Genomic DNA, 144179 nt, shown 5'->3' on the forward strand with positions numbered 1-144179 from the left:
TCCAACAGCCACCAATCACAATGCACTCCATCTCCTGAGTACTGATCACGGACACCTGCACCTCATCAGCTCACCAATCAGCACCACTACTAAAGACACTTACACACATCCTCACATTGTCTGGTCTCGTTCGCATCTAAGGACTTACCTCTATGCTTACTTCAAGGACTCCCTTTGCTGCTTACCTGTCTCCATCGTCTCCGAGTTACCTCCTGTGTTTCCAGTCCGTGAGTGAGTGTCGTCTGTCTAACAACGTATCAACAAGGATTGGATCCTTGAGTGCAGTTGCATCTCGCTGCATACGAGGATACCTTCGGGCTCGAATGGTTCATCCAACTCTCCATCCGCTTCGCCACTCGTATGCAGTCGTGTCTCGAAGAGCACCAGGGCCAGCCACAGCACAAAACTGTCCTCTGCTGACCAGACTCCGTCAGCCCTCCAGAACCAGCCAACGAGCCTATGCAACTGGATTCTACACGTATGACTCCCGCTGAACGGCAGAGAAGGCTGACCCAGAATTTGTTTATACTGTGGTGCTCCCGGGCATGTAATGCCCAACTCGTCCTCCTCATCTCATGGTGAGTGCCGTCTCCCCTACAAGTAATAAGATGAAGCCTCTCACCACTGTAGTAAAACTTACTGCTGCTGATGTTTCTATTCCAGTCTCCGCTCTCTTCGATTCTGGATCAACAGGCAACTTCATCTCTGGCACCCTCTGGCATCCACTCAACCTCAAGGCCAAGACAACGCCGTCTTTCTACCAGATCCACTCAATAACTGGAAAACTTGTAAGCAGAAGACATGTTAATCGGATTGTCGGCCCACTTACACTTCAAGTTGGTATACTTCACAAGGAGAAGATTCAATTGCTGGTTCTGGAGGAATCCACCACTGATGTGATCTTAGGGCGTCCGTGGTTGGAGCAGCATAAACCCATCATCTCCTGGAAGTCCGGCGAAGTCCTGAAGTAGGACGATACCTGTTTTTCCAGACTGTTTCTCAGCATTACCTGTTCCACGCTCTCCAAGTTCTGCTCATCTTCATGTCTGTGCGACATTCATTGAAAGCCCCCTTGAGAAACATTCAATGGACATTCCAAGGTGTTACGCCCCCTTCAGTGATGTATTCTACCCACAAAAGGCTTCCAAGCTGCCTCCACACCGGCCATGGGACCGCGCCATTGATCTGCTTCCGAGTGAGTCAGTGCCCAGGGGAAAGATATATCCCCTATCCATCCCAGTGGAGAAGGCCATGGAGGAGTACATTGAGGAGGCTCTGGCGCAAGGCTACATCCATCCATTGACTTCCCCTGCTGCTTCCAGCTTCTAAACTCCATCACTTTAAAGTTCCGATACCCCCTTCTTTTCTTCCCAGTGGCCCTGGAACATCTCCATGGTGCCACTGTCTTCACCAAGTTGGACCTCCGCAGCGCGTATAACCTCATCTGGATACGTGAGGGGGACGAGTGGAAGACCACCTTCGTCATGCCCACTGGACACTACGAATACCTAGTAATACCGTATGGCCTGGTCAACGCCCCCTCCATATTCCAGGACTTCTCCACAAGTTCTTCTTGGTGTACATAGTTGATATCCTGATATACTCACGGAGCATGGCCGAACATCGCCACCACATTGCGGAGGTCCTGAAACGCCTGAGAGAATTCCAGCTATTCCTCAAAGCAGAAAAGTGCTCCTTCCATCAGTCCTCAGTGCAGTTCCTTGGTTACAACATCGACAGCAGTGGCATCTGGATAGACAAGAGGAAGGTGGAAGCAATCACGAGCTGGCCCACACCGACTACTGTGAAGGAACACCAACGTTTCCTCGACTTCGCCAGCTTCTATAGACGGTTCATTCAGGGTTACAGTTCCATCACCAACTTACTTACAAGCCTCCTCAGAAACAAGCCCAAGTCTCTGTCGTGGACTCCAGCCTCCACCGAAGCCTTCAACACCCTCAAAAAAGCCTTCACTACTGCTCCTTTCCTGGTCCACCCAGACCCAGACAAGCCCTTCATCGTAGAGGTGGATGCCTCCACCACAGGAGTAGGAGCAGTCCTTTAGCAGCAGCAGGGGAACTCCAGTCGCCTCCATCCATGCGACCAAGCTCAACCCGGCGGAGGTTAACTATGAAAACGGCAACCGAGAACTCCTGGCTGTCAAGTTAGCCCTCAAGGAGTGGAGGCATTGGCTGGAGGGAGCTAAACATCCTTTCCTGGTCCTTAGCGATCATAAAAATGTGGAGTACCTCCGAGCAGCAAAAAGCCTCAACCCAAGACAGGCCCGCTGGACTCTATTCTTCACCCATTTTAAATTTATTATCACCTATCAACCTGGATCCAGAAATGTCAAAGCTGACACTCTATCAAGACTCTACAACCCTGAAGAGAACACTGAAGAACCTGAAAGCATACTCTCTGAGAATATCATCCTCAGCCCCATCACCTGGTCTGAAGAGACCATACCCTCCTCCAATGCCTCCACCAACACGCCGGGTTGTTCCGATACCCCCTTCTTTTCTTCCCAGTGGCCCTGGAACATCTCCATGGTGCCACTGTCTTCACCAGAGCGTACGGGGTAGTGGCATATTTGGCAGTTGAAACCGGAAGTGACTTTCACATTTCCTCCATAATGGCGAGATTGTGGGTCACTCCTAAGAGGCAGAAGTCTGTGCCTCATCGGGAGCTTTGCACTGCCTTAGCTGGAGCTCAGCTTGCCAAACTGGTGAGGGATGAGATGACTCTTTTCATTGGTCAGACAATTCTGTGGACAGACTCATTGACTGTGCTGGAATGGATTCAGTCAGACTCCGGTCGGTATAAGGTGTTCATTGGAACACAAGTATCCAAGATACAAGAATTAACAGACCATAGAGCATTGAGGTATGTAAATTCACAGGATAACCTGGCTGATGACATAACAAGAGGTACATCCCTCCAAAGTTTGGCTGAGCCTAGTCGATGGAGTCGAGGGCCACCATTCTTGAAACAGAGTCCAGAGCACTGGCAGAGGTAGCATCCGAATTGAAAGGGCTATCCTGCTACTGCCTAATGACAGATGAAACTGCTTCCAACCTACCTGTCGCCACCCATTTCAACACAAGATGTGAACTAGTGGAGGTGACTCAACAAACCTGTCAAGGGGCGGCCACATCAAACTCCGCAAACAGTGAGTCTGTGACCAGTAGAGAAGCTGAAGCTCTCCTGCTAAGAGCATGCCAACTCCAGAGCTTTCCTGAAGAAGCTGCTGCTCTCAAAGCACAGAAACAAGTTCCTGCACACAGCCGATTAGTCAGTCTTGCTCCAGAATGGGATCCACTGACCAATATGAGTTGGGGGCCATTTAAGGAGACTGGCAAACTCAAACACAGAACAAATCCACCCCATTGTGCTGGACCCAAGACATGCCATAACAAAGCTCCTTATCAAAGAAATTGACAAGCGTTTGTTACATCCAGGAGTGGAATACTGGATTCTCAGAGGATGCCAGGCCATAAAGCACCATCATTGTCTGTCCTTTCAGCACTTGAGAGTGCAGCCAATAGTCCCCCAAATGGCATATTTGCCACTAGAATGCCTCAGACTGCTCTGTACACATTTCTACTCAACAGTCTTTGACTGCTTTAGCCCATACCTGGTCAAAAGAGGAAAGCAGAATGAGAAATGCTGGAGCTTGATCTTCAAATGTCTTACAACTAGGGCAGTTCACATTGACCTCCTCAATTCGATGAATGTAGATGCCTTCTTTTTTGCACTCTGCCGGTTCATAGCCAGAAGAGGTAAACCACACAAGGTTTCATTTCTGATTGTGGCAACAACTTCTGCGGAGCTGACAGAGAATTACAGGAAGTTTTCTCAACTATGATGCCAAAGCTAGAAACCCTGCTTTTGGAATACCAAATTAGCATCAAGTTTAATCCACCCAGTGCTCCACACTTTGGAGGAATATGGGAACGTGAAGTCCGTTCCATACAGAATGCTCTCCAGGTAGCTGTCAGAAGCCAAGCCATCACAGAGGATATCCTACCCACCGTCCTAGTGGAGGTAGAGGGGATCCTCAATTCAACTCTCCAGACACGACAAAAGTGGCAAAAAGATTCAGAAAACCTGGAAGTAGAGTCTGTTGTACTGATCGTAGATTCACAACTCCCAAGAGCTCAGAGGCCGATAGGCAAAATTCGGATGACATGGCCCAGTACTGATGGATGTGTGCGGATTGCTGAAGTTGTCAAATGGTAAAACTTACCTCAGACCAGTTGCCTGCCTAATAGAGTTGCCTGTTCTAAAATGTAACACCAAAGACATGTAGAGAATTCCCTTAATTACCCATTTGCTGCTCAAATGTGGGGGCGGCTGTTGGGAATTCTTCTCCTATAAGTTTAAAGTCTGCTATGTGTGTGATGTTCTGATTCATGACTTACATAAGTAATGTAGTGCAGTGTCTCCAGCACATTTAAAAACTGTATTTAGATACCACTTATAGTACATTTGAACCCATAGTGTACTACAAGTAGTATCTAAATATATATTTTTAAATACAGAGATAGTATTTTAAAAGCACATTTTAGTTCATATTTCATGCTGTCTCAAAATAGCACAGATGAGTACACTTAGATGTTCTTAAGGTGATCTTAAGAAGCACTAAAGAAGAATTTTTAGTACATAAAGTGCTCTATTTTCGTGTACTGATTTTGTACTTAAAGTATATTATAGAAATGTACTTTTTTTCACCTGGGTAGTGTAACTGCCTATTCACTGTTACTCCAGCAGAGCAGTCAGATTGTATGCTCTCACTCAGGTGCAGTGTTTATGTGTAAGATAATGTTTGTGATGAAAAAATACCTCAAATACACTAACATTTGTAAACTGTATATGGTAATTTATTGTACAAGATTTGACCAAATTCAATCTGATGACTCTGACTACCTGACCAGAGTTCTGCAGCGGCCCATAACGTATTCACCAGCATTCAGTTTGACATAAAAACCACAACCCGAAACTGCATTAAATCTCCAACATGATAGACAAAATAGGTAGACAAAAATAGGTAGAAAAAATCATTTTCTCATGTATCCTAACACAAGCAATAAAACCAACATTAGGCATTCTAACGTCAATGCATTTAATTAAACATTTCATTAAACACATAAGTAAATAATAGAACAAAGAATGTTCCCTTTCAGTCGGTCATGTTCGATGTACGTCGGAACTGACCAACAAATTGGGGATCGCTTTGAGAGACCAATCTACTTTGAGTGTAACAAAAACGAACCAATGCACATTGGTATGCAATAACTGCATCAGCTGTTCCATGCTGCAGCGCAAGTACATAATGAGTAGCAGGTGCATCGCATATTTGCTTTTCGCTTCGGAGCCGAGTGGATGTGTTGTTCCTGCTCTGAAAATTTACTGAGAGTGTTTAACTCAGATGAGTCATTCTTCAGGACGGAGCCTTTGCGAACTGATGCGGGTGTGACAGCACGGACAGCAGTGGTTGTGATCTCACGAGAGAGCGAGACAAAAACAGCTATTTTCATGGCTCTCCCCAAGTGTGCGCCTTAATAGTCTGCTGTTAATTCAGCTTAAAGAGGTAGCACCTTCAATGAGAGTGTGAGTGCTTCAGCACCACAGAGAGCAAATTCCTGAAAGAGCATACACTGTTTGATCTTGCGTCTTTTTCAAGATGTCATTCAAACTGTGTGTTTCTGGATGCAGTCGTTTCCTGTCCTCATTGACGACCACGATCGCTCTGACATGCCTGGGCACGCTTCTGGTCGCATCTCGCCTTTCTTGTAAGGGCTCACGCTTCTCAGCGGGATGTGTGCCATTGAGCTGCCGGCTGTCAGTGCGTTGTTCGGCACACTAGATGCACAGTCGAGACTCAAGTGTCTCAAGTGAGGTGGAGTCCCTTTGCCTATTCCCTGATCTAGTTCTTCTTCGGGTGCCACTAGAAAGGGGCTGTTTCGGCTAATAAGCCTTGACAAACTGAGGATTAGCGTTGGGCTTTCCCTGCCGAGTACGTCTCCGCGGGCCATCCACTCCTCTATCGCATTGCATTCATGCTGAGACTGAGTTTGTGGGTGGTTTCTGTTCTCGCATGACCCCATCGGCGCATTTGCCTTTCTTGCCTTACCTTTTTCGTAAAGGCTTCAGAGCTCAGAGCGCCGTGTGCTATCAAGTCTAATGGCCACATTCACTGTTTTATATGCCTGGCAGCTTCTGGAAGGGATTGCTGGTCCTTCTCATGGGGAACCTAACATTTCATTCAGGGTCCAGTGGAGGATGAGATGTCAATTGCTACATCGGAGAGAGAGCTGTTATGCTCTGGAAATGTATGTGATGCTGAGCTTTCCACTATAATGGTGTGTGTGCGCTCGTACTGAATCAGATTCAGAGTCGACAGCCATGCTTCCTGGGTCACAGGGGCGCAGCACGACATGTAAATCACCTTGCAGTATGGAACCATACTGGTGCCAAAATATGGAACGCCAAAAGGGCCAAAATCTGCTGTGCAAAGTCAGGGAGGACGAGGAGCAGTCCTTTTAGTTGCGCCATACTGGCACAACCGGACCTGGTTCTCAGAACTCACGCTCCTCACAACAGCCCCTCCCTGGCCCATTCCTCTGAGGAAGGACCTGCTTTCTCAGAGACAGGGCACCCTGTGGCACCGCCACCTAGATCTCTGGAAACGCCATGTCTAGTCCCTGGATGGGACAGAGAGAATCTAGGTGACCTACCTCAGTCAGTGGTAGACACCATAACTTCCGTTCTGACCACATAAAGGCTACCCAGTCTGGCTAGCCCATGTCTGAGACCCTCGGCAAAGATGCACTGGCACACAGCTGGCCCCGGGGAATTCACAAGTATGCGTTTCCCCCAGTGAGCCTTCTTGGACAGACACTGTGCAAAGTCAGGGAGGACGAGGAGCAGGTCTTGTTAGTTGCCCCATACTGGCCCAACCGGACCTGGTTCTCAGAACTCACGCTCCTCGCGACAGCCCCTCCCATGAAAAATTTTATTCTATAGGTTTAACTAGAAATGCTCTTCTTTGCTTGAATGCTTATCTTCATAACAGGCATCAGTATGTTTTTTTTTTTTTTCTCCAGGTTTTTTTTTTTCAGTCTAAATATGTAATTGTTGAAAAAGGTGTTCCTCAAGGTTCTACTCTGGGACCATTATTTTTTTCTATCTTTGTTAATGATTTACCTTAAATATGTTTAAATTGTTCTGTACATCTTTATGCCGATGACACAATGTTATTTACACCACTAATTCTGATTTACTACAAATTTAGAATTCTTTACAATCTGATTTTAACTTATGTAGTGGTCTTTTAACTTCTGTATGTAGTCTGTTGTGTAGTAGTCTTCCACTGGTTGTGCTGGGTGACAATGCGTTGGGGAGAGGAGCCAGAATCTGTTTCAACAGCCTTGAACACAAAGCTCTGCTGGACGCTGATATCCTGGAGCACCAAATGTTCCTAAAATCTGGAACACACAGATGAGGCCCTGATGTAGGTGCAGAAGGTCCTTAACAATCTGGAACATGCAGACGAAAGTACCTTGGATTTAAGGTTTGCTCTCCTGAGCTTAACCTTGTTGCAGATGTCGTCACTGTCTCGCTGGACAGAAAACTCTGAACATAGTGTTTGTTAATGTCTCTTTCCTCACAGGTTAAAGGCTTAGAACGTGGTTGTCTAGGTTGCTGCCTCACAAGCTGTAGACTCAGGTCGTAGGACCTTTTGTTGTCTCTCTGGATGAATCAGAGGCTCAGAATAGTGTTGTATCTGTTAGTGTCTCACCCGATGGGAGACTCAGAATGATGTATCTGTTAATATCTCACTCTTTACAGAGTTAAGCATTAGCCTCTTAATGTTGTTTAGAATTCTTCGTGCAGATGTCACAATCACCAGCTGGATTGACTTTGATTGCCACCAGAGGGCACTTCACCCCAGACTATTATCACTCTGTCAAAGACTCCATTTCCCGGTTCAACAGCCATGATTGTTTTCATGTGTTTCTCATTATCCTCATTAGCCCTGTCTGTATAAGCCTGTCTCTCACTGTGAGGTTTTGCCTAGTGTTATACTGGGGCCGTATTCACAAAACATCTTAAGGCTAAAAGTAGCTCCTAAATCGCAATTTAGGAGAAACTCTTAAAAATAATGGGCATGTCACTCCTAATTTTAGGACTCCTAAATTTTTGCTCTAAGAATATTTCACAAAGCATTTTATTGCTAAAACTAGCTCCTAAATCTGTGAAACGTTAGGAGTAGTCAAGATGACTCCTAAGTCACTAAAACCAAATCACAAACAGTCCTAATCCACCCAAAGACACTGTACACCATTTGGGCAACAGCAATAGAGCCTTAGGTGCTGAACTTTTTCTTCATAAGTGCAATACATTTTGATTTATAGATTTGAATCTACGATGAGGCGCCAAAAATAAATCTTTAACAAATAAATAAATATTGTCTGATTACCTGTGGCAGTGGTTTTCATGAGTTCACACTTACAAATGATTGACTAGAGTAATAAAATATATAATAAGCGTATTTGGTGACTACTGACCAAGGGGATAGAGGGCTCCGAGCTTGGAATTTAACCCAAACCCAAAGTTCTCCCCATGTCCCCAGGCACGGGGTGGCGGAGGGATGCAGAAAACTGTCAAAGTAACTATAGGCGAGTCGGCTCTCGTCTGTGTATTTATTCCTCTTCTCATGCTGATTAGAAAGACAGTTTGAATGTGTTCCTCCCAAACTTTGTTTATAAAACATAATTTGTCGCTTGAATTCTGCATTCTCTTGAGATGCAGACATACAAGAGGTGGACAATTAACTGTATATACTAGTTTAATTAGTGACACTTAGCCTACATTTTAAAACCTTTATTTGAATATGGCAACATTTGAATTTTAAAACCTTTATTTTAATATGGAAACATGACACCTCATTCTACAATATTTCTATGATTAAAACACTGACTCCTCCCCTATCAGCCTGTGTGTATACGCCATAGCAACAAGGTCTTACTCTTAGCTTAAAACTTCTGTCTATTCCTTAGTAAAAGTTTGTGTCAGCAGCTTTGTGAATAGGTTTTAAGAGAAAACTCTTAGCTAAGAACTTTTACTGCCATTTAGGAGAACTCTTAGTGGTAAGATAAAATGTTTTGTGAATACAGCCCCTGAGCATTATTCCTGGTTCATGTCTCTTGGTTTTGGATTTCTTGCCTGTCTCTTGGATTACACTTTTGCCTGTGTTCTCTGACTTGTTTGGATTGATATTGACCTGTTGCCTGTATTTTGGACTACGTGTCTGGATTGTCCCTCTAAAAAAAGCTGTATTTGGATCTCAAACCTTTTAAGTCTTGGAGAACACCATGAAACAGGAATGTATGAAATGCTTAACTGTTTGCACCATAAAGCCGAGTTCAGACTGCACGATTTTAGCCCCGATTTTGTCTCACCGACAGGTTTTGAAAAATCGCCCACAAATGCCCGAAATCACAGGCAAATCGGTGCTCGTTCATGCGAGTGACAATCACGCAGTGTGAATGAGCAAAGACGCGATCTGAGAGAATCGCCAACGAGTCGCCGATGCCCATGAGATATTTGGCCTGCTAATATCTGAACCTGTCAGCGATTCAAAATCCTGCTGTGTGAAAAGTGTTCTGACTGAAAACTACATCGGCGATGACCAACAACCAATGAGAGAGCAAGATACAGAGCAGCGGGGAGTTCGGGGAAAAGTTATAGACCACTCTCGTTGCAGAACACTTGTTCCTTGTTCCTCGCGTCTCCCCAAATATTTCCTCCTCCATATTCTTCTTTTCTTTTTCTTGTTTTCGCTGCAAATCAGCGCACAGGCAATTCATATTGCAAGCTTCTTGCGGGCTACCATTTTTAATAATAATCCCAGTCTCACATGAGAACTCCGGTCTTGCATGCGTGATATTGCGTTGTTTCCTTGTCACATCTCACGTGTGTTTGGTTGTGAAACAAAGTTTGCGTACCAGACAGAGTTGTCGGCGATTCTTCCTATTGTAAAGTCATGCAGTGTGAAACCTTCTGTCGCCGATCCATTGTGCAGTGTGAACACAGCAGCGACTGAATGCTGGCCAAGATAGTCATGCAGTGTGAAAAGAACAGTGACCCGACTACTTTGACAATTGTGCTGTCTGAACTCGGCTTAAGTCTAGAAGACAATTTAATTAGATTCTGTTTATTTTTAAAATGTGTTTATTTTGTTTGTCCTTATTAAACAGTTTTTGATTCCATATAGATCTTATTCACTTAGACATATGCAATATCCTTTTTTTTTGTGTGTGTGTGTTCCTAAAATTTTCAGTAAAGTCAGACATAGGTCATTTCAGTATGAAGATCCTTTTGACTTGAATAATCTTCCTATTTTTTCGTGATCTATTTCCTTCTTTAATCACTTTAAGCTATCTTTATTTTATAATCTTAAAATAACTTTTTTTTTAGAAATGAGGATTTTTTTTTGTTATTAATTGGTCTTATGTTGATGTTATTGATGTATGATGCTGACCTTTTGTAATCTAGCTGTGATTTGTGGGTGTGTGGGACAGGTTGAGCATGTCGTTTCACTTGTTTTGTAGTGTATATGTTTTGTTGTAATATTTTGTGTTTCTAGGACCCCCTTGAAAATGAGATGCATCTCAAGTGACTATCCTTGCAATAAGTTCAAAATTCAAATAATCTGAAAACCCAACAGGAAGTGACATATTTTTCAACAGTTTTTGCCATTTCCAGATGTTGTATTTTAGCAAACTCCTCCTAGAGATTTTATCAGATCAACATCATACAGTATTTGGTCAGTCTAATCTAAAGGCCTTTGTGACGTTAAATTGAGAAGATCTAGAGTTTTCGTTGAAGGGTGTGTCCATGGCGGCCTGACAAAGTTTGATCTTTCGCCATGAAACAGGAAGTTGTTGTACCTCGGGCATACAATGTACGATCTGCTCCAAACTTCACATGTTTTATTAGAGTCCTGACCTGAAGACATCTACATGCCATTATTCAGTTACAGTCATAGTGCCACCTGCGGGCAACAGGAAATGCCATGTTTTACACTGTGATTACAGGAAGCTTTTGTAAGTCAGGCATACAATGATCAACTTGCCTCAAACTTAACATGTGTGATAAGAGTCCTGGCCTGAAGACATCTACAGCGGGTACGGAAAGTATTCAAACCCCCTTAAATTTTTCACTTTTTGTTATATTGCAGCCATTTGCTAAAATCAAGTTCATTTTTTTCCTCATTAATGTACACACAGCACCCCATATTGACAGAAAAACAGAATTGTTGACAATTGTGTAGATTTATTAAAAAAGAAAAACTGAAATATCACATGGTCCTAAGTATTCAGACCCTTTGCTGTGACACTCATATATTTAACTCAGGTGCTGTCCATTTCTTCTGATCATCCTTGAGATGGTTCTACACCTTCATTTGAGTCCAGCTGTGTTTGATTATACTGATTGGACTTGATTAGGAAAGCCACACACCTGTCTATATAAGACCTTACAGCTCACAGTGCATGTCAGAGCAAATGAGAATCATGAGGTCAAAGGAACTGCCTGAAGAGCTCAGAAACAGAATTGTGGCAAGGCACAGATCTGTCCAAGGTTACAAAAAAATGTCTGCTGCACTTAAGGTTCCTAAGAGCACAGTGGCCTCTATAATCCTTTAACGGAAGAGCTGGCTGTCCGGTCATACTGAGCTATCGGGGGAGAAGAGCCTTGGCGAGAGAGGTAAAGAAGAACCCAAAGATCACTGTGGCTGAGCTCCAGAGATGCAGTCGGGAGATGGGAGAAAGTTGTAGAAAGTCAACCATCACTGCAGCCCTCCACCAGTCGGGGCTTTATGGCAGAGTGGCCCGACGGAAGCCTCTCCTCAGTGCAAGACACATGAAAACCCGCATGGAGTTTGCTAAGATGGTGAGAAATAAGATTCTCTTGTCTGATGAGACCAAGATAGAACTTTTTGGCCAACAGTGAAGCAGGGTGGTGGCAGCATCATGCTATGGGGGAGTTTTTCAGCTGCAGGGCAATCGAGGGAAAGTTGAATGCGGCCAAGTACAGGGATATCCTGGACGAAAACCTTCTCCAGAGTGCTCAGGACCTCAGACTGGGCCGAAGGTTTACCTTCCAACAAGACAATGACCCAAAGCACACAGCTAAAATAACAAAGGAGTGGCTTCACAACAACTCCATGACTGTTCTTGAATGGCCCAGCCAGAGCGCTGACTTAAACCCAATTGAGCATCTCTGGAGAGACTTAAAAATGGCTGTCCACCAACGTTTACCATCCAACCTGACAGAACTGGAGAGGATCTGCAAGGAGGAATGGCAGAGAATCCCCAAATCCAGGTGTGAAAAACTTGTTGCATCTTTCCCAAAAAGACTCATGGCTGTATTAGATCAAAAGGGTGCTTCTACTAAATACTGAGCCAAGGGTCTGAATACTTAGGACCATGTGATATTTCAGTTTTTCTTTTTTAATAAATCTACAAAAATGTCAACAATTCTGTGTTTTTCTTTCAATATGGGGTGCTGTGTGTACATTAATGAGGGGGGGAAAAATGAACTTAAATGATTTTAGCAAATGGCTGCAATATAACACAGAGTGAAAAATTTAAATTTAAAACCTGAAACAGTTATCTAAAGTGAAAATATAGGGAACCCATTAGCAATTCATAAAGAATTATTAGATAATTCTGCAGTAATTACTTGGAAACTGAAACAGTATTCTAAAGTGAAAATACAGGGAACCCATTAGTAATTAATTAGTAATGAATTAGATAGTTCTGCAGGAATTTGTCATGAGTCAGGTTTGATTACTCTTGTTTTGGGTATCTTTTCCTTCTCGCATCTCTCCAGTGGAACTACAGACGCGGACTTGTGAGTCGGGACACCGCTGTTGTTTCTGTTGATCACCAGCTGCAACGAACCTGTTTTTCTTCGCCTGGCAGAACTGTTTCTGTTTGTTTTGTGGGAACTGTAATAAATTATTTTCAAGCTCCTTTCGCCTCTGGGTCTTCCAGGCTCCCCTGACAGAATTCGCGGACCAAGAGATGGACCCTGCATAGGAAACACAGATCCACTTTGCTGTTAGGATGCAGGGGGCGATGCTCTGTCGTCATGAGCAGGAACTCTCTGCGATTAGACATGCGGTTGAGAACCTCACTGGTCAAGTGGCAGACTTATCTCACCAATTTAAACTCCTCAGTCATAAGTTTTCAGATTTTCCTCCTCCTAGTCAAGCCCCAGAACCGAGAGTGAACAACCCACCAAGATACGCCGGTGAGCCCTCAGAATGCAAAGCCTTCCTAACTCAATGTGAAGTTGTTTTTTCTCTCCAACCCTCTACGTATGCGACCGATCGTGCGAAGGTTGCATTTGTTATTTCTCTGCTGACAGGGAGAGCGCGAGACTGGGCCACGGCTGTCTGGGAGGAGGAGGCAGTATGCTGTCAGTCCTTCACTGCGTTCCGGGAGGAGATGGTAAAGGTTTTCGACCGCTCCGTAAGCGGACATGAAGCATCCCGCCAGCTCACTGTCTTACGCCAGGGAGGACGCTCAGTTTCTGACTTCTCCATAGAGTTTCGTACTCTGTCAGCTTCATGTGAGTGGAATGAGCCCGCCTTGACGGCACGGTTTCTGGAGTGATTGTGTCCTGAGATTAAGGACGAGATCTATGCGAGATCTATGATTTGGCCATCCGTTTGGAGAAGTGTGCCAACCTCCGGCGCCGTGCCCGCGGCACCCAACAGGCTCAATCTCCACCCCAGCCTGGACCAGCGACTGTTTCGTTTGAAGCCGCTCAATTTCCTGAGCCCATGCAGACTGCTGGACATTGCATTTTGCCTGATGAACGTCAGCGTCAAGCCCTCCATCACCTTTGCATGTACTGTGGGTGTTCAGGACCTCTGGTGGCTGTTAGCCCGTTAAAAGAGAACACTTGCCAGTAGACCGGGGGATACTGTTGAGCACTGCTTCTAGTTCTTCTCCCGTCAAATCAGTAACTACTCTGTCCGTTGTGCTCCGGTGGGCAGGAACGACTACTACATGCCAAGCTCTCATTGATTCTGGGTCTGAGGGAAATTTTATGGACGAGCAGGGGATCGTGAGAAGAGGATCCCTTTGTTGAAGCTGGATGACCCTACTCCTGTGTTTGCGTTAGACGGCAGTGAGCTGCCAAGTATACACTTTATTACTGCACCTATGAGTCTCATCATCTCAGGCAACCACCAACAGACTATTTCTTTTTCTATTTTTCGTTCTACTATTGCCCCTATTGTTTTGGGTCATCCTTGGCTTGTTCAACATAATCCTCAAGTTGATTGGACACAAGGAACCATTCAGTCTTGGCATTTGTTTTGTCATGTCCAATGTCTTGTATCTGCTGTGTCTCCTGTCTCTTCTGTACCTGTGTTGCAGGAGGAGCCTGGAGATTTTTCCGGAGTGCCGGAGGAGTATCACGATCTGCGGGCGGTCTTCAGTCGTTCCCGGGCTGCGTCCCTTCCTCCTCACTGACCGTATGATTGTAGTATAGAACTACTTCCCGGGACTACCCCTCCCTGCGGTTGTTTGTACTCTCTTTCAGCCCCTGAACGCGAAGCTCTCGAGAAGTATTTATCTGAGAGTCTGGCAGCCAGTACTATCGTTCCTTCCACCTCTCCTGCTGGCGCTGGATTTTTTTTTTGTTAAAAAGAAGGTTGGCTCGTTGCGCCCCTGTATTGATTATAGAGGGTTGAATAACATAACGGTCAAGAATCGTTACCCCTTGCCCCTTATGTCTTCCGCCTTTGAGTTGCTTCAGGGGGCCTGCATTTTCACCGAATTAGACCTCCGTAACGCTTACCATTTGGTGCGTATTAAAGAGGGAGATGAGTGGAAGATGGCGTTTAACACGCCTCTCGGTCACTTTGAATATCGGGTTCTTCCGTTCGGCCTAGTCAACGCGCCCCTAACGGCTCTCACTTTGCCTAAGAAATGATTTGAATGGACCGAGGGAGCTCAGCGCGCTTTCGACAAACTGAAGGAGCTGTTCACTTCAGCACCTTTTCTTATCATGCCTGTTCCTACCGAACAATTTATTGTCGGGGTCGATGCCTCCGATATTGCCGTGGGCGCTGTTCTTTCCCAGCGCTCTTCTACTGATAATAAGGTTCATCCGTGCGCGTTCTTCTCGCATCGTCTCTCGCCGGCCGAACATAATTACGACATCGGAAACCGTGACCTTCTTGCCATTCGTTTGGCTCTGGGCGAGTGGTGTCACTGGTTGGAGGGCTCCTCTGTTCCGCTTATTGTGTGGACGGATCATAGGAATCTCGAGTATATCCGGTCTGCTAAGCGGTTGAACGCTCGTCAGGCTCGTTGGGCGCTTTTTTTTGGACGTTATGATTTCACTATTTCCTATAGGCCCGGATCGAAGAATACTAAGCCTGATGCTCTCTCTCGGCAGTTTGGTTCCGCTGGTGACGCCTCTTCCACCTATTTTACCCGCAGGGTTGCGTGGTGTCAGGCGTTTCCTGGGGGATCGAGAGACAAGTCGTGTCCGCCCTTACTGGTGTTTCTGCATGTGCTCAGACTAAGTCGAACAATTCTCCGCCCGCCGGTCTCCTTAGACCCCTTCCTATTCCGTATTGCCCTTGGTCTCACCTGGCCATGGACTTCGTTACTGGTCTCCCTGCTTCTAACGGCAATACAGTTATCCTCACAATTGTCGATTGCTTTTCTAAAGTGGCCCATTTTGTACCACTTTGTAAGCTCCCGTCCGCCAAGGAGACCGCACAGATTATTGTTGAAGATGTTTTTTGTTTGCACGGACTCCGTACTGACATCGTTTCGGACAGAGGTCCCCAATTTGCTTCACAATTCTGGAAAGAGTTCATCGCACTAAAGCGCCTAGATATGTTTGTGGACAGAAGGTGTGGTTATCCACCAAGGATTTACCACTCCGAACCGAGTCAAGTAAACTGGCGCCATGCTTCATTGGGCCTTTCTCTGTTACTAAAATCGTTAGTCCTGTGGCCGTCAAGCTCAAATTGCCTCCTAACTTGAGGCGCATCCATCCGGTCTTCCATGTCTCATGTATTAAGCCGGTCGTTTGCGCACCCGCCCGCCCTGCCCTCTGTCCCGAACTTGTAGAGGGTTCTCCTATTTACAGGGTCAGGAGGTGTGCCGCCGGGGTTGGGTTATCAATATCTCATCGATTGGGAGGGCTATGGTCCTGAGGAGAGGAGTTGGATTCCGGCTCGGGACGTCCTTGACCACTCGCTCATCGATGATTTCCTTCGCTCTCGCCAGTCCTCCACCTAGGGGGAGGGGTACTGTCATGAGTCAGGTTTGATTACTCTTGTTTTGGGTATCTTTTCCTTCTCGCTTTCATCTTTCATCTTGGTCTCAGCTGTTTCCCCTTACCTCTGACGCGCGCGCCCTCGTGCACGCACCTGTTCTGTGTCTTCGCGCTAATTTCGCTGCTTATTTCTCCCTGTTCATTGTCCTCATCTGCGTCCGGGAATTGATGTTTGTGAGTAGCACTTGCTCCCTGTAATCTCGCTAAATCTCTCTTCGTGTGTGTCTTAGCAGTCTGTTTTCTGAATCTAAGTCTAAGTTCCTGTCCCGGTCGCAGCCCTCACCCCAGACTGGATTCCTGCTGTCGCTCCGCTGAACTGAGAGCCGGTCGTCTGGCATGGACGTTGCTATCCGTCAGTACGGCACTTTTCCAACTGCTCGCGCATCTCTCCAGTGGGACTACAGATGCGGACTTGTGACTCGGGACACCGCTGTTGTTTCTGTTGATCGCCAGCTGCAACAAAACTGTTTTTCTTTGCCTGGCAGAACTGTTTCTGTTTGTTTTGTGGGAACGCTAATAAATTATTTTCAAGCTCCTTTCGCCTCTGGGTCTTCCAGGCTCCCCTGACAGAATTAGCCTACTTAGAACCTGAAACAGTACTATAAAGTGAAAATATAGGGAACCCATTAGCAATTCATTAAGAATTATTAGATATTTCTGCAGTAATTACTTAGAAACTGAAACAGTATTCTAAAGTAAAGATTTAAGGAACCCATTTGTAATTAATAAATAATTACCACATAATTCTGACTCAAATCAAACTTACACTCTGGAAAAAAAAACACTATTAACGTAATAATCTAAAAACCTTTGTAAAATACATGACACAACCACTAGTTTACATGATATCTTCCTTTATTTCAGATAAGAAAATTTCTTAAAACAATATATTTTATTCTGTTTTAACATGCATACAATACTTACATTTAAACTTGTTTCACAAACATTTTAGAATCAAAAGTTAAAACATTTCAAAACAATTTAAGTGTAATCAACCAGTCTTGTGTAATCAACCAGTAGTGCTTTCCAGTTTCCATAGGATCTCTTGCAGGAGTTGGGCTCGTGTTCGGCGGGGAAACTGCTAACTTCACTCATTGCCCTGTTTCACTCATTGCCAAAAGATGCTGTGACTGACTCCATAACCTGCCCATAAACAAACAGCTCTGAGAACATATTTTAACATCTTAAGTAATTATATTTAGTATCTTCAGAAGTAAAATCATGTGTTTTATGCAAGGGATCAGGCGTTTCCATCATGCAAAAAGACCAGCATTATGCTGCATATAAATGCATATTTAATTTCCAAAATAATTTAAAAATAATAAGTGGTGGACTGTAACAAAGTATTTGTAATTTTACTCAAGTTATTTTGAAAATGAATTATTTTCTGTTAATTAGTAGTTACTTCATAGTTATTTTTCTTGAAGCTTAATTAGTAGATAATTAATAGTAGTTCTTTAGGAGGTATGACAGAATTCATTAGTTACTGATTAGCTAACTGTTACTTAACATAATCATAAAATTCTATTACAAACTGATTAGTTAACACATCTTCCTTAGTAGTTAACAGTAGTGACTTAAGTGTTAATGAAGAACTACCTATTAATTCTTCAGTAATTCCTAATTAGTTATTCAGTAAGTAAGAAACAGTATTCTTAAGTGCTACTGAAATCTGAAGTTTATCCTTCTTCCATATTCTGCTCTCCTACAGATCTGACAGAGAAAGTGGACAAAGAAGTATAGGCTACTTTGAAAGGCTTGCGCGCTCAACTGTGCACGAGAAGGAGTGGGACAGGTCAGGTCAGTCAGTTTCTCATGTCAGTTTCTTAACTGACGTTATGGGGAACGCAATCCAATAGTGCCGTGCTACACAGGGCCCGAATTTAGGCTCATAATCAAGGGAAAATGTATGGAGCCAAAGCCATAATTCACCCATCAAATCATGCTTGACCCTTCATTGGGAGCTCTGTGAGACAAGGTATCCTAGTCCGGCAGGACCCTTCAGGAGCTCGGGACTAGCTTTAAACAGACAAAATCCATGCTTGAAGAGCAGAGATGTCTAGGTTATAAAATCTGGCAAAGGTGGACAGTGAGGAGCAGCCGGCTGCCGCACAGATGTCGTTAATGGACACCTCGCTTGACCACACCCAGGAGGAGGCCAATCCTCTGGTGGAGTGGGCCCTTATTCTGATAGGATACTGCAAGCCCAAAGAACTATTAGGCCAGTGCTATTGCATCCACTATCTAATGAGATAGTCTCTGCTTCATGACTGGCAGGCCCTTAGAGCGGCCTCCGAAGCACACAAATTTACACAAACTACACACAATTTGGAGGCGTCTGTCACAACTACATTTGTTCTGAAGACTGAGCCCAGATCCACACCCGACTGGTACAGACGGGGTGATTTCCAGGGAACCAGGGTGCTGATGCAGCTGTGGGTCGCCCTGAGATTGAGGCATCCAATTCATCATGCACAGGGAGGGATGCAGGCTTTTAGCCAGTATTGAAATGGCCATATATGAAGCAGACCTAGAGGAACTTCTGAGGAGGCTGCTGCCATGAGGACCAGCAGTTTTTGGAATATTTTGAGGGGAAGAGAAAGTCCAACTTTGAATGATGCCGTGAGCCTCTGAATTTTCTGAGAGCACTCCGGCGAAAGCCAGGTCTGCATCTGAGAAGAAATTTGTTGGCTGGGAGACAGCGAACTCTTGACCAGTTTGATCCTGAACCCCAGACATTCTAAATGACCGAGGAGCAGGGACCTGTGTGCACATCTCTAGTCTCAACTGAGCCAAGACTAGCCAGTCATTGAAATAGTTCAGGATGCGTACTCCCTTCTGTCTCGGGGGGAGAGGGCCACACATTTCATAAAGGTGTGTGGAGCCAGAGACAGTCTGAACAGTAGGACTGTATACTGATAAGCTTCCCCTTTGAACACCAATCTCAAGGATGGTCTGTGATGAGGGGCTGTCTGGATGTGAAAGTACATATCTTTCAGCTCCACTGACAAAAACCAATCCCCTGGGCAAATCTGCGAGGATTTGCATTAGCATTAGCATTCTGAATGGCCGTTTCATTAGAGTGTGGTTAAGGAGTCTCAAATCTAGGATAAGCCTGAGTCCAACATCCTTCTTTGAAAGAAGGAAGTAACGGCTGTAAAAGCTGGCTGTAAAATTCTCACTTGCTGTGAGCTGTGAGAATTTTCTCCAAGGCACATTTTTGCTAGCAATGCTTGTACTTTGGAACAGAGGACGTGAGCCTCGCCATCCGAAACCAAAGTATGTGTCACACCCCTGAGGTGGGCCAGCGAGTCAACTGAAGCAAGTAGCTTTGTCTAATCATCTCCAAAACACAGTTTGACACACCCAGAATGGCTGCCCAAGCCTGGCTTCGGGTGGTGAGAGGCTAGACGCTGAGGCTGTCGGGGAGCTGACGCTCTTGATAGTGCAAGGAAGAAGAGAAGTGCTCTTTTCGTGAAGGTGTTTATTTTTTATTTTTGAATTTTGACTCACTATAACACCGGTGAGGAGCTTGGGTTTGCATACTCTTGGTGTTGCAGATCCAGCGTTTGCAACAAAAACAACATCCCCAATGCCCGGAACTGAACAGTGGGTTGGGAGATGAACACATAGTGGCTTGGGAGGTGGTCACTGCCTGATCTCAGGTTCTGCTTTGGGCTGGGGCTGAGCAGGCATTGATGCTGGCCTGGTGTACTTCTGATTCCTGCAGAAGGAAATGGCGCTTGGCTTGCGACAATTTCTGGGATAATGTAAAACGCTCAGCAAAGCCATCTAACTTAGAACCAAAACAGGTCCGGCAGGGAGACAGGGGATTTGAGGAGGGCTGTCTTATCGGTGTCCTTGATCTCCTTTAAATTTAAGCAAAGGCGGCGCTGAAGGACCACCAAATTGGCCTTTATATCACTACTATTTATGAACAACAGCAGAACTGATATGTTTTGTGTTTTATGTTTCATGCTTCAGAATTTCCGTTAAGTAAATGTGGTGAGAATTGATACTCCCTGGTTTTCACAGTGCATTGTGGGACTTTTTAGGGGACGAACGTTTCAGTGTATTTGAAGGATTTTGCGTTTGAGACTTAAAATGGCCGACTCCCTGATCAGTGCTCTGACTACTGAACAAGATTGTGTGTGTGATGGACTGATAGAAGAAACCTTGATCTACTGATTCTGTGCATAAAACTGCAAAAACATACTTGATAAAAAGAATAATGCCAGTGTTGTTAATGTTATGAGTTTCGTTGTTGGCTCTTTTGTGACTTAAACAGATAAAACTAAAAATACTTTCATCATTTACTCACCCTCAAGTTGTTCCAAACCTGTATGAATTTCTTTCTACTGCTGAACACAAAAGAAGATATTTTGAAGAATATGGGTAATCAAACAGTTGATTGGCCATATGTAAAAATAAATAAATAAATAAACAAACACTTGAGGGTGAGTAAATAATGACAGAATTTTCATTTGTGAGAAGAACTGATTCCTTGGCATTTATACAGTACAGTCCAAAAGTTTGGAACCACTAAGATTTTTAATGTTTTTAAAAGAAGTTTCATCTGCTCACCAAGGCTACATTTATTTAATTAAAAATACAGTAAAAAACAGAAATATTGTGAAATATTATTACAATTTAAAATAACTGTGTACTATTTAAATATATTTGACAAAGTAATTTATTCCTGTGATGCAAAGCTGAATTTTCAGCATCGTTATTCCAGTCTTCAGTGTTACATGATCCTTCAGAAATCATTCTAATATGCTGATTTGCTGCTCAATAAACATTTATGATTATTTTCAATGTTGAAAACAGTTGTGTCCTTCTTTTTTTAGGATTCCTTGATGAATAGAAAGAACAGCTTTTATCTGAAACACAAAGCTTCTGTAGCATTATACACTACCATTCAAAAGTTTGGGGTCAGTAAGAATTTTTATTTTTATTTTTTTGAAAAGAAATTAAAGAAATTAATACTTTTATTCAGCAAGGACAGTACTTGGCAGTAAAGACATTTATAATATTACAAAAGATTAGATTTCAGATAAACACTGTTCTTTTGAACTTTCTATTCATCAAATAATCCTGAAAAAAAAATATTGTACACAAATATTTTGTACAATTGTACACATTAAATGTTTCTTGAGCAGCAGATCAGCATATTAGAATGATTTCTGCAGGATCATGTGACACTGAAGACTGGAGTAATGATGCTGAAAATTCAGCTTTGCATCACAGGAATAAATTACTTTGTGAAATTAGATATTCAATATTCAAATAGAAAACAGTTTTTTTAAATTGTAATAATATTTCACAATATTTCTGTTTTTACTGTATTTTTAATTAAATAAATGTAGCCTTGGCGAGCAGACAAAACTTATTTTAAAAACATTAAAAATCTTAGTGGTTCCAAACTTTTGGACTGTACTGTATATATTTAAAAAAGCTATTTGGATGTTAAATAGAAGATTAAGTTATTTAAGCTTATTTAAGGATTTTCTTCTCTCACTACAGCTCCTGATTTCTGCAACTTGCACCCCCTGTTGATGTGAAAGATGAGTTTGTGTGGCAGAAAGGCACTGACACTCCTCAGCAGTGTGTTTGCTGTGTGTAGTCTGGGGCTGCTGGGCATTGCTGTCAGCACGGACTACTGGCTCTACCTGGAAGAGGGGGTCATCCTGCCTCTCAATCAGAGCACTGAAATTCGTATGTCTCTCCATTCAGGGCTCTGGAGGGTCTGTTTTCTTGCAGGTAAGTGTGTGTGTTCTTGTGGTTTATGAGGACACAAATGAGTATAATAACATGGGTATTACAATATAACTTCCTGTGTCCTCGTAAACCAAATGGCTTAAAAAACATACTTAACTGTGGGTTTTTTTGTTTTGTTTTTTTATTAAAAAATGCAGACAGTTTAGGGTGGGTAGGTTTAGGGGTAGTGGTAGTGTAGGGGGATAGAATGTACAGATTGTACAGTATAAAAACCATTACATCTATGGAGAGTCCCCGTAAACCATATATACAAGTATTTGTGTGTGCTTCCTTAGTGAAACTATTAGTGTTTTATAGTGTACATTTGTTATATAGTTAAATACATAAAAATCATTGTAAAAAAAATATTTCACTGTAGCAGTTGACCCTCTATCTTTGTATACACTGGGTTTATGTAATGTTTGCAAGATATTAGAAGGAAAGGTACCTTTTATTTCATATTCTAGGGCGGGATTAAAATGTTCCTTATTGCTGTGAAAGAAACATCTACAGTACTTTTGAACAATAAAAAAGGATACCGCTCTCTTATATTTTATTTTTGGATTATGTTCCACTTGATTGTAACCAGTAACTCAGAAATTAGATGTGAATGTAGTATGTCCAAATTTCATGCCTTTTTGGGTTTACATAGTTGAATAAAAATACAGATGTAAAAAAACAAAAAAGGAATAACAAGGGGAAACATAACTTGGTTACTTAAGCTTGGTCTGACGCTGCGTCAGTACCTGACACTATGGGAACACTGCCTGTTGTATTCTCATGTTTGGCTATGAACCAATCGCATGTCAGAGACATGTATGCTTTTTTCTTATTGGCTATAGCATTTGTCAATACAATTTATGTAAATTAGCTCTAGAAAGTTCAGTTGTGTACTTGCTGCTTAAGAGTTAGCACTCATGTTGCGTATCTGAAAAGTGTTTAATAAATCCTCATGTTCAAGTAAATTCTGCATGCACCCAGAGCCTCCTTTTAAACCTCATCATTTTATCACAAACATAACATGGTATCAGAGTGAACAAATTATATGAGCAAACAGTGCTGGTCCTCCTTATACGCAAACTATGCAAAGTGTGTGAGGCCCCCTTGCTCTCAAAGATTATTTAAGTAGCATAACACTCATATAATGTAAATATATTTTTAATAGCATGCGAATATAAATGCAGATTCAACTTTAGTGGAGTCATATGGGAATTTACTTTTTCTAATACTTAATGATTATGATTATATTTATTTAATAACTGTTTTGGATTCACATCTTGCAGTGCAACAGATAATGAGATAATGACATTTATCTTGGCATATGGTTTTAGAAATGGCTTCCAAATGAAACTATATGTCCGGAGTTGAAAAAAAACAACAACAACAACAACAACAACAAAAAACCACCAAGACCTAAGTAGGTATGTAGTTCGTAACATTTTAAATTCTTTTGTCTTGACATATAAATTTGCTAAAAACAAACAAACAAACAAATAAAACAATAGGTAATCCAGTCTATATCTCTGGGATCAATATTATTCATCTGTGTTTGTTAGAAATGCCCCATGATGAAATGTAATTATCACACATTTGGAACATTTTTTTCAGCTGTGTGTTATAGTTTTACTGACAACTATAGGTATCAGAGCAATACATTCATAAAGCATTTATTTAGCTGTCATTGAAAATTAGGACTTAATTAGATGCTGTTATCTTCTCCATGGGGGCGGAGAGAAGGGCAAAGATATTTTTAATGCATGTTCACTGTCTGCAGTGTCACTTAAACTGCGATTCATCGACTGGGCGCTAGGGACAGGCTCCAAAAGAGAGCAGAATCTCATAGAGTCCCATGTTAAATTGGCCAAGTTTATAGCAGAAAAAAACATGTTTACAAGTTGGTTCAAATTGTGGTTTTGGTCTATACTGCTATTTTTGCCCTTCATGACAACTCTGAGGGGGGTGAATTTTTTTTATAACTTATCCGTTTAAATTATATTAAGCCTTAAAAGTTCTGCATAATTAAGGGCGTGGTCACTTGAGTGACAGGTAGAGTGCGCTGCTGTCTGTTTGCCGTCATGTTACCTCAGCTGCCGCTGAATTTGGCATCTCAGCCGTTTTTGTGCTTTTTTTTCTCGATTATTTTATACAATTATAAAATATGGCTTGCTGCATAATATTCGAGACTGATGTGTGTCTGTGTGCATGCATGGGGAAGAGACACAGAACACACGTTGTTGGATCGTGGCATTGGCTGAAAGTTTTGATTGCGAGATTTACTACAATGACAATACCAGGAGGATATACAACTCTGACAGCACTGCTTGGATATTATAACTAAAACTGGTGCACTATTTTGAAAAAAATATACTTTGGACACAGGCTCATTTGTTTGTTAGATACGATGCTCAGAATGCATCCTTTCTTGAAGAACGATGACAGAGAGCAGATCATTCAGAAGAAATGTGAAATTTTTTTTTTTGTTTTGCAATGGACAATTTATATTTAATAATACAATACAATTTATACAATTTACATTTATATTTTACCCAAGTGCCACAGATTGGATTCATCCCGCGATCTCTATTATAAAGGTATGAAGTCCCATTTGATTTTCCATGTTGTTATTTGCACACCCAACACTACTGGTGTTGGAGCATCTATATCTTAAAGAAACACCGTAGATTGACAGTAAACTTTCTGATGATAAAACTTATCTTCATTAATAATTTAAATAGTTTCTAGATAGATAGCTCCTTGCTAACATGGTCACGTCAAGCTAGGCGGGCGTGGTTTCATCAACCAGTCACATCAGCTCAAACCACCTCCCTGCCTCTTTGCCCATTTTCAGTTATCCGGGAGTGACGTGCGGTGACGCGGAGCTAAGATGGCCGCGGCCTCATTTACCCGTCAAAACTGCTGTTCAGAACTCTATGGGTGACGTCACGGATGCTATGTCCATATCTTTTTACAGTCTATGGCTCAGACACAGATTCAAGCAGCACAAGTACTTCATGTGAACATGCAGTGCATGCAATCTACCAACAAACATTAAAATCTTAGTTCCAAAGCAATGTAACACTATAAACAAAGAAATATGGCCAAAATTTGCAACCTAGAAATGCTACCCCATTGCACCCCAAAGGATGTGGCTACTATGGAAACAAGCCTCACACTGATCAATCTCACTGTCCTTCAAAAGGAAAGGTGTGCAAAATATGGGAGAAACGAAACCATTTTGCAAAATTCTGTTGCTCCAGCTATGAGAAAACTGTCCATGCAATAAGCAAAGACAGTTCAGACCAGATTGATGTAGAAATTGTAGCGATTTGTACAGCTATTAATCAATTTATGGGTGGAATAGAAAAGCTTTATGAATAATTATTATGCATATACCGACCCAAGGGGGAATTAACCATATATGGTGAATTAATTACAATGAATTATAATCAATTACATATATGCTTAGTTCTGGTTTAATAAGTATTTAGAGAAACTGTTCGTTTGTCCCGCAAACTGCAGCTCCTCAGAATGTTATTAAAAGGAGTGTCTTTCCTCTGGCCACGAGAAAGACTTCCTATTCTAGCATCCAAACGTAAAGCAAGGATATAGGATCGAAACGTTAAAGTGACCTGGCTTTTGTTGAAATGAGCAAAAAGAACAAGGGAGCATGAATAATGTGTTTAATATATGCAAACTACGACTACAGAGGTTATACGTCTAAATACAGAATACAGAAAAATATACAAATATATACAAAAGGGAACATAGAGACAGGACAGGGAGGATGGTCAAAGAATGGCAAATTACAACAGTTAACCCCTTTGAAAGAGCCAGCACAGAAATCCGTTTAAACAAACAGGAGAATCCTGGTGTTCCTTTTTATGACAGATAGGCCGACACACCTCCTTGAGGTGGAATAGCCAATGACATTGGTGCAAAATTGGCGGGCAAAGTTTCTTTGTTTGGTCTCCTAGCTGAATTTATGACTATCAGCTCAGATTTCGAGATGGAGTACTTTCTTCACAGTATCATTAAACACATAGAAAAATGCATTTGTCGGCTATGTGACATATCTCAGTGAATAGCTTGAGTCCGGAGCTTTACGGAGAGATCAAACTCGATAGATCAGAAAGGAAAGTTATGGTTTACAGACAAAATTCCATCATTAAAATGCACACTAACACAAATACACTCATTTAAACACTAGGAAACATGCATACGCTCGAAATACATGATGGGTATATTTTGGCATAGTTGTATTTTACATATACAGTCAAAAATGTATGTTTGTGTGTTTCTGTATGTGTCTGTGTGTGTGTGGTGTGTGTTGGAATGTGATCTGGTCCGTAGTCCACATGAGTGACCCTTTGATGTCCCAAGAGCTGGAAGTGGACATCTCTGTTTAGTTTCGGCCAGGCCGCAAAGTTGTCAAGTCATCTTTTGCAGACCAGTCGGAGCCGAGATGAGATTTTACAACCCAGTCCAGCATGCTAAAAGCATTCTGAACATTCCAAAGTTTATTGATTATCCTGATACGTGTGCATATGCTACATTGAGGAGTATGATAAGCTGTATATTGGCAGACAGAGCTCAGACACAGAACAAGCTTTTGTAAACATTAAAATTGGTCCAAAACAACTTCAAGTCAAGTTCAACCTGAACACTGGATCCTCAGCCAACATCATTACCTCGTTTGAGTACGCTAAAATAAATACTCAGTGCACTCTGCAGCTAACATTTCATCCCCTGTTTGGCTATGGTGGTGAATGCATGGTGGTCAGCTAAGTGTGTGGACCCGAGGGACCTTAACAAGGCCATTAAGCAACCTTATTACCCATTACCCACCCTTGAAGATATAATGTGTAAAGGCTAGCTGGTGCCTCATATTTTAGTGTTCTAGATGCTAGATCAGGCTATTGGCCTATTAAGCTCACTGAGGAATCATTAAAGGGATAGTTCACCCAAAAATGAAAATTTGATGTTTATTTGCTTACCCCCAGTGCATCCAAGATGTAGGTGACTTTGTTTCTTCAATAGAACACAATTGATGATTTTTACCTCCAACCGTTGCCGTATGTCAGTCAAATAATACAATAGACACAATAGTGTTCAATAGACACATTGATGTCCTAAAAGAGTGTGAGAAACCAAACAGTATTTATATCATTTTTTACCTCTAAAACATTGCTATGTCCAACTATGTTCAGCACTCGGTTAGTGAGGTCTGATCGCGCTCTGACAACGGAAATGATATCTTGTGCTTATACTTTCTAACATTACATATGGAGAAAATGTCTGTGAAATGTAAGTTATGCACTGAGGAAATTACTGGATGTCACTTTAGCTTAAAGATTATAAATAGAGACAAAATAGAGAGATAGTTAAATAGAGATAGTTTCCACCAATCGCTGCACAAGTTAAGGTTACGTAAGATGACGAAAGCACGTTAGTGCTAGCCCTCCCGGAACCCATAGAGATTGCATTGCAGTGCCTGCAGTTTGAAAAAAAAAGTTCTTTGAATGGAAGTCTATGAGAGCACTCTGGGCAATTCTCGGCCAGACTGAAATCGCCCAAAAAGAGGCGGTACTCCACAGAACGTGATTGATGCTGATAGGCTGTTTGTTCTGCCTCTGGATATAGTCCAATCAGTGACAGCTAGCGTTACTCTGTGGTTGAATGTGATTGAAAAAAAATCAGTCCCTTTCTCACTTTGGTGGTGCGTCGCCCTATTGCCCTAATGAAGAAACTACCCCTGATCTCTTGTGGTCTCAGTCATCAGTTAGAAACAGGCACTTCAACCCCGTGATGCAGCAGCATTATGAAATATCTCAAGAGAATGACTAAGCAGACAGAGCAAGTGTGGTACAAAGCATTCTCAAATTTGTTCAGGAAGAAGGGTCATAACAAAAAGAACCAGTCAAACAACATCCCCAGGATGTCTTGAGCATCCAATCATCAAACCTTACCATATATGGCATTTCAAGAAATTTAATAACCTTTAGCTGGGTGAAAGCCTGATGACACAGCTCCGTTCTCTGGACGTATCTGGTGCTTCCTTTTTAGTGAGGTCAGACAGCGAGCTGGTGAGGTCCAAATAATTATGCACAAACCTTCTGGATTCATTTTTGGTCTTGGGTCTCAGGCAGGTTGCAACTGCTACCGTTTTACTAATTTGGGGACACACCTGTCTGTGACCCTACCCTCCTGCAGAGTTCAGCTCCAGTCCTGCTCAACACACCTGTCTGTAATTATCAAGTGCTCCTGAAGATCTTAATTAGCTGATTCAGGTGTTTTATCAGGGTTGGAGCTAAACTTTGCAGGTAGGTAGTTCTACCAGAAAGACTCGGGAAGCAAAGAAGTGTTTGAATATGATTTATTCAACAGTTTGAATGTAAACATCAATGATAAATGATAAAGTTCTTTGGCGTAGGCCCTGTCCATAATACAAGCCTCCTCTCTCTCACTCATCTCATTGGCTCTAATTTCCACAGGTTTCACGCTCACGCCAAAAGCGCCTACACCACTGATCTATATTAGTGGAGCAAACAAGCCACGCTCAGTCTCAAACAGAGACAGAAGTCAAACAGAGTCACAATAGTACCAAAATGAGTGACTTACTGCGCTTAAAAGATCAAATACATACAAAATTATGTCAAAATGCCCATCTTGGCGATTATTCAGATAAACACGGTCAGTTTTGGATCGTTAAATAGCTAAGAAGAGAATGCATGTTGTGTAATGGTATTGGGTCCATTCATAAACTCTTAAAGGGACAGCAGTCCAATATTCCTGCTGCTGTCTGTCATGTTATTTAAAGAACAAAAGACAAAGAAAAACACTTTCTGCTCTTGACTGAATAAGTTTTTAACTTTAATGGTAAAAAATAAATCTGTATTTTATATTTACAATAAAGAATACAGAAATTAAATGTCTCAGGGGGTACATGACTGTAAAATGTTTGGGAACCACAGTTGTAGTGAATTTAAAAACAAGTAATAATGCAAAAAATAATGATTCAAAATGATTATCTTAGAATAGAAGATATGCTGTCTCTCGCATCACATAAATTATCAATAGTTATGTATGTGGTCTTTTTTTCTGTCTCTGTCTTGACTGTCTCATTTGGACTCGGACTTGACTTGGACTTGAACCTTTTGGACTTGGACTTGATTTGGACTTGAACCTCTTTGGACTCGGTCTCAACTTGAACTCAAACCTTTTGGACTTGGACTTGACTAGGACTCGACAAAGGTGGACTTGACTACAGCCCTATTATAATCTCACCCTTGCAGGCAGGGACCCAGAACTTACAGGACTGAGAACCAGAAGGAGTGTCTGTTGAAAGGGTACATTTATTCCTTTCTGATGAGGAGGAAATTGCAATTTGGCACTTCTCCATTCCAGTGCTGCGATTGGCTGCTGGCATCAGAGGGGGCACACACAGTGTAGCCCACCCACATTTGCACAAAGCAAACAGTTAGAAATCTAAAAGTTTTACCAATGCTTTTCTCACTTTCCAAAACACATTTAATCCTGTATTATACACAAAGAGAACTCCCAACCATGGGATAGAAGAATCACTTCCTGAAGAGAAGAAATCTGAAGAATCATGGCACCATGATGGTATCAATGCCATAAGCTAAACAATTGTCTTCAAACAATCATCAAATCTGGGGAATGTTTCCATAGTGTCAGCTACTGAGGCAGCATCAAGTTGAAAGGGTACCAGAGAACTACAAACTTCATAACATAAAAAAAGCTCACAGACACAGAACCATTACAGGAGTGAATGGACTTCTTTTTTTTTCTTTCTTTCTTTCTTTCTTTCTTTCTTTCTTTCTTTCTTTCTTTCTTTCTTTCTTTCTTTCTTTCTTTCTTTTGTAATAAATTTTTAAGGGAACAATAGAAAACAAAAATTACAATTCCATTGTTTACTGATTCTCATGCTGTTCTAACAGCATAGGACTTTCTACTTTCTTTGTAACACAAAATTAGTTAATTTAAAGGTGCCCTAGAATCAGAATTTGAATTTTCCTCGGCATAGTTGAATAACAAGAGTTCAGTACATGGAAAAGACATACATTGAGTTTCAAACCCCATTGTTTCCTCCTTCTTATGTAAATCTCATTTGTTTAAAATACTTCCGGAAAACACTCGGATCTCAGCATAACACCGACTGTTACGTAACAGTCGGTATCATTAATATGTATGACCCCAATATTTGCATAATGTCAGCCCATTTGACGCATTAGACAAGGAAAGGCAGTATTAACGGCTGGATCTGTGCACAGACAAGGTAAGCAAGCAAGAACAACAGCGAAAAATGGCAGATGGAGCAATAATAACTGACATGATCCATGATATCATGATATTTTTAGTGATATTTGTAAATTGTCTTTCTAAATGTTTCATTAGCATGTTGCTAATATACTGTTAAATGTGGTAAAAGTTACCATCGTTTCTTACTGTATTCACAGAGACGAGAGTCGTTGCTATTTTCATTTTTAAAAACTTGCAGTCTGTATAATGCATAAACACAACTTCATTCTTTATAAATCTCTCCAACAGTGTGTAATGTTAGCTTTAGCCACAGAGCATAGCCTCAAACTCACACAAAATCAAACGTAACCATCTATAAATACTTTACTCACATAATTCGAAGCATGCATACAGCATGCATGACGAACATCTTGTAAAGATCCATTTGAGGGTTATATTAGCTGTGTAAACTTTGTTTATGCAATGTATATATAGTCGAGAGCCCATGGGGCAGAGGGAACACATCTCTTAGGGGCCGTGCTGAAAAAATCAGTGCATAGTTAATGATGCCCCAAAATAGGCAGCTAAAAAAATTTATAAAAAAAAAATCTATGGGGTATTTTGAGCTGAAACTTCACAGACACATTCAGGGGACACCTTAGACTTATATTACATCTTGTAAAAAAATAATCTAGGGGCACCTTTAATAATTATCTGGTTTGGTAAATTCAGTTAAATGGCAGAACATTCAGTAAAAAAGTCCATATGGCTTGATCAGTTATTTTACAAAAAAATTGGTGAAAATCTTTACAATATATTTATGTACCCCATTTTTATGTGTTCATGGCACTGTTTAAATCTCACATACTCACAAATTCACACAAAATCATTTACAGCTTAGATTAAGATACATGTAACACATGAACATGTTTTGCTTCAAATTAGATCCTCATTTGTTTGATTCTCTGTTGTACAGAAAAAAAAAAAGGGTTTGAAAAGACAAAAGTAAAGTTGAGTTCTTTAATTATTTGGGTAACACTTTACAATAAGGTTAATTATTTAACATTAATTAACTACATTAGTTAACAAGAACTAATAATGAACTGCACTTATACAGCATTTATTAATCTAGTTAATGTTAATTTCAACATTTACTAATATATTATTAAAATCTTGTTAACATTAGTTAATGCACTGTGAACTAACATGAACAAACAATGAAAAACTGTATTTTCATTAACTAATGTTAACGAAGATCAGTAAATACAGTAACAAATGTATTGTTCATGGTTAGTTCATGTTAGTTAATGCATTAACTAATGAACCTTATTGTGTTACCATTATTTGTTTTAATAAAGCCATTCAGTGATATGCATTCATTTACTTTCTGCTATCTCCTGTAAACTCCTGTTTTAGTTTCCAGTCCTTTTCTCTAGCTAATCGCTGTACAATCTTGCAATAGCAGATCCTGTACCTCTTTAACTCTGCAGTGCCTTTACCTCATGCTGGAATGTTTTATAATTTTGGTAATGGGACTTTGTAGACATACAGGCAATAAGTGATTTCAGTTCCTCTTCCTTTTATAGAGTTACCAGCCCCAGCTCGAGTGTTACCAACTGTTAAATCAGGTATCTCTCTCTCTCTCTCTCTCTCTCTCTCTCGCTCTCTCTCCTTTCCTTTTAGGAAGACATACTGTATACTTCTGTTCAAAAGTTTTGGGTCAGTCAGATTTTTTTTTTTTTAAAGAAATTTAAACTTTTCTTCAGCAGGGATTCATTAACTTAATCAAAACTGTCAGTAAAGTCTTTTATAATGTTACAGGAGATTTCTGTTTTAAATGAATGCTGTTTTTATATTAATTAAAGAATTCTGAAAAAAATAAAATAATATATATATATATATATATATATATATATATATATATATATATATATATATATATATATATATATATATATATATAACATGGTTTCCATAAAAATATTAAACAGCACAACTGATTTAAACATTGATAATAATAACAAATGGTTCTTGAGCACCAAATCAGTATATTAGAATGATTTATGAAGGTTCATGCGACATTGAAGAATGGAATAATTCAGCTTTGCCATCACAGGAATAAAGTACATTTTAAACTATATTATATTAAATTGTAATAATATTACACAATATTAATGTTTTACTGCATCAAATAAATACAGACTTGGTGAGCATAAAAGACTTCTTTGAAAAACATAAAAAAATCTTACCAACCCCAAACTTTTGAATGGTAATGTATTTAACAAACTTAATATAATTATTATTGCAGACACAGTGAAAATATTTTTTTTAAAAATCTAATTCTGTTCATTCTGTTTTTTTTTAGATCTCTCAAAATAGATATTGTTTGCAGACACTGTGCGAGTAATTGTTAATGGATTATATAATAGGATTTTGTACTAGGGTCACATCCATATGGTCCAAATGGTTCTGGACAAGTGGGTTATTGAGTGGCCTTGTTACTAAAAACACTACAAAGCAAAATGTTTGACCTACAAACCTTTGCACCACCCAGTAGTGTAGCTGACATACTGATTGTGGTCCACTGAAATAAAAACAAATCGAATACTTTCAAATATGTTTCTAGTTTGTCTAAAACATCAGAAAAAAAAGTAAACTGAAAGTGTCAGGTAAACTATAGCAAATCTCACAAAACATAATTGAATTAGTTGATCATAGAGATGTAACATTTCTTCTTCTTCTTAATGATAATTCTGACATGACAACTCTCGGGAGATTGGTATAGTAATAGAGATTGGCATGGTAATGGATAGGGCAATGTTAATGTATTTGGTCTTGGTGGAAGAGATCTGCTAAGCTGCTGCTGCTGCAGAACAAGTACAGAGACTTGCTACTGCCAATACATTCACAGACATTGCTGTGAGCATGTAAGACATGCTGCTGCTGCTGCACATGTAACATACGTGAATTAACCCCCACAGCAGGTCTGATACTGGTGGAGCTGAGGAAACACTACCAGTATTTGTTTGAATGTTGAGCTGCAGCTCACTGGCCGCTGATTTTTTAAAAATAAATAAATAAATTAATTAATAATATAAGGGGCATCCCCAACCCTTCTGTATAATCTAATGACTTTATTTAAAACAAGTATGATAATTTTACAATAATTTTTTGCTGTCTTCACGGTAGCACTGTTCATGGTTTTATTTTTTCAAGGAGAGGAGAAGGGTCGCTGCTTCACTATAGAGTATGTGATGCCCATGAATGTTCAGATGACATCAGAGTCTACGGCCAGCGTCTTGAGTGAGTGAGTCTCTTTTCCTAAACTTGTTTTAAAAATGGCTTTGTGAATGTTGTTTAGTCACTGAGCTCTAAAGGAGTAATGAGGAAAAGTCATTCTACAAGACTGGAATTTCTCTCACTGCACTATGGGAGTGTTCACGCTTAGCAGGTTTGTTTAGATTAAAACAAATTTGCTTTGTGGTTTATTTGAATAAGCATGAATGCTGCCATCCTGGTGCGCACCAAAGAAGTCCACTTTTAAATGAACTCTGATGCGATTTGACTGAATGCAACACTGACCAAAGACATCTAAACAAACCAAAAAAAAATAAAAAATCCTTAGGTTGGGTGTTAAAAATGTAAGTGTGAACTCTAAGCAAATCATGACATGTATGAAATGTATCATTTTCTTTTTTGGTCCTGACCAAAAGAACAAAGAGAACCAAACTACAAGTGTAAGCACACCCTAAATGTACTGCACTAGGACCTACTACTGTAAATATTATTTAAAAAATACTTGAGGATTTGTTTTACTTTAGGATTTGATAGGATTGGTTTAAGTTGTTATCTACTAAGATTTGGTTGGCTGCTTGATCTGTCAAATAATGTCAAGTATGCACTTCTGACACAAAAATAAATGCTAAATACATATAATAAACCTTGGAACAACCTCAAAATTAAACCACCTTAAAAACTGTGTATAAGTGTTTTAAAGGCAATGAGTGGTTACAACATTGATTTGATTTAGCTAATTGATGTTAATCGATAACTATGGCATTCAACAAATTTTAAGCATTTTTCCACAATTCATAAAGTATTGTAGTTTCCAGGTTGTTTGTTTGTATTAATGTATTTTGTTATTATTATTATTTACATCCAGGGTCAAATTGGATTTCAGATTTTTACTTTTCAAAATACTTAACTGTTCATTAAATATCCATGGTAGAAATTTGTAATAAAATCTGAGATGCAATGATTAAGTTGAAGTATTACATTTTCAGAAAAAGTAAAATATATGAAAAATGTGTAATAGTTAGTCTTTTGACTCCTGATTTGTGCTTTGCATATGTATGTCACTGTGTCAGAGGTCTCTAATGGGATGAATGATTTTCAGTTTGTCTTAGTACCAGGAATTGAAATCCAATAACACCCCATGTTTGTCTAAGTCAACTTATCGGTCTCATTTAACCTCTCACAAGACACTCACATACAGGGGCATGTCAAGAGCATTATAAATGGGTGTGTGTGGGCAGGTTAGGCTGAGGCACTGCTTTAAAAATAGGTGGCCACGAGTGACCAAAATAAGCACAATGGAAAAAGAAAAAAAACATGATAAAATGTATAATACACGTGGTAATCTTAGAGAGCCTGATATATAGGTTGTTTCAGTGATGTTAAATATTTTTGGCTTGAATAAAATTGAATACATTTTTTTTTTCTCAGTGTAGATCGATAAAGTATGATATCTGTAAAGCAAATGTTAATTTCTTCCTTAACCTTTTAAATAAGATAATGTTGATTAAATTGCATTTGATTAGATTTGCCAGATTCCAGTGGGGCCCGATGCTAGCTGGCTACCATGTAAGCTGGCTACCATGTAGAACTGCCCCTGCTCACATGAACACCAAGCCTCACATGTACAGTTCAACATATATTTGGTCTACAACCTGCAGGGCATTAACAAACAGACAGTTTAATTATATATTTGCTGTTTATATTTTTGTTTCAGTAATAATGAGATTACACATAGAGGATGTAAAAGAATCAGGTATCCATCATCAGTAATTATTTATTTGGGTTTGATTCTAGAAATGATCCGCTCTGCCACTCCTTTTCCACTGGTCAGTCTATTCTTCATGTTCATTGGCTTTGTGCTGAGTAATATTGGACACATCCGTCCTCAACGCACTATTCTGGCCTTCATCTCTGGAATCTTCTTTATCCTGTCAGGTGGGTTTGAGTTCAAAGTAGTAAAAAGTGTGGTAGGAAAAGGGGTAACACTTTATAATAACGTTCAGTTGTCATTTATGAATTATTAGTTAATTATTAACAAATCATTTACAAAACATGAATAAACATTTATAAATGATTGATAAGTGATATACTAATATTTTATGAATGTTTCATAAATTCAGTTATAAGTCATTTATAAATTATTAGTTAATGATGAACGAATCATTTACAAAACATTACAATATACATTCATAAATGATTAACAAGTGTTATGCTAACAATTTACAAATGTGTTGTAAGTTATCTTAATGAAATAAATCAAACAGATCATTAGTGGATGGTTTATAAGTTAATAGTCAAAACATTATTTATCACTTATAATAACTGAAGTATTTATGACAAAATTGTTTTAGTATCATTATCTCAAAAAACAATTGTTAACCATGAACAAATGAAGAACAAACCATTATTAAATGCTCAGTATATGATTTATTGATGAAGTTGTAAGCTGGTCTGTGTTCAAAAGCACAAACATGCAGGTATGCTAAAGCACTATTTTTAAGAAGAGTAATTTATTTGTTTTGAAGTGGATTAACATTTATAAATGCCTTACAGTCAGGTGATTCCAGTGGATTATATTAAATCCACAGACTTGTGTTCTGTGATGAAGTCATCCTCTGATCCGGATTTACCTTCCACTGAAGCTCACATCAGATTCAGAGAGTTAAACACTCCATGTGTGTCAGAGAAGACAGCTCTCTATACCCTCACCAGTCAGCACTTACACTGCACTACACACTATAAAGTGTTCAACACCTGTTATAGATGATGTGTAAACGCATGAATAAATCATTTACAAAACTTTCTGCATACCCTATTCTAAATTGTAAACTATTCTTCACTTGTAAATGTGTTACATATCGTTTGTAGACCTTTGTTTCCTGTTACAAATTATTTGTATATGTATACAAGTCATTTATAACACTTACTGCATACCCTATTCTAAAGTGTAAACTATTCATCACTTATAAATGTTACACATCATTTGTTGACCTTTCTTACCTGTTACAAATTATTTGTATATGTATACAAGTCATTTATAACACTTTCTGCATACCCTATTCTAAAGTGTAAACTATTCATCACTTATAAATGTGTTACATATCATTTGCAGATCTTCTTTATAAATTATGTACAAACTGCAATTTGTAAATTTACCATTTATTTGCCATATGAAAAGTATATCTTTGATTTACAGGATATAAAAATATATACGAATCCCGATATTTAAATTATATATTTTCATATAAAAATTATAATTTTTTATGCAAATATATTTTACTATTATATAGATATCTTTGAGCCCCTAACTCACCCCATATACCTAAACATGACCACTTTTTAGCCACTTCACAAAAGTAAAAACGCAATATAGTTATATTAACAGTGACTGTTATCTTAGTTGATATACTGTTGTATGAAAAGAATAATTTTAAGCTCCCTACTCCACCCTATAACCTTAAGCATAACCATTTTGACAATATACGTAGTGGCAGATAAATGCATAGACATGTTTATTATAATGTCTATGGAAAAATGTACATTAGTCACAATAATTTATTTAAAACCAACCTGGTCTCATAGGAGAGATGTACCAGTGGGCACGTTTTCACGAGACACAAAATTACGTACCGACGAGTACGTCTCGCTGCAGTTTCCGACAGAAACGAACGCTAGAGCCCGGTAAAACGTCGATAAGCATTTTTGCTCGTTTTCACGCACGGTTTCAACGACGGCCGGGGTCGGATTATGGATTCGTAAAGACTCGTTTTGCTGTTTCCTCGCGCAATATCATGTCACGGCTTCAAAACGCATCTGACCAGAGTGCCTGATTTGTAAACGAACGTACTTTGGACTTTCCGGCTCTACGCTTTTCGCTTTTTTTGGCTGTAACCAAGCTTGCTCGGTAGCTCGGCCGATATGGAGTCGGACTTAGGGCGAGGAGTCGACTCCCCCTGCCTGCATGGGTAAGAATCTCGCGAAAGGCGACTGACGGCAAAAAAAAAAAAAAGAGCTCAAAGAGAGATCTAAACGAGCTGGAAAAGGGACGCTTCTTACATCACGTTTGCTTTTGTTAACACTATCGGGTAGGTTTAGGCGTGGCGTTGGTGGGAAGTTATTTTAAAACGAAACGGAGTGCAAATGTCAAATCGAGAACCACGGCGATTCGTCTAAAAAGCAACGTCATAAAAACGTACCGCATTTACCCTATTATTTGCTCCGGCAAAAAAACAACAACAAAAAAACTTGCTTTTGGCGCCGCTCAGTGGACATTTCAGAGCGAAACTGCAGCAATATGTACTCACTGGTACGTATTTCGCGACTCGCGAAAACGTGCCCACGGGTACGTTTTCGTCATGAGACCAGGTTGTTTAAAACATTACAAAAAGCAGTATACAGAACAGACAAAACGACGCGTGTGCTACATTACCAGCGAAATGACAGCAAATCATAATTTTGTGTGAGCAACAGAATGAAATTAAAGTGTTAAATCGCTGCAAACATTCCTCCGATCTGCATTTCCATCTTTTTAAGCGTCGCGCTGAATCTAACACAGCAACTTAAATTCGGCATGTCGCAAACACTCTGTGGTAGTCGCAAATCATATGTGACAGCCAATAAGGAGCGAGGTTTGACGTATAGAGGGTATGCACGTGACGTCACCGTCGACCGCTAGGACTGCGGTAGCGCACGCTGAGTGGCAAAAGACTGAGCAGCAGCATTGGTTTTCACCTTGATGTGGCGAAAAACACAAAAAACACATTCAAAACGGGTAAGTGTTTTGCGGCTGACTGTACCAATAGATTTGACACAAACCCTGAGGCATATATTTAAAAACTAGAGAAAGCAACAGAAAAAGAAGCAAATGGATCACTGCAATTCACAGAAACAGCTGGATTGTTGGATTTTGAGGTAAAATCATACCTTATATATTGTATTGTTATATATTATGTTGACGACTCATCAATTAAATATTTTCCGTCTTATATTCTGCATAAGTGGGTGATTTTAAATAACAACACTGTCAAAAACTATACTATAAAACTATATATGTTTTAGGGCTGGACAATATGACGATATAACATTGATATAAGTGATTAAGCAGATTTACCGATATTGTAGTTATATAAAATATTCACAGCCAGATTTGCTCTATGTATTTCCCCGGCATCAAATCAGGCACATATAAATGTCAGGAAACACGACTCCTGGCTGCATGTCAATATCCATGGATTAGGTTTATTTGACAAGTTGTAAGAAACACTTTCGAGTCCAACCTTTAGGGTAATTCGTTAGTTTTACTCACGTTTTCGCCATTTCTCCTATTAATTCAGTTACGCAGCTGGTTCTTTTGCCACTCAGTCCAGCTGAGGGACCGCGTGTCACAATCACCAGTGAGAGTGCCCTATCAGCCACTAGAGGGCACTCCATCCCGGACTCTCATTTCCACCCATTGCATTCACTACATTACCCATAAGACACTTCCCTGGACTCATTAACCTCGTTCATTGCACCCAGCTGTTTTGTGTTTGTTCAGTAGTGTCTGTCTATTTAATCTCAGTTGTTTCTGTCCTCAGTTGTGGTTTGTTGTATTGTTACGTGCACTGTTTGTATTGCTGGCTTTTGTCTTTGTTTTTGTGGACTGATTATCTGGATTTTGACCTCTTGCCTGCCTTGGATTTACGTTTCTGGACTCCCCAATAAATACTTATGCTGCGCTTGGATCTACCATCTTGTTCTTGTGTGCAACCGTGACACCGCGGTTTTGGCGGGAAAGTGACGTTGATGCATACCCTCTATAGTTAGATGTGCCAATTTTAATTTGAAAGGTATGAAACAGCGGATTGATACGATTATTAATGTATAATGGTTATATTACATTATAAGAATCGTTTCCTCACACAATGGCATTGTACGACTTCTGAAGACTTGAAAATAATGCACAAAATAATGGACTACGTTTATTATCAGTTTATGGTGCGTTTTCATGTTATGGTGAGGAGCTGTTCCATGAAAAACAAGATAAAAATTAAATGATTAAGTGCTGGTTAAACGGCGGCAGAGTGTTGATTTAGTTATTTATTTATTTATTTTAATAATGTAAATTTTAGGCTTTGGTAAAGTGATGGAGTGAGATGGATCATGTAACAGGAACATCTGCAAATGATATGTAACACATTTATAAGTGATGAGTAGTTTAAACTTTAGGGGATGCAGAAAGTGTTATAAATTACTTGTATACATATACAAATAATTTGTTACAGGGAAGAAAGGTATATAAATGATATGTAACACATTTATAAGTGATGAACAGTTTACACTTTAGAATAGGGGATGCAGAAAGTGTTATAAATGACTTGTATACATATACAAATAATTTGTAACAGGTAAGAAAGGTCTACAAATGATACGTAACACATTTACAAGTGAAGAATAGTTTACACTTTAGAATAGGGTATGCAGAAAGCTTTGTAAATGATTTATTCATGTGTTTACACATCATCTATAACAGGTGTTGAACACTTTGTAGTGTATAGTGCAGTGTAAGTGCTGACTGGTGAGGGTATAGACAGCTGTCTTCTCTGACACACATGGATTGTTGAACTCTGAAGCATCTGAAGTGAGCTTCAGTGGAAGGTAAATCCGGATCAGAGGATGACTTCATCACTAGACCCCACACACTCCACACAGAACACAAGTCTGTGCTGATGAGTGAAAGGATTTAATATAATCCACTGGAATCACCTGATTGTAAGGCATTTATAAATGTTTATCCACTTCAAAACAAATAAATTACTCTTCTTAAAAATAGTGCTTTAGCACACCTGCATTTTTGTGCTTTTGAACACAGACCAGCTTACAACTTCATCAATAAATCATATACTGATAATTTACTAATGATAATTTACTAATACTCATTAACTAATCACTGATCATTAATTAATAAATTATAAATTACTTATAGCTAAATTAATAAAACATTTTTAAAATGTTAGTTTATCATTTATTAATCATATATGAATGTATATTCATGTTTTGTAAATGATTTGTTGAACATTATCTAATAATTTATAAATGACCTATAACTGAATTAATAAAACATTCATAAAATGTTAACATATCACTTATCAATCATTTATGAACATATAATCATGTTTTGTAAATGATTAGTTCATCATTAACTAATAATTTACAAGTGACTTATAACTGAACATTATTATAAAGTGTTACCGGAAAAGGTTACATCCATATATACACTAGGAATGAATCGTGTAATTTTTGGACAATAATATACTTTTTTATAATAACTTTTATAGTACTAGAATTCTACTATAATGGCTGAATGGATAAAAAACATATGTAACCCTTGTTCCCTGAAGGAGGGAATGGAGACTTACGCCGGAACTGACCGACAAATTGGGGATTGCTTTGAGTGACCAATCTACTTGGAGTGTAGATTGGTCTACAATACTTAGTGTATTGGCTCGTTAACTAAAACGAGCCATTGCACACTGGCATGCGATAATTGCGTCAAGCTGCTCTGTCCTGCTGCGGGGGTATAAATGAGCAGCAGGTGCATCGCATATTTGTTTTTCCACTGAGGAGCTGAGCTAGTGACTCGGCCATACAGCGGCGGTACAGTGACTGTGGCGATGGGACGTACGTGTCCGTTTGCATACTTGAGTAGGCCCTGGGGCCAGCTGTGTGCCAGTGCATCTATGCTGAGGGTCTCCTCGGTCAGGGAGTAAAACAGTTGGCAATGGGTCGAGTCCGGAGAGGCAAACGGGTCTACCTGCGTGGCTCCGAAGAGGTCCCATATCAGCTGGACTGCCTGCACCGCCAGTAGGATGTTGATCTGATGGCGCATTTCTGCTCTGCACAGAGGTGAAGTGGATGCCCCTGAACTTGGGGGGATGCTGGGTGAACTGAATCACATAGCTGAGTTTGATTGTACCGATGAGCCAGCGAGACGGGCTGGGGAGCGCTAGCCAGGCTCCCAGACACTGTTCAAGTGGGACCAATGGGACCACAGAAGATCCAGGTGTGGGACAGCAAAGTGGAACATAGGGACTCGACTTGGGAGGCATTGGGGTGGCCTGAAGTGGAGTCTGAGTGTGCTGGGCCACACTTACCTGGTTCCAGGGTGGGGCAGAGGGTGCATGAGAAGGCCTGGCGGCATCCTCTAACTGCATACTGCTGCCCGCTCGCAATAGAAGAGGGGAATGGGAGTGGCAAGGGATCTGTACTGCGTCGCACACTGCCATCCACTCCCTCTTGTGACCCAGAGATAGAGGAAACTGCTCTTTTGTTGAAAGGCAAAGGGGAGGGAGTTGTGCAGTCAAAATCCCCCGAAGAGCAGATCCTCACATCTTTGGGTTGCCCATCTCAGGGCCGCTTGCCCTTACGCCTGCCGCCTGGTTTTGGTGGGAGGCTGGATGGGTGGGGCACTCCTCCTACGGCCGGCCGACTGCTGCCTAGGTGGAGGCTACAAGCAGGCGGAGGCGCTGCAGCCGGCGACTGAGTGGAGGCAGCAGCTGGTCTCCGGGGCAGGATGTGCTTGATTGCCTCTGTCTGCTTCTGTGCTGCTGAAAACTGCTTGGCCAAGTTTTCAACAGCGTCACCAAAGAAGCTGGCCTCACAGACAGAGGCGTTGAGGAACCGAATCTGGGGGTCAGGGTCATGCATATCTGCCAGGTTCAGCCACAGGTGACCTGACCCAGGGAGCGTGCAGTGACTTTCGTCGCCCGTAGGGCAAGGTGTGTTGGTGTACGCAGTTCCAGCATAACACCTGGTTCTTAACTACCCTTGTGCAGTTCCTTGAGTGCTTTGGCCTGGTAGACCTGCAGGAGCACCATGGCATTCAGGGTGGAAGCGGCTTCTCCACAAGCTGTGTAAGCCTTGCCCGCCAGAGAGGATGTGGTGGTGTGGAAGAGGAGTGAGAGGCCCAATGAGGTTGACTCGGCAGGGTATTCCTCACTGTGATCTTCAGGTCACCTGAAGTAGGCTTCTTCTGAGGTGGCCCAGAAAAAGAACTAGACCAGGGAATATGCAAAGGGGCTTTACCTTGTTCGAGGTATCAGAGTCTAGACACCGCAATGGTCATTTTCATTTTCATTTATATAGCGCTTTTTACAATACAGATTGTTTCAAAACAGCTTCACAGTGATAATAGGAAAATTAATGGACAGAGATTGTTTTGGCTTTACAGCAGCTCTAGGAAAAATTTGTGTACTGTTCCCGCAGTAAGAACATGAGCCATCCATGAACGCCACTTCAGAGTGCCTATGGTCCAAGTATGTGAGGCAGTGATCATTACTGTCAGACAGAGCCAAGTAATGACTGCATCCAGAAATACATGGTTTGAATGCCATCTTGAAAAAGATGCAGGGTCAAACCGTGTAAGCCATGTAAGAACGACTCGTCTGAGTTAAACACTCTCAATAAATTTGCAGAGCAGGAACAACTCATCCACTCGGCTCTGAAGCGAAAAGCAAATATGCGACGCACATGCTGCTCATTTATACCCTCGCTGTAGGACAGAGAAGCTGATTGCAACTATCCCATGCCACTGTGCATTGGCTCGTTTTAGTTACACTCGAAGTAGATTGGTCTCTCGAAATGATGCCTAATTCGTCAGTCAGTTCCGACGTACATCGAATGTGACCGACTGAAAGGGAACTAAGAATTAACCAAGAAAAACTAAAATATTAACAATAATTAAAAAAAACTTCTGCAAGAAAGCAATTGATGCTTGAAGACTGTCCAGAAGAATTGGATGACACTTGTGTTCAATTCTCAGAACTTTTCTGAAAGCCAGATAACTTTTTAGTTCAGTATGCTTCACTTTTCCTCTTTTTTTTTCCTGGCTAATTTTCTCTTTATTTCAGGTCTGTCCCTGGTGGTTGGTCTGGTCTTGTATATATCCAGTATTAATGATGAGATGTTGAACAGAACGAAAACGAATGAAGCTTATTTCAGTTATAAATATGGCTGGTCTTTTGCTTTTGCTGCAGTCTCCTTCCTGCTTACTGAGGTAACATTTCTGCTTATCTTTCATCTTTGTGTATATATTGAAGACAGTGGGTCTCATTCACTAACTGTGCGTAAAATCTGTATTGATTCTTTTTTTAATAAATTAATTTACCAATCAGTTCACACTGAAATTGTTTAAATTTAGAACCAATACTCAAACTCATACTCATACTCGCAGTGGCTTAGTAAATATGTGTATATTGTTACGGATCCCTTGTTTCCCTGGACTCCATTTCCCAGTATCCTCCTGTCTCCACACCTGCACTCACTTCCCTCGTCAGCTCCTCATCATCACTCATCACCTGCACCTGGACTCTATTGTCAGCACTCCCCATATATTGCACTCACTCCCTGCACTCCTTGTCCGTTCTCTGTTTATGTTAGAGTTTGTATGGTGTACTCTGCCTTCGTTTACATTAAAGTATTGTATGTTTGTGGAAATCCGTGATCTGCCTCCTCTTTACACCAGCAACCGTAACATATATAAAGTATATTGTTTTGTGTATATATACATATATTACAGAATTACTTTCAGGTCAGATGTTTTTTCATCTCTTGATTCTCAATGGCAGGTTACCATGGACAATTCCAGTAAAGCTCCACCAAAACTGCTTTCACCACTCCCTCAGCGCTGGTTCACATTTGGGCTTATGCCCCAGTCATTAATTTAAAGACTGTTAAACAATACCTATAATTTATTCAAATAGATATTTATTTCCAGTTGGCTGGCTATCTTGATTGAGGGTGTCTTGATTAGGGAGCTCCTTGTTGGTCAGGACCCAGTGCGACTCTGCACAGTGGCACATTGGAAGGTGTATGCTTGGGAAGTAAATGATTGGACCTCAGTTTCTTCATTACCACCTGCTGTGTATGGATGCATTGGAGGGAACAAGAGAGATTGCAGTTATGTTTACTTGATAATTCAGTTTAAATATTTGGTAATACTTTATTTTGATGGTCCACTTTAGACATTCTACTAACTACTAGCTAGTAAAATGTCTAAAGAGGAATATCAAAATAATTTTAATTTGATTCACTTAAATAAAATTATTACTGTGTTGTGATTTGCTCCTGTATTAGGTCACTCTCTGCCTCCTAGAGTGCCACTCAAGATTGTAGCCATCCTTTCATCAAAATATCAGATGGTCTTGGTCCACCACGTTTCTTTTTTCCTTTGTTTGCACTGAAATTCTTCTTTTTGCATTAAACAACTTTATTTTTAACCTCTGCAACTGTCCAAATATTCGATGAATCTGCACCAGTGGCCTCCAGTACCACATTTCATGCTACTTATTTGCCCCTGCCTGTTACCCTTGTGGACACACTTTTGAACAGCATGTCTTTTCTTGCTTCCAACCTCAAAAGCAAGTAATTAATGAATGAGACTCAATGAGTATCCTAGATACCTAAAAGAAATGTAATATAAGTATGAAAAATCCACACAGTAATTAATGAATGAGACTCAATGAGTATCCTAGATACCTAAAAGAAATGTAAAATATTTTGATGTATTTTATTAATTTCACATATTCTTCAAACTTTCTCTGTCACCATCAGGCAGCAGGTGTGATGTCTGTCTACCTGTTTATGAAACGGTACACTGCAGAGGAGATGTACAGGCCACACCCGGGTTTCTACAGACCACGCCTCAGTAACTGTTCTGACTATTCTGGTCAGTTCCTGCATCCAGATGCCAGGGCTCGTGGACGCAGCCCCTCAGATATCTCCAGTGTAGCATCCCTCCAAATGAATTCAAACTACCCTGCCCTCCTCAAGTGTCCTGACTATGATCAGATGTCTTCATCGCCCTGTTGAGATAGCAAATGCACATTAGTGATATCTGAGAAGGAGAGAGCTCTACAGCTAAATCTCAAAGATGCTGTGCCCAGAAATGGCTTTGACACTGGAGATCATGTGTGTTTGGACGTTATTTACTTGTCTTTGAGAGCTTTCAGTACCAATGCAGTTTAATACATCAGTTGATGGTATCATGTTATTTGCAGTGCACCGCACTGATGTGCAGCAAATAGTAGTTATCTCTGCCTTTTTCTTAAAGGTGTGGGTTTTATTTTAGAATATTTTCATTCAAACAGTTAGTTGGTTCTTTGCAATATGTTTTAAAAAAAATAAATAAATCTAGAAATGATGGTATAAAATAAGTATTTAAATTATTGAAATGATTGACTCATGGTAGCCATGGACCGGCATGCCTGGTCGTTAAAGCACTTACTAGAAAATAATATAATGTGACTCACCATTAATATGCACTTGTTATTAATAACCATAACACAGAGCTTAAATATTGATGTTTTATGTTATTTTAATGTGTTTTGGTGTCACTGAGGAGACTGGCTGTGGTCTTTAGATTAAGATGTGTTTGATATGAATGTTAATATTATTATAGACTTCTAGACTATTCTAGATTATTTATTTTATTTATTTTTATTTTATTTTATTTTATTTTATTTTTTTATTTTTTTGTTACACTTTATTTTGATGGTCCGCTTTGGACATTCTCTTGACTGTAAGTTACCTTGCACCTACATGCCAACTAACTCTCAATAGACTATTAGTTTAGTATCAGTAGGCCGTTATGGGTAGGGTTAGTAGAATAAGGGATTCGGGTTAATAGAATAAATTGACATGTACTTGCAGAGTTACTTAAATTCAGGCGAATGTCTGTTGGGGAGGGGGGCATCAAAATAAAGTGTTAGCAGATATTAAGTACACAGTCTACTAATACTCTATTAAGAGTTAGTCGACATGTAGGAACAACTTTACTTATTGTCAACAAAATGTCTAAAGCACACAATCAAAATAAAGTTACTTTTTGTTATATGCTAGTGCTTTACATTCTGATCTGATCAGAAAATCAACACATCAGTGATACAGAGACAAAATTTGTTTTGATTACACTCTAAAAAATGTTGGGTTAAATATGGATAAACCAAGCAATTGGGTTGTTTTCACCCAGCCATTTTTTAAACCAATTTTGGGTTAATTTTAAGCTAGCCATATAGTAATTTTTAATCAATAGTTTAGTTAAATAAACTGCTTCACAAACGAGTGTCATGGATTTGCACAAAACATGATGGCACCTGTTAGTCGATGAGTTGAATCAACTCCACAGCAACTAAATTTATCCATTAACCATTCAGAAATGTCCAGTTGCACTTCTTCCTGAGTCTCTCCATTAGTGTCCCACTCCGGTTTGAACAATGTAAGGCTGAACATTGTTACTGACACTCGTCATTTTGGCTGCATGAGATTCTCCAGCTTTGTTGTTGTTGTTGAGCAACCAAAGCGTGAGCTGTTAAAGCTCCGCCCTCTTTTGAAAAGCGTACGCATTTGCATTTAAAGAGATGCACACAAAAACTGCATGTTTTTGTTCACACCCAAATAGTTGCAAATTTGACACGCTATAATAAATGATCTGTGGGGTATTTTGAGCTGAAACTTCACACACATTCTGGGGACACCAGAGACTTATATTACATCTAATATTACAATTATATTACATCTAATATTACATCTTTAACTAAACCGGCAGGTTTGTCCATATTTAACCCAACTTTTTTGGTTGTTTTTAACCCAGCATTTAGAGTGTATTATAAGAAATAAATACTGTATTATTGATTGTTTCACTGTGGTATATATTATAAAAAGAATAAACATGTAAAATTCTATGTATGTTTTATAATAAATTTCTCCACTGTATATATTTTCCAATTGTTATGATTTATGTATTACAAATGATTATAGATTAATTACAGTTTGCCCTCTTTATTATGAAAGAGAGAGTTGGCCTATTGTACTCTTACATGATTTAATCAAAATAAGCTCTGTCATCTTCTTGTATATACCATCCATTGCTAGTTGAATTTGTCTGAAAACAAAGAGCCAGTAAAAAACAAAAGCTTAAAATAAGAACATATACTGTATATTCTATTAGTCATGCTCAAGATGGCAAAGCATCTCACCCAAGGGAAAATTTTATTCCAATTTTTGGCTGTTAAATTTCGTTAATTTTATAGTTTATGATTTCAAAACAGCTATGTGAATATCACAATGAAGGATTGCCAGAGGAAAGAATAGGAGTTAATTTCTCTGGTAGTCTGAAATGTACAGCACATCAAATAATTTTTGCCGCTTTCTTCTTAAAGTCATCGTCTTTTTTTTTTCTTTTTTCTTTTTTCAGAACATAACACTGTTTCATTTAACTTTTGTACATATGGGCCATAAATGTGTTTAATATATAAATATGTTAGAGACTTCTGTATTGATGTTACACTATACTAATGTGTAGCCGCTGTGTAGCAAGTGTGTGTAATACGAAATATTTTACATGATTTTAAAAGGTACACTATAGAGAAGTTAACATTTATTTCTTAATTAGGAATTAATTTCTTAGAAAAAACTCTGTCAAAAACTGTATTCTTTTCTTACCCAATCTCACCACAATAAGCTTACAATAATGATATACAGGTGCTGGTCATATAATTAGAATATCATCATAAAATTTATTTCACTAATTCCATTCAAAAAGTGAAACTTGTATATTATATTCATTCATTACACACATACTGATATATTTCAAATGTTTATTTCTTTTAATTTTGATGATTATAACTGACAACTAAGGAAAATCCCAAATTCAGTATTGCAGAAAATTTGAATATTGTGAAAAGGTTCAATATTAAAGACACCTGGTGCCACACTCTAATTGGCTAATTAACTCAAAATACCTGCAAAGGCCTTTAAATGGTCTCTCAGTCTAGTTCTGTAGGCTACACAATCATGGGGAAGACTGCTGACTTGACAGTTGTCCAAAAGATGACCATTGACACCTTGCACAAGGAGGGCAAGACACAAGTTCATTGCAAAAGAGTATAATGGACAATCCATTACCTGGTTTTATTATTGTATTTTAGCTCCGTTATTATTATTATTGTTTTCCTAGTGTGTAGTGGGTAAAGCAATGGTAGTACCACTAGGAGCAGCTTGAGGGCGCTAGTGCCTGGAGGTAGCCAGCATATAAGCCTGGCCACCATAGAAGAAATCATGGTTTTAACTCAAGCTACCTGCTTGCTCTTCTAATTGCTCTTCTAATGTCCTTTGTTGAGAACTGAGTTTCTGCTCTACTAAAGGACTTTATTTGTGTCATGTGTAATATCATGGTGTTCATTGTGGGAGCACTTCCAGTTTAAGTCAAGCTGGTAGTGAGGCTACAGATCAAGGCCTTGACTCCAAAAACGACGTTGAAGGATTATCTCTCATTGTGGATAATAGGACTTTAAACATTGCATCGCACTCAAATAACCTGGTGGATTTAAAGCTCATTTCATCTTCATCACATCTTTCAACTCATCAAAAGACTGGACTAACGCTAAGTTTACTTCAACTTTCTGACTCATTTAAAAGACTTTCATTCATTGACTTTGTGGCACATGTAAATAAGCACTTGTGGGAGTAATAAAATAGGTTTCAAGATCATTTGTTTTGTGAAGAGATTTTATCAGTACATGTCAAATCTGCTGAACCCCTCAGAGTGACATCTAAAAAAAAAATCAAAGGAGGTGTTACAAGAGGCTGGCTGTTCACAGAGCTTTGTGTCCAAGCACATTAATAGAGAGGTGAAGGGAAGGAAAAGATGTGGTAGAAAAAAGTGTACAAGCAATAGGGATAAATGCACCCTGGAGAGGATTGTGAAACAAAACCCATTCCAAAATATGGGGGAGATTCACAAAGAGTGGACTGCAGCTGGAGTCACTGCTTCAAGAACCACTATGCACAGACGTATGCAAGACATGGGTTTCAGCTGTCACATTCCTTGTGTCAAGCCACTCTTGAACAACAGACAGCGTCAGAAGCGTATCGCCTGGGCTAAAGACAAAAAGGACTGGACTGCTGCTTAGTGGTCCAAAGTTATGTTCTGATGAAAGTAAATTTTGCATTTCCTTTGGAAATCAGGGTCCCAGAGTCTGGAGGAAGAGAGGAGAGGCACACAATCCATGTTGCTTGAGGTCCAGTGTAAAGTTTCCACAGTCAGTGATGGTTTGGGGTGCCATGTCATCTCCTGGTGTTGGTCCACTGTGTTTTTTGAAGTCCAAGGTCAACGCAGCCATATACCAGGAAGTTTTAGAGCACTTCATGCTTCCTGCTGCTGACCAACTTTATGGAAATGCAGATTTCATTTCCAACAGGATTTGGCACCTGCACACAGTGCCAAAGCTACCAGTACCTGGTTTAAGGACCATGGTATCCCTGTTCTTAATTGGCCAGCAAACTCGCCTGACCTTAACCCCATAGAAAATCTATGGGGTATTGTGGAGAGGAAAATGCGATATGCCAGACCCAACAATGCAGAAGAGCTGAAGGCCACTATCAGAGCAACCTGGGCTCTCCCGAGCAGTGCCACAGACTTATCGACTCCATGCCAAGCCGCATTGCTGCAGTAATTCAGGCAAAAAGAGCCCCAACTAAGTATTGAGTGCTGTACATGCTCATACTTTTCATGTTCATACTTTTCAGTTGGCCAAGATTTCTAAAAATCCTTTCTTTGTATTGGTCTTAAGTAATATTCTAATTTTCTGAGATACTGAATTTGGGATTTTCCTTAGTTGTCAGTTATAATCATTAAAATTTAAGAGAAATAAACATTTGTAATATATCAGTCTGTGTGTAATGAATAAATATAATATACAAGTTTCACTTTTTGAATGGAATTAGTGAAATAAATCAACTTTTTGATGGTATTCTAATTATATGACCAGCACCTGTATATTCAGTGTTGGGTTTGATACTTCATGTCCTTAAACAAAGAAAAAAAGGTCCAGCTTCCATGACAGCAGATATATTACTTACTAGTCAGGAGAACATATATAATTTCTAACTTGTCATATCTGTTCTGATATGGAAAACATAAGCAAACATACCTCAATCCATCAGATTTATCTGCAGAAGAGCGATTCTTGACCACAACTAATGTAAACATTTTCCTCCATATTCAGAGAAACTTTTAATTGTTTTAACTACAGGTGGATACAGGAATCCCAGAAATTCATAGTATACCTTAATCTGCTTTTATAAATTTAGAAAAAGTATGTACAGAATGTATATTTTTCAAGTACAAAAGGTTTACACATAAAAATTCTGTCATTATATACTCATCTTCATGTCATTTCAAATCTGTATGGCCAACTTTGTTCTGTGATTCAAAAGATATTTTAAAAGTCACTAGGGTAAAAACAACATTGGACCCAAATGACTTTCACGGTATGAAAAGAAAAAAAAAAAACAGACATTGTTCAAAGTAACAGAAGAAAGAAAGTCATACAGGTTTGAAACAACATGAAGGTGAGAAAACAATGACATTAATTTTTTTGTTGAATTATCCTTGATGTGAAAGATAAAGATGTGAAATGTACTTTTACAGTTGTTTCATATGTGCAATATACAATAGAGATTAAATAAAGTAATTTCTCTGTGAGTGTTGGTTTGTCAACGAAATAATTCCAAAATATATTACAGCTTGCTGTGCTATTCAGTGAAATCACATTCCCTTTCAATCGATCATGTTCGATGTTACGTCAGAACATACTGACGAATGGGGTCTCACCCAAAAGCCCAATCAACTTTAAGTGGTAACAAAACGAGCCAATGGTATGCTGAGTACATGGTATTGCATCGCGATCTCCGCCCCGCTCTGTGGGTATATCAGGAGCAGCATGAGCATACTCGCATTCAAGCTTTTACTTCAGAGCCGAGCACTTCTCTGCTTAGCAATCACCAGAGTGTTTCGTATGAGTCGTCAGTTGGTGTTGTTGTGATGGTGCAGTTCAGTGGATATCATCTAGAACAGCTTTCTGCTTTCTTTTTCCAGCTTCTGCAGTCTCCCCTGGGTGCTTCAAGATTTTTCTATTTTTTAAAAGAACATACACGGGTGTGAATTTGTCATTCCACCTGTGTGTTTCTGGGTGTAGTTGCTTTATGGCTCCGTCTGACAGTCACGAGCGCTACTTTCATGCCTCCATTCTTCCTCAACACAGACTGTTCCTTCAGTTTGCTTTCGAGGGGCAGACATACCAGTACAATGTTCTCCCTTTCAGGTTGTCCCCATCTCCCTCTGTCTTCACGAAGGGTGTGGAGAAAGCCCTGGCTCAGGGAGCAGGGAGCAGGGTTTTCACATCCTCAACTATCTCAACAACTGGCTGATTCTAGCTCACTTTTGAGAACATTTGTGCAAGCACAGGGACTTGGTGGGCGTTCGGTTCAACTGGAAAAAAAGCAATTCTGGTCTGCACGGACAACACTGCGACCATAGCGTACAATCAACCATCATGGTGGTCTACGCTCCCGCCTCATGTCGCAACTCGCTCGCCATCTCCTCCTATGGAGTCAGAAGCATCTGAGATCGCTTCATGCCATTCATGTCCCGGGCAAGCTCAATCGTGAAGCCGGCAAGCTCTCACGACAGCACTCATGCCCGGAAAATGGAGACTCCATCTCCAATCGGATCAGATGATTTGGGAATGCTTCAGAGACATACCTGTTTGCTTCTCTAGACACTTCCCATTTCCAGTTGTTTTATTCCCTGACCGAGGGCATCCTCAGCACGGATGCGCTGACACACCTGGCTGCAGGGCCTACGCAAGTATACATTTTCCCCAGTCAGTCTTTTCGCACAAACATTCTGCAAGATCAGGGAAGACGAGGAGCAAGTCTTCATGGTTGCGCCCTATTGGCCCGGCTGGACATGGTTCTCCAAACTTATACTCTTCGCGACAGCCCCTCCCTGGCCAATTCCTCTAAGGAAGGACTTTCTTTCACAGGGAGGGGGCACCCTCTGGTGGCAGGTTTAAGTACCTTACCATCTCAGGTGGTAGCTACTATCACTTCAGCTAGAACCTTGTCTACTAGACAGGCCTATGCTGGAACCCCTTCGTCTCTTCGTGTTCTTGTCGTCAAGAAGACCCCTGGAAATGCCCGATATGGTCAGTGCTCTCCTTCCTACAAAAAGTGTTGGAATGAAGGCTGTCTCCTTCCACCCTAAAGATCTATGTGGCTGCCATTGCGGCACAGCATGATATCATTGATGGTAAACCTGTCGGGAAGCATGACCTGATCATCAGGTTCCTCAGAGGGGCTAGGAGGCTCAATCTGCCTAGCCCTCAGCAGGTACCTTCTTGGGACCTCGCAGTGGTTCTATCTGCACTAAAGAGAGCTTCCTTCAAGCCTTTGTTCAAGACCTGCCATGCCCCCTAGGGGTGAAAGCTCACTCAACCAGGAGTTTTGCTTCCTCCTGGGCTCTGGCGCATTGTGCCTCGCTAACAGACATCTGTAGAGCTGCCGGCTGGGCAACACCTAACACCTTTGCGAGATTCTATAATCTCTGTGTCCTCCCATATACTCACCCCTTTGAGCCATTAGACAGGACCTGCTTGGGGTCAGACTAGGTGCCTCCATGTGTTGTGATTCCCCCCTTGGCAATCCCACGTGTGTATTTCCATGGTAAGTCACATTGGCAGCACGTGTGTGGCGAGGGGGGCGTGGTTCAGCGAGGTCTGCAACCGGAGAGAATAGCGGGAGACGCTTGGTAAGTGAGTGGGTTGAATACAAATCACGAACACCTGTTTCTCATTCCAGTGATTGGCGCGGAGACAGGATAAAACGCCGTGAGAAGCAGGAGAGTGTGAGAGAGAGGGGAACTGTTGACTGAGTCGAGTCGAGGTTCGTGGAGTGAAGCCCTTGTGGATGGTGTAAACCAAACTTGGAGAGAAGCCTTTGTGGATAGCGTATGCCGAACCTGGAGTGAAGCCCTTTGTGGATTATTTATTTTCGTTGTTGTGCGTTGCACAGTCTTTCTGTTGAACCGTTTTGATATTCAATAAAAACTCAGTCAGCAGTTGTTCGCCGTCCCTGACCTCTTCCTTTCCCCACTACGAACTTAAGTCTACTACACTGGTGCAGAAACCCGGGAAGGAAGACGGGAGCACGTCGCCATGCAATCTTCGTCCTCCGCCACATTTGCGACATCATTGCGTCCCTCGCGGTCCTGCACCGCGAACAACAACAGGCCCTGCTGGAGTTAAGAGGCGACCAGGAGCGGTGTTTCCAAGCCATTCTGCAGACCCAGCAGGAGGACCGCGAGGCGTTCCGGAGCTGGATTGACCGGGAGGTTCCCCGGGAGCCCACCGAACCGGCCACTGTGCCTGTCCACCTGCCTTTAAATAAGATGGGCCCACTGGATGATCCAGAAGTTTTCTTAGACCTCTTCGAGAGATCCGCGGAGGCGTGTAAATGGCCGCGGGACCAGTGATCGATGAGGCTGGTCCCGCTCCTCTCAGGAGAAGCACAGGTGGCGGCACAGCAGCTCCCCGTCCCGAACCTCCTGGTCTATGAAGACCTACGGCGGGCCATCGTCCAGCGGGTTGGTCGGACCCCAGAGCAGCACCGACAGCGCTTCCGCTCCCTCGACCTGGGTGAGTCCGGCCGCCTTCACGTTGGCCCAGCAGCTCCAGGACTCATGCCGCAAATGGTTGCTGGCTGAGGGAAGCGACGTGGACCTGGTCGTCGATCGCGTGGTGCTGGAGCAATTCATCACTCGGCTCCCGAAAAAGAAGGCCGAGTGGGTCCAGTGCCACCGCCCCACGTCGCTGGACTCAGCCATCCAACTGGCGGAGGATCACCTGGTAGCGTGCCAAGGGGGCGGCGAACCCCTTCCAGCTGCTTCTCTCTCTCCCTCTCTTTTGTCCCCCTCTCTCTCTAGACCTGTCCCTCTTCCTAGGTCTCGTCCGCCCGGGCCACCTCGTGTTCCTCCCCGAGGGGATCCGGATCATTTTGTGGATAAATGTCCAGTTATGGAGGTCGGGACGGTGATCCGGGTCCCCGACGATCCACAGGTCGCCCCTGGTCAGGCTGGCGGGTACCAAATACCTGTGAGTATCAAGGAGGGTACCTATCAGGCTTTGGTGGACTCGGGCTGTAACCAAACCTCTGTTCATCAAAGCCTGATTTCATCTGGGGCATTGGATACAGGCCGCATGGTTGGGGTTCGGTGCGTGCACGGGGATGTGGTAAGATATCCTGTAATGTCCATCATAATTAAATTTAGGGGACAAAAGCATAGTGTTGAGGTGGCAGTTAACCCGCACCTCCGGCATCCGATAATTTTGGGGACGGATTGGCCCGCGTTTAAGCAATTATTGGGATGTTTATGCTCGGATGCCTCTTGGGGGAAAAGAACGCGGGGTGAGCAAGCGCGAATACAGGTGGGAGAGATGCTATTTGAAAGTTTGAAACAGAAAATAGTGGTTTTCATCTTGCCACTTTTGTGGTAAAGAAAACGTCTCGGTTACATATGTAACCCTCGTTCCCTGAAGGAGGGAACGGAGACGTACGTCAGTAGTGACCGACGAATTGGGATATCGATTAGAGAGCCCTATCAGCTTCGTGTGAACTAAAACAAGCCAATGGAATTGGCGTGCGATATTTGCATAATGTGCACCGCCTCCGACAGGTGTATATAAATAGGAAGCAGATGCAATCGCACTCTGTTTTTCGCTGAGGAGACAACTGGTGTCCGCACAACAGCGAGGGTACAGAAACTGTGGCGACGGGACGTACATCTCCGTTCCCTCCTTCAGGGAACGAGGGTTACATACGTAACCGAGACGTTCCCTTTCAGTCGGTCATGTTCGACGTACGTCAGTAGTGACCGACGAATTGGGATCCCAGGTAAAGCGCCACAGTTACGAAACCCCTTCCAGTGCTCAACGCGAGCTTTAACCGCCCATAGCACCGGAGGACTGGAGAAGGGGGCGAGCTCACGCCAAGGAATTTACTGCTGTTTCACCTCATACTAAGTAAACTAGACTACACTGGTGAAGCGAACGCGAGGGGGGCGCTGCGGAGGCCACTACCTACCCAATGGGGGAGGAGTTTACGTGGAAAATAAACATATGGACTGGCCTGGGGGCAGTACGCATATGGAGTCCCTGGGATGGCTCCACCTGGGTAGGGGGAGACTCATCTGACAGGTGACAGCAGAGCTAACTCTGCTAAGGGAAAGACACGGGCTCGCCGTAGGGAGTTTAAACCCATGGACAATTACACATATGGGACCGCTCACGTAGAGGAGTCACGACATATGGAACCCAGCCAACAGACAACATCTGAGACGGATGTAGGCCTGGCATCAGAAACTCTGCAATGTCCGAGCCGAAGGGGGAGGCGGAGGAACTCGACAGGGTTTGCCAAGCGGGGAACACGACTGGAGTTTAGATATGCACGTATCCGGCCCAGGGGGCGGGAATGGCATTGCAAGCAGACACTTAGAGCGGGTTCAACGCGTCTACCGGCTAGTGGAAGCGAGTACACAGGAAGATACCGGCTCTACACGTAGGCTATAAAACCTAGCGAACGTGTTAGGTGTCGCCCAGCCCGCAGCTCTACAGATATCTGTCAGTGAGGGGCCGTGAGCCAGCGCCCAGGAAGAGGCCACACCTCTGGTGGAGTGGGCTCTCAACCCAAGCGGGCAAGGGACGCCTTGGGAATCGTACGCCAAGGCGATGGCATCCACTACCCAGTGGGCCATCCTCTGCTTGGAGACAGCCTTTCCCTTCTGCTGGCCTCCGTAACAGACGAAGAGCTGATCTGATGTCCTGAAGCTTCGCGTTCTGTCCACGTACACACGCAGAGCGCGGACGGGACAGAGCAAAGCTTGGGCTGGGTCTGCCTCCTCCGAAGGCAGCGCTTGCAGGTTCACTACCTGATCTCTGAAGGGAGTGGTAGGAACCTTGGGCACATATCCAGGCCGGGGTCTCAGGATGACGTGAGAATCACCGGGCCCGAATTCTAGGCATGCTTCGTCGACCGAAAATGCATGCAGATCCCCTACCCTCTTAAGGGAAGCCAATGCAACCAGAAGAACCGTTTTAAGAGACATTAGTTTCAGGTCGACTGATTGCAAAGGCTCAAAGGGATGACCCCGGAAAGCTGTGAGAACCAGGGTCAGATCCCAAGAAGGTACGGAGGAAGGGCGAGGAGGATTCAGTCTCCTTGCCCCCTCAGGAATCTGACGATCAGATCGTGTTTCCCCAGGGACTTACCCTCGACCCTTGCGTGGTGATGTGCAGCGATAGCGGCGACATACACCTTCAGGGTGGAGGGAGACAGCCTTCACTCCAGCCCTTCTTGCAGGAAGGAAAGCACGGATCTGACCGAGCATAATCGGGGGTCCTCTCGGCGAGAGGCGCACCATTCAACGAATAGGTTCCACTTCAGCGCATAGAGGCTCCGAGTAGAGAGAGCTCTAGCGGAAGTGATGGTGTCTATGACCGCTTGCGGGAGATCACTCAGAACCTCTGCATCCCGCCCAGGGACCACACGTGGAGGTTCCACAGATCGGGACGCGGGTGCCATAGGGTGCCCCGTCTCTGAGTCAGGAGGTCCTTCCTCAGAGGAATTGGCCAGGGGAGGGGCTGTCGCGAGGAGTGTGAGGTCCGAGAACCAGGTCCGAGTGGGCCAGTACGGCGCCACTAACAAGACCTGCTCCCCGTCCTCCCTGACCTTGCACAAGAGTTGTGCGAGAAGGCTCACTGGAGGAAACGCATATTTGCGCAGACCCTGGGCCAGCTGTGTGCCAGGGCATCCGTGCCGAGCGTGCTGCCAGTCAGGGAATACAACCACTGGCAGTGGGCAGTTTCTGGGGAGGCAAACAGGCCTGGGGGTGGAGCCGCCACTCGCCCGCAAGTGGAGGCTGCCGTGACAGCTCGTCGGCTGCACGGTTGAGCACACCTGGGACATGAATGGCCCGAAGGGACCTCAAATGCTTCTGACTCCACAACAAGAGATGGCGGGCGAGTTGCGACATGCGACGAGAGCGTAGACCACCTTGATGGTTGATGTACGCAATGGCCGCAGTGCTGTCCGAGCGGACCAGTACGTGCTTGTCTAACAGCAGCTCCTTGAAGCGGCCCAGTGCAAAACGTACTGCTAGCAACTCCAGGCAATTGATATGCCAATGCAGCTGAGGCCCCGTCCAAAGACCCGACACTGCATGCCCGTTGTACTTGGCCCCCCATCCCGTGGCAGAGGCGTTTGTGGAGACCACAGCATGCCTGAACACTTGTTCGAGGGGTACTCCGGCCCGCAGGAACGAATGATCCGACCACCGGATGAGGGTGCGACGGCAGCTCTGTGTCACGGGGACACGGAGCGTGCCACGCTGCCACGCCCATCTCGGGACCTGGCCGCGGAGCCAGTGTTGAAGCGGCCTCATATGGAGCAATCCGAGCGGCGTGACCGCGGCTGCAGGTGCCATATGCCCCAGGAGACCCAGTGGCCGGCTGAGGTGAGCTAAAACCATGTCCCTGTGTTCGCACAACTGCTCTCGCGAGCTGGCCAGGATCAGCCAGTCGTCGAGATAGTTGAGAATACGAACGCCTTGTTCCTTGAGGGGAACAATGGCCGCCTCCGCAACCAGATGTAACTGTAAACATCATCTCAATTCAAAACGTATATGTACCTGTATGGCATTACAGAAACTGTTGTCTTTGTTGTGCATGGTGATAATATAAAATTTTCAGACTATATTTTAGCTAGTTTTGGCTAGCTTTTGACAGCTTATGGGAAATGTTGCCTTTAAATGTCACTTACAAATGTTTGTGTATATATGCTCAAGTGTAAACGTTTGTAATGTGATACTCCCTAAGCATATTCGTTATATATATTTCACTCAGTTTTGGTAATGATAATAACACAGTTTCTTTGATTGTGTTATCAGCATGCTCACGCAAGTAACAGGCAGTCCACTCTGTCATGAAAGACAGAGACTGATGTTGACATGTTTCCACAGACTCTGCGATTCCTGCCTGCACGTGAAACTGGACCACAACTGAGCTCTGCTATGTCATGTGTCACACAGTTGTGTCACAGAAAGCAGCACCAAAACGGACCAGTAGTGACCATGTACCAGTTCCAGGAGCTGAGCTGACCTCCGATGGCAGGAGTGTTGCAACGGTTGGTCGTCGTAGCTGTGTTCACTGCAAGGCAGTGTGTGCTTAAAGCAATTTACATCATGGAAATGCCAGGCATGCAATGTTCACTTATGTCTACAGTTGAATAGAAACTGTTTTCAAGAGTGGCACAAAGATGTTTGACTGTGTTCAGATGTGTGTGCTCTGTTGACCACCTCCCACTGACCATTGGGCTGCAAAGATCATCGGTGTCCCTGTCCCCTCCATCCTGGACATTTACCTTGCATGAGCAGCCGTAACACTATGTGAGTGAGTAGGTTATGCAGAGGTGGGTGAGTGGGGCTTTTTTTTAAACCACCCATATCTGTAAAAAAAAAAAAAAAAAAAAAGTCTTGTCTCTCCCTATGTACACTGTCTTCTGTACCACTACATGTTTCATGGTAAATTCAAGTATATGTCTTAAGTTTTATGTAAAGTATTTTTTGTTAAGTACAATAAAACAGATTAAAATTTTTAAATCTCCTCACAATCTTTGTTCAGGCTGCCTCACAGCATTCCACTTTGATGGGTCGTTAGCCACTGGGGGAGTGTCTTTTGTCTCCCCTAGTGTGAATCACATAAATATTCATGGTCATCAACACTCATGCAAACTTTTCTTAATTATGTTTATTAACGTAGTTCAGGAGGAAAAAGTCAAATAAGCTACCCAATCATTACGTCATCTTAATGATTACGTCAACCATCTCAACCAGCCGTCAAAAATCTGTAATCAACGTATCTACCCAATCGGCATGATTTCAGGTCTGTATATAATCACAGTCAAAACTCACCCAAGATCCTCGACAGTTTCCAGCATTTGGTCCTGCCCTAAGTTCCCAACATGTCCGAAGTCACGTCCGATGAAGAATCTTTCATCCTCGAGGAATCTTTGCCATAATCCTCTGGCCTTAGGAAAATTTTTTCTCCAATCCAACGGCATTATTTCGGGGGGGCGTCAGCCCAAACAAACGGTCCCTGCATGCCAAAACTCTGAGGTCTGGCACCACGTCCGAATCATCCATGATCTCCTTCTGTGTATTTCCCTACTCCGGCCCATTCAATCATTACTGTCATAGAGAAATGGAGAATAAGACAGCCGAGCACCAAGCTCGAGTCTCGGGCAATGCCGCCTCTTCCAGTGAAGAAACGGGCCTTCTTCCAGTGCCAGGCCACCGCAGCAGGCTTTCAGTAAGCCCGGAGCCGAGCCACAGTGCAGATCCAGTTCCCAGCCAGCTCACACTCTCCACCACATCAGCTCAACCCCGCAAGAAGCACAGTTTAAATCCTTCTCGTCGTCTTTCCTGAATTTTCACAGTCATTCCATCTGGATCAATGTTGATCGCGGAGATATGTTTCTGTAACTAGCCGTTCTAAATTACTGTGCTGCTTCCTTGTGGTTAAACACGCAAACAGTATAGCTCATATATCACATTCAGTTCGCACGCAGAATCACTATGAAACTCTGACCATATTGTCATCGCTGTCCTGCGATTTATCAACAAATTGCTTGGAAACTTAAAGTAATAGTATGCATTTCTGTAACTTCAACCCACAGCTTCACTCTTGGTAAAGAGTGTCCACACTGGTAGGACAAATTCTTAAAGTCGTTCTTTTGCTGATGCATTCAAATAAATTTACTGTTCCTATTCATATCTATATTTAGAACTAGCAGAAATCTGTAAGTAACGTAACAAACCATAGACGAATAACCAGTGTATAAACTTATGTTGTATGTTCCTACGCAGTTTGATAAAGCATGGAATTTGATTTGAGTAATTTGAGTACCAGGTCTGGATAAGTATGGGAAATTAGAACTAAAAATAATAAATAAATACATTTTCTAAATAAATTTAATTAAATAAAATCATACAAGCAGCGTGTTCATGGTAAATTTAGTGCTCGTTGAACACAATTGAATAAATCCAAGTTGCACATTATTATGCAAAGCTTTCTTTTTACAAGCTAGTCTCTTTTGATCTTTACTAAATGAAGGCGCATGTGACTCAAATCAGCAACAGTTAAAAGACCAAACGATCATCTAAATCAGTCTGTAGCCTACTTTGCTGTTTGATCATTCAACATCAATCAATGACAGTACAAACTGTAAACGACAGTATGGTAACAAACAATCATGCCAGAGATGAATATATGCAGGTTATAAAGCATTTTAGGCTTATTAATAAAAAATAATAATCGATTTCTCAGCCCTGCTGTTACGATCACCGTCTATTCCTGTCAGTTCCTGGACTCTATTTCCCATAATCCTCCCTGCCAGTCACATGCACTCACTCCACCAATCATCTATTGACACATACTGCTTAGCCTACTACCTGGACTATATAAGACTCACACACACACCAGCTCAGGGCCAGGTCTTGTTTACCCAGTGTGGCATTTCCTAGCGTTTTCCCTGTGTATATTGTCCTGCCTATTTGTCCCGGTTCCTGTTCCTGTCTGGATTTCCTGTTTATGATTCTTCACTGCCTGCCCTCTGGATTGTTTATTGATTCCTGGTTTTGTGAACGTTTTCTGCCTGCCCTGATCTACTGCCTGTATCCTGACCACGATTCTGCCTAGCCCTTGCTGTTCCTGTTTGTGCCTGTTTGACCCTGCCTGTACGACCACGCTCACCTTTTAATAAAAGCTTGCATTTGGATCCCTATCTGAGTCCTGCCTTCGTTACACCTGCACAGTTTCGCTGAACTCGAACTGAATTTATGGGCTTTGACTTAAATACAGTTCATTTCTAAACCTCACCAAATAAGGAATCAATAGGATATTTTTATTTGTTTCCATCTTCATAGACGGTCCAAACTGTTCTAAACAGGAACTGCTATCTTTGCTCAGCTATCTTCATGATGCGCATAATCCCGCAGGCCGCTTTTTCATCTTGCATCTCCTCTCTCTTGCTTCTTCGATTCATGCATTAAAAGACATCCGTCAGGCCACAGCAACAGCGGGCCTGGGCTGGGCCCCAGATTCCCCACTCTCCTCCTCCCTCTGGTTAGCCACACACACACCGCAGTTTCCCAGGTGCTACACCACATATAGCAATGCTCGCCCCTCTTGGCGAATGCCTTCCCTCCTAGCGTGAGGATGCCTCCGCTAGCAGAGCAAGCTCTGCTGTTTCAGCCATTTCATCCCACCGTCTCTTACCCTACCCATTGTCTGTGGCCTGTAGATGTTAGCGTCAGGATGCTTCCACTAATAGTGCAGGCCCGGTCATCAGTCTCAAACTCTCTTTTTATCTTTGGTCTACAGCTCAACCACGGACCTTAGCGTGAGGCTGCCTCCGCTAGCGGCGCAGGCCCAGATGCCTTATTTTACTCCCCAGTTTCCCTCTTTTCTACACTTCTTGTTTCTCCCCAGGCTCCAGGGACTGACCCGAGTTTGAGGCTGCCTCCACTAGTGGTGCTTGCCCTGATGCTTTATTCTCTTCCCAAGCTTCCTTCTTTTCTATCCTCCTCATTTCTCCCTAGGTTCCAGGGGCCAGCCCGAGCATGAGGCCGCCTTCGCAAGCGGCCTTGGTCCCAGTCATTCCTCCAAGCCTGCCTTTCCTGATTTTCTCTTCTCAACATTACTTTATTTATATAATGTAAACGGCATTAAGAACCTCCAAGCTCCCAGAAAACCACTTTTCCAGTCATTCGTTCCCCATAGGAGCAGCAACCACAGCTGCTCAATAAGGCCTTTCCCAGCATCAGATTCAAACACCTGGTCACTGGTCATAAGAAGCTTTTAAGAACTACATCAAACTGTTTCCACATTAAAGAAGCCTAACAAATGCTTATCAGCTAGGTTTCCAGCTCCAGCTCATTTTCTCACACATACCCACAAGCCATATCGAACTCAACTAATACCATCATTCCTATAAAATGGAATGATCTCATTGCCAGTGCAGCGATGTCGCCTCGGCTCCCACAGGAGCTCAATTCTTCTGGCCCTTCTCTCCACTGCCACAGCAGTGATGTCCCCTCGGCTCCCGCAGATCAGTTCTTCTGGCTAATTTCTCCACTGCCGCAGCAGTGATGTCGCCTCGGCTCCCACAGGGGCTCAGTTTCTCTGGCTTTTTCTCTCCACTGCCGCAGCAGTGATGTCGCCTCCGTTCCCACAGGAGCCCAGCTCTGCCTAAAACTCGCCCACATCCAATGTTGCAAGAAATCTCCCGGTCTTCAAACTAACCCTCTAAACAGATGATTCAAACCACCCAGTCAAATCAGTCAAACTTCAATCTGACACCATGAGTATCGAGCTCCCATTAGAGCAGCTGTGTTGAGATGGCAGCAGGACTGTAAGAAGGCGATTGTTAGAACAATAAGTTTGAATAAAGCTTTGTTTCATGTGTTATTGACTTGTATATGTATTTATTTATTGTGATGGTTACTTTTATTCATTCTTTCACTCATTTATGTTTCCTATTGTTGTCAGTAAATAAAATATAATTATTTTATTAATTCATGCATTAATTTATTGTTTGACTGTAAATTGAGATGCATTCACCTTGGTTGCATTTGTCTAGTGTGTATTCCTGCATAGCTATGTCATGACAAAACAAATTACATTTTGCTCCTTTTACTAAAATATAATTTTCAATGAAAAAAAAGTAATATAATTAAGTATTGGTCAGCATTTATTATTATTATTGTGCGTAAGTGTTGGGGTGTGCTAGCAATGCAATTAATTCTGGGGTAATCTTATCTTTAGTAGTAATACTTGCATTTTTCGAGTATAAAATCAACAGTCTTCTCCAAAAGCGAGAACATCAAGCAGCTGCCCGACGTCTCCTTTGTGCAGACATTGCAAACGGTAAGGAAAACCATTCTTGGTAGGGTTGTCGAGTTACTGGTGCTATGAGGTGTTAGAAGTGTGTGTTTCGTGTTTCATTGTGTTAATCGCATACATTAGGACTTAGCCAAGTGTTTCATGATTTAACGTGTTTTTAGTATGTTTCGGTACTTTGTGGCATATTGAAATGTTTCTGGGAGTGAATTAAAGTGTAAAGTATGACATTTCCTGCTGTCAGCAGGTGGCACTATGACCAACTGAATTTTGGCATGTAGATGTCTTTACGCCAGGACTCTTATCATACATGTGAAGTTTGGGGCAGATCGGACACTGTATGCCTGAGTTACAACAGCTTTCTCTTTCATGACGAAACATCATGAAAAAATGCCCCCATGGACACGCCCTCCAACAAAAACTCAAGATGTTTGCAATTTAACATGGCTAAAGCTTTACAATTAGACTGACCAAATATGATGTGGTTCTGTTTGAATCTCTATGAGAACTTAATCACAGTGTAAACGTCATTTCCTGTTGCCGGCAGGTGGCGCTATGACTGTAATTGAATATTGGTATGTAGATGTCTTCAGGCCAGGACTCTAATAAAACATGTGAAGTTTGGGGCAGCTCCAACACTGTATGCCCGAGTTACAACTTAAAACCCAAGTTAGACTTTGTCAGGCCACCACAGACACACCCTCCTTCACAATTAAAAGGGGCTATATATAAGATTTTCACATTAATAAAGCATAAAAATACCCCAATATGTTTGCAGATATTTAAGAAACATGCTAAGTTCACCTACTTGTTTCTCAGAAAAACAATGCTACAGCCAGATATTCTACATTGAAATGTGCGTTCCGTGTCGGAATGTCCGTCTTTGTTTTGGTCTGTGCAAAACCGTGTGCTGCCAGTTTATCCAATAGTATTTCGACATCATTATTGCAGTATTGCAGCCATGGAAACCAACAAACAAACTGGGTCAGAGAATAGCAGATTCTACCTGACCTAAAAAGCCTTTGCATCCATCTAAAAATCTCTATGAACGACAGCATATTAAAACACAGATAAATCAACTCATTAGCTTACAGTGTGTAAAGGGGGTCGCACACTGGACAAGAAGCTCAGCGCCGCGTCACGTCTCGGACAACTCACAGGTATCACACACATTATATACACGCGGGCTCAATTTTGAATCGACTCCTGATAGAAGAGCTGCGCGATGGTAGAGTTTTATATCAACAGGGAAACGTTACATATGCCAGCTTTAATATTTCACACTGAGGTTAGTGTACATGGAAAAATGGCACAACAAAGCAAAATGAAAGAAAAGGCTACATTTATTATACATCTTTAGACTTTATTCAAGCTGTTAAACTAAGAATGTAAAACTAATGTATCTTGCAGCACAGGGTAAAGTCAGTATGTACATTAACAACGATTTGAGAGAAATATCATATAAATTTAATGTAAAACGATGTACATGGCACTCTGTTGTCACAGACACGCCAGGCTCCAGCACCCACCAATCACAGCGCACACCTTCCCCTGAGTACTGATCACTAACACCTGCACCTCATCACCACGCCAATCAGCATTCACATAAAAGACACTCACACACACCTTCGCATTGTCTGGAACTTACCTCTATGCTTACCTCAAGGACTTCTGTTGCTACTTACCGGTCTCCTGTGTCTCCGAGCTCCCTCCTGTGTTTTTTTGCAAATTTTGCAAAGAACATTCAAAATATCTCACTTCCTTTTGGTTTTCAGATTTCACTCCAAGAGACTTTTTTGAAGGTATTGAGCTGTTAGATGTGTGTACCGAATTTCATACCTGTATGTGAAATATAGGGTCAGGGGCACTTCATTGAAATTTTGTAGGTGGCACTGTCGAGCCATTTCGCCACAACTAATTCTGAAACCCATATCAGAAGTAAATTTTCACCACTTCTGACGTGTGTGCAAAGTTTTATGAGTTTGAGTATGTTTAAGCCCTCAAAAATGCGATTCATTTCAGAGAAAAATAATTGGCCGAGCAATTATAATAGGGTCCTCACACCATCAGTGCTTGAGCCCTAAATAACTGAATAATTCATCATAAGGCTTCAAAAAATATATATTTTTAATTTTATTTTTCATTTCTAAGCATGAGGGATGAAACGACAGTTAAATTCAACAAGAAAAAGAGGAAACGGGAGATTTAAGCTACTTTTGCTTGTGGATGAAAATGTTTGCATTTAAAATAACGAAATTAACAACATATTCAAGAGATCACAATTTTGTTTTTTCATTATATAAAAATATATTTAAGAATAAAGCTCTGGGTCACATTAGTACGGTTAAAAATATAAGAACTTAAATTAATCCCAATTTTTTTGGTTATACTACAATCACAAAATAAATGGACAGCTATTTCTTCAGAAAGACAACAAAATGAGCAAGTTTAATCAATATCATCTTTTAAGTTGTTGCACTTGTGATAACATCAACATGGTGAATAATGTCCGGATCGCATTCATACTCAACAAGATCAGTACCTACTGTTTTAGGTTCGTTAAGTAAATATTTATTGAAATTAACTATCTACACATTGAGTAGGCGGTTTCAGATGCAGCCAGTGTGTATGTGTAAGCGTTTATATCCTTATTTTGTGATTTATCTTTTGCTCAAAGGAAATACTTAACATAATGGTGTCAAAGATGGCTGTGCTTGCACTATCTGCACCTTTTTTTTCCACAAATTCTAAGTGAGCCCATGATATTTTTAAAAGCCTGGCTTCACATATTTGAAAATTATGTGTTGGTGCTTACAGACATCAAAATTCCAGAGGGTTTCCAAAAGTGCAGCACAAGCTAGTAGTGTGAAGTAGTCTGACTACTGCCACAGACAGTGTTACATGTGAATAAAACCTCAGGAAAGTGGAGACTGTTCTGCATGGTCACGGTTCTTGGACTCAAAACTAGTGTTAGTTGACACTAGTTGACTTATTTCCATCATCCTACAAAGCATGTACAATGAGCACTTTAGTGATGTTAAATGAAAGATTAAAATGCAGCCTAAAGACCCAATATCCTTCTGAGGCTGCCTGGTACTTGATGTTTCACATGAAAGTCACTCTGCCCAAGCTGATTTTTAAATAACATCTACAGATATGCCCATTCTCGGCATGGATCTTGTGGCTCGACTTAAATGACAGATTATTAATTAACAGTAATATACCTTTTTCCACTTTTACCTCTGTACAAATCCAGCACACAGTGACTAATGCTGCCTACTCAACAAAGTGTGTCTTGATGTTCAGCATGTTCAACAGAAATTGCAACAACTGCCATTTGCCATCTGTGATGCTAATTTAGAGGAACTGCATTCTGCCGATCTTAGGGAAGTGAATACAGCTGTTATAACGCATACCATTAGGGACCCTTGCAGGGGAACAGCTGATACTCATGAGGGCATTTTCTCTGCATCAGCTACGGGGAGACTCCAGAAGTGCATGAGAGTGGTACAGGATTATGATTGAATACATCGTGTAAATGGCAGTTTAGGAAGTTTAGGAAGATGTTTTCCTTGGCCATGTGATGATTTTCTTCACCTAAACCTTGAGCATGTTGCAGTTTATGCTCTGTGCTCATTTTTGGGATTAACAACATGATACGCAAAATGTATTCTCAAATATATAAATAGTCCAACCTCTTCATGCCCTCATCCAGAAAGACCAAGAATTCTTCTGTCTACTGTTATGCAAGCAGTCACCAGAGTGAAACACCTCAAAGCTCCAAGCCCAGCCATAACACATTTCTGATTCTGCTTCACCAACTATTGAATACACCCCGTTTTTTGTCCCTTATTTCTTCTTTCCTAAATTGTCTTTCCTAGGTGATGATTTAAAAGCGAGTATGTGTCGTTCATGAACGATTTGTTCATTTTTAATGGATCCCATAAGTTCTGTACAGGAAACAGAAATGATTAGTTCACTTCTGAAGTCTTTCGGGTTCGAGTCGTTCATTCATTCATCAAGTCCCAGCCTCATAGACAAGGCTATGTAGTCTGTACCGGAAAAATAAATGATAGTTCACCTTTCAAGTCTTCGGGTTCGAGAAGGAACAAAGTGGCATAACATAATATTTATATCTTTTGCACATATCTAAATAATACAACATACAGTCAATAGTAATACGAATGTAATGTTGTATTTGGCGGAGAGTGTATTTAGCTGTCACATGACAAAAGAACGAAGGCCAAAGACTCAAGAGATGATCTAATCATTTCAGTTTCTGCATTCGTGACGGGATGAATGAACGATTCAAATCCGAAGACTTGAGAGGCGAACTAATAATTTATTTTTCCGTTATAGCAATTGCATATGGGGCTGTCACAAAATGTCTATAGACATATGGCTGTCATGGCCCAGATCAGACACTGACAACAGGATTAATGACTCGAACCCAAAGACACAAGATGTGAACTAATCTATCAAGTTATTATAGACAGTGCACAATCCCGAATTTAGTTCTCTTTCAGCCTGAATGGTTAGCTACAGACACTGTTTTCAAAATGCCCATTATGTGGAGTATCTCATGTAAATACAATTGATTATGGCTTAAGTGAATGTCGTAAACAGCTTGGTGTGTCAGTATATTAGATCTTAGCATTCAGTCTTGAAATGGCAGCAGCCTAAAATACCAGTCTGTGTCATTAATGTTGCCCAAACAACAAATATTGTGTCATGTCTTTTAAAATAAAACTGATAAAAACGTAGACCCCACTACATTGGTATTGAAATAATATATGTTTATTTTGAACTTTATTTAATTGTAAAAACAGAAGCTGTAAGCAGTACATAAAGTATTGAATAAAACTGTCTCTAAAACATCAGTGTATTAGTCAAATATTGCATTTATTTAACTTCAGCTGTGATAAAGTATGCAAATGCAGCGTGAGCATCATAATACCATGAAAACCATATATGAATCCTTGGAACATTTGTGGATTTATTACAGCAATTGACAGTCAGGTGAAACTAGAACTTGACTAATGAAGGAGGCAAGGGGGCAATATAACTATGTGTGCTGCCATATCTCAGAATGGTGTGGTCACTCACATCCCCAGACTTGGCCCATACAATACACAGAAGCTTCTCATCTTCTTGGACTGCCTTCATTTTGATTTGAACCCTGAAAATGAGAGAGGTCTCGTAGGGCCTCACTTACCACAATATGTTATTGTATCGGACAATGTGAATTTCCACCGTGGCCCGCTCACCTGGTTCACTACTCATCCAAGGATGGTTATGGTGTTCCTACCACCTTATTCTCAGTCCTATTGAGGAGTTTTTCTCTGCTTGGATGTGGAGAGTGTATGAGCAGCGGGCTCAAGATCAGAGGTCCCTGCTCCAAGCAATAGACACTGCGTGTGAGGATATTACAGGAGATCATTGTAGGGGATGGTTGCGACATGCACACCGTTTCTCCCCTCGTTGCATAGCAAAGGAGAATATACACTGTGATGTGGATGAGAATCTGTGGCCAGACAGACAGCAGCGTGTGGATGGCCAGGAGGGTGAGGATGATGTCCAGGAGAGGGAGGGTGAGGACAGCGACCAGTGAAGAACTGTTAGTTGTGAAACTCCAGCTTTGTTTACAGCACTGTAGGCTGCATATAATTTTCATTGTTTTTTGTTTGTGTGTTTATATTACAGTATATTATGCTGTATACATTTTCTTTTTACTCTGATGTATGGAAGTTACTTAATGTGTGTGAATGATAATGGTTCCAATTCCCTTGGCAGTATGAGTGCAATGTGTGATGTCAAACCTTGGAGGCTACTCTTACCCTAAAATCCTATTTCTTTTTTTCTGTTTTATACACAGTGCATGTCACAACCATCCCCTACAATGATCTCCTGTAATATCCTCACACAAAGCATCCATTGCATGGAGCAGGGACCTCTGATCTTGAGCCCGATGCTCATACACTCTCCACCTGCAGCAGGCAGAGAAAAAAAAACTCCTCAATATGATTGAGGAAAGGAGAGTAAGGTGGTAGGAACACCATGACCATCCTTGGATGCGTAGTGAACCAGGCCCTGATGAGCAGGCCATGGTGGAAATTCACATTGTCCCATACAATAACCCATTACAGTTTTAATGTATTATGCTGGCTAGACAAAAACAGTACAGTAACCATTGTCAATGAAGGACTGGGCTAAGACTGAAAGGTGGGCATGAGGGATATTTCAATGGTCCTCTGCCATAGTGACAAAACATCTAAACATTTTGACTTGCAGTGCTTACACAATGCCAAAGGGACGAAGCATTTTGACATTTTGGCACTGACTGTTTAAATGAGAAGGAAATTTAGTTTTGACACATGAGTGAACTGTTTTGGGAGAGGTATGAGCTTTTGCAGGTGAACCATGTTGTTGTGCCAAACCATCCACATTATTTTGACAAAAGCACCAAGTGTGTTGAGAATGTCTGGTCTGTTTCAAGAAATGAGCCAAAGCAATTGAGAAGGATCTTTGCCATTTCTGTGGCACTGACTATTTATTTGGTAAAGGAATTTAGTTTTTAAACATGAGTGAACAGTTTTGGGAGAGATATTAGCTTTTGCAAGTGAGATATAGTGTTGTACTGAACTGTAAGACTGTTTTGCCAAATGATCTTAGAGTTTTTAGAATGTAATTTCTGTTTCAAAAAATGAGCCAACCCAATGGAGAAAAACTGTAACACTGTCTTAGTAAATGGTAACACTTTACATTAAGGTTACCTTTGTAAAGGGTTTATAAAGGTGTTTGTTAATGAGTAATAAGTCATTTATAAATCATTAATAATGCAGTTATAACTGCATGAATAAAAAGGGCGACTTAAATGCAATACCTGCCAAAGAGTGAGCCGTTTTTAACTCATGTTATAAATGCTTAATAAATCTATTTATTAACACTTATTTAACCCAAAACCAGATTCCTGGTATATTTCATGATGCAGCAAAAATTGTCTATCAGACTATTAGACTGAAGGGTGTTGCATTTGTGGTTTTCTTATTAATAGCTTATTAATATCTCATGACTGCCACTTTTCGTACTATGTTGCTTACCAGAAGTTTCTGTCTTACCCATGATACTCTCCACAAAGGTCATGATGTGTATCCACAGCAGTGTATAAAAACTGATTTCTTGTTTTTTTTTAAAGATGAAATTCCAACTTAATACAGATAATAACCATAGCTTGATGAGATATTAATAATGGAAAATTTAATTCCAGTATTAGTTAACTGTGAACCTTAATGCAGGGTGGACACTTGTGAACCATTTATTAATGAGTTGTAAACATTAATAACCTGTAAAAGTGAACCTTAATGTAAAGTGGAAACCTGTGAACCATTTATTTATGAGTTATAAACATTAATAACCTGTGAAAGTGAACCTTAATGTAAAGTGAACACATGTGAACCATTTATTAATGAGTTGTAAACATTAATAACCTGCGAAAGTGACCCTTAATGTAAAGTGTAAACCTGTGAACCATTTATTAATGAGTTATAAACGTTATCATTATTATAACAAATATTAATAAGCAATTCATAATTATTCTTGATATCATGATAAAGGATACTATTACTTTAGTATTTGGCTGTCTGCACAGTACCTGCTCGTGACAGAAGTGGGAGCGCCAGAGTAGTTATTTGTAACTACAAACTAACACAGCAATTACACATACAGTGGGTACGGAAAGTATTCAGACCCCCTTAAATTTTTCACTCTTTGTTATATTGCAGCCATTTGCTAACAAAATTTAAGTTCATTTTTTTCCCTCATTAATGTACACACAGCACCCAATATTGACAGAAAAAAACAGAATTGTTGACATTTTTGCAGATTTATTAAAAAAGAAAAACTGAAATATCACATGGTCCTAAGTATTCAGGCCCTTTGTTTTGACACTCATATATTTAACTCAGGCGCTGTCCATTTCTTCTGATCATCCTTGAGATGGTTCTACACCTTCATTTGAGTCCAGCTGTGTTTGATTATACTGATTGGACTTGATTAAGGAAGCCACACACCTGTCTATATAAGACCTTACAGCTCACAGTGCATGTCAGAGCAAATGAGAATCATGAGGTCAAAGGAACTGCCTGAAGAGCTCAGAGACAGAACTGTGGCAAGGCACAGATCTGGCGAAGTTTACAAAAAAAATTCTGCTGCACTTAAGGTTCCTAAGAGCACAGTGGCCTCCATAATGCTTAAATGGAAGACGTTTGGGATGACCAGAACCCTTCCTAGAGCTGGCCGTCTGGCCAATCTGAGCTATCGGGGGAAAAGAGCCTTGGTGAGAAAGGTAAAGAAGAACCCAAAGAACATCACTGTGGCTGAGCTCCAGAGATGCAGTCGGGAGATGGGAGAAAGTTGTAGAAAGTCAACCATCACTGCAGCCCTCCACCAGTCAGGGTTTTATGGTAGAGTGGCCCGATGGAAGCCTCTCCTCAGTGCAAGACACATGAAATCCCGCATGGAGGACTCCAAGATGGTGAGAAATAAGATTCTCTGGTCTGATGAGACCAAGATAGAACATTTTGGCCTTAATTCTAAGTGGTATGTGTGGAGAAAACCAGGCACTGCTCATCACCTGTCCAATACAGTCCTAACAGTGAAGCATGGTGGTGGCAGCATGTGGGGGTGTTTTTCAGCTGCAGGGACAGGACAACTGGTTGCAATTGAGGGAAAGATGAATGCAGCCAAGTACAGGGATATCCTGGATGAAAACCTTCTCCAGAGTGCTCAGGACCTCAGACTGGGCCGAAGGTTTACCTTCCAACAAGACAATGACCCTAAGCTCACAGCTAAAATAATGAAGGAGTGGCTTCACAACAACTCCGTGACTGTTCTTGAATGGCCCAGCCAGAGCCCTGACTTAAACCCAATTGAGCATCTCTGGAGAGACCTAAAAATGGCTGTCCACCAACGTTTACCATCCAACCTGACAGAACTGGAGAGGATCTGCAAGGAGGAATGGCAGAGGATCCCCAAATCCAGTTGTGAAAAACTTGTTGCATCTTTCCCAAAAAGACTAAAGGGTGTATTAGATCAAAAGTGTGCTTCTACTAAATACTGAGCAAAGGGTCTGAATACTTAGGACCATGTGATATTTCAGTTTTTCTTTTTTAATAAATCTGCAAAAATGTCAAGAATTCTGTGTTTTTCTGTCAATATGGGGTGCTGTGTGTACATTAATGAGGAAAAAAAATAACTTTTTATTTAGCAAATGGCTGCAATATAACAAAGAGTGAAAAATGTAAGGGGGTCTGAATACTTTCCGTACCCACTGTATAATAATTCTGTCTCTTGAGGGGTGGGACAGGGGTGAGAGGGTGTTTAGAAAAAATAGTTTACTGAACTGATTCTGTAAATTGTTCATGTAAAAAATAATAAATATGTTGATTAAAAAAAGGTTAAATTTCATCTTGATAAACAAGCTGTGTATAGGCATCATGACCTTTTTGGAGAATATCATGGGTAAAAGAAACTTCTGGTAAGCAACATATTAAGAAAAGTAGCAGTCATGAGATATTAATAAGAAAACCACAAATACAACACCCTTCAGTCTAATTACGATAGTCAATTTTTTGCTGCATTATGAAATAAACCAGGAATCTGGTTTTGAATTAAATAAGTATATTTACATAAATAATACATTTATTAAGCATTTATAACGTTGAGTTAAAAACGTCTCACTATTTGGCAAGTATTGCATTAAAGTCGCCCTTTTATTCATGCAGTTATAACTGCATTATTAATGAATTATAATGCATTTGTAAATGACTTATTACTCATTAACAAACACCTCTGAGAAAAGAGGTGGATGCAAATCACTGCAGGTAGCCTACAACATCTGTTCTGCCAAATTATTTATCACCATTAATGAACCTCAAAGAATATTATATAGTTTTTAAATAGGACTTGGAGGTGCAAGTAATTCTTGTTATAACGTTAGTCATCAGGTCTCAAATGAAACTGTCCAACTAATCATAAAAACCCTATGAATTTATGAATTTACCTGGTTTTGTTGGTTGTTGAGCCTTTCTATCCTAAATATTTAGGACAAGGCTACGTCACAACATGCCACATTTGAAAGAAAATTTATACTGTAAACAAACTGTACAAGACATGAGACGTGTGACAGCTAGCTAGGTGTGTGACAGTGAGGAAATGACTAGCATCAATAACTTCGGAAGCCTAGAAGATTATATTAAGAAATTAATTCTCAGTAATGGTGAGACATTGCTTTTCTGCCTCCTAGTTGCATGCACATGTCTGTGATGACAAATATGGGAACCTGTCTATAGTGCAGGAGAAGGCGTTCATACTCATCAATCCATGAGGCCAGAAGTACAGATTTATTTTTAGAATACTAAAAATAGAAATAAAAATCCTTTAAATTCCCGAAGCTTATAAGCATCTGATAACCAAAGTACATGTGTAAGATCTTAAATGTCACATCTCAAGCACTATGTCTAGGCATGTGAATGTTGGTGGACTTTTCTATGGGGCTGTCAGACATTTTTCTATGCTACTCATTAGCAAACTACATAAGGTAAATATATTTTCTTTATATATGAATGATCAATAAATTGAATGATTTAATGGTATATTTGAAACTATACAGAATATATATTTACTAATATATCATAATGTATGTAATTTTATATTCAGTAATAGGGCTACACTTGATAACATATAGCCTAGATGTACATGTGATAAGATGGCACTGCATGTGTAAACATATTACATATATATATACCCATGTAGTATAAACACACACACACACACACACACACACACACATATATATATATATATATATATATATATATATATATATATATATATATATATATATATATATATATATATATATATATATATATATATATATCAAATCTTTTTTTTTTTTTTACATTATAAATGTTTCATAATAATAATAATTTCAAGCTTGTTAACAATAGCACAAGCACACCTGCATGTAAAATATTTAGCAAAGAGAGAATCACTGTGCTGAAGAGTGCACAGCCATTGTAAAATAAAGTACTCTTCAGCACAATGGTAAAACAGAAAACCTTTTAAAATAATAGAACATTAAACAGATTAACAGATCTCCCCACATATTAATATAGAGCAAAACAAATGAAATAACACTTAATTTTAACATTTCCTCTCCTTTAATAGTCAGAGGCAAAGCATGCTGGGAACTATAAATCTGCTGTAACTCATTCCATGAATGTGTGTATTTATGTGTGTAAATACATTCACATATGGGAACATGCATGTGCAATATATGTACACAATAAAGGATAAAACTTTATGAATATTACATGTAATGTAATACTGTCAAAGGTCTGTCACTGTCTGTTTTTAACTATGTTCTTTTGTCACATGCCTCCCTTTGTTCAGTTTCCTGCCTTTAGTTAGTTACCTTGGTTACTCATTTGATTAGTGTCCTTGTTTCAGTTGTGTCTTATTTATTATCTCATTAGTTCCCTCATTAGTTCCTGTATAAGTACTCCTTGGTTTGTTCACTCTTTGTCCTGTCACTGTTATGTCTTGGATGTGTATTGCCTACCTTTTGAGTTATTATTAAACCTTTATTTTGGGAACCTGCTTCTCCTGCTTTCTTCTGCCTGTGGTCACATACCATTACAGATGACAGGACCTAAAAAAAAAGTGAGGAGCTACAAAGATGTCTTCTTTGACTTTAGAGAAGTTGTGCTCAATCTACCGACATGGCCAGAGTGTGCAAGAATTTGTTCAGTTCTGCCACTGGTCATCATGCACTGAGGGTGAGTTAATGGACTTATTTTGGAGTGGGTTGAACACAGAATTATGGCCATTCATACCAGTAGGTGATGCTAGCATGACACTTCAGCAGTATCTTGATTTGGTCCTGAGGTGCTTTGGCTCGCCTTACACAGTTGGTGAGGTGGATGACAAGACCAACGTAGGCTGTCACATCATCCCCAGCCCATTACAGACCTGGTTCCAACCATCTTTGCTTCAGAACCTTTCTTTGAATTCCTCCCAGATGTTATTGAGTCCTTTTCAGAGTCCATCTCAGAATCAACCTCAGTATGTCTGTCCACTCCAAAATCCACTCCAGAATTTAATCCAGTTTCTAAGCCCTGTTCAGAACCTACTCAACTCTTTGAGCTTAGTCGAAGATGTACATTTACCTCTTCTCAAAGGAGACGGTTGAGGAAGAAGAAACCGTCCTCAGCACACCCTGCCCATGAGCCTGTTCCTGTATGTTCCCCTGAGGCCATCCCTAAGCCTTGTCACAAGATGGCCGCCACTCCAGAGCCTCGTCGCAAGATGGCCGCCACTCCAGAGCCTCATTGCAAGATGGCCCGCCATCACGCCTGAGCCCTCAGTCAAGATGGCCGCCGCCACGCCTGAGCTGGTCAAGATGGCCGCCGCCGGGAATGAAACTCTTTCCAAAATGGCTGCCCTGCCTGAGTCCTTCCTGAGGCGGCCATCTTGCAATGAGGCTCTCGTCAGAAAATGGCCGCCACTCCAGAGTGTAAGGCCCGCCTAATGGGCCCAATCATGGTTTCCCACAGGACGGGGAAGGTTTACGCGTGTATGTCTTTTCAGCGTCTCTATAAAGTTCACTTAATTTCACTTGTTTAATCTGACTTCAATTTTAAATGATCCTTATTCTTAGGTTGCTAAAAATAAGGCTTCCAATTATAAATTAAACATTAGTTATGCCTTAATTTAGATATTTGATTATTCTGATTATCTTATAGTTTCAATTATTTAGTTCACTGCAGTCCCAGTATCGCTTTAGAAGAGTCACTTTGGCCGTTAAGTTCTCTTCCCGAACACAAACTCGTCAGTTCTGACTTTAAACATTGGATGCAGGGTAAATATCTACCTTTAAGTCGGCCGCGCTCTGCTTACTCGTAACAAAAAGCATAGTTTTGATATATTTATGAAAACTGCAACTTATTTAAGGCAGTGATTGTAAGAAATCGAAATGGACTTAATTGATGTGCCCTATGCTCCATCTATTAAACCTTCCATATGAACAATCCTGAACACAGATTTGAGGTAATACCTTCGCTTTGATCTACTAGAAATAATGAATTAAGAATAATACAGAATAAACCAAATATAACATTTTATTTGTCAAGTAAAAATGTATCATGCAAATTACATTACAGTTAGACAATTAAAAGCCAATTCAGAAATAATGAATGCATAACATCAGTTGAAATGCATATACACAAAGTGGTGGACTAGTGTTTGAAGACACTTTAACGTCCATTACTGCGTGGGGGTCTCTGATTGCAGAAAATCCTCCCTGACTGCTTTGCTCTTTACCTTTTATACCAGGACCAGAACAAAAGGATTGTAAATGTTTATTACACCAACACCTGTTTTGGGGGAGAGGAGAAGAGACACCACCCAAAAAGAGGACACAATTTTCCTTAGTTTTCCATCTTCTTCATAATTCTAGTGACTGCTGTGAAATTGAGACCATTTTACCAATCGCAATGAGACAAATGATACCAAACATGAAAAGGGAAAAACAATAAATACACAAGTTACATTATACGTGTTTTCAGTCAGGGGGAAGGAGAGTTTGTGTGTGTGTGTGGTGGGGGAGGTGTTGTCCTTTTGGAGTTAGGGCAAGGTGTTGCCCCTTGCTATTTCTCTGAGATCTTCTTCTCTAGGCAGGTTTTATTGCTTTATTGCAGGATGCTTGATCTCAGTTTTCGTTTAACAGAAAAATCAAGCCTTACAAGAGCCTCATTGCAAGATGACCCGCCGCCACGCCTGAGCTGGTCAAGATGGCCGCCGCCAAGAATGAGACTCTTTCCAAAATGGCCGCCCTGCCTGAGTCCTCTCCATAGCTAATGAAGGACTTGTGGCTGATTGACTTCTGGTCAGAACCTGTACCAGTCCCTAACCAGAGTCCAGTGATGGCTCCAGCCCCTGAATCCACTCCAGTGTCTTCTCCAGCCCCTGAATCCACTCTAGTGTCTTCACCAGCCCCTGAATCTGCTCCAGTGTCTTCTCCTCCCCCTGAGTTCGCTTCAGTGTCTTCTCCTCCCCCTGAATCCTCTCCAGTGTCTTCTCCAGCCCTTGAATCCACTCCAGTGTCTTCACCAGCCCCTGAATCTGCTTCAGTGTCTTCTCCTCCCCCTGAGTTCACTTCAGTGTCTTCTCCAGCCCCTAAATCTGCTCCAGTGTCTGCTTCAGCCTGTGACCACAGTCCAGTACTGTCATCAGCCCCCGACCAGAGTATAGTGTCAGTTCCAGACTCTGCTCCAGTCAATGAGTCAGCTCCAGCTCACAAGCCCACTCCAGTCCTTGAACTCAGCCCAGTACATGTTCCTATACCAGAGAGCATTGCAGTGTCCCTAATGGAACAAGCAATTGTGTGTGGCCACACATACAATCGCTCCAGCCCCTGAGCTCGCTCCAGTCCCTGGGCCCTCTCCAACCCCTGAGTCCAACCCAGTGGCATATACCCATGGCCCTAGTGGCCGAGCCTAGGGTCCAGACCAAGGCAACAGAGACTGCACCCCCAAGGCGCCCTGAACTGCCCGATCCGCCATGGCCCCTGAACGGTTGGTACCACCCTGGAGGCATCCTACCTGCAGGCACCTGCCCATGGACTCTTCTGACACGAGGTCGCGCCTTCCGGGAGGGGGGAGTAATGTCACATGTCTGTCTGTTTTTTCACTATGTTCTTGTCACATGTCTGTGTTCAGTTTCCCACCTTTAGTTAATTGCCTTGGTTACTCATTTGATTAGTGTCCTTGTTTCAGGTGTGTCTTGTTTATTATCTCATTAGTTCCTGTATAAGTACTCCTTGGTTTGTTCACGCTTTGTCCTGTTACTGTTATGTCTTGGATGTGTATTGCCTACCTTTTGAGTATTTTGGAAACCTGCTTCTCCTGCTTTCTTCTGCCTGTGGTCACATACCGTTACAAATACATCTATTTTTGTCTTCATTTCTAAAAATTTACAGTATATGTATCAATATATAGCCATACATTTCGGAAAATATATGCACTAGTTTCCCATATATGGAACTGTATTATGTAATATATCGCATTATATTTTGCATTATATTCACATATATTTTTGTTCCATAAGAGAGGGCCTTGAGGGAGCTGGTATAAGGATTTCAAATTGGTCTGCAACCAAATAAGAGGTTCAATAAAATTTTCCTTTTCCATGTCACTGCAAATTAATCGTTCCCAAAGCACAATCCACAAATCAATGTGGAGATTCCCAAAATTTTAAAAAAAAATCTCTATTATACCATGAACTAGGTGATTCACAAATACATAATAAATAAAATTAGAAATTTTTAAAAATACAACATTTGACTTGCATTGGTGGATCACAGCATGCATTTGTGGATCACCTCCTTCCTGTACATTTCTGAATCACCTTTGTGGATTTAGAAACATTTAGTGTCAAGACAAGCAAACAAGCTGAATTCCTTATGATGATGTAGCTTTAATTTTGTATTAATAATTTAATTTTTGTGAATCTCTTTACATTAATTTGTGTATCATAATCAGTTTATTTTAAAATATGCAAGAAATCTAAACCAGTATTGCATATCTCTATATCCTTATCAATCATTAATAATCCATGTACTATGTTATAAACATAGGAGAGATCTGGATGTTGTTCAGCTAAATTGAAATACAAATGGCCAAAGATGTTCTTATACTGTAGCTTACCAACAACATCCAATCTGTGATAATTGCCAGTTCAATATATTAATTACATTTTATTTGAAATTAAATGATGGCTGTGTGTTTAGGCTCTGTCAATAGAGATCATCTTCAAGCTCTAAAGGAACAGTCTGCTTATGTAGGACTCTTCTGTACCTACCTCAGTCCAGCTGGCATCCTGCAAGTCTAAAATGACCCCAAAATGATTTCTCTAGAGTCTTGATGTCTCTATCCAATGAATTCCCTAAGGTGTTACATAAAAATGTAACAGCAGTACTCTGGTGCATTGTGCATCTCTCATGAGAATGACATCTCACATATTCATATTCGAGGCCCATTTCAAACAAACAGTCTATACACTGTAAAAAGTCATTCTGTGGGTTTGTAGATTTCATGAAATGTAATAAGTAAACTTTATTTAACAAAATTACTGTTTTTGGACAGTTTTTTTGTGTTAAAATTAATTAAAATTGTCTGTAACAAAATCTACTCAATTTTGACATTAAGGATTTATCTATTCTTATTGAGTAATTCCAAACAGAGAGAATATTGAATAAATCCAACATGATGGAAGTGAGTTGTTTTCAACTAACAAGCATTTCCAATGCAGTGCGTGCTAGAGTTTCACGCAGCAGACAGTGTGAGGACATTTCTAATGGCACTCTTTTTGGGGGCTTTGCTTAGTTTTGTGTTAATATTAACAAAGAAGGCTAAATAAGCAGTTATAAGCCTATTGCTATTGAATGGTTTGTGTTCACGAGGCCTGACTTTAATGGATTCCCGCTGACAATGTGGAGGCTGATGACGATGATGATCTGACAATGCTATTTTTCAGGTAATTCTTTGAAAAAGGTAAGGAAGATAATTTAATTTATTCCTTAAAAACTGTTGTTAATTATCCAGGTTGTGTGTTATTACCACCAACAAAGTAGGATACAAAGTATCGTGTTTTTTAATAGTTGCAACATAATGAGATGGCGGTGTAAAATCTGCAGATAGCAACAATGGGTGATCTTTAACATTACAGACTATAACACCAGTCATCTGTACCTGGAAAATCAGTGCCTTGTCTGCATTTGTATTGCCCAATTTTCTGATAAATAAAGAGTTCTTAAACTTTGAGGTCTCTAATTTATACTTAAAATCGGATTTAATTAATTAAAGTAGATTAATTTAAATAATACTCTTAATATTATTAATAATATTAACTTAATTAAATTATTTTGACATAAAATTAAGTAATATTCATTAATATATATTCTTTTATCCAATGAACTCAATACTTTTGTTTAAATTTTAGTTATTTTTTATTTTTTTTTATTTGCAGTTACTCATTTTAAATGGTTCACTTTTAAGGAGCTCAATTGATTAATTTTAACTCAATTCTTAATTTTGTTGAATTTAATTAATAATATTCTGTTGCCACAATTATTATTGAGTAGTATTTATTTTTTACAGTGTATATCGGTATATGGTGGAGGTCCACTGTTACTACAAAGCGCTCGGGGATCCAGAGAGAAAGCATTTGAATTTGCCACAGTATGAATAACAGTTCAGTAAGATAGAAGAACAATGGTACATTTAACAAGAGTAGAATATATACATTTTACCTATAACAAAATTTAATATGGAAAGATTAATTCCAGCTATATATATCAAAAGCTAGCCTGACGTGGTCATACTCAATTCTAGTCAGAATATGAGTCTGATACTGCTCCATTGGGCTTTGATTATAGGGGCGTATTTCAACCGATCCAGGAAAGACCTCAATTGGATAGACGTACAACCAATCAGAGCTACAGAGTAAGTGACGTATGTTGAGCGACGCATAGTTGTCAACAGAACTCTTCTTAGCGACCATCGGGGCCAGCTGATAAATCAAACTTTTGCCGAATCCCGTAGGAAGGATGGCAGACATCTTTCCCATCGACAAATGCCTTGATCGCGGTCCTCTGTTCCTCTTTTAAAATTAATGCGCTGTCGATATCTTCTATAATGGACGCGATGGCGGAATCTACACATCTCAGTTCTTCAACAGCCATCATTGTTGTAAACTAATTGACCTTTTGCAAAGACTCGTCCCCCTTAGTTACTGTTGCTTTGTCCGACAAGCCGTGGCGCTGTCACGCCACACAGAGTGGAAAATACATCGCGGAGCAAAGAAGAAACTGACAACACATTGACAGACGAGACAGAGCAGGTTACTTATGATATTAAACAAAGTCCCAGCTTTCAAACTGTGTAGTTATTAAAAAAAAATTCAAACAATAAAAACCGTTTTGTGGCTCTTTAATGTGTTGTGACCATGATCGGGACAGATTGCTGTAGCGCCTCAGCTCAAGAGGCTCGTGAACCGATCATCTCTTCCTACTAGTCCATTTATAGCATCAAATAAACATGAATGAACATGAGAATGAATGTTGTTTCAAACGCGGAAAGATGTCAATATGCACAATTTTTCAAGTTTAACTCCACCGATGTTAATCTTCTAACTCCTGACTGCTTTGTTGGACAAAATGGCGGATGCGGCGTTCTGATTGGTTAGATCGCTTGTCAATCAAACTCCCCAAGCGCTCTTTGATGACGTGGGTGGTTACGTAACCGCAGATAGCCTGTCCATCATCGATTAAAGCCCGCCCTGGCAATTTGATTGGCTCGGCCTTCTGGGAGCCGAGCATAATAAAGGTGCGTTCACGTGGCCTCGTAATTCCTGTAGTTACGAGATTCTAGCTTGTAAAAAGTGTTCACGTCCTCGTAGAGCTCATAATTACAGCTTGTAAGCTGGGAGTTTTCTGAAAGCTCCCAGATATACCACGTGGCCGCGCTGTACCACCTGACAGCTGTAGATTCATTTAGGCGTTGACAGTGCTGCCATGGAAATGCATAATTCCCAGTTCAAGGACCAAAAGGACGTGAACAGCTCCGAATATAACGTCACGTGTTGTCATTTCAAGATTCCGGTAAATACGAGGTGACGTGAACGCAGCTTTACTCCACAATGGATCGAGTCCAGACCGAACTTCCCGTCCAAAAAATGTTGTGGGCGGGGTTCGGGCTGGCACCCAGGCTAATCAAAAGCCCTTGTGCATGGTGTAAATGAAATAAATTGTGTAGCTTTAAATATTTTTTAGGCATTTTTGAATGAATCACAATAACAGAGGAAGATTTAGCATGAATACATGAGTTAGCCTATTTTATTTTTTATTTATTTATTTTTTTTTAGAAATACATGACATAGGGGTATAACATCAGAAATACATTCTGTTGGGCAGCATAACACAAGCCAAATATACATGGCCTCTTGTTCTGCATGCAAACAACATCAAAAAAATAAATACAAAGTATTCACTGTAATATGATATTTTTAAACATTTGCCTCAGTAAATGACCAACTGCCAGCAGGAAAAAAAAAAAAAGTAATACTTTATTTAAAGGTGACATAGTTACACATTACATGTACTTTCTATAGTAATAACAGTAAATTATGCATAATTATATGTAGCTAAACCAAACCCTAACCCCAACCGTAAATCTTAATATTAAGTTAATATTAATCAGTACATACTCGAGTATGTACTATGTAACTACTACTACTACTACTACTACTACTAATTATTATTATATTGTCTGTCTTTATTACTGATATGGCATAAAGTGATAGGAGATGAGAGAGAGGAACATGATCAGGAATCAGTGACTTGAACTTGGGTTACCCAAATGGCTGTTGCACTAGATGTTGGAGAGCTGCCAACAAGGCTATGGCTCTGACACCAAATTGGTGTTTGTTTAAGTCATGTGACTGTGACAGTGGCAGTGATCCCCACATTCTAAATCCAGCTGCTAACTTTATAAAAGAGTTTGCTGAGGAAGTATGAACTAAGCATAATAAGACTTTTTAAGCCCACTAAGCAAATTAGAATGTTCTGAATTTAAATTAATGTCACAAAGCCTCATGAATTTAAATTTGTAGACAACAAATTTGATGTTAAGATCTTTTTTAATCATACAGGGCATTTTTCTATATTTCTCTTTCAACACATATATATATATATATATATATATATATATATATATATATATATGAGCAATATCACACTCGTAGCCGTGCGATATGGCTGTATATCAGCACGCTGTGATTCGTCCGTAGGCACGAGGCCGCAGGCCGAGTGCCGTAGGTAATCACAGCGTGCTGATATACAGCCATATCGCACGGCTACGAGTGTGATATTGCGTTTATACAACAGTTCGACGGCACGAGTGTGTAAATAAATACAACAAATAAATACAAAAAGAACAACAACGGAGTGTCTTGAAAACCCTCTTTTGTGCAGCACTCCTTCCTTCCGCCACTGATTCAAATCTCAATTTGACAGTTGGACCAAGCCTCCGTTACTAATTCTAAAACGTCACTTCAGAACAAACGAAGGAACGTTTCAAAACTCAAGTTGTCAGTTGAACCAAGCCTCCGTTGCTAACTCTAAAATGTCACTTTAGAACTAGTAACGAAGGAACATTGAGTCGCTTTATTGAAACACATTGAATTTTCTACAGTATTAGAGAGAGAGAGAGAGAGTGAGTAGGCTATTACCTGTGTCTGGTATATTGCATTACATTCATTCATCAAGTCGATGTCCATAATATTACATCCTTTATACAAGTCCGTTTGAATGTCCGCTGAGGTAAGCGATCTTTGTATTCTTTTTTCAGCTTTGGGAATTTTCCATCCATAACACCACAGCGCTAAAACAACTTCCTTTTGCAAAAGTTCCTTTCAATTTAAAAGTCTCTTGTGACTCACTGACTAATTCTCCTGTAAAGTGTTGCCACCATCTAATGGCGTATTAATGTAATGTTCACTCAATCCATATTACTTAATGGACATATTTATATAAAATAATATTTATTGAACAACATATAAGCACAATTGTACAGTTCAGTCAAACATAAAGCACTAGTTATTAAAATATATATATATAGGTCACCATTTACGCTTGTATGTGGGTTTTACAAATATTTAACGAATGAAAAGGATTTTAAAGAGCTTGTGACAAAACCTCCCAACTCCATTGGATCCTCAAACTGTCAATCAAGCCTCATTAATCCGCCTCACCTCGTGAATGAAGTGCGCACGCAGTTTGGACATCTCCTCTGTGCAATGCAAAGGTAAATAAAGATCTGATGTTTGAAAAAAAAAATGTAAAGCGTTTTGTTTACTCAAAAAAACATATGTTTATAAAGTTTAATGTTTTACGTATTTGAAGCGGAGAAGAGTCTGATATATCCCGTCTATTTGTAGCCAATGTGCTATATAAGGATGTAACGTAACGTTTATTATTATCAAATTTAATATAGCACAATTCGACTTGCTCTGGAACAAATAATAGATCAATAAGACCAAAGACTGCCCGTTCTATGTACTCAAATTGAATTATGTCTCGTGTTTAACCACTATAAGAGCCAGCGGCAAATCCCCGAGGCACTGGCCGAGATGAAGCTGTTCTCGGCGGTTACAGAAGCTCTGAACGGCCGCTGACGCACTCAAGCTCGCATCTCCGAAAAACGTCAAAACAAATTGTAAAATAGGCGCTGTTATTAAATATGAGTCACATATTTCAGGTCTAAACAACTACATTCTCGCCTAAAAAACTATTAAAACTACAGTTCGTGGTACAAGGAGTAGTATTTGTAAAAATTACGGTTGATTTGATTGCCATGACGGTCACTTAAGCGGAGTGATACAAACAGTGAAAAGGCAGTAGGAGTGCTGTTATCACTGAAATATCGCATGGCTATCAGCCAATCAGATTCGAGAACCAGACAGAACTGTTGTATAATATATATATATATATATATATATATATATTCTGTATATTAAATCAATGTTTCTCAACTGGTGGATAAACACCCAAGGTTGCATGATTGTTCTGCCCTACAGGTTACAACTTAATACATAGATAAACAGAATTTGTGCAGACCACAAAATTACTACAGTTCCTGAAAGGGTCCTGAAGGAAAACCAGCTGAGAATGAGTGTATTAAAACTATTGTTGCTAATTTTAAAGTAAAGAAACAATTATAATCAACAAAAATATTGAAAAATATTGAAATGGGAATTTGAAACAAATAATCTCATAAATCTATCTGAACACCTATCCATTTTAAGCATGTAAACACAGAGTGTGGGGCATTTCGGGAAGCTGTAGACTTGGAAAGTCTCAGAGTAAATAGTGAGACTGAGATTGATGCCATTTTATTTGCACCTGCAAGATCTGACAATATTCCAAAATGTCTGGCCAGCCATTCAGTAAATGCAGCAGACCAAACATTTACATTCTGCTCAGGGCAGTTGAAAGCATCACTGTGCCCAAGGCAAAAGAGAATTGTTGTTAATAATAAGTTGTAAGTTATAATGTTATAAGTTATTATGAAAATGAGATTTACACAAAATTAAAGTAGCATTCACACATCTTAAAAAAAAAAAAAAAAAAAAAAAAAACTAAATCCATTTACAGGACATGAATAATGCATTCTGGAGCCAAATATATAATCCTTCGAATATGTTAGTCAGGTGTTAATAAACACCTCAGTCCTAGCAATCACAATTGTTCTGCAACCCTTCTCCATAAACAGACATACAGGGAAAGTTTATGTAAAGAATTATAACACAAAAATTCCAGTTACATAAAGCCAGCTGCACTCTTCATATTTACATTTAAAGATTTTACACTTTATGATGTTGAAATATTACATATATAGAACATAATAATATAAAGAATGAAAATCTTGGCTAATTGCTGGCATGATTTTGGTGTGTTACACCTATAGTTTTCAGTGCCAGTTTGCAGGGGGGATAGGAAGTTGCTGAGCTAATTTTATGACCTCTGCTTGTCAAGCTCTCACTTTGTATCAAAGAGGTCAAAGTAAACTGTGAGTCATTGGTTTACCTGCTGACATCTGGTGTCATTTCTCTATATCTGTTCAGGCTCAGCATCCATGCAGGTTTCCCATGGATTTCTAGGCATCTGTGGCATGGAGACGAGCAGCAGACCAATTCCACTGAGGAGGAGCAGGACAAAACCCGTGCACGCACAGGCAAAAGACCAGGAATAGTAATACTCGATCCAGATAGTAAACTCACTTTCTATCATCCTCTTGACTGACTGCCGCATTACCTCTACTGAGATGATAGCACACAGACCTGAGGACAGAGAAGATATGAAAAGGTTTTCTTAAAGATTTCTCTATAGCTTTTTCCACTAATGTAAAAAGTTGTGGAATTATAGAATTGATCTAGAAAAACAATGTCTATCTATCTATCTATCTATCTATCTATCTATCTATCTATCTATCTATCTATCTATCTATCTATCTATCTATCTATCTATCTATCTATCTATCTATCTATCTATCTAGTTTTGTTTCAGATAAGGCAAAGAAAGCTGATTAGATGTTCCATCATACCTGCAAAAGCAAAGAACATGCCAGCAGGCTTGTACAGATAGTCCTTTCCCTTTCTGAGGGAACCCAACACACACAATGTGCCCAGAATCATGAAGACAAGACTGAAGGTGGCTATGGCAGCTGCTGAGATGTTGTATTCTGAGTAAAGAAATTAGGTAAAAATAAATAAATAAATAAATAAATAAATAAAAAGAAAGAAAGAAAGAAAGAAAGAAAGAAAGAAAGAAAGAAAGAAAGAAAGAAAGAAAGAAAGAATCAGCAAGAGCTACATGTTGATTTCAAATATGACAGTGAATCAAATGTCTATGACAATGACTTTCAAATATGATATGACTCATGCTTTCCCTAAGCCTTTATGAACAGTTTCTATACTCTGCACACTCTGGTGTTTCCTCCAGAAACGGGGTAACTGTCCACTATACCTGTGATGCTTTCCCATTTCATCATTCATATGTTCCTTCCACTGCTTCCCCCTTACAATACATACCGCATAAGATATTAATGTGCACAAAAGCATTCTTCAACCAATACAGTATAAAGTCAGTCCAGGCTAGTGTTGGTTTCACTGAACTTACCTCTCTGAGTTTTAACTTCAAAGATCTCAGAATCTTCTCCTGGTGTGAAGTGTCTAAAGTAAGAGCAGTTGATTTCTGAAAAGAAAAAGAAAAAAGTGTTAATATTATTAACTTAATTGAAATTATACATACATACAAAAAAAATAAAAAAAATATTTTTCCTTTGGTGACTACTTTTGATGATATGTGTATAATTTACATTTACATTTACATTTAGTCATTTAGCAGACGCTTTTATCCAAAGCGACTTACAAATGAGAGTAGTAGAATCAATTAAATCAACATGAGAACAACAGTATGTAAGTGCTGAGTGAAGTCACAGTTATGTCAGTAAAGTGCTCATAGCGAAAAAAATTTTTTTTTTGTTTTTTTAAATAAATAAATACACAGATAGGAGAAGAATATTAGTCAAGGTAAGTGCTACTACTACTGGGTCAAGTGCTGACGAAAAAGATACGTCTTTAGCATTTTTTTGAAAATGGCTAGAGACTCGGCTGCTCGGATAGAGCGTGGTAGGTCATTCCACCAGCCAGGAACAGTCCCGGAGAAGGTCCGTGAGAGTGATTTTGTGCCCCTATGTGATGGCACCACAAGGCGCCGTTCACTTGCAGAACGCAGGTTTCTGGAGGGCGCGTAAGTCTGAAGTAGTGAGTTAAGGTATAGCGGTGCAGAGCCAGCTGTCGTTCTGTAAGCAAACATCAGAGCCTTGAATTGGAATTAGACTGGGGTTAATCATACTCTCACAATAATTCTTGTGAGTTATTGCTGAGTTATGTGACAACTGTAAATGACAGTTGGCTCCTTGAGGCTGCCAGTATGACAAAGACTGTCTCGTCAAAGCATATCAATCTTTGCCTTCTGCTTAATGTGTTCAATCACTATTTAAAAAAGAGAAAACAGATTAAAAACAAAATCTTACAATCTGGCGCTGTTTACCTGGAATTGTATTGTTTTATTTACAGAAATGATTGATGACATCTGGTTTCACAACTACTTACAGCTATAGTTCTGAGTGGCATGTTGAGCTACCCTTTCAGTGAGTGCCACTAAACAAGCAGTGTTAAATGAATCAAGTGCTTTGTATTCATGCAATGATTTGCAATGAAGTTGAGTGGCTTAAAATGGCCTCTCAGGAACATAAATATCCAAGACAATTTATGTTCATAGTTTTTTAATATGACACAAAGCAAAGTTGATACTACAATGTTGCAGTCTCATTTGTAATATTTTTTACATGCTCCCTGAAACTGTCATGGCTCTAAGGTAAAAGTGATGGAGTGTATAATGCCATGTCTTACAGCAGATGTGATTGTACATGTTTCCAAAGTAATCCTGTAATTTTAAGTCAAATCCAACTGTCTGTTGTTAGTTACATTAATGCTCTCATGTTTAAATTAAAACAAAGCTTCTTTTTGAACTGTTTTGCAAATAGCACAAGCTTAGGTAAAGAAGGGGAGGAAGAACACTCAAGTCAAGTATTTATTATTATTATTATTATTATTTATTTATATTTACTTATACTACAGCAAAATCTTGATATGTTTTCAAAAACATGTCACCATAAGTTTATGATTACCCTGTTACCAAACAGGGTACCAAGTTTTAATTTTGCCCTATAGGGTCAGTCAGAGGGGTATTATTTGAGGGCCAATACTGCTCTCTCAGATGTGACCATCAGTCATATAAATGGAATTGCACCACACTTAATTTAAGAGTGTCTCCTATCTTGGGACAGCTGACTATTTACACAGCCTATTTATAAATTTTACTGACTGCATTTACAAGACCAGTCACACACGTACTCACAAAGCTGGTTATGTTTTAGCATGTGTTAAAAACAATAAAATTAAATGGTTAAATTCAGCCTTATTTAATAAATTTTCAATTTGTGATTGTTTGGAAACATGTCTTAAAAGGATTTGATATAAATCAAGCTCAGAGCAGAGTCTGGGATCAAAAACAATTATTATTTAGAATTTACACTAAGTAGCCTTGTTGGCAAAAGATATTAACACTACATCCACCCACCATTGTCTGGTTGAGACAACAAAATTACAAAAAAAAAAAAAACAGAAGCAGTGAACAGTAAGGATAGTGGATATAGCTTTTGACACGATTGACACAAGTTCAAAACCACCTTATTCCAGTTTCATCCTTTCTCCCCTTTCCCATTGCATATCAGAGCAGCTGAAAAAAAATAAATTAAATAGATAAAATTGCAAAACAATGCTGTCTTGTAACAGTGAAAGAGTAAAGCAATGAAGAGTAAAGATAGTGGACATAGCTTTTTACATGACTGACACAAGTTTGAATTGACTTTTCTCATATTGTCTTCCTTTTCCCATCACATATCAGCTCGGAGAAGCATTTATTTAAGAAAAGTTTAAATAAAGTGCCTAACTGGTAATTAACAGGCATATAATTGAAATCGGATGTGGTGTCCTCATGGTAGCTTGACAAGGTGACATGTCGACTGTGTGCAGCTCATATTGTGAACATACTCAAAACCATGGTTGCTTTCCTGGACCTTTGAGGACATTTTTACAAATCAGCAGGTTTAATATGATTAAGGTTAAATTTAGATGTAGGTGTATGCCTGGACTTTAGGGATAGGGTCCAAAAAAAGCAGCATTATTGTTATTTTGTTAAAAATGTGTTAAAATGTGTTATGGTATTATAACTGCAGGGCATGGCATTGTCACTTCTTGTCTCTCAGATTAAGAATCACTCATAGTCCACACCTGTTAGGTACGTCCTGTCATTCTGCTTAACAGTGATCTCCATACAAGAGCTCTCATACCACCTAAAATGTCACACAGACACAGAATGGGCCTGACTGAGGGCTAGATGAATATGGAACTCTCTCTGTGAAGACACTGAAAACCTCAGATTATCTCTTGGTTTTATAATTACAGTGGATATGCATTTTTAGAAGAACAATTACACCATTTTTTGTGAACAATATATATACTCAGTCAAAGGTTTGGCCATAGCTAATGCCTAGATTACAGCTCAGAACAATCTAGACTTTTTTTTTTCTTTTTTTTTTTTTTTACAAACTTAATTATCTAATGTTTTAAGCTGGTTTTAAAACAGTACCGTCCGTGTGTAATGTGCAAAGGACTTCCCATAATGTTGGGTTAAAAACAACCCAAGTTGGGTTAAATATGGACAAACCCAGCAGGTTGGGTTAAAGGGCACCTATTATGCCTTCTTTCACAAGATGTAATATAAGTCTCTGCTCTGGTCAAGTTTCAGCTTAAAATACCCCACAAATTTGCCCCCATTTTGGGGGTGAGCAAAAACATTCCTTTTACTATATTACTATATTGCTGGCTAAAAAAATAAATCCAAAATTGGTTGAAAAAAATGGCTGGGTGAAAACAACCCAATCCCTGGGTTTGTCCATATTTAACCCAGCATTTTTAGAGTGTGTATGCTAGGCACTCTATCTGTGCCTTTTCATCCATGTAAAACAGACCTTTAGATCAACATTTTTTAAGATAATGAGTAACAAGCCTAATCCTGTGCAGACCCTGCATTTCAACCCTAATCCTGTGCGGATCCTGCATAAATACTGTATAATTCTTGTGTAACAGTTTGATAAATAACATAACATCAATAACATTAACAAACATAATCATATCTATTATTAGGTAACAGATCATAACAGATCATTATTAGGTAATTAATACAAAGAATTAGAAATGTAATTTACTTATATACTTATTAACTTATAATAACTATATATTATATTTATATAGAAATGTACATGTATATATTGTAATTTGTTACATTATATATAAAAACATTATATATGCTAATAGTTTTAAATGACTGTAAATGGCAGTTTTACCTTTTTTCTAGCAATACAGTGGTAGAGCATTATATTTTACACTGTGTTGTAAAATAAAAAAATCAATTTCACACTTTACAGATTTGGGGATAAGGACTATGTACCAATTAAAAACATCCAGATAGATTAAGAATTAATTAATTTTTTTGATGCTGGAAAATTCAGCTTAAAGCAATTCACCTTATGCCCTGCACATACAGGAGTAAAACAAATTGTCTATGTTAAGTCTATGTTAAGATATGCTCTCCAACATTTAACCTTCAAATACATGTTAATTTAAAACACTGAGATTTACTTTAACTAGCTTTAAATGCTTTAAAAGTAATTTCACCTCATATAGTGAATGCAAAGGGAAAAAATAACAAACAAAAAACAACAAATAAAACTATTAAATAAACTTTATGCAGGATATAGGTTATTGGGCCATATATTCAGTGAGGCCTGTATATCTGATCAACATTTCTCATTTTGTCACTTACCCCCTGGTAAGCTGATAGGTCCACAGCCTTTACCAACAAGTTCCGGATCGTCAATATAGATGTATTTCTTACAAAGTCTCCAAAGGCCGAAGTGGGCTGCCTCACATGTTGTGTTTACGTTCTCCACTCGAGGACTCAACACAGCCCAGTGGTCTGTCACCACTGCTGTTAACATGGACACTGAGCCAACTAATATTATAAAAAACAAGATTTTTGTCTTGGTTTCCTTCTTCATTTTGTCCTGTATCCAATGCTAATCAACAGATAAAATGAAAAATGACAAGAGAGCAATTTTTTCAGTGAAGAAATCACTGAATATATGGACAGTATAGAACAGAGTCCTGGTCCAGTTCTTGATTCTTAAAGGCTCAGTGCAGAACTTGTGCATGGATAAAAGAGGCTAAATGGCACTGTCCTAGTATTTATGCTGAGAGGCCAGGCTCAAGTCGCAGCTGTTGGGGCTCGTCAGGAAAGTTGATGACCAAACTGGCTTGTCTGACAAGAGGTCTGTGGGGGATAAGTTGGGCTTCTATAAATGTGTGTTGTGAGTCTAATGTCTGGCTGTTGACATATCATTTACCACCTGCCATAACTAGGGCGTGTCCATTCCATGACAAGTTGAATTATAGCATTAGGTATAAGTGGTATTGAATATAATATGAGAGACAAGATAGACTAAATTTATAAACTATTAAATTTCATTAAAGTGATTACTGAAGTATCTTTAAAATGTAAGGCAACTGATTTGATTCTGCCGTTTGCTCCAAACAGAAAAGTAGTCAAATCTGAAGTACTGTGGTAAATAGACATTAAAATGTATGAATAAGAGCTTTCAAAATAGTATCAGTTGTTATACACTGAAATTAAATTTTTTGTCCAAAAACTAAACTTCAGATTTTTTTTTTCTTTTCAAAAACAGCCAAATCTACTAGATCTTCCTCAAAATTATGGGGAGTTGGGTAACTAGAGCTCCTAGCATTTGTAGCCACGATAAACCACACCATCAGCATATGATGAAGTGTAAAGACTTCTGACCAGACATTCAGGAGAATGATGTTTGTAAATTTGTGCAATTTAAATGGTTTTGTTGTGTGCGCAGACTGTCTACATGCAGTACAAATATATAGCTCAGTCATGAAACTCTTCCGAGCAGCTGATTGGTTCAATTAAAGACAATGGGTCATCCAATCGTTCTGTTTTGTCTATCTACATAACCTATTTATTCCTGACTTCAAATTGGATCAGTTCATTGCAGCGCAACATGGGATTTCACTTGCCCCAGCACCAACTGCCTAGATCTGCTCTGGGGGTTCTCCCTAGGTTTCCTTGCAGCAGCCTAAATTCACTTCAATGTTTTCATGTGCATTTTAGATGTATTCTCACTCATCCAACAGCAGCAGCAGTGTAGCAGATCTAGTCCGCCAAGACCAAACCTATGTACATTCCATGCATATTAATAAATGCTGTTTAAATACATTCCGAGAGTTGTCATGATTGAATTATATATGGAACTCACATAGCTTTCATAGGCTATTGAATTAGAAATTGTGTTCATTCCCTTAAAATTGTGACCAGTTTGAACAATTATCATTAATAGTGGTGTCCAATTCATGAGCTGATTTTCAATGAACCTGCTAAATTTGTTCACAAATCCCACTGAACAATACATCAGTGAACTGGACTGATCCAATTGCACTCATTGATTCAAATGACCTGGTCAGAGTGAGACTTCAGTTAACAATTCTGTTGGAGTCAAAATGTGCCAAGAACGGGAGATCCTCGGAGCATGAGTGAGAGCGCGATTGATGGTGCAAAAAGTAGGACTAAGCTACTAATGCCAAATTTTAGGATTTATTATTGTAAATAAAAATCATATTTGGGTCATGACTGTCAGTTGTTTATAAACTATATATGCTATAAAAGGGAGAGCTGATTAAGCACATATGAAATACTTGTGTATTACCATCAGATAGGGGTAAGTTTTAGGCAAAAACTAAGCATATTCAAAATATGCAAATTAGTGTCCAAGCATCTTCCCCAAAGAAAACATTTTGCCACCCCTCAATTTGTATACTTCATTGAACACTGGGACTTTTGGCTTGCCATAAAGCTCATGACCCTTATAAACCCCTAAATCTAACAGCAATTGACGGCAGGTTCAGGACGGGTCAATCATTGTATCCCATCTCACATGTGGGGGAATACCAGGAACAGATACAGCTCTTCTTGATTCATTCTCCAAAGCTCCCTCTAATCCTCAGCTTCCCATGGCTGACTGTTCACAACCTGCACATTGACTGGACAGGAGGGGTTGTTAGAACCTGGGGAACTAACTGCCGGGTCTCAGACATTGCCTTCTGTCATTCTCCTGAGTTACTAGAGACATTCCCAGAACCTTTGCCGGAAATCCTCAGGCGGAGCTCTGTCTCTGTGCCAGAGACCCCGTCCATGGACATCATGGCTGTTCCCAAGTTGGAGCCAGCCACAACCAAGTCTCTAGCTCATCCTCCCTAGTTATCCAGATTTGTGTAGCAATACACAAGATTTCAGTACATGGACCTCCATGAAGTCTTCAGTAAAGCCCAAACTGTCACACTGACTCCTAGATATTATGCCTGCACTATTGAACTGCTGCCTGGTACCTGCCCACCTCATGGAAGGCTCTATTCTCTCTCTCCAGCCACGAGAGATTAGCCATGTACAAATACCTCAAAGAAGCCCTGGACAGAGGGTACATCTGTCCTTTCACCTCATCGGCAAAGGCCGGTTTTTCTTCTTTGAAAAGAAGGATGGTGGCCTCCAACATAGACTACTGGGGTTTAAACAGTATTACCATCAAGAACCAATACCCTCTTCCTCTCAGGGCCATGGCTTTCGTGATTCTGCAGGGTGCCACCATCTTTACTAAACTGGATTTTCATAACACATACCATATATTCAGGATTTGTGACGCCACTACAAATACCAGGTAATGCCATTTGGCCTGGTCAATGCCCCAACCATATTCCAGGCCTTTATTAATGATGTTCTCTGAGGGATGCTGAATACATTTGTATTCATTTATCTGGATGACATTCTGATATTCTCCCACGACTACCAAGAATACGTTCAGCATTTCCGTCAAGTCCTGACTTAGCTACTGAGGCATAAGCCCTTCATGAGACTGAAGAAGAGTGAGTTTCATGTTCTAGCAGTCTCTTTCCTCAGCTTCTGTTTGTTCAAGGGCAGCTTCCAGATGGATCCTAGCAAGATCCAGGCAGTCTTGGATTGGCCCCGTCAGACTTTGTTGACGGGGCCCCCGTCAGGAGCCAGAGGATAACATCCCAGCCACCACACACCAGGGAAAAACCAGGACCAGACACTGAAAGAGGGCTTGTGCATATTGTAAGTGCTGTTCATGATTGCAGGTAAATGAGTGACAGATGCACATGATTATGGTCCTGGGAGAACACACACTGAATAAGAAACTACATATTTTATAGTAGGTACAGCTAGGGATGCACCGATACCATTTTTTAAGGACAGAGTACGAGTACCAACACTTTTTTTTCTGGTACTCGCTGATACCGATATCGATGCCTATACATTTATTAATTTCTCTCTCTCTCTCTCTTTTGGGGGGTGATGTTGCAGTTTTCCAAGCACAACACAGTGAGACTAATGAATGTAGGACAGTTTTTTATTATTACTCTAATGAAAAAAAGTAATAATTTTTATGTGCTCTGTCACAAACTTAAAGAACAAAAATTTCACAGTGTCCAATAACCTTCAAAGGACATAATTACTAATATATATAATTGTTGTTATATAAAAAGAAAATTACAAACAAAACAACAAATACTATAGAGATAAAAAATGTAATAAACTTGTTTTTCAGATACAGTAGGCTTATTTACCATGTATACATTTATTTAACATCTTTAGTTGTTTTATTAACATTAATGACAAATATAGGCTATGGTCCCTTTAAGACCAAATCCATAGATACTGACACGCATCCTGTTTTCACCCAAATGTTTACGTCCACTTAAGCCATAACTGACTGTATTTACATGAGATACTCCACACAATGGACATTTTGACAACTATTTGTGCATTTGACCAATCAGGCACAAGGAGAACTGATCATGCGCTGTCTGAGAGAACTGTGAACTGTGAAGAAAGAGAGAGAGCGCGTGTGAGAGAGAGCACTTCTGGTCTGTGTCATTCAGCGTGATTCCGTCTATCCCACCTTCACTCTAAAGGCCCCGATATACTTCAAATGAAATCGAAGAATGAACTGATGTGACATCATTTCGAACAAAATCAGGCCAAAACTAAGTTCGCTTTGGGTTCTTTTTGGAAGTTCGAAACGGCTTACCAAAGCAAACTTTCAGGAAAAGTTCGCTTGAGCTGCAAAACACCTTCAGCTGCAGAACAACTAGCTATCATTAAAAATGCTTGCAGTTTTCTCATTTTTGTTGTGTTTATTTTGTTACTGAGAAGAAAGTGTAAAGCACCTGGTTACATAATCATCTAACCATCGCTCTCAGCAGTGTGGGCGGAATCAGATATTCGATTACAGTATCGCTTGTCATGCATTTCGAACTTCGTTTTACTCCTAAACGAAGAACAAAAAATAACTTAGTTTGAAGTACATCGGGGCCTTAATCGATAACGAATTGTGATTGAAAGCATGCAGTTTGCAATGTGTGTTGTCATCATTAATTTTGAAGTATTTCCACACCTCTGAGGCTGACATTGTTTATGTGCTGCCGCCGGTGTCTGAGCACAGAAAATTCTGTCGGTTATGTCACATGAGGTATCGGTCTTTGGTATCGGGGGTATATTTATGAGCTTTACGAGTACACGAGCTTGGTATAGGGCCTGATACCAATACTGGTACAACATTTAGTTTGAAACTTTCTTTGCTACCTTTAAAAAAATATGTTCTAGATAGCATGAATGTGTGTAGTATGAATGAAATTTGAACATACTACATCTGCCATGTTGTCTCTGTCATGTGACTTATGTCGTTAGTAGTGTTGCTTAACAGCCATTCACAACTCCTCTCATGGGATATTAAAGTGTTCAAAGGATGCACTCACCAGAAACAGAAGGTTGGGTGTGGGTTTTTCTGTGGATTTCAACTCTGTGTCACTCAGAGGTCACTCAGAAGACGAAGGTCTGTTTCAGGATCACACAACCTCTGGCGTTATCTTCATTGGGCTCAAGCTGTGAGTTACAATGTGTTGTCTTTTCGAATATTAGTCTTGTGCTTACTGTCCCAAGTGACAATATTCTTCCTTAATTAGGATGCGTGCATGACCATAAAGTACTTAGCTGGGGGTTCCTAGACTGAATGGCATCCCAAATGGAAGATCCTCTGATTTAGGGTCCTGAGTGTTGATTCAGAATTCTATTAAATATTCTGTTTGAATGGATCATCTGCAAGATTAATTTGTGTCTGGTTCGCCCTCAAATCCTACACTACACAGCTCACATATTTTTTTAATGGAAGTAGGCTGGATAAATGGATATTTGGACACAGGGGCAGAGTGGAGATGGTTGGGGAGAGCTTGATGGCAGTGTGAATTTTTAAAACAACCTTAAAAAATGGTTCACAAACAACTAAACCAAATGAATACAACATTTGGGGAACATTCTGCATTTGGAAGAAACTAGGACAGTATTAGTCTCTACATTTATTTTATTTTTAGGCTTTTATGATATAAAATAACAGAAAAAAACAGAAGAGTTAAAATAGAAGCAGCCTTTTTTGTTGTTGATTTGAGACATTTCTGGGATTAGTGATGGTACTGTTATGGTACCATGGCAAAGTAACTGTTGCAGATAGTAGTACCATGGAATTTTCATACTACCATACTAAATGATAACCATATTCAGGTACCATGAGATGTATTTGCACTCTTGTTACAGACAAATTTTATTCAAATTAGTGGACATTGTGTGTTGAAAAATAACATTTCAAATAAAAACTAACAAATTCTATGTTGCAGTCTCTTTTGTAATTATACAAAGATTGAATGTGATGTATAAGTACATACATTGTGACATTAAACGTTCTGCTTTACTATCCAGCAAGCAAATTCTCCTATGACACTTAATAAACTAACATACCTCACACACTTTACATATTAAATGACCACAAAATGATTTTACATTATAAAAAATAATGGTGAGGTGCTTGCTACTTAAAGGGGTTAATAGATGGACAAATACATTAAGTTTTATCAATGTCAATTTTACATTTGTAAAAAAAAAAAAAATTTTAAAACTGCTGTAAGAAGCAATGAAACTTAATGAGTACTGAGTGCTTCATGAGTATATGTGGACTTAAATACAGAACTATGGGTAAGCACATGACAAAAACAACTAATGACAAAACAGATGTGGAGGTGGGTCTGGAACATGGCTTGGTGGCATACCTGGGCTGTGAAGCAGAGGCAGGTCTGGACTGTGGAGCAGAGGACAAGATCATGTAGAGTCAGTTTCCATGGCCACAGTAGAAGAGGCATGGGTGGCCACCTTGAATATAAGATGGCAGTAACCATCACCGGAAGCACCGAAGTCAGGCCAAGGACCTCTGGGACCACCAGACTTGGGGAAACTACCAGACTTGGGACGCTGGCGTGGCAGCCTTGATGGGAGAAGACTCTGGCGTGGTGGCCTTGACCTAAGAAGATTCTGGTGTGGTGGGTAGTATGAAATAATCTGCAATTCCCACAGTAAATAAGGAACTGCTCAGCAGCAGGGCATAGTCAATATTCGGCTAGAGCCGGAACAACAGGCATCAAGTAGTTTTACAAATCATTTAAGCAATTCCGAACACTGTCTTTCAATGCCACATCATTAAATCACACCTGGTAGAACAGTCCACAAAACTCGTCCACGCAATCCTCATTGGGACTAATTACTGATGTAGACGTAGTAAAGCAACTGCTGGGTTCATGGTGGGCCGGTTGTGTATTCTGTAATGCAGCTGGCATGAAGCAAATGAAGATGAGGGTGTAGAGAACTCAACTGCAGTTTTATTTTCAATGGTGATGATCCAAAAACAAAAACTATGAACTTAATCTAAGATGTGAAACAAAACATAAACAATGAGCTAGACAATAAATAAAATGGAACAGTGTAACATACTTCAATACACAACAAACAGCCACCTTGCACCTCAGAAACTTTGCTTAGCTATGGAACATGTTATATGTTTCTAATGCAGAAAAGTTAGTTCATGCATTTATGACCTCTAGACTTACTAGATTAGATTACTGTAGTGCATTACTAGCTGGTTGTCCTGCATCCTCAATAAACAAGCTACAATTAGACCAAAAGGTCAAGAAAGTATGATCATATAACACCAATTTTATCATCTCTACACTGGTTACCTATTAAGTTCCATATCAATTGTAAAGTACTGCTACTGCCCTAAATAGTTTAGCTCCTGTGTATTTAACTGATCTTCTATAGCCCTACAATCCATCAAGCTCTTTAAGATCACAAAACTCTGGGCTTCTAATAGTAAATATCCAAGTCCACCAGATGAGACTGGAATAGCCTGATAATGTTCAAGGTTCAGACTAAATCTAGAGAAACATCTCTTTTGCCAAGCATTCACATAATGTATCTCATATCCTTGTACTCCAGTTATATCAGATCAAATGCACATGATCTTTGCTTAATGTTATGAACAGCAGCTACGCTAATTATTCTCCATTTGCTTTTCTGTTTTATGCCCATCCCGAGGTAACTAGAGAGTACGTCAGCTCCAGTTTGGATCCAGCCTTTTATGAAGACTTCAGATGGCTTGACACTTGTGAAGAGATGTCACCAACTCCTGCGAGGACTTCAGATGATGCAAACTCTGGATCACCATGCACATTTCAACATTTTGCTATATATATCCATTGACAACATCTACGTGTGCACTAATAATGCAATTATTTCTCAGAATCAGAGTATCTTAATCACAGTAAGATGTGTAATGTGATTAAGGTGTTTACATGCCTGTTTATTGCAATTAAAATCGGCATACACTACCAAGTTTAATGCGATTGGTTACTACGATTAAGAGCTTAATTGCATTCGTTTGATTGAAGTATTGCGTTTACATGAGGTGAAGTTTAACTGCAATATTGCCAAAATTCCATTATAATCACATGAGGGTGCATGTAAACGCACTCATTGTTTCAATTACTACGTTGTTAGCTAACTGCGTGATTTGTAATGCTGACATGCATTTTCTGTATAGCTGCTTTGAAAAGATATGTATTGTGAAAAGCCCCATATAAATTTGAATTGAATTGAATTGAATTGAATTGAATGAAACATGGCAAACATGAGTGCTTAAATACATGACTTTGGGTAAGCACATAACTAAAACAAACAATGACAAAAGTGAACTGCTAAACAAGATAAAAAAAAATCAGAACAGATAACAAGATAAAAAACAATGATCCAATTAAAACATGACATGAGAAACAAGCTAAGGACCAACTAAGGACCAGCTTAAACCAGCTCAAACCATATAAGCCATACTTCAAAACATACATAACCAGCATATGCTGTTTTTTTGTTGTGACAATCATCAATTCAGTGACTTTGAATACGTTAAAGTGAATGAGAGTTGGGAACTAGAGAATCCATCATGCCTCTCTTACAAGACCTCAGTAAAGATGAATCTCAACTTGTTGTTTTAATGTTGACTTAACATTATAAAATGAATACTTATGATGCAAGTCATCCATCACACACTAGGAACCAAATTAACAAGTTAACCATATGTGATAAAGATTGTTTTCCTAAGGATTCATTTATTATTATTATTTTCATGATGAACAATGATAAAAAAAAAAAAATCCAAAGCAAAATTTCAATCCATTATAGCAGTATTGTTACTGTTTTTGAGCTTCTTTAATAGATGCTAAAAAGAAAAAAGATGGCTTATTCAAAATGCTAATAAATCAACCGAGTTGCCTCAAAAAAGACTGTCCCGTGTAATAAATTCTATATTACAGTTTTTATTAATTGCTTTGGAACGTTTTCTTAAACAGTCTTGGTTACACTTCATTTTAAGTCTTAACATTCATCTTAACATTCTCTAAACTACAAGTGCAATTGTCATATCTGTTTTATTTGACTATCACAACTTTTTCACAATATCACAAGTTTTTAATTTTTTTTATCATCACGTGAGCCTTACTAGTCAAAATGTTTAGATTTTAGATAACCCTAGGAATGTTTGTTACATACAAATTTAAATTTTGTCCTACTTTTTTGACACTGACTGTCCGATTTAACTTTTTAGATCCAGTTTTGAACAATAGGTAAATGTTTACAGGGAAAAGTCAATATGAACAAATCAGCTCAAATCAAATAATTAATTTATAGGGAATTATAAAGAGTCATTTAGTTTATGACCGAGCAACTGAATCGTCCAGCATTCATTTTCTCTGGCCATAATAAGCTCTTGTTGCGGATATGAATATTGTGAAAACACTAATTAATAGCTCGGTAACAAGATCGACAGTTTAAGACATTAAATTTACAAGCACAAACACAAGAAACTTTCTTTTAAAATCTACAAGAGACTTTATTGATTGTTAACACAAACTAATCTAACACAAACATGCACACACACACAAACATTCATACGTGTTGCAGAAAGAAAGGAAATGAGAGAGAAATAGTTTTAAGAGAGGTAATGAAATGATGAGCATTTCTAGCAAAATATGCATTTCGCAAGACCTAACCTGAACAAACCATGAATCACAGTAATTTAATGCTCCAGTTCAGCTTTAGAATCTGGAGATACTTGCTTGTCGACTTTAAAATGGGGATCTCCTTGTCGGCGTCCTTGGTTTGGAGAAAAGAGTTTTTCCGAGTCGATGATTTGTTACAGGATCTTTCAGGTCCAGATTGTGGTTAGGTAAAACCCAATCATGTTTGAGCATGCTGGCAAATGAAATTAAGTCTCTTGTAGTGGCTGGAGTTTAAAGTTGAGGCGGCAAAAGTCATTGGTTAAACTTTGCGGAAAAACATAACTTAGAACCTGCTTAGAACATGAGACTCTCTACGGAAAAGAAAGTTAAAGGTCCCGTTCTTCGTGATCCCAAGTTTCAAACTTTAGTTAGTGTGTAATGTTGTTGTTAGAGTATAAATAAAATCTGTAAAATTTTAAAGCTCAAAGTTCAATGCCAAGCGAGATATTTTATTTAACAGAAGTCGCCTACATCGAACGGCCAGTTTGGACTACATCCCTCTACTTCCTTCTTTAATGACGTCCCTAAAACAGTTTTTTGACTAACCTCCGCCCACAGGAATACACAAGAGTTGCGTTTGTAGAGTGTGTTTGTCGCCATGTTGTCGAAACGCTGTTATTTTCATCCCGCAGTCCAATCACCGGGTCTGATTCCGGCTCAAATTGATAGGGTAAAATTAAAGACATGTTTACAATAACACTGAGAGCGTGCATCTCCACGTTATGGTAAGAGGCGTGACTTTTCCGGGCACGGTGTGCTCAGAGCTGTCTAATCACAACACAGGAACCGCTGGCACAATCAGAACTCGTTACGTATTTCTGAAGGAAGGACTTCATAGAACAAGGAAGTCATCAGCCCGTTTTTATGACAGTGGAAACAGCGGTATACAGATAAGTAAATGATGTGAAAAATACTGTGTTTTTTTACACGCGAGACATGAACACATGTTATATTGCACACTATAAACACAATCAAAGCTTCAAAAAACCACGAAAAACGGGACCTTTAAAGTAAAAGAAAAGGAAAGTGAGCAAAGTTGGATGGCTTGAATGAGCTGCTTGTCTGTCCTTTGTCTTAAGCCAAATTCTTCTTTGTTCAAGGATTAGTTACTTCTCTGGTCTCCATCTTCATCTTAGTCTTCTATTGTCTTGTGATATGACTATTTTAAAAACATAGGTGTTTGTCCCACCTCTTTGAGGAGTTATGACCAATCAGGTATTGTCTTGTTTCAAAGGTGGCTTTTCTCCACCCCAATCATAAACTGAGTGTTACCTCTGGCCTCTGGAACTGCCGGTCTCGGCAGAGAGTACTGTTTAAACATGATTTCTATTAAATGGAATATGATACATTTTACACAGATTTCATTCAAGCCATGATTTGAATGGAAAATGGAGATTTAGATACATATCAAACAAGAAATACTTTCATTCAACCATTCAATAGTTATACAGTTACATGAGTTGTGGGTGTTCTAAAACATAACTGGTCACATGTAGCATATGTAGACGTGATATAAAATTTATGCAATTAAAAGATGTTTGATAAGTCAGTTTCAAATTGTTTGGAACAATTTGATACAGTTTGTGTCTTTGTGGGTTCTTCTGTGACATTCAAAGGTCACTCAGAGAACAGGTCTGCAATGTCGCAGTCTCTTTTGATCTGGAGATCAAAGACTCTTAATCCTCTTGGGCTTAAATTGTGTTTGGTTTATGGTTTAAAAGTTTGCCACCTTTCCTTCAGTCAGGAAGCATGGGTGCCATAAAAGTACCTAGCAGGGGGTTGTTCTGTAGATGGACTAGAGCTGAAAATTAGATTCTCTGAGCTTGGGTTTCTGGATTAATGTTTTGAAAGAATCATCTGAATGATTCATTTATCTGATTCATTTATCTGGTTCATGAACGGTTCCCACATGTAGTACACAGAAAAAAAAAATATGCACAGTTGTAGCAATCCATTACATGTAAACCAAAAATATTCATGTGAAATACATGTATGTTGATACATTTTGATAATTAAATGGATTATTTTGTATGTGCTGACTCATATGATGAAAAAGAAGTTGTGAGGAGTGTGACAATTTCAATAAATCAACTCATCAGTTTTGATCAGCAAACCATGTGTATTTATTTATTGTGCATATTGTAGACAATTGTTCCTACTTTTCTGCATGTGCCAAAAATGCATGGAATTTGGTTAAATGAATTAGAAATTCACATCTGGTGTGAACAAGAAACTAAAACTGTTCTGAGAAAGTGTATTGAACCCAAAACAATTGAGAAAAATAGTAAATGCGTGACATAACTGCATTTTTTTACACAGGAGTTATCTTGTGATTCAAACTGTCCTTATCTTTAGGGATGTTGTTGTGGGCTTGCAAGAAGTTAGGATGTGCAAGATCAGTGTAATAAGAGGCCAGAGCACCTGCCTTGAATGGATGTTCTCTCCCCAGCATATACATTGAAATGTCCCCCAAAGGTAGTGAGGAGCTGGTGACCCTAAGTATGGCAGGGGAAGTGATTTTAGATGCATCTGTGGATTGAGAACAGGACTGGGACCATTGTTTTCTGTAATGGTAACTTGGAATGCTGGTGTAGAGGGAGGGGGAGGGGGGAGGGGCAGTTTTAATAACCTGAAAGTGCTTGAAATTAACCTCTTTGTTCTTTTCAATGTAGATGTTAACTGCCAACACACCTATGGCCTCAGCCACAATGAAGGAGAGTACACCTGAGTAGAAGGACCATCCATAGCTGTATACGTTTTTCTTATCTTCTCCTTTCTTGTCACTAGGGTCTCCGGCATTACTAGAGATGTAAACGATGATGCCGATGATATTGCTGAGACCTGATGAAAGGTAACAATAATAAGCTTCTAATTAGATAATGCACATTGCCATCACCTGGTCAAGTCATAACTAAATGTTTTCTCAATTCCAAGTTGAGAATCATTCATTCTCTTCTACTTGAGAATCATCAATTCTCTTCTGATAATGTCTCCTACAATCATGCAAAAGATCCATTTTGAAAATCCATCATTGTAAAGTTTTAGTGAATTAATGTAATACAAAAGTATGAAGCATTAATCAAGCAAATTGAGAAGTGCATGTTATTGTAACATTTAGTCCTCAGGATGAAGATTGATCCAAGAGACAAAGATAATCCAATAGTGAAGAAACTCAAATGACACAGCAATGTAAAACACAACAATACCGGACAATGAATGGGAACTGAAGAGGAACATAAATACACAGTGATGAACTCAAAGACTAAAAGTTGATCAAATTAATGAGTAACCATGGTGGCAAACGACTGGCAGAAACAAAGAAACACAGGAAACAGGTAACAAAATAAGCAAACTAAAAGTTCTTGAAAATAAAACTAAGGCAGACTAAACTGAATGTAATTGTGACAGAACACCCCGCTCCGAGAAGGCGTTACACCATAATATGATTTAAGAGGTGGTTCAGTAGTAACCAGGATAGAAGCCCACAGTGGAGTCAACAGAGGGAGGAGCCATGGTGGAAACTTTGCTGACAACACCCGGGGGACGACTGACGGATTAGAAGCTGATGGTAGTGGAACCCTGGGTGCAGACAGAGAGTAGATGGGATCAGGTGACATGATGGCACAGGAGGCCGAGGCGGAGCCGTAGTGATGAGCGACTGAGGTGGAGCCAGAGTGCCTGAGGGCCAAGCGGAGCTGGAGGGAAGTTGGAGCCCGGTGCAGCCGAAGGGGTGGAGAGACAGAGCACAGTGGACGGCTCATAAGTCGGTGGTGCAGGCAGAGTGACACCTGACAAAGGTGGAGCTGGAGGGACGAGGGAACCCGGTGGAGTTGGAAGGACGATAGTATCTGGTGGAGCTGAGAGAGGGAGGAACCAAGGTGGAGCCGACAGGTCATGGACCAAGGTGGAATAACGGGATTAGCGGCTGGAGGCGGAGCTAGGGATCCACCTGCCTGAGCAACGCTGGAGACCGGAAGACCTGAGGCTTATCCACACAACAGAATGGTGTTAGAGGAGAAGTCAATGGCTTAGACTTGATACAGGGCAACAAACCAGACTTTATGCTGAGCAGGACCAGCAGCAATGAAGACACAGATGATTTCGATCTGAGCAGGTCCAGCTGCGATGATGAAGACTCAGGAAACTTGGTGGAACAGTGACGATGACAACACCACTTAGTGCTGGATGGGACAGGAGACTCAGGATAACATCCGTATCTAAATGATTATAATAATTATATTTCATAGAGGCCAGTTTTAGATCACCCTCAGTGGCAGGATTGTGGTCGGGGTTTTCCTCCATTCCCTCCTTTTGCACTAAAAATCCCACTGTGATGCACGGTGGCGGCTCATACACTTGGTCAGACTCAAATTGGGGCTCGGGCTCTGTCCTTGTTTCAGAAGGCGGTCTGGCGGAAGCTAGATATTTTACTTTATAACTTGTTAAATATTGATATTTTTTTACACAAACGCATTGCTTTGCTTTGCTTCAGAAGCCCTTTATTAATCCCCGGAGCCATGTGGAGTATACGTTTATGATGGATGGATGAAGATGGAAGCACTTTCTTCAGCTCATACTCATGACCCGTTCACTGCCATTATAAAGCTCAGATGCATCAGGACATTTATTAAAATATCTCTGATTGTGTTCATCAGAAAGAAGAAAGTCATATACACCTAGGATGGCTTGAGGGTGAGTAAAGCTTGGGGTAAATTTCATTTGAAAGAAATGTCCGTGCTAGGGGTTGACAGCTGGCTGGGCTCTGGATTCCGCTCTGTGAGGTCCACTGGATAATTTTGAGCAGGCAGGGTTGGGATTATTATAGCTGGTTCGGAGCAGGCTTCCTCCTCTACAATAAGTGAAGAACCAGCCACACACAGGGCATACTCGATATATAGAAATAATGAGCAGTTGTCGTTCCCCGCAATCATTATTTGGAGCACTTCATCATTAAGCCTGCTCCAAAAATGCATTTTTTAAGTGCACTCGTCCCAACATACCTGATAGCATAGTTCAAGGAATTCATCCACAAAATCCTCCAATAGCCATGCTCCTTGATATAAGGACTGGAGTTGCTCCTCTGCATAATCCATTTTCTTTTTTGATCAAGTATTCTGTAACGTTTAGTTCACAGGATGAAGAAGATAGACTAAGTAATTCAAATAGAAATTGTGTTTATTAATCCAAGAGACACAGGTAATCCAAGAGTGAAGAAACTCAAATGGCACACCGTGTAAAACACAACAACACAACAATATGGGAACAATGAATGGGAACTGAAGAGGAACATAAATATACAGTGATGATGAACTCAAAGACTAAAAGGTGATCTAATTATTGAGTAACCATGGTGACAAATGACTAGCAGGCGCAAAGAAACAAAGAATCAGGTAGCACAAGATGAGCAAACTAAAAGTCCTTGAAAATAAAACTAAGACAGACTAAACTGAATGTAAATGTGACAGTTACAGGTATGTCTATATTTTTGATCATCACAACTTATGCATATGAAATTGGAAAAAATGATTAAAACTAAAATTGGCAAAATATGTTTTACATTATAGCATGCATGCATTTATGGCAACACTGCTTTTTCAATTAAAATACATTAATATGCTTTGCTAAAATTATGATTTGTGTTTGGAGACTCATCAGGGATTCTCTTCTGAAACACTAGAACTGGCTGAATGTTAAGGTTACTGGCAAGCATTGTACCTGCAGATACAAAAAGGATTCCTGCACTCAGAATAATGCTATTTCTGCTGCTGTAAACATGGCCCACCCCGACACAAAGTCCCCCCAAGAGAAGCAGGATGGTACTCAGGATGGGGAAGAGACTGGATGCCCGCACCAATCCTGCAACACACAAAGGCATCTTACTGTATGTAAACAGACTTTTAACCTGAAATGTGCCACCAGCTTCTCATTGTAGATATGCCTAAAACGAAAGCAAATTTTCATATATGTGCATACACTAGCCAACATTATTATAGAAATGTCATATTGAAACAACTGGGCTAAAAAATAATAATATATATGACATATATAATCATAATTTAATCTTTGGTGGAATTTAATCAAGTGATGGAATATTATTTTGAATCGTTCTTTGAATGTTATAAAGAAAATGAACTCACGGAGGATGTACTCTGAACTGTCGGTGTCATAGTCATTATCCACAGAAAAATGATTGATCCAGTAGCAGCTCCCATTGTTGATCCCTGTGCCAAACATAAGTGCTGCTGAATTTTATATAAAGATTGCATTACCTTATAAGATCAATTTTAAGTTAATTTTCTTCCTTGTTTTTTTTTTTCAGGATGAATCTTAAAAAGCTTAAACTAACTTCCTTCCTTCAGTACTAAGAATATATTATATATTTTATGTGCTCTCTCTTTTGCTTGACCTTACTCTAAAATATCCCTTAATGTATGCAAATTTACATGTAACTGTTAAATATCTGTACCACAGGTATATTCTTGTTGAGGTCTTTAAACCATCATGTTTTATTATCAATTGCTCATGCTTGTGACATTCTTTAAAGGCTCATGAATAGACAGATATATTAAAGCTGCTCTCCGCGATTTTGGCCCTCTAGCGGTTAATAAACAGAACTGCACGCGTCTTGCGGAGGAAAATTCTAGCCGGAGCTACTTTTCTCCGTGTATGTCTCATAGACTGTAAAAAAATATGGACGTAGTGTCACCCATAGAGTTCTGAACAGCAGTTTTGACGTAAATGAGGCCACGGCCATCTTAGCTGCGTGTCACCGCACGTCACTCCCGGATAACTGAAAATGGGCAAAGAGGCGGGGAGGTGGTTTGAGCTGATATGACTGGTTGCTGAAACCACGCCTGTCTAGCTTGACATGACCATGTTAGCAGGCAAAGGACCTATCTAGGATAAAATATTAATGAAGATGAGTTTTATCATCAGAACGTTCTAAAGGTTTACTGTCAATCTACAGTGTTTTTTTAAGATATAGATCCTCCAACACTAGTAGTGTTGGGTGTGCAAATAACAACATGGAAAATCAAATGGGACTTCATACCTTAATAATGAAATAGAGATCGCGAGATGAATCCAATCTGTGGCACTTGGGTAAAATATGAGTGTCCATTGCAAAACAAAAAAACATGTCACATTTCTTCTGAATGATCTCTGTCATCGTTCTTCAAGAAAGGATGCAATCTGAACAGCCTTTATGTTGAAAAAATGTATACGATCGTATCTAACAAACAAATGAGCCTGTGTCCAAAGTATATATTTTTTTTAAAATAGTGCTGCAGTTTTAGTTATAATATCCAAGCAGTGCTGTCGGATTTTGATATCCTCCCGCCCTTGTCATTGTAGTAAATCTCACAACCAAAACTTTCAGCCAATGCCACGATCCAACAACGTGTGTTCTGTTTCTTCCGCATGCATGCACATCTACACAGACACATATCAGTCTCGAATATTATGCAGCAAGCCATATTTTATAATTGTATAAAATAATCGAGAAAAAAAATGGCTGAGATGCCAAATTCAGCGGCAGCTGAGGTAAAGTGACAGCTCACAGACTGTAGCACAATCTATCTTTCACTCAAGTGACCATGCCCTTAATTATGCAGAACTTTAAGGCTTAATATAATTTAAACGGATAAGTTATAAAAAAATTCACCCCCCTCAGAGTTGTCATGAAGGGCAAAAATAGCAGTATAGACCAAAACCACAATTTGAACCAACTTGTAAACATGTTTTTTTTCTGCTATAAACTTGACCAATTTAACATGGGACTCTATAGACCCTTTTACAGCACACGTGATCAAATAGTTGCGCGCGCATTTTGGCAATGGAAGTGGTGTTGTTGCCTATTGGTTTTAACGTGTTAGCAACTCTGAAAGTTTTTCAGGGCTCTCAGGTGTAACGCACTGAGCGTGACAGTCACTCATTTCGGTCTTTTGTCACGCACTCCCACCACACATTGTATTTCGCACGCAGAAAAACTATTTTTCATATATTTAATATGCCGCTGCGCCGGGCAGGAATCAAGCGCGTCTCCCCTGGCCTGCCACTTATCAGCCAATCAAAAAAAGAAAGAGGCTACACAGTAGCCAATCAGAAAATAGCACTATTGTATCTGGGTAATTTAAACCAACAACCAATGAAAAAAAAGCATATCCTGGAATTGTTCACCATCATCCTCGTTCACCCACAGAGGAAAACACTGGAGCTCTGAGCATCAATTTGAGCACAGAGTAAGTCATGATCTCCTATTTTAATGTTACAACAAATTCACAGCTTGTTTGACACAAACAATGACAACTTGACTGCTGTTAGAGAATGTTTCCCAGATAATCAGCATCAGTTTTTTATGAGTTTCTGAACTTAGTCAACAGTTTTACAGCTTGTTCACTGAAAACACCTGAGGGCTGTTTCATAAAAGATGCTCAGAAAAGCGAGGATTAAACTCCAAAACCTGACTTGAATTAACCTAACAAATGAGTCTGGGCTAAAACGGTTTCATAAAAGGTAATTGAAGTTCACGCAGTCCCGCTAATTCGATCCAGGTTCACATAGTCAAGATAATTTCGCATGCACGTTTTTTTTAAGCAGCCCTAGAGGTCGATCATGGATCAAATCGATCCACCACAGGAAAGGGCATACATTTTGTGCTATTTTATGCGTTTGAGACATGGTGTTTTCCTCAGTGCATAACTTACTTTTCACAAGTTTATTCTCCATCTGTAAATGTTAGAAAGTAATGCAAATATTTCCATTTTGCAGCTAAACTTCACAGTGAATGAGCGCTGCTGAGCGCATGCGCACTAAACAGACGGAATGCAATAGAAGCAATAATTCTAAAATATACATTTTGCTAAAATATTTGATGTTGGACATTAAATATGCCTTATGTACAAGTTTAAATCTACAAGTATGTGTATTTTTTATCAGGGTATCTGCACATTTTTTAACAGCAAATTTAATAACTTTTAAGACCTTTTTAAGTCCTCTAAAAGGAAAATTTAAGACTTTACCTCAACAAAAAAAAAAAAAAACAGGAAAATGTTCAGTGCGACAACACAGAATGATGTGGCGAAGCATTAGCGTGGCACAACTCACCAGAGCCATGCTCAAGACAGGTCAAAGGGACGCAAAAACTTTTATACCAAGTGCCGATTGACCTTACAACCCTGACACGGTTGACTATGTATAAACTATCAGCCTTTAAGGTACTTAAGGTAATTTCTAAATTCTGGCCCCTCATAGCAGTTTAGCCCCAGGACATTGCAAAAGCCCACAAATACACAAAAGTTAAAGTATTCGTCATACTTGATCTAAATTATGGGTAAATGTGGCTGCCAAATAGCCTTGAGCTGGGTTTGGGGGTTCTCCCCCAAGAAAATGTTGTTCAGGGTCTGATTAGTGTTTTCTATGTCATTTCAGACACAGATAAATGCAAGCACATTCAATAATATATGCATAGATAGACCTAATGAATGAAGATCCAGTCAGACAATTGTAGGAAAGATCAGGATCAGAAATGCATTTAAAAGTGCTTTGTTCAGCTACTAGCCTACTTTCAGTGCTGTGAAGACATCAAACTTCCAATATGGTCAACAATGGGATTAATGCCAATCTGGCAATCCAAGATATACATGTATAACAGTATACAAACTAGTGTTGTCACGGTACCAAAATTCCAGTAGTCGGTGCCGATACCATGAAAATTTACGGTTCTCGGTACCAATTTCGGTACCACAGCAGAATCTGCTAGAACTATTTTACTTTTTTATGTAGCCTATTTTAAAAGCATTAAATATGATTTGAAGAGTGTGTATGTTTGTGTGTATATATAGGCAACCTCATTTAAATACATTTTGAAATTTGCTGTTTTTTTCAACAGGGATAACAGACGTGCGTGTTTATTTTAGCTATTCTGTCAATGAAACAACACACTAGCCTGTAAAACTATGAAATAAATATTGGTAAATAATGGTAACCTATAAGAAAGTTAAATATTATTTAAAAAAAAAACATCTGTTTTTTATTTCCACACAAAGATGCGTCATATAGCCAAACCCTTATGAAAAACTAGTATACTTTAAGTTCATTTGATCAAGTATACTAAAGTAATGTTCAAGTATACTTTATGTAGTAAGTATAATATCAATGTACTAGTAGTAAACTTGTAAGTGTACTATTTTAATACCGCTTGGGACTAAATTGGCCCAATTGAAGTATACGTTTAAGTGTACTATAAGTGTAACAGTAGTAAACTTTAACTAGTTCACATTTGTACTGCATCTGTACTAAAAGTGAACTTATACTAGTATATTAGTAGTTTACTATTTTAATACTAGTAGTAGCTACATTTTTAGTATACGAAAGTACACTTTGAAATATACTCTCAGTAAACTGCTAGTTTAGTGCAAGTATACTTTTAAGTTTTCTGTAAGTGAACATGACATCACACTTATAGTTTACTTTTTATATATTATTTTTGCACTTTAAGCATACTTCTATGTTCCTGTTCCTGTGCAGTGTTAAATTAACTCTCCAGGGAGTACATGAGTAAATATATATATATATATATAAATATATATATAAATATATATATATATATAAATATATAAATATATATATATATATATATATATATATATATATATATATATATATATAGATATATATATATATATATTTATATATATATTTTTATATATATATATTTATAGATAGATATATATATATATATATATATATATATATATATATATATATATATATATATATATATATATATATATATATATATATATATATGAGCTGTATATATATATTTATATAGCAGCACAAGCTCTGCTTTATCAACATAATCTGAAGGATTTCACAAACAGTTGTTCTGAGCAAAAAAAAAAAAAAAAAAAATATATATATATATATATATATATATATATATATATATATATATATATATATATATATATATATATATATATATATATATATATATATATATTTATATATATATATATTTATATATATATATATATATATATATTTTTTTTTTTTTTTTTTTTTGCTCAGAACAACTGTTTGTGAAATCCTTCAGATTATGTTGATAAAGCAGAGCTTGTGCTGCTGTAATCAATAATGTAAATCTAACTCAAAGATTGGACTCTAAATGAGTTCAGATATTCAGATCAAATAATGATTATGTAAAAACATAACCAACACCACCTGACCATTTTTTCCACTTGTTTGTCTGGATGTTATAACTCAGTTAAAACAGCCCAAACAAAATTTTATTTTAAAAAGTCAAGGGTCAAGAGCTCAACTAAAACAAACACTCATCTCCACGATGGTGGCTTAAAAATTGTGATTTTCTCCTTTGGTGATTCTGCTTGTTATCATCAGGTGTCTTCAATAATGCTCAATCATCACTCAATTAATCACTTAATTATCTCATTAACTTTAACACTCTTGAGTATGGTCTCACATGTACTCCCTGGAGAGTTAATTTAACACTGCAGTTTTTGCTGTGTAGTATTAAAATAGTAAACTACTGGTATACTAGTATAAGTTCACTTTTAGTACAGATGCAGTACAAATGAGAAATGTAGCTGTGAACTAGTCAAAGTTTACTACTGTTACACTTATAGTACACTTAAACGTATACTTCAATTGGGCCAATTTAGTCCCAAGCGGTATTAAAATAGTACACTTACAAGTTTACTACTAGTACATTGATATTATACTTACTACATAAAGTATACTTAAAAAATATACTTGAACATTACTTTAGTATACTTGATCAAATTAACTTGAAGTATACTAGTTTTTCGTAAGGGAAGTCCCGTTATTAGTCTTTGATATAGCTACCGCTCTGCACTTGAGAGGGATGTGGGACACGAGCAGGAAAGAGATATAATAATATCTCTATAATAATATCTTAATGTTATCTCCTGATGTAAGCAACTGACACTTGTTGTAAAAGGTCTGAAGAGCGAGTTTTATCCTCCGCAGGGGCAAGACATTCAGGCTATATATGTTTGATTTAGCGCTGCCAGAGAAAACGAAAGTAAAAATTACCGGCGTGTGTGAAACGCGCTATACAAACAAACTTAACGCGCCTTATATAGTCTAATAACAAGCACAAACTGTGTTAAATAGAAATTGACGTGCAAGCAAAAAGGTTTCTGTTCTACGGTGTATTTTCTACTTTACCACAGTAATGAATGAATAGCCTATAATAGGCCTAAATGCGAACAAAAGAAAGAAACGTGCGTGAGTGAAGATTTGGGAAAAGAAACAGATTCCATGTTCAGCGGAATAACCAATGGAATATTGTTAAATTCTCTGATAATCTGACCAGATCGCGATTCGCAAAACAACAAACGCTTAAATGTATAAACTCACGTAGCCTCTCTCATTCGGCATTAATCGAAATGTTTCCATTGCTGCGATGTTACTTTTAATTGCTAACCTATTATTTCACATAGGCTACTTCTTGTGCTTCTCTGCTTTCATGTGTGAATCGAGCGCTATGTGGCCCACTGTCCCCAGCTTCACAGTCTTTTTCTTCATGATTACTGGCTGTTTTCTTCAGCCACCCCCGATACTTTTCGTCCTCCAACCAGTTGTCATCAAACAAACATTTGCCCATGCTGCGATTTCGCAAAATGCCGTGGTGGCGAACCATCAACGCAACGCATTCATCAATCACTTACTCGTATATCACCTATGGAATGATGCAGGTTGCACCCACGAAGTGCTGCCACCAAATGTTGCGCTGTTCAAATTGCGGTTGAAAAAATAAATAAAAATGACGAGTCGGACATGAAATTTAAGATCCCACATGAAATTTAAGACCTCCTTATGGAAAATTCCAGAATTCAAGACATTTTCAGACCTTAAAAATCGAAAATTTTATTTAAGACGTTTCAAGACTTTTTAAGGACCCGCGGGGAGCCTGTTTATGATAGTAACTGTAAAGGGTGTACAATGGTACAATTACTATTGTAATGCGGTAAATCAATATACTTTGGGACAATTACTGAGTTTAGATTCATCTTACCAATTAAAATTATATATAAACTTATATATAAAATTCAGGTTGATTAGGACACTTTTTCCCAGTCATTTCAATAGCAAAAAGTTTCACAATCAACCTGAATTCACTATATATATATATATATATATATATATAGCCTATATATATATATATATATATATATATATTTCTGTGTTACTTTTGCTATATTTTCACACTTAAAACAATGATTTGGTAATCCTCTTGTACTCTTCTGTGCTAAGATATAAGACTCCTGACAGTTCTCTCCCAAGTGCTTCCATTGTTGTCAGTATTAAGTCTGAGAATGATTCAGAGTTTTAAGAAATTACTTCTCTTTAAATGTTTTGGTTCATCATACTTACCTTTTAATAATAATAATAAAAAATGCTACTTAGTCCAATATTTGTTTTTTTTATTCAGCACTATTTAGTAAATGTGTGTGTATTAAATAATATATATATATATATATATATATATATATATATATATATATATATATATATATATATATATGTTAATATAGTCAAAAAATTGTATGTGAGAGAGTCAGCTGTAACATCATTGCTTTCCTATTGGTCAGTGTTAGAGAAGCTCAGCTTAGCCTGACAGTTAGCCTGCTCCAGACCAGGCTCGTTTCCCAGCATAAGTTGCCAGGGTAACTGAGTTTGAACTAATTTAAGTTTGTTTTATGAAACAGAATTCGCTGACAAAAAGTCTGACTAAGTAAAATAAGCCTGGCTTGTTTTCTAATCTTATTTTATGAAACAGCCTTCTGCTCAGTAGTCTAGACCTAGTTATATTTTCGTTATCACATGATGACTGACATTTTGTCACATTAAACATCTCTCTCTCCAAAAAGGCTTAATAATTACATCGTCGATGTTATTGGTCACTTTAAAAATCATGTCATGTTGTTGGATATTTATCATTCTTCCTGTCTTTAAAACTTGAGAGTTATGTATATATATCTGGCCACTGTATTTGGCCATCTGCTAACGTCTTCTATCCACTCGACTACACGGATCTGATAGCCGGATATACCATTTGATAAAGTCAACTTTTTAAAATAACTGCATCTGTCTGTGTTGCTTAATCCGCTCGCGAAGCTGTAGATATATATATCACTTTCGGAGTTGCTAACACGTTAGGACCTATGGGGAACAACACCACTTCCGTTGCCAAAATGCGCGCGCATACGTTGCTACGTCATCATTGTGTACAAACCTTTTTTTACAGTCTATGGTACAAACCGGTACAAACCCGTACAAACCATAGACAGTAAAAGGGTCTATGAGATTCTGCTCTCTTTTGGAGCCTGTCCCTAGCGGCTAGTCGATGAATCGCAGTTTAAGTTACTTCCGTATTGGCTTCACGAGAGAAAGAGGGAGGTTGCCGCTTGGTATGTCTATGGCGAGTCACGCAGTTACTGTGATACTCTGCGGCGAGTCCAACCAATCTGGTCTGAAATAGTCCGAATATAAACACTTATTATAAGTGTACCATAATGATTCAGGATAAGACAAAAACACGGTTTGGAAAATGGATTAATTTTGTATATTCTCATTATATAATATTTTGTAAATCTTTAACACAAAAAAGTTGCGGACTGCAGCTTTAAAAATTAACAATCTTTACAGAACAGAATTAAAATTTTCAAATAAACAACCAATATTATGGGGGTGAAATACAAACAATTCCTTGGAATATTCATCTCAGTATCTTGCAGAAAATGTAATCTATTTGTTTATCAATGTTTTGAAAAGGATCCCTGTAAAAGCAAATGAAAGAGCCTCTGCAGTCTAGCCTCCTAGAATACAGTCTCCTTAATAGACAAGAGAAAGATTTTGAGAGTATTTGAGGTTATTTTATTTTATTTATTTTTAAGGATTTGAACTTCAAATGCACCAGCATTATAAGGAAGGCAGGATTTAAATATTACTATTTTTGAATACTGCTAGTGAGTACATAGTTTATTATATGAATTTATTACTATTTTAGTAACTATATTTATTGAGATTATTTAGTTATTAACATAAAATGTTAAAATATTAACATCATTTAGTTATTAACATAATTTAATGTAATAGTGTATCTATTAACCATATTTAGAAATAGGAGTGACTTGGCAGAATGTATTAATTCAATACATTCTTTCTTTGTGAATAGTGTGTCTTAAATTACTTGACCAAGGAATCATTGGAAAGCATTTAATAAGACCAATTAACTGTTATAGATAATTTTTTTTTTTTTTTTTTTTTTTTTTTGACAAATAACAAAAAAGTTGAACAATCTAGTGATATTAAAATCTGCCCGTCCATTTACCTTCGATACAGCAGACCCTCCAAAGTCCAGAATGCGTGAGATCTCCTCGTGTTTTCTTAGACTGCAGCAAGGTTTGGGTTTCATCTGTTGCGTTTCTGGTCGTGTTACAGATGTGTGCTCTAGAGTAGAGCCAGTAGTCGGTCCCGATAGCGACAGACATCAGGCTGATCGCTACGAACGCGCCCAGGCTCGTCAAAACAATCTGAACTCCACGATCACGCCAAGCCATGACACCGTAGGCTAGACTGAAATGATCGCATCAAGAGAACTTCACAGCACATTTAACCTATCTCTGTTGCGTGTTCAAATTCAGCCACGCATGGTTAATCAAACTTTTTTGGATGGAAACTACAACACGGGGGGGAAAAGAATCCGCGACATTTACCGTGCTGCAGGTGCCGCTATCTTATTCAAATTTATGTATTGCTAAATGTAAGAATATAACACGAAAGACGAGAGGCTGCATTTAATAAGGCTAGATGAAAAAAAATTGCCTTTATAAAGTTTAAAACGCCACAACAATCATTTTAAGGGGCCATATACAAATATGCAGATTTAAGTAGGCTAACTGACAGGAAACTTGCTTCAGAATAAATGACATTTACAACAAAAAAATATAAACTTTACTAGATATACAATGTTATTGTGTCATCATCACAGTATTTGAAAAGTGAGTCACCAGCTGAGGAGAGTGAGTCGCCCCTGCTTTACAACCTCAATTCCAGAAAAGTTGGGACATTTTGTAAAATGCAATAAAATGTATAATCTGTGACTTGTTTATTCTCTTTAACATTTATTTAACTGACAAAAGTATAAGAAAAGATTTCCAATGTTTTTACTGAACAACTTTATTGTGTTTTGTAAGTATAAACATATTTACATTTTTATGGCTGCAACACTCCAAAAAAGTTGGGAAACAAGCATGTTTCACACTTGTGACACATCACCTTTCCTTTCAATTACAATTTTTAATCATTTGGGAATTAAAGATACTAATTGTTCCAATTTTGCTATTGTTTTTTTTTTTTTTTTACCCAATCTCACCTGATATAAGACATCTGCTCAACAGTCTGTTGTTGTCATTGTCTGATTCTGCTTTTCATGGTGGGCCATAGGCCTACAAGAGACAGATCTGAACTGCAGACAGGCAGTCAGGCACATCTAAAATATGGTGTAGAGTTTCTAGAAACCACTCTGATGAAGCTATCATGTGCAGAATGAGGCCTGGCATTGTCTTGCTTCCCAGAAAAGATATAATTTTAATGGCAGTTTATGTCTCTGTACAATCCAAATATATGCCACCACGTCAATGGTACCTGCACACATATGTAAGTCACTCATGCCGTTTACACTGATGCACCCCCATACCATAACAGATGTTTGCTTTTGCATCTGTCACTGATGAAAATCTGGATGGTCCCTTTCATCTAACTCAAGCTTAAACATGGACTCGTCAAACTGTGTTAAGTGACAAAGGTTTTCCAAAGTACTCCTGAGCACATGTGGCTATATTTAACATAGCAGCATGATGGTTTCTCATGCAGTGCCAACTGTGGGCTCAAAGGTCATGCACTATGGAGGGCCGGAAGGTCCGAAAATAAGACTAATGACTTGTCACGGGAAATCACTATACCCAGTGGCTACTGCGTTTCCCACTGATAGGCCAGCGGTGGACATGTATACCCACTATCCTCACACAGCAGGCGACTAACTTTCCTCACACAGCGGGCGACTCACTTTCCACACACGGTGGACGACTTGCTCTCCTCAGCTGGCAACTCACCCTCCTCAAGTACATTGACTGAATATTAAAATCTATCCCCTTTTCAAATACTGTGATGACACAATAACTAACATCGTACATCTAGTAAAGTGTATATTTTTTGTTTTGTAAATGTAATTTATTCTGAAGCACTATTCCTGTCAGTTTTCTGTTACTTAAATCAGCATATTTGTATATGGCCCCTTAAATTGATTCTTGTGGCATTTAGATGTACTTATACACACACACATTATATATATATATATATCAGACAAAATGCCAGGAGTTATTTTTGACCATTCTACTTTAGGGGATACAAAGCAATCTCAAAGTGTTTAGGCATTGTTGTGACTTAGATGAGGATCAGATCACATTTTATGAAAAATTACTGCAGAAAACCAGTTCATTCCAAGGGGTTAACATACTTTTTCTTGCAAATGTATATATGAAATGTATATTTAAAATACTTTAAAAAAATACTTAAATATAAAACTAAACCGCCAGTAGGTGGCGGCAAGTGACTATCTTCATGAGTGTGTCATTGAGTCATTCATTCAGCTGAATCGTTTCAACAGCTAATTCATTCAAGAATAAAATAAGTGAATCCCTGCATGATGCATCCCAATGTACATACTATCCACCCTATCCGCCCTAAATAGTACTGAATATTACTAATGTCACATACTATTCAGGATGGATAGTATGCACATTGAGACACAGAGTATAAAGGGTAATTGAATCAATGAATCAGTCGAAACAAAGCTGTGTGTTGCTCAGAGATGCACAAAGGTTCTTTTATGATATTTGTTTAGAACTATTTTTGTTGGCCAAAAACAGACAATATTGCATCAAAAATGTAAGTCGCTTATATTAACTACATGTTTATTGAAAATGTAATTTCACATTTGCAAAAGTGCTATTTGTGAAAGCGGTGTGTGATGTTTAACTGTATCATATGATGCTTAACTATATCATCATTTGTTGTCATAATAAACTTTATTTACAGCACATTTTATAAAAGGAATGCAGCTCAAAGTGCTTTACAATAAAAAGCATTATGGCCTACAATATGCACCAAGTACTTCACATTAAAAGAAGTAAAAAATACCATAACTAAGATTAAAATGAAACCCCCTTTATGATAATAAAAGATAATTATACATAAAAATGCATGGTAAAAATAATACATTATTAAAAGACATCATGCTCTCAGAAAAAAAGGTACAAAAACTGTGGTAGTACCCTTTCAAAAGAGGTATACACCTTTGTATCTAACAAGTGCATATTTGTACCTCAAATGTAGGCCTACATATTGGTACCAAAAGTGTACATATTAGTACCTAAATTGTAGGCTACATATAGTGACAGCTTTTGTACCATTTTTTTTGAGAGTGCATTGCACGAAAAAACCTTGAATACTCTCTAACACTTGACGGGTGCTCCATTAAATCTTCGTCCTCAGTTAGGAACCTGGGTGTGCTCTTTGATACCAATCTTTCAGTTGAAAGTCATGTTTTTAGTATCTGTAAAACCGCCTTCTTCCATCTAAAAAATATATCTAAATTACAACATATGCTCTCAATGACAAATGCGGAACAGTTGGTTCATGCATTCATGACCTCAAGACTAGATTATTGTAATGCTCTACTGGGTGGTTGTTCTGCTCGGCTTTTAAACAAACTACAGTTGGTCCAAAATGCGGCAGCTAGAGTTCTTACTAGAACCAGAAAGTATGACCATATTAGCCCAGTTCTGTCAACATTACATTGGCTCCCTATTAAACATCGTATAGATTTTAAAATCTTGCTACTTACTTATAAAGCTCTAAATGGTTTAGCTCCCCAGTACCTAAGTGAGCTCTTAATGCATTATAGTCCTTCACGTTTATTGCGATCTCAGAATTCAGGCCAGTTGATAATACCCAGAATATCAAAATGAACTGAAGGTGGCAGATCCTTTTCCTATTTAGCACCTAAACTCTGGAACAATCTTCCTAGCATTGTTCGGGAAGCAGACACACTCTGTCAGTTTAAATCTAGACTAAAAACACATCTCTTTGCTCTTGCATACACATAACACATTATCAATACATTAACATTTTTCAAATCCGTTAAAGGATTGTTACGCTGCAATATTTAGGTCGGCCGGAACCGAGAACATTTCCTATAACACTAGATATACCTGTACATCAGAATAAGAATGGCATCTCCGCTAATATCTGTCTCTCTGCTTATCCTGAGGTTTGCCGGGTGCTGGATTCAGGCCGTATCCAGATCAGATGGAGAACCTGTGTCTGGACCTGACTACAACGTAGCCCAGGAGACAATGGGCCTACAGATCCAGTTCTGGCTGCATCTATAATTCAGATTTTTAATCCCCGTATCCGCTTACATATATTTATATATAATCGATTTTTAATCTCTATAATAAAAATGTATAATTCAGATTTTGATCTCCATATCCATTTACATATATTATATATATCTTCCAAGGGGTTTTTTCCCTTCTAGGACTTTTTTCCCAGTGCTAGCACGCTGGGTTTTTCTCCTAGGGGGGTTTTTTCACCCCTGGGAGTCAGCCGACATTGGCTTAATGTAGCACCATCTTGTATATGTTACATATTACCACGCTTGGTTGTACAGCTTATTTTTAACCACTTCCCTTTTTCTGTGCTTCTAATATGTAAAGCTGCTTTGAACAATTACCAATTGTAAAAGCGCTATATAAATAAATTTGACTTGACATAATACCTAGAATGCTTGCTAAATATAAAAAATATTTAGCAATCTGGCTACACTATCTCTTGGTAATGTGCTCCATAGTTTTGTCAAGAAATGCAGTGGCTTTACGGGAATGAAGAGGAATGAGATTTATTGAAAATATTTTAAAGCGTCAATTGCTAATAACTGGCACTTCTATCATGTAAATGTTGCTTGACTAGTCAACTTGTCGCCAGCTGAGGAGAGTCAGTCGCCCCCCCCGTGTGAGGAAAGTGAGTCGCCAGCTGCGTGAGTATAGTATACCACCACTGGTCTATCAGTGGGAAACGCTGTAGCCACTGGCGATAGGTCTAAAAAATAAGACTAGTCACTATACTTCCGGCCCGCCATATGTCGGGGCCCAGGATATCAGCAATGTACAAGACTGGTCATTGTCAACAAAGTATGAAACTACATATTGTACACTACATACTGTAAAACGTACCTATACGGCTGTATAATATTTTTATTTATACCATTTCTTCTCTTCCATCTAATTTCTTCCTCTACACAGCTAGCACAACACTGACTAGGTAAATGAGAAGTATAAATTTTCATAGATGGAAAACTTTTTCATTGATGTAGATATTTCTGCCTCCAATTCTGTTAGTCATGAAAGCCATAAAAGATGAGCGTTTAAGACAAATAGAATTTAGACAAATGAAAGATTAATGCCAAAATGTTTCAGACAATCATGTGCTGTTAAGTGGTTCAGTGGTTACAACTGTATAGTTAATATTTAAAAAAAAAAAATCTATTGGAACCCTATTAAAGGGTTATTTGCAAAACCAAATAAACTTAATATATAATCTTTGTGTCTGGTGGACGTCAAAACATGCTCAGTAGGAATATTATGTAAATCAGGAATTATTATTTGCCAGTTTGATAATATTAATAGTATTAATAAACTGTATGTTGCCTGTATATTCCCTGAATGGTAAATGAACAAACCCAGAATCATTTCCCAAAAAAAAAAAAGTTTATTGTACATGCTGAAGCAACATTTGAATACATCTTATTATGCTTTTTTTCTATAAATGCCTGAAAGGAATACAAGGCATTTATTTAATACAAAGGGGAATGGGGTGTCACGGAGGTTGGGAGGCTTCACATGGAGTTGAGTGATTTTCTCTGGACATTAACTATAGTCAGAGTTAAACACAAAACGCAGTAAGTTTTAGTGCAGTGTAAAACTCATGACGGAAACTAACATTGTTCTCTGTCATCTCAGTCAATAACAATTTAAACAGAAGCAATGACAGCAAATGGTGAAGAAGAAGAAAAAAGAAAAAAAAATTGTACCAAGGCCTGCCTGACTGGCTCTACTGGAGGTTGTGGATCATCTCCTCTTTGGCAATGAGATGAGTGGTTTTGTTGACCAGAGACATGAGAGAGTTCAGTTTTTGAGACCAATCATTCAGAAGATCGTTAGGGTCTTTAGGCCTCTGGAAATTAATGATACCAGCGAGGCGGTCCACTTTCGCATAGATGGTCTTGTTGACCACCAGATTTGATAAGAACTCCTCTGATTCCTACAAGAACAAATAAACATGCACGTTGAATACTAAAACATTTATTGAAATGTTGAAATGCTTTAAATTCTGTTGAGTTATTAAAAAAGAGCAGGGTGAGGGAGGGACATTACAGCATTAAAAACAAATCTAGTCTTAATGAAATAATGTAGTACACTATTAAATCCATTTTCATCACTGTGACTGACAAAAATCCCCCAAAGCAAGCAGAAAGAAGCATAAAAAAATAAAATAAAAAAAGAACTCACATCAATAGAGAGGTCGAGCAGTGCTGCCATTCTCCCCATTGTGATACTTGTGTAATACTTTGCCATTATTCTGATGTTCTGGTAATGACAGACAAATATCAATTAGCAATTGTATGACAATGACACCACAAATCATAGCTCAAAATAAACAGAAAACAAAACTAGATTAGTTCACTCATTTATTCACCATATATTAATCATATAAACGACTCCTGTAAAACACAGGGTGAACAAATATACAGTTCAATGCATGCAGAAGATATGAAATCATACCCGTTTCCCTTTTTTTTTTTTTTTTTTTTTACTACCATAAATTGATTACATCACAAGGGCAAAACTACTTGAGATTAAAACTCATTTCACAACCTATCATGTCTTGGCATAATGTTTTGATGACAATGAATTCCCTAAACTAGAAGTTCACCACATTCAAAACCTCCAAAATGTCACAACCTGAGCAAAGCTAATAAAAGTCATTGTAAGAACTTTTTGGCTGAATGAGAACAATGGGTGTACCGATTTATATACATATCAGTACATGTAACAAAATATATATGCAGTGCACCAAGTTAAACTGCAGCACTGTGTTCGTTTACGTGCACAGAGCTCATGATAACAGTGCTTTTGATGTCTTAGAGTGATTCAGTTTGCCAAAAATGCAGAGATGGATTTCATGTGGAGCAGAATCTACTCCGAGTTTGGATCACTTTTTCGTACATTTGGGAATGCATTGTGCACCACCCACTTCACCAGATATATAAGGAGAAGCCCAAAAAAGAAGACGCTTTAAGTCTAGTATGCTTAATCTTGTTCCTGAAGATCCACCTTTTTTGCAAAGCCTAGCTACAAACCTAATCAAATTCACTTGAACCAGCCATTTATGATATTCAGGAACACTTGATAATTACAAACAGGTGTGTTGAAGTAGGGATGGCACTGAACTGCTTTAAAGGCTCCTGGCAGTTTTCTGTCAAAATAAAAGCTTGATGATTTAACATAAAAAATGAAGTAATTAAGATGCTTTAGGTTTTTCAGGAAGATGCACTAACAGTATTGTATTCAGATAATTAATAGACGACAGAAATTGAATATGTAAAATAACACTACTGTATACATTAAATAGACTAAACCTTATTAAAACTACAAAAGTTATTCATTCAAGAGTCTTTTGTTGTTTAATTAACATTAATGACTGCAGCAGATTTATTAGGCTGCCGTCACTTCAAGAGCTGCACAGATCCAATAATGTTACAAGTTTTCTTTCTGGGCTGTTTACATTCACTTAAGACATAACCAACTGTGTTTACGAGGATACATGCCAAAACGGCATTTTGACATTTTTTTTGTGTGTATGCCATTTGACCATTTAGGCACGAATCCCACAGTATACTTTGCTTATGCGCATTTCGCTCTGTCTCGGACTGCACGCACAGAAACCTGCCTAGGGAACATCATCTCTTTTACAGTTTAATGCACTTTTAATAACACTGTAATATCAAGCATGTACCACAGTTTAGCAACAGTAGACTGCATTTTACAACACTCACTTATTACACTCACTCGGCTGATTTTGATATTAAGTTTAGCTTAACACATCCCTAACATATAGCCCCTTTAAAGTAATAATATTAATATAAATTTATTTTACAAACTTTTAAAATGCATCATCATACAGAGCTACGGCATGGCATCAGAACTTATGCTGAGTACATTAGTCCACCTTTATGATACTTTGCGTCCTTATTGAAGTTTAAATACCATGGGTTTTGAACAACAACAATAACAATTAATGAAAATTTTCCTTTGGAGTGAATGATTCTTTTAAGAGAGTCACAAGAACAGATATAAACAATTTTTTAATAAAGTAAAACTTGGCCTCCCATATCAGCAAAAATAAGCCTCACTCACATGTTCTACCACTCTGTTCTTCAGATCCTTCCATCTCTTTTCTCCCTCTTCTGAGTAGGTGAAGACATCAGTGTCAGGAGTTCCCATGGAACCCTCCCTCAGTTCCTTTCCATAATCCTCCACTACAGATGACCAACGCATCAGCTCCATGGTGGTGAATTGTTTCAGGAGATCCCTGCCAGGGAAGAATGAGAAAGATAAACCTCTCCACCTGAAGATACTATTATGCTTGTGGCTGATTGACTGCTGAGCCATATTTCTGTACCCTTGCAGAAAACTCCCAATAAGTTTTGGCTCATTTACCTGTATTTGGGTATTTCCTCCAGTTTCTTGTCAGTGCTGATTCTATGAACTAAATCAGACTGTTCATTCTCATAAGGAGCCAAAATCACGTAGAGCACCACACTCTTGAGAGCCTGAAAGATACACAAGACGTTTTCAGTTTTAAAAAGCACTAGACTGCAAATGAAGTGACTAGCTATGTTTCCATCCAAAGCTGGGAATTTAAATTTAATTTGAATATTGCATAAATCATCTGCAAATAAAACAGTATTTCCATCCCATGTATTCAAGAGAACGATTTCAACCAATTACCTGGGAAATTCGTTTAAAATATCTGGGGAAAAAAAAAAATGGAAATTGTTGCAATCTGGGAAGCCGCTGTGGCTCCTTTTTCCTACATCATGATAAATGACTTGCGTCTCAGAGCACGCAGACAAAACGCAATAAACACTGTCATGCTATCTTGCGTTCAGATGTTTGGGAATACAATCATGTGAGAGACTTCTGGGAGGCCATTATACCAAATCATTCTGATGAAAGGCTTTCAGAATGATCAAACCAACATTTGAGATGCTATGCAACGAAAGTGCCACTAGTAAGTCCAGTTATCCAAATCACATCCACTGTTGACGCAAAGTCACGCAAGTTATTTTGCACATTGAGGTATTTATGCGGTAAATGTGTTTCCATCGTAGTTTGTGTGCTTTTCTTCTTATTGGATAATATAAAAATAAAATTTAAAAAAGTATCCACCTCAATTGAGCGCATACGTTTTTTATGCACATTTTTAGAATTCATGCACATTATGGTGTTTCCATTCAGTGTTTTTATGCAATATCCCAAAATGCGGATAAAAATAGGTGGATGGAAACTTAGCTAACATTTCTTTGTATTACTAAGGTGAACAGCAAAGCTAAAAAGAAAAGTCAAAAGACAAGACAAGGTACCTGCTGCCATTTGGATGCGTCTTCTAGTATACAAGGAGTGTCATATATGGCTCGGTAATGTTTGCATATGGACAAGTAGGAGCCCTCGTGCAGATCAACTTGAATCATCAGATTATAATATTTCAGTTTCAAATCCTAGACAAGCAAGAAAAGCAAGTGGTTATGTAAATGGCAAAACTGAATGCACCTCCCACCAAGATTAAAAAACTGAAAATGAATCAGAGAAATACAAGAGAAGAAAAGAAGTTTCCTCAAAAAGATGATCAAACCTCAGTGCCCTCATCTTGGAAGAACTTAGTGTTGATCTTTTTGCTAATGATCTGTGTGCGAATGTAGTCCTTGACAGCAATGCACAGCCTCATCTGCTCCAGAATGAACTCTGCCTTCTCCTTCTTTTCCATTGAGCCATATGTTTCCACCTGCAGAGAGCAAGAGAGCATGAGAAATGTCTATTCAAATCAAGTGTGAATGCTTCAGGTTAAATGGTTTTGTACATTACGAAAAACATCATATAATTGTGTTTTGGGTGAATGCCTTTAAAATTGTAAAGTATTGAATCTTCCAAAATTTCATTAACTTTTGAAGTTCTTAATTTGAGTTCAATTCCCACAAATAATACAGCAACATTACAAATCTTTGTTTAACTTAGTTGCTTATAAGAAAACTGGTTATAGTCGGTGGCACCAATGATACATGAATTTATATAAGTTATTTTTCTAAAACATTAACAAAAATGTTCAATCAATGTTGGTTAAAATGGATTGAAATATATTTTACCCTTTATGTATCCTCTCGCTCTTTTTATTGTAATTATTTTTCTCTTTTTCCCCCCTTTTGATTTATTGATCTTGTTTTAGTTTCTTGTTTGGCAAAATGAATGCAAAAGTAATGATGAATTAGAAAATTCTTTATTATAGATTGCTATGTGCTGAATTGTACAGCAGGTGTCCATCCTAACACTGAATATTCCAGTTAGTTTGAGGCCTTAAAGGCACAGCATGTAATTTTCACCACTAGAGGTTGCATATTCAAAACAATAAAGGCGTAGCTTGTTGATGCTGTGAAGGAGCGTGGAAGGATGGGAGTTGTCCTGTTCACCTCCACTGCCGATGGAAATCAATCCGACGGGACTCACAAAAAAAAAATCATGTTCATGGATGAGGTAATGAAATTATGTTTTATAACCATTATGTTGATTCACTTAATTTTATTTCATTTTGAATGAATTAGCCAGAAGTAACGTAATGTTTAATGCTACTCATACATGTCACTTTGTCTAATTAAATGGTGGGGGTAACGCAGCCCAGTTTTACATGTTCAAAACAATCATACTTTAAGTACATTTGAACTTACCCACAGCATTTGCAAAAAGGCTGACTTACAATATATATATAACACATACCGTATTTAATTACACTGCCATAGATTGTTCACCACAATTGTTAAACAGTTTTAAGAAATGCTACACTGAAATTGATCCTCGTTTTATTTCTCCTTGTCCAATTTGATTCACCCGTGTGCAGGGCTTAAAGGATTAGTCCACTTTTATATAAACTTTTCCTGATAATTTACTCACCCCCATGTCATCCAAGATGTTCATGTTTTTATTTCATGAGTCGAAAAGAAATTAAGGTTTTTGATGAAAACATTCCAGGATTATTCTCCTTTTAGTGGACTTCAATGGCCTCCAGACTGTTGAAGGTCAAAATTACAGTTTCAGTGCAGCTTCAAAGGGCTTTAAATGATACCAGACGAGGTATAAGGGTCTTATCTAGTGAAACGATCAGTCATTTTTGAAAAAAAAATACAACTGAATGTACTTCCGCTTTTCACATTCTTCAAAACACTTACACAGTATGTCCTACACCTTTCCTATTCTACTAATGGAACGAACGCGGCACCCGTTTAATTTTTTTCCGTAAGTAGAATAGGGAAGGCGTAGGACATACAGCATAGGCTGCATAAGTTTTGAAGAATGCGGAAAGCAGAAGCATGTTCAAGGCGATATTTTGTGGAAATATGTATATGGAGCATGTACAGTTGCATTTTTTTCGAAAATGACCGATCATTACGCTAGATAAGACCCTTATTCCTTGTCTGGTATTGTTTAAAGCCCTTTGAAGCTGCACTGAAACTAATTTTGACGTTCAACCATCTGGAGGCCATTGAAGTCCACTGTAAGGAGAATAATCCTGGAATGTTTTCATCAAAAACCTTAATTTCTTTTCGACTGACAAAAGAAAGACATGAACATTTTGGATGACATGGGGGTGAGTAAATTATCTGGAAAAGTTTATTTAAAAGTGGACTTATCCTTTAACATTAAGTTTTTTTGCTCATCAGCTACTGTGGCTAGTGTTTTTTTCAGTTACTAGCCATTTTCAACTGGCCACAATTTTGACATCAATACCATGGGGAAAAACTGCCATTTAGATATTTTTAATGTTCTCATAATTTGGCAGCAGGTATTTTAGGCTGCTGTCACTTTAAGTCCTTGAGCATGGATCCATTATTCTGTTACACGTAGTGTTGTCAAAAGTACCGACTTCAGTACCTAGTCGGTACTGAAATTTAAAAAATGTGACGCTTTGAGCGCTGTTGAGTGGATTCGTAAACATCTCTGATTGGCCGTTGTTTTCACGGCTCATCGGATATGTCTGTGATAGGCTTCAATGATCAACGCTGTAAAAACGCTGTAAATAGTCATCAATTAATCTCTTCACTAAGCGCTTACACAGATACACACGGGAGTGTTTGAAAGCAGGCGGTACTTTTGACAACACTAGTTACACGTGCTTTCTTTCTCAACTGTTTACATTCCCTTAAAATATAATTGACTGTGTTTACGTAAAGACCGGCATTTTAACATTATTTTGTGTATATTTGACAGTTAATGTGCAATAAGCAGCGAAAAATAACTCAATGTAGTACTTGAGGTGTGTTCACATAATCTGTAATACGCGTAATCCCAAGTTGAAATTCAAACCCTGTAACACCAATGATATTGATCCAGAGCAAATGAAACGAGTGAGTGAGGGAAGGTGGGTTTGTGTGTCACCCCGCTATTGGAGAGGAGAGAGCGCGAGAAAGCATAGCTGGTATCGTGTATCTATTCTGCGGAAATTGAGTATTGGAAACATTTCAGATATTTCAGTATCGATATGCATCGGAAAATCAATATTTTTGACAATTGAACAAAATATATAACACTGTGCTCATGGTTTTTGGATATTTTAATGAAAAAAAATGTGCCTTTAAGAGTATGATGATGATGAGGCAGATGTGCAATCTCTTAAGACTCACCTGCAGTTCCTGCAGAATGGATGCAGCTTCTTTCACCTCTCCATTTTGCTCTTTGATACAGGCCAATGTTTTAGTCAGCCTGGCACGCTCAATCTCCACATATATCTACAAAAACATTGATATTCAGCAAGAATAAAGAGTTAAGCTGAGCATTACAATGGAGTAGAGTGATCCAGCTCATAAGAACTAGATCTGATATACACAATAATAACAGAAGGAACTGAGACCTTTCCAGCAGTGACTGTGCGTAGCGTGTCGATGAGTCTGAGTTTGATTGACAGGTCACTCTCAGCATCGACATATGTATAACATTCCTGTACCATCTTTGCAACAGCCTGTAATGGTAAATTATGAGAATGTTTTTCATTCTGGGAAATCAATGATTAAACATCTACACATATTAGAGAGCAATAATATAGTAATAATCAATAATAGAATTTGTAATAAAATATTAGTTTTTACAGTTGTTGTACTTAAAGGTATAGTTCACCCAAAAGTGAAAATTCTGTCATAACTTACCCTCAAGTAGTTCCAAACCTGTATGAATTTCTTTGTTCTGCTGAACACAAAAGATAGTTGGAAGAATGTCAGTAACCAAACAGAACCCCCCCCCCCCCCCCCATTTACTACCATAGTAGGAAAAATACACACTATGGTAGTCGAGATCTGTTAAGTTACTGACATTCTTCTAAATATCTTCCTCTGTGTTCAGCAGAGCAAAGAAATTCATAGAGGTTTGAAACTACTTAAGGGTGAATAAATGATGTCAATTTTTGATAGATTTTTACTAGTGGGTTTTTTTTTACTAGCAGGACACTATAGTTCATTTATGTAAGTGAGGATAGCAAAATAAAGTGAACGGTGACATATACCCAAAAATTCTTCATACAGTGGACTACCAGTAAAATTCATAAAAATTTGGAACCAAAAATAGTTCAGACACTTTGACGTAACCATGTTTTGCTTAAGTGTTATATGACATAAGATTTTTTTTTCTGAAACAGTTTAACTCTGAGATCTTGTCATATTTTATTACCATTTTTTAAACTATAGTGAATAAACTGTATTAATGAATGAAATGTTCAAGGTGTCTGAATAAATTTTGGTTTGACTAATTATATATATATATATATATATATATATATATATATATCTATATATATATATATATATACACACACACACAAACGCACACAAAAAGATGCGTTTAGACTGACTGACTGACAGGTACAGTTGGTCGAAAAACATTTTTATTTGGCATATTGACCTTAATTATTGGCTCCATGATGTTCATAGCAGAATCCCTACCTGCTTCAATTGACTTCTTCTCTTAGACAGTAGCATGATGTTTTCGTTCAAGGCATCCCAGTCTTTGGCTTCATAGCATATCTGAACTATACCCACCAAGATCCTGGAGGTGGACACCATATCTGAAGCCTGGACAGGAGTGGCACAAATGCAAACAAAAAGCAGGGCATTTAAGAGCTAAGAATATTGAACCTACATTTAAACAGAGCACAGTGAGACACTTACAGTTCTTGTTTGCTTCTCTAGTGACAGCAGACTCTCGATGGCCTCCTGTAGTCTGCCATCCTTAAAAACAAAAACAGATTATGTTAGAGTTTCTCTTTCGCATGTTTTTTTTTTTTTTTTTTTCTGAAACTAATATCAATGTGCATACAGCAGTAATTGTTTATGAAAGGTGAAATATGAGGCATGATCAGTGAAATATCTCTGGCTAAAACCTAATCAGGTGCCTATTTTGACAGCAATTTCCTGGAAGGTTTATGTCTGCATACGAAAAACAATCGTTTTACATTAAACGCGCAAAAGTGGTTTATATTAAATAAACCAATCATACAGTTTAATGCTTAAATGATTTGATGAACGTTAGCTTTAGCACGCAGCATGACTCAGCCGCTCATTCACACTTACTCTGGCCATTTTCTCACACTCAGGCAGACGTTGATCTACAGTGACACTGTAGTCAACCTCCATCTTTACTATCCGTCCATCTGATCGTTCAACTCTGTCCTCAGCCATTGCTGCTGCTTATAAAAGGAAGAATTCGCAGTGAATCTGATAACTACAACCCGAACACCTCGATGTAAATCTTCTTCTGTTTCTTCGTGCGGTTTTTTTGGCGTTGGGCAGACCAGCTATTTGTGCATTACCGCCTCCAACTGGACAGGAGTTTGAAGCGGAGGAGAGGGAAAAATATCTTTATCACGTAGGATAGGCAATGTTTCTCATAAACACTTTTTGTTATACTGATTGAAACTCTTTTCATATCCTGAGGGAAAATAGAATAATAGAAGTAGTCTAAATATTAAAAAAATGTATATATATGTGGAAGGCTGCATCTAAATCATACTTCCCTACTATATAAAGGCAAACGGTAGCCTAGTATGACAAAGGAAGTATGTCCAAATTTACATTACTTATAAAACAGTAGGCAAAAAGTACCCAGATGACCTAGGCTACTTCATCCGGCGAGATTCTGAAGTGTGCATACGATGAACACTTTACTATTCCATTAGGTCACGGGAGAGGATTTGTGAAGCAACACAAATGATGCAGGTAGGTCACATGATAATGACAACATGACGAATGTAGTACATTCAGATTACATTCATACTACACACATTCATACTATATAGAACATACTTTTTTAGCGGTTATGAAGAAATTCAAAATAAGTAGGCTATCTAAGAGAGTATGTGATTTCAGAAGCAGCCAAAGTCTTACGACCAAAAAATGTTCGCCCAATCATTTAATTCGGTCCATAGAAATGAATCTGCAGCAGTCAGGTGATACAAGTCAGCAGCCTTTAAGTTGGTTACGTTCAATATTATTGTAATGGTATGTGCTTTGAGAGCTGATTTAATTTAACACCGTCTCTCATGATGCTTTGCAGACTCATGCTGTGGCTACGTACGTTCATGTGTTTTGGAGGAGGCGTGGCATTGGAGAGAGCTCTGAAGGAAGGGTGGATCTTATAGGCAGATCTTATGCTTTCAAATCTAGCTTCCTCTCCGAAATTGCCTACCGTACCTTAAAATGTTTTAAACCAGAGATTCTCAGTTCTGGCCCTTGAGGCCCACTTTCCTGCAGTTTAAGGGTTGAAAAAAAAAACCTGTCTGTTAACTCTCTGAAGGAGTGACATAAAACAAAAACATTACATTGTTAAGGTTACTTAAGTTAAGGTTACTCTTTATTTTACGTGGTGTGGGTCCACATGGGGGCCGACATGTAAAGATCACATGGCGATGAATACCACTTATCTCAGAATGAAGAACCGTGTAGTGACAGCTAACATATTTAACTTTTGTGCAAGGCTGCACTCACTCTACTTGTTATAAGACGATTCTCATATTAGCCAAGGCTGTTTCCAAAAAGCTTATAATCCCAAGGAGATTCTAGAAACCATTGAAGGTAGAAGCAATGAGCTTCTGGAAAAATGAATTACATATTAACAATAATTAGGATATATATAAATTTGGGAATGTGCATGTTGATCCAGATGATTGTGTCATCTGAAGTCCTCGCAGGAGTTGGCGCCATCTCTTCATAGGTGTTGGTCATCTGAGGTCTTCTTAAGAGGCTGGATTCAAACTAAAGCTGATGTCCTCTGTAGTAAAACAGAAAAGCAAATGGAGAATAATTAGCATAGCTGCTGTTCATAACATTAAGTAAAGATTGTCATGTGCAAAGTTTTTCTATTTCTAACATTTCTGAGTTTGAGTCCTGTGTTTATTTCCTGTTTCCTTTGTTTCCATGGTGTCTAGTATGCCTCATCATATAGTTACCCATTGAGTTCACCTGTCTAGTTAAGTTGTTTGTTTCCTTTGTATATTTATACTCCTCAGTTTCCTCTGTTTTGTGTTGGTTTTTGTCTTTGTTTAGCTGTGTATTGTTTTTCCTCATGCCTCCTGCACTGTAAAAAATGACCGTGATTTTAACAGTAAAAGACTGTAAAAATGCTGCGGTGAAAAACTGTTGATTGGTTTACAGAAAGTTTCCGTACTATATACGGTGAATAACTGTAATAGATCTAATGGTACATTTAATGTAATTTTACGGTAAAATACCGTTAAATTCACAGTTTTTGGAAGTGAAAAATAACAATTCATTGTAAAATTTACAGTGAAAAACCGTGTATTGACATTCCCACAATTCCCTGCGTGATACTTCACATTTGATATATTTTCGTTAAAATAACTTTGTTTCTTCTTAGTTTTTCTCATTTCATCAGTTATCATTAGGGTTTTATGTTACATCTAATGTTGTTAAATTAATGTTTATTGCATTTTTAAAATTTCATGCATGTTACCATGATGGTGTTTAGTGTGTGTGTGAATGACGCTGTGTGCTCCTTCTATATATTAATATTGTCCTCCTCAGCTTGTGGAAAAGCTGCTTGTGATGAACTTTGATTCATCATGTGACTCTTATCACCACTGTGTTTGGTGACTGTCAGTGTGTATTATAAAGGTACAAAACAGATATTAGTACTTCATTAGGTTGGTAAATTAACATTATATCAGTTAATGAAATACGTTATTGTACCGTAAATTTAACAGATTTAAAATGTAAAATTCACATGTAACTCCGTAAGTACGTTTACGGTTTGATGTAATTTTTACAGTATTGTTCTGGTAACCACAGCTGCCAGTATTTTTCCGTAGAAACAACAGGATTTTTTTTACAGTGTGATATTTGAGTATTTAGCAACTTCAAACAAATCTCAAATCTTCCTTTCTTAGGCAAGATCATTGAAAAAGTTGTTTTCAGTCAGTTGAACAAATTCAAACAAACCCAAATAGATATTTGTATAGTTTGGTCAAGACGATGCTCATAATGATAATAATGATATTTGCTTAAAGATTCAGACAAAATATCAGTACTGATATTAATATATTTTAGTGTTGCCTTTCACACTGTCAACATATGACTGGAAAACTGGGTAGTTTGTCGTATAAATCTTGCATGATCTTGGAGTCTATTTTCAGTAGACATGTCAAAACAATAACTAAATCTGCTTACTATTATCTGCATCTAATCTCAAAATTAGATGTTCTATATCCATTCAAGAGAAACTAGTAAAATGGATTCCTCATAGTCCTTCCCCAGAAGACCAGCAGCTTATACAAAATGCTGCAGCTAGGATTCTGACCAGAACCAAAAAATAAAACAAAATAAAATAAAATTCTGAGCACTCTTATCCTCCGGTCTTTACACTTGCTTCCAGTTACAATTAGAATTTATTTTAAAAGTACTCTTATTTTATAAATTACTCACTATATGCACTAAATGGTCATTGAACATAGACCTAACAGACCACTCAGATCATTAGGATGATCAATGTTCACTCAAAACAAAATCAGATGTGTTCCAACAGTAGCCACATTCAATTTCTGACAAAAAGACCCCCTGCATGCTATACATTTACTGACTGTGCTGCATCCTTCTCTTGCACTATATTTCTGTATTTTCTTTCCTTCTTATTTCTTTTAATGTTTAAAATAATTTTATGTGTCATTGTTGTTTCTTATGTAGACCTACCTGTATGTAAAGCACTTTGAATTATCATTGTGTATGAAATGTGCAAGGCCTATATAAATAATCGTGCCTATTATTATTATGCCTTATGCAGTGTCTATTTACACCAAGTGCATTATTTATAAAATATCACTTTTATTTTATTTATATTATTTTTATTTAACTCACTTATATTTTATTTATAAAATTGTTGCATCCAAACTTTAAAATTAAAAGTAATAGGCCTACAATAGTTATGAATAAATTATGTTTTAGGCTATGCATGTCTGCTATAATGTAATGGAGTACATTTTAAACGCGGTTCGTTTTGACTGGCTGCAGTGTCCAAACATGCTTTTTGACATTGAGTGGTGTCACATGCTGTTAAGTTGTTTTTGCGTCTTGCAGCACGTCAGCGGCCGTCATTCCATGATCATATAGTGCGCTCAACTGCCAGGGAATATAAATTTTGAAAAATCTTTTCTAGGGACAAGACCATAGGACAAAACGGACGAGTGAGCCTCAGACGTCACGCCCCCAGTGACCGCCCGCACTTCGGCTCTGCATTCACTGAACGTGATAGGCTATTTGAGTCTGGCTACGTGATAGAGGACTGACGGGTGTGGGAATATTTTTTAGTAAAATCTATATATAATTTTCACTCAATTAATGTTCAAATATTTTTGCTTATTTTACTCTGTTCATACCATCACAGTTTAAAACACGTAAAATATATATATCATAATTCGTTTTTGATTAACCATAATTTAAGAATAAAAGTCGTTATAAAACGATTTTATCATATTATTGCTGCTGTGTAAATAAGAATAAAAACAGCAGAATACAAACACCCATCAAGCCAGACTAGTTTTATAAGATTTGCTTTGCATTAAATCGGACATGACTTTTATTTTGACAATGAAACTCTTGCCATACGAGTCTAAACGCGTCTGCACACCAAATTCGTCAGTATACGCTACGCCTAAAAGAGTATTTAACTGTTAGGCCTACTTTATCCCGCTGTACCGATTTTGAAATTAAATGCTGAGGTATTGAAGTATCATTTACTCTTTAGAAGACGGGCAGTCAAGCCTATAACTCAAGTTGGAGTTTGACTCCAGTCGATTTTTTTTTGTTGATTAAATACAGTCCGGTCAAAGCTCTACTGATCGTTGTCCATACTGCTTACTTTGACCGAATTGAATCGGCGAGATTTCAGACAGCAGGATCTAACTGTACCGGACAGAGACATGTGGAAATGGGTTTCTCATGAACTCTTGGGTCTTTATGTGCATTTCAAGATCCGGACCAGGCTATAAGTGTGGATTTGGGATTGAACCTCGACCATGGGCTCTCTAAAAGCTTTGCAGGACTGGTGCAGGAACCAGTGTGAAAGTTACAATGATGTGAACATTACAAACATGTCTTCATCCTTCAGAGATGGACTGGCCTTCTGTGCCATCATCCACAGACACAGACCTGATCTCATGTGAGCATCTTATTGACACTCCATCTTTCATTTGTTTGTATTTTCTCTGAAGATGACTTACCTGGTGAAATATCATCTTAAATAAGAAAGGGTATCTTTAACAGATGGAAACATTGTTTCCTTATATGATTTATGGAGGTGTAGCTTGTATTGTGCTATTGTTAGGTGTGACTTGAAATAAACAGGAAGTGACACGCTGTCTGGTTCACATAGGGATAGTTCAACCAAAGTGGAAATTTTGTCATCATGCTGTTACAAACTGATTTTCTTTCTTCTGTGAAACACAAAAAGTATGTTTAGTTGGTTTTGTGCATACAGTGACATTTATCGTGGTGCAAAAGCTTAAAACAGTTAAGTAAAATTAAAAGATTAGGTCTACTACTTCAATCAACATAATGCATGAATTTAAACAATTTTACAGCAAGAGAAAACACTGCTGCTGTATAAATGTGTATGTGAGTTTATACAGGTCCACAATAAGAAGATACAGGTACAATTTAAAAAAAAAAAAAAACCTTTGTGTTAATTAAACATGTATAATAAAAAGCTTAGCATAATTTATTTACTGTTGTTAAATGTTACTTCAACTCGGCAGCAGATAAATACTAAATAATAATAATAAAAAAATACTGAAGAATGCATAATGTTTACCATCATCAGGTTATTTAATGTGTCTTTTAAAGAGAGATTTAATTTACACATCACATCACAGGTAAAAGTAAATTGCATGTGAATTTCACGCCAATTTAATTAAAATCATTTTTGTTACTTTTAGTCAGTCGAATTGGTTTTATCTGTATTCTAGTGTAATTGTAAATGCTGACAATATCAGCTTTTATATGCAAAATCAGCTTTTAGACAAGAACATTAACATAAGTCACACACAAAAAAAGCCAAATGATTTGTGTTACTTATTGGAGTGAATTAGCATCTATTCCTATATATTTTAAATAAACATTGGGATTTTTGTGATTCATGACTTTGCACTTTTGATATTGCTAAACAAATTTTTGTTTCTTTGTCCCCTAGAGATTTTGACTCCCTCTCAAAAGAAAATGTCTTTGAAAACAACCGTCTGGTGAGTATCACACAAACAGCTGACCACAAATAATGAGAGAGGGAGGCTATAATAATGACTTATACTGTTGATGTGTGTCATTATGCAGAATCAACAGCTAGCTGTTGGTTTTTCAGAACAGCTCTAGAAAGAGGAAGTGGTTGCAGCAAAGCACCTATATGTTTGTCACATGATAGAGTAAATTTACTTGTTATAAATAATCTGTCCATCAGTCCATTATGACTTTGCATAAACAGTGATGTAAAAGTGTACACTGAATAAAGTCATACTAAAACCTATTTTTTTGTACAGATGTCTATTTATTTTACTGTCTACCAATAAATGCATTTTCATTAAAGTCTTTTAAATGAATTGTTTATAAAACCATTTTTGACATTGGCTATGGTTAACTGTAAACTGTTGAACCAGATACTTACTCCTAGTGTAGATATTGGTAGATAAGTGTTTTGTTATATCAAGTGTTTTGTCATGTGGTTGTTGCTATTAGTAAAATAGCATTTTGATCACACAAAGCTATTCTGAAAAGCTTTCTAAGCATATGGACAACATCATTATTGGACAAAACATGCTAAATACTTCTAAAACAAGACATTTAGCAGCAGTTTTTTATTACAGTATTACATGTATTTACTATGACAGTATGTGCCATAACAAAGTTTAACACTTCATTTTACAGTGTCCTTGCAAAGATTACATGCAACTAACCCTAAACCAAACTTAATACTATCTCCAACCCTATAGTAAGTACATGTAGTTAATTATTATTAATTGGTACTTAAATGTATAATTACACTGTAACAAGGACACCTTAAAATAAAGTGTAACCCAATGTTTTTTTTTGTGTGCCGTTTTTGGTTGGTCATGCTCTGCTGTTATGCAACCTTTCTCTTTTCTTTTCAAAGGCATTTGAGGTTGCTGAGAGTGAGTTGGGTATTCCAGCCCTGTTGGATCCGGAAGACATGGTGTCCATGAGAGTGCCTGACAGATTAAGCATCATTACCTATGTATCTCAGTATTATAACTACTTCACCAACAAATCTCAGAGTGAGTACTGAACACCGCAAAAAGATATGCTGACTTATAGCGATATTTTATTTACACACACAAGCACGTGCACCCAGAGAGACAAGTGCATGTCCAACATGACAGTTGGTGCTAACATGACAGTGAAAATGCCCTTAGGGCATTTATTTATTAGGGCAGTTATTGCAACGTTGCCACAAGTAAATCTACTGCTGTAAATGAGAAAATGCATGGGAATTTTAATCATCATGCATTTAAGTGGTGGGGTATAATTTTGTCATCATGAGATATTTTGCAGAATTTTTTCAGTTTGAACAATCATAATTAAGCCACAATAATTTTACATTATGTATTTTATTACATATATTTTTGTTACGATAGTCAAGATATTTTTTCGATTATGACTCCTTGTCAAATCTTGTCATGATGTGGACAAGAAACATGTCAGACAACATGTTGCTACCTGACCATTCATCGCTTGCCGTCTTTAACGGCATGCCATCGAGTAGGCGGGACTATCGACCGACAGGTGCCCTGAGCATAAACAAACAATGGCTAGCAGTGTGCATCATAATGCACGCTGAACATCATAATGCACGCTGAATATCATAATGCATGCTGAACATCATAATGCACGCTGAACATCATAATGCACGCTGAACATCATAATGCACGCTGAACATCATAATGCACGCTGAACATCATAATGCATGCTGAACATCATAATGCACGCTAAACATCATAATGCATGCTGAACAGCATAAATGCAGGAGTATTGTTTCACACATGTGACGGAATTTGTCGTGGATGACCAAAAAAAATTAAACATGCTAGTCTTTCTGTCGTGAAGCATTGCAGACGTGGCATCGTCCACTATGACACACAAGCTAAAACGATCGAATCGTGCGTCCCGACGCCCATTGTCGTTTACGAATCTCCACGAAAGATTACATTAAGCAAATCGTGGCAAAATCAGGCTAAAATCATGTAGTGTGAACTGGGCATTATCTGATCCAATATTACAGGTCTTGAAGTCTTGACTAACAAGCTGATGAGTTGAATCAGGTGTGTTTGATTAGGAAGAGTTTGAAAATGTGTAGTTTTGGTGTGCCTCCAGGAACAGGGTTGGGAAACACTGATGTACTGTGTAGATAATTGTCTACTAACCTCGCCCCATTACTTAACCACTTCTCAACAATTTAGAAGTAACACACAGACAAATGCACAGTCACAATAATTAAAAAAAAAAAAAAGTCTTCCTAGGGCAAATGATCACTTTGGAGGAGGAAAAATAAATCATTGTCCCCAAATCGTACACACACATCCAAAAATTGCTACTTGAAGAAGTGTTATGCAAAATAAAATTAAAAGTTTGCCATTATTTTTAATTGTAAATTTGAATTAAAGTGCTTTTTTTTATTTTTATTTTACAAGATTAAAAACTTTAGCATTAATGGTTAACTGGGGCATATTTCAGTTATAATGTCAATTGTAATTACTTAAATCCATCCATTCTCCAAACCGCTTATCCTCTGTAGTGTCATGAGATTCATGAATTTGAAAAGTTTGCTACAAGTTTGCTCAAACTATGTAGTTTAATTGATATTTAAGAGATACAAATTTCAACACAACCAAACCCTCTGTAGATACATTTCTCGTTCAAATCATAGCCACAGATGTGAACTAACTGCAGTGCTTTCTGCAACATATTTCTGTATGCAACAAGTGGATGTGATGTCACAGACACAGGACACCGCAAGTGTAACTGAAATTTCGAGTCTGACTGAAGTCTTACATCGTAAACAGCCTAAATGGAAAAGGGACTTTATAAGTTTGTAAGTACACCAAAAAGAGATCTAAGGCCACTTGGACAATGAAAAACAGAAAGAACTAGGGTCTTTTCCAATCTGTTTATTTTTTAGACTGTTTTAAAAAGTCATAATTTTAGTTATTTTAAAGAGAAATCTAGATTTCAGCTTTTGACATTTGCTTTTGACTTTTTTGTGTGTGTGTGTGTGTGTGTGTATATATATATATATATATAGATAAATAAAAAATATATATATATATATATATATATATATATATATATATATTAGGGCTGGGCGATATATCGAATGCTTTTGTCACGCGCATTTCGTCAGTAAAGCCGGTTCCCTGATTACCGCTAAATCGCCATCACCTGCTTTCAAATGGAGCGGCATTTAATAGACAGAGCCGTAGTTCACTAATAAGCCACGCAATATCGCATTCAATATCGATATGAATCGCCAATGGTTAGTGTGGCATAACCAATTTCAACCACGCCATGTTAAATTATCGGAAAATTCTTATTCAATACAATCAGGGTGAGACATTTTTTGGCCAACAGGCACAGTGGGTGGAGAATAATCAGCCCACTTTGTATTTTTCCAGCATAAAAATCACTAATATATATATATATATATATATATATATATATATATATATATATATAAAATGTGTGTGTGTGTGTGTGTGTGTGTGTGTGTGTATATATATATATATATATATATATATATATATATATATATATATATATATATATATATATATTGCGTGGCTTAGTGAAATTGGTTATGCCACACTAACCATTGGGTGGTGCAAGCAAACAAACCAGCTTTGCTTTTTGCACAAATAACTCATCCATGCTGTACATATTTTATGTCTAGGTGTATGAACTGGAGTTGCATTTTAGTAGTTAGTACAGTTAATGTAGAAAATAAAAATGCTGGACACATGCTACTGAATAACCTGTTTTTATCCTCTATTCAGCTGTCCCCCCATGCATAAAGATCCCTGGTGGTCCTGGCCACATTAAACCAGCCATAAAGAGACCATTTGCTCCACTAGAGGACCGTGACGCTCAGACTGAGGTAAAGAAGACAGACTTTTTCTTGTTCTATTTCTTTTTAAAATCTAATTCTCTGGGTAGCCGTATACCTAACAATACTGTATACAGAGATAAATTATCCGGAGAGCAAGGAGATCAATTTTAGCCTGATTCCATGTATTTAGAGCAAAAGACTGCTATTGCCATTTGCTTTATTTAAGTTGGCAAATCAGCCGGCAGAGCCAAATTATGTATTTGATTTTAGGTAGATATTGGTGAGCTGTACGAATTAAGAGAGGGCACCAAATCTAATTTTGCTTCTCCAGAAAGGGGTCATTTGTCCACCCTATGCAGTAGTGGCCAAAAGTAATGCCCAGAGGGGATTTATTGTTTTTAATGATCCTACAAATTAGATATTTTGGTAACACTCTACAATAAGGTTCATTTGTTAACATTAGTTGATATATTAACTAACATGAACTAACCATGAGCAATGCATTTGTTACTGTATTTGTTAATGTTTGTTAACGTTAGTTAATAAAAATACAGCTGTTCTTAGTTTGTTCATATTACTTCACAGTGCATTATTTAATGTTAACAAATACAACTCTTGATTTTAATAATGTATTAGTAAATGTTGTAATTAACATTAACTAAGATTAATAAATGCTGTAGAACAGTGGTTCTCAAACCCTGCACATTTTGTATGTCTCCCTATATCTGACACACCCAGTTCAGGTTTTGCAGTTGAATGAACTCATGAGTTGAATCAGGTGTGATGGATGTGGGAGATATACAAAATGTGCAGGGCTGGTGGTACTCCAGGACAGGTTTGAGAACCACTGCTGTACAAGTATTGTTCATTCTTAGTTCATGTTAAAGTCCCCGTGAACCGGTGTTGTGATGTATTTCCAAGTGAAACAGAATATTGACTAGACGGCAGGGTTTTACTTTAGCGCTCCTCCTCTCCATCTCTGGCTCATAGCAGACTAACGGTTGGAGGGGAGTGGTTTAAGCATTTTCAACCCAAGCCGTCAAACTGACAGCATCAGAGAAGGAATGCCATTCCAGATTGGGAAGAACTTGTCAGATTTTGATTAAAGATTTCCATGACAAACAATTTTTTTTTGTGTATTAACTTGCACGGATTAATTCTTCACCACAAGACTAGTAATATGCGCTAACAAAGTAAATAGGGTCACTTTTGATTTCATAATGACTAACTAAAGTAGTCAACTAATGTTAACTAATGAAACTTTATTGTAACATGTTACCATAATTTTTTTGTATGACTGCCTGGCCAAAACTTATGTCCGCACTATTTGGCATGTTGCGTCATGTTATTATCACAAATAATACAATTGACTCCAAGCACAACTACATAGTTTGCTTACAAAATCTTTTACAAATTTTTAATAACCCGTAAGACTTTCGTTCATCTTCTGAACACAAATGAAAATATTTTTGATGAAATCTGAGAGCTTTCTGTACTCTCTATCGACAGCTATGCAACTGACACTTTGACTCTTCAAAAAGTTCATAAAAAGATTGTACAACTAATCCATATGAATTGAGAGGCTTAGTCCAAATTTTCTGAAGAGACTCGATCGCTTTATCCGATGAATAGATTGAATTTAGGCTTTCATTCACATTTTAACATTGATCAGTGAACATAAACAGAAGCTCAAACAAACCTGAATGACGCACGAGTACAAACCATATAAAGCGATCCTGTCTCTTCAGAAAATTTGGACTAAACCACTCAATTCGTATTGGATTATTTTTAAGATCTCTTTATGAACTTTTTGAAGCGTCAAAGTGGTAGTTGCGTAGCTGTCAATGTAGAGACAGAAAAGTCTCAGATTTCATCAAAAAGATCTTCCTTAGTGTTCTGAAATGAACGAAAGTCTTACGGGTTTGGAACAACATGAGGGTGAGTGATCGATGACAGAACTTTCATTTTTGGGTGAACTATCCCTTTTAAGACAATTTGTACAAATTTTTATTTTCTAATACCTAATGTTAAGTATTTTGTTGGTTCTGTATATATTTCTACAGTACAATGTATTAACAAAGTAGAAAAAAATAAGCAATGTGGTTCTAAATAGACATCAATGGATCTTACCATCCTTCCTCCTACCTCTCCCTGTTTTTCTACCTTCCATCCTCGTCCTGGTACTTGGTGCTACGCAGTCGGGTGCAGATAGCCAATCAAAACGCAGTACTCTGAGCAGCACCTGTTCAGTATGTGGAAAGCATGTTCACCTAGTACAGAGGATCCTCATTGATGGCAAACTTTATCATCGGAACTGCTTCAGGTGACTGGTCGACTACCTAGCATCATATCTGCATCAGACGCACAGTTGTTTCTTTTGTCTCTTGATGTAATGCCACCTAGATTTCCTCTCAGGATATTCTAAATTTGGATTCTTGAAACAAGAATAAATTATGGAATTATCTTTTAAAGCTTATAGTGCAAAAAATAACATTAGTCATTCCTTCTGTTGTCATCACTTTTTTGAGTGAGATTTTCTGCTTTAATTTCAGATGTAGGGAATGCAGCAGAACTTTACTGCCTGGATCTTACAAGTTCACAGAGGATCCTGGATCATTAGTTTGCACACACCACTTCACCAGATCTGTCTCCAACAATAAGA

General features: G+C 38.8%; 5 protein-coding genes across 12 annotated transcripts in view; 2 read left to right on the forward strand and 3 right to left on the reverse strand.

Moving 5' to 3' along the window:
• Nucleotides 1–17416: 17416 nt before the first annotated feature.
• Nucleotides 17417–92040, reverse strand: cacng1a (calcium channel, voltage-dependent, gamma subunit 1a). Of its 4 annotated transcripts, none has more exons than XM_067373330.1 (5): nucleotides 91657–92040; nucleotides 87322–87396; nucleotides 86747–86884; nucleotides 86230–86483; nucleotides 17417–17523 (listed from the first exon to the last, which is right to left on the reverse strand). In XM_067373330.1, exons 1-4 carry the CDS (start codon nucleotides 91889–91891, stop codon nucleotides 86254–86256), a joined length of 678 nt encoding a protein of 225 aa, XP_067229431.1. In that variant the 5' UTR covers nucleotides 91892–92040; the 3' UTR covers nucleotides 17417–17523; nucleotides 86230–86253. The 4 variants fall into 4 exon arrangements, with proteins under 4 accessions (XP_067229431.1, XP_067229434.1, XP_067229430.1 ...); XM_067373333.1 differs by having other exon boundaries at nucleotides 17438–17523; nucleotides 86424–86483; XM_067373329.1 differs by lacking the exon at nucleotides 17417–17523 and adding an exon at nucleotides 45444–45536.
• On the forward strand, nucleotides 17473–45543 carry cacng5a (calcium channel, voltage-dependent, gamma subunit 5a). Its single transcript, XM_067373327.1, has 8 exons — nucleotides 17473–17568; nucleotides 18092–18180; nucleotides 21907–22143; nucleotides 31986–32027; nucleotides 33616–33702; nucleotides 35491–35631; nucleotides 43584–43729; nucleotides 45286–45543. The coding sequence occupies exons 3-8, from the start codon at nucleotides 21948–21950 to the stop codon at nucleotides 45541–45543; spliced, it is 870 nt and encodes a 289-aa protein (XP_067229428.1). The 5' UTR covers nucleotides 17473–17568; nucleotides 18092–18180; nucleotides 21907–21947.
• Nucleotides 92041–103622: 11582 nt separating the features above from the next.
• cacng4a (calcium channel, voltage-dependent, gamma subunit 4a) lies at nucleotides 103623–117264 on the reverse strand. Its single transcript, XM_067373432.1, has 4 exons — nucleotides 116800–117264; nucleotides 107555–107638; nucleotides 107133–107273; nucleotides 103623–104258 (listed from the first exon to the last, which is right to left on the reverse strand). The coding sequence occupies exons 1-4, from the start codon at nucleotides 117026–117028 to the stop codon at nucleotides 103729–103731; spliced, it is 984 nt and encodes a 327-aa protein (XP_067229533.1). The 5' UTR covers nucleotides 117029–117264; the 3' UTR covers nucleotides 103623–103728.
• Nucleotides 117265–122289: 5025 nt separating this feature from the next.
• Nucleotides 122290–131676, reverse strand: psmd12 (proteasome 26S subunit, non-ATPase 12). 2 transcript variants are annotated; one of them, XM_067374128.1, is made up of 12 exons: nucleotides 131476–131676; nucleotides 131074–131133; nucleotides 130849–130977; nucleotides 129768–129875; nucleotides 129541–129645; nucleotides 126507–126656; nucleotides 126238–126372; nucleotides 125312–125424; nucleotides 125009–125183; nucleotides 123101–123178; nucleotides 122623–122852; nucleotides 122290–122462 (listed from the first exon to the last, which is right to left on the reverse strand). In XM_067374128.1, the coding sequence occupies exons 1-11, from the start codon at nucleotides 131581–131583 to the stop codon at nucleotides 122643–122645; spliced, it is 1371 nt and encodes a 456-aa protein (XP_067230229.1). In that variant the 5' UTR covers nucleotides 131584–131676; the 3' UTR covers nucleotides 122290–122462; nucleotides 122623–122642. The 2 variants fall into 2 exon arrangements, with proteins under 2 accessions (XP_067230229.1, XP_067230228.1); XM_067374127.1 differs by having other exon boundaries at nucleotides 122290–122852.
• Nucleotides 131677–136022: 4346 nt separating this feature from the next.
• micall1a (MICAL-like 1a) overlaps nucleotides 136023–144179 on the forward strand; it is a 16385-nt gene continuing 8228 nt past the window's right edge. For 3 of the 4 annotated variants that reach the window (XM_067374785.1, XM_067374787.1, XM_067374786.1), the window contains exons 1-6: nucleotides 136023–136570; nucleotides 137600–137648; nucleotides 138551–138692; nucleotides 141465–141565; nucleotides 143716–143840; nucleotides 144070–144179. The exon at nucleotides 144070–144179 is cut by the window's right edge and continues 447 nt beyond it. In XM_067374785.1, coding sequence (XP_067230886.1) covers nucleotides 136428–136570; nucleotides 137600–137648; nucleotides 138551–138692; nucleotides 141465–141565; nucleotides 143716–143840; nucleotides 144070–144179 — 670 coding nt within the window. In that variant the 5' untranslated portion in view covers nucleotides 136023–136427. Of the gene's footprint in view, nucleotides 136571–137599; nucleotides 137649–138324; nucleotides 138389–138550; nucleotides 138693–141464; nucleotides 141566–143715; nucleotides 143841–144069 lie in introns of all 4 variants that reach the window. The other variant, XM_067374788.1, reaches the window with a different exon arrangement.

Source organism: Chanodichthys erythropterus, chromosome 21, assembly GCF_024489055.1.
Source record: "Chanodichthys erythropterus isolate Z2021 chromosome 21, ASM2448905v1, whole genome shotgun sequence".
Taxonomy (NCBI): Eukaryota; Metazoa; Chordata; class Actinopteri; order Cypriniformes; family Xenocyprididae; genus Chanodichthys; species Chanodichthys erythropterus.

What these genes read in the sequence shown, in the direction of transcription:
- cacng5a (XM_067373327.1), top strand. Translation starts at nt 21,948, where the DNA reads ATGAGTTTGTGTGGCAGAAAGGCACTGACACTCCTCAGCAGTGTGTTT. An exon ending in GAGGGTCTGTTTTCTTGCAG is followed by an intron (nt 22,144 to 31,985) that starts GTAAGTGTGTGT and finishes TTCCTTTTATAG; the next exon opens with AGTTACCAGCCCCAGCTCGA. An exon ending in AATCTTCTTTATCCTGTCAG is followed by an intron (nt 35,632 to 43,583) that starts GTGGGTTTGAGT and finishes TCTTTATTTCAG; the next exon opens with GTCTGTCCCTGGTGGTTGGT.
- cacng1a (XM_067373330.1), bottom strand. Translation starts at nt 91,891, where the DNA reads ATGAAGAAGGAAACCAAGACAAAAATCTTGTTTTTTATAATATTAGTT. An exon ending in ACCTATCAGCTTACCAGGGG is followed by an intron (nt 87,397 to 91,656) that starts GTAAGTGACAAA and finishes TTTTCTTTTCAG; the next exon opens with AAATCAACTGCTCTTACTTT. An exon ending in CATGTTCTTTGCTTTTGCAG is followed by an intron (nt 86,484 to 86,746) that starts GTATGATGGAAC and finishes CTCTGTCCTCAG; the next exon opens with GTCTGTGTGCTATCATCTCA.
- cacng4a (XM_067373432.1), bottom strand. Translation starts at nt 117,028, where the DNA reads ATGGCTTGGCGTGATCGTGGAGTTCAGATTGTTTTGACGAGCCTGGGC. An exon ending in GAGGGTCTGCTGTATCGAAG is followed by an intron (nt 107,639 to 116,799) that starts GTAAATGGACGG and finishes TGTTTGGCACAG; the next exon opens with GGATCAACAATGGGAGCTGC. An exon ending in CAGTTCAGAGTACATCCTCC is followed by an intron (nt 107,274 to 107,554) that starts GTGAGTTCATTT and finishes TGTGTGTTGCAG; the next exon opens with GATTGGTGCGGGCATCCAGT.
- psmd12 (XM_067374128.1), bottom strand. Translation starts at nt 131,583, where the DNA reads ATGGCTGAGGACAGAGTTGAACGATCAGATGGACGGATAGTAAAGATG. An exon ending in CCATTCTGCAGGAACTGCAG is followed by an intron (nt 126,657 to 129,540) that starts GTGAGTCTTAAG and finishes TGCTCTCTGCAG; the next exon opens with GTGGAAACATATGGCTCAAT. An exon ending in AGAACAGAGTGGTAGAACAT is followed by an intron (nt 123,179 to 125,008) that starts GTGAGTGAGGCT and finishes TGTCATTACCAG; the next exon opens with AACATCAGAATAATGGCAAA.